The sequence below is a fragment of the Chlorocebus sabaeus genome, chromosome X (assembly GCF_047675955.1).
Source record: "Chlorocebus sabaeus isolate Y175 chromosome X, mChlSab1.0.hap1, whole genome shotgun sequence".
NCBI classification, from domain to species: domain Eukaryota; kingdom Metazoa; phylum Chordata; class Mammalia; order Primates; family Cercopithecidae; genus Chlorocebus; species Chlorocebus sabaeus.
In genome coordinates this window covers 23,472,841-23,594,736 of record NC_132933.1, presented here as the reverse complement: position 1 = coordinate 23,594,736, position 121,896 = coordinate 23,472,841, and the positions used below count along the sequence as shown (strand labels likewise).

The 121,896-nt window shown below is 39.4% G+C and overlaps 1 protein-coding gene and 1 non-coding gene across 3 annotated transcripts; both read right to left on the bottom strand.

Moving 5' to 3' along the window:
* Positions 1–3,597: 3,597 nt before the first annotated feature.
* On the bottom strand, positions 3,598–70,046 carry ZNF280C (zinc finger protein 280C). Of its 2 annotated transcripts, XM_007992678.3 has the most exons (19): positions 69,906–70,042; positions 61,587–61,633; positions 48,646–48,792; positions 45,504–45,569; positions 45,267–45,403; positions 40,971–41,082; positions 37,901–38,071; positions 37,649–37,755; positions 31,626–31,849; positions 30,112–30,269; positions 28,818–28,918; positions 27,899–28,045; positions 21,527–21,658; positions 16,621–16,931; positions 15,713–15,853; positions 10,191–10,253; positions 6,139–6,257; positions 5,959–5,995; positions 3,598–5,838 (listed from the first exon to the last, which is right to left on the bottom strand). In XM_007992678.3, the coding sequence occupies exons 2-19, from the start codon at positions 61,615–61,617 to the stop codon at positions 5,823–5,825; spliced, it is 2,220 nt and encodes a 739-aa protein (XP_007990869.1). In that variant the 5' UTR covers positions 61,618–61,633; positions 69,906–70,042; the 3' UTR covers positions 3,598–5,822. The 2 variants fall into 2 exon arrangements, with proteins under 2 accessions (XP_007990869.1, XP_037845056.1); XM_037989128.2 differs by lacking the exon at positions 61,587–61,633 and having other exon boundaries at positions 69,906–70,046.
* A 42,555-nt stretch (positions 70,047–112,601) lies between these two features.
* On the bottom strand, positions 112,602–112,708 carry LOC119621050 (U6 spliceosomal RNA). Its single transcript, XR_005237576.1, has one exon. It is a non-coding gene; the product is annotated as a U6 spliceosomal RNA (small nuclear RNA).
* Between the last annotated feature and the right edge of the window lie 9,188 nt (positions 112,709–121,896).

The following is a 121,896-nucleotide window of genomic DNA, read 5'->3' as shown; positions in this document are numbered from 1 at the left end:
AGTTCTCAAGTTTGAAATCGTGTAAAGTGACTGTCGCAGTTACGTATTCCTTAGGTTTCACAAACACAATAATGACCATACTATTTTTCCTGATATAATTTCTAAAAATATGAAAATGACTTTTTGACAGTCTTGCTCTGTCATCCTTGAGTGCAGTGTGTGGGTTTACTTCTGGACTCTCATTCTATTCCACTTCTCTGTTTCTATCCTATGAAAGGACCACACTGTTTTGATTACTTTAGCTTTGTGACAAGTGGTTTTTTTTTTTTTTGATGGAGTCTCACTCTGTCACCCAGGCTGGATGCAGTGGTGCGACCTTGGCTCACTGCAACCTCCACCTTCCAGGTTCAAGTGATTCTCCTGCCTCAGCCTCCTGAGTAGCTGGGATTACAAGCATGCACCACCATACCCAGCTAATTTTTGTATTTTTTAGTAGAGACAGGTTTTTGCCATGTTGGCCAGGCTGGTCTCAAACTCCTGGTCTCATGATCCAGCCGCCGCGGCCTCCCAAAATGCTGGAATTACAGGCATGAGCTGCAGCGCCTGGCATGAAAATGATTATTGCTAGCCTCCAGTTACATATTCCACCTTAGAAGTGGTTCATGAACACCCTCGACAGTGTCTGTTGTTGTTCCCTTCGTGTTCATGAGTTCTCATTTTTAGCTCTGAGAACATGTGGTATTTGGTTTTCCGTGCCTGTGTGAATATTTCATATAAATGGAATCATACAACATATGACCTTTTGTGACTGATTTCTTTCACTTAACATGTTTAAGAGGTCCATACACATTGTAGCAAGTATCAGTACTTCGTTCTTTTTTGTGGCTGAAAAATATTCCACTGTATGGACACACCATACTTTTTTTTTTGAGACAGAGTCTTGCTTTGTCACCCAGGCTAGAGTGCAGTGGTGTGATCTCAGCTCACTGCAACCTCTGCCTCCCGGGTTCAAGTGATTCTTGTGTCTCAGCCTTCCCAGTACTTCAGTACTTCCCAGTACTTCCCAGCCTTCCCAGCACTTCAGGCGCCCACCACCACACCCAGCTAATTTTTGTATTTTTAGTAGTGATGGGGTTTTGCCATGTTGCCCAGGCTGGTCTCAAACTCCTGACCTCAGGTGATCCGCCTCCCTCGGCCTCCCAAAGTGCTGGGATTACAGGCATGAGCCACCGTGCCTGGCAACACACCGTATTTTATTTATCCCTTTATCTGTGGGTGACATTTAGGCAATTTCTATCTTTCGGCTATTGTGAATAGTGCTGCTATGAACATGCATGTCCAAGTATCTGAGTCTCTGCTTTTCACTGAGTATATGGGAGTGAAATTGCTGGGTCACATGGTAATTCTACACTTAACTTTTTTGAGGAACTGCCAAACTGTTCTTCATAGTGGCTGGACCATTTTACATTGCCACCAGCAATACATGAGGGTTCCAATTTCTGCTTCAGGGCTTTTGCACTTGTTTCCCCTCTCTAGAAAGCTCCTCTGACAGATATCCAGGTGGCTCACTTCCTTACCTCCTTCAGGTCTTTACTCAAATGCCATCTTCTCAAGAAGGCCCAACTTGACCATCAAATTTAAAATGGCAACCTCCCAACCACCAACCTATACATTGCTATCTCCCTTCCCTATTTTTCTCCATAGTCTTCATCACCATTAACATACTGTAAGTTTTTATTTTCTATTGTCTGTCTCCCACAACTGAAATCTAAGTCCCAAGAAGCCAGAGATTTCAGTTTGTATTTCCAACAACTAGAACAGTGCCAGGCACATAGTAGGTAATAAATATTTACTGAATAAATGAGACCGAGGGGCTGGCACGGTGGCTCACGCCTGTAATCCCAGCACTTTGGGAGGCTGAGGCGGGCGGATCACAAGGTCAGGAGATCGAGACCACCCTGGCTAACATGGTGAAATCCCGTCTCTACTAAAAAACAAAAAATTAGCTGGGCGTGGTGGCAAGCGCCTGTAGTCCCATCTACCCGGGAGGCAGAGCTTGCAGTGAGCTGAGATCATGCCATTGAACTCCAGCCTGGGCCACAGAGCGAGACTCTGTCTCAATAAACAAACAAACAAACAAAAACTGAAAGAGGTGTTTTGCCAAAATGTGACAAAAAGAAGGGCAAGAATCTAAGTCTTTGTCATTTATTTATTTATTTATTTTTAAATAATAATAGTGATGGACTGAAACTGATCCAATCATACCTTTTATTCAGTTGAAAACAAAAAAGGACACATGCATGAGATGGCTATTTCTGAATCAGGTGAAATAACTCTAACAGCCTCAAGGTAGAGGGATCAGATTGTCAAGCTAAAACTCATTAACACCTATTAAAACTCAACTGCTTATAACAAGTAAGCTTAGCACTGACTGCATAAATTTTCTTTAAACAAAGTAAAAAAAAAAAAAAAAAAAAAAGTGATGCTATGGGACACATAACTTCCAGAGCATTAAATTTTAAGAAAAATAACCTGATACATAGTATAAGAAATAAAATCCTATGGAAGAACACAAAGCTGTACCTCTACCTAAAATACTGCTATAGCAAGAATGTGGTTTTTCGTGTTTCTGAACTGTCAAGAGACAGAAAATATCTGTAAATTAAAAGAGGACCAATGCTAAAAATGCAAATAAGTTGCCATTTCTGGGAAAATGTTTAAAACTTAAAGTTAGGTGTCATTAATGCTGAATGGAAAATGGTTTTAAATGGCAAATTTTATACTACATGTATTTTACCACAATAAAAAATAATGGGTAGGAAAATGGTGTTTGACAAAACATTCTAGAGACAGGTATGGAAAGAAAGAACAGAGTATCACCAAGTCCACGACTATGACATAAGCCCCTTTTGGAGATTTGGGAAAATCACTTACAGCAGAAATCTGTTTGGAAAATTAAAATTAATCGATTCAACTCCTATGAATTACAAGGAGTATACTACATGGCAGTGGCCACTGACACTGGCTTTCAATGTTTCAAAGTATATCATCAAAACAGTTTTGATTTTTTTTTTTTTTTTTTTAAAAAGACAGGGTCTTGCTCTCTGGCTTAGGCTGGAATGCAGTGGCATGATCATAGTTCACTGCAGCCTTGAACCCCTGGGCTCAAGCGATCCTCCTGCCTCAGCCTCCTGAGTAGCTAGGACTATAGGTATATGCCACCACACCCAGCTAATATATTTTTTGTGGTAGAGACAAGAGTGTTGGTATGTTGCCCTGGCTGGTCTTAAACTCCTGGCTCCCACCTCAGCCTCTCAAAGTATTGGGGATTACTGGCATGAGCCACTGTATCCAGTCCAGTTCTAATCTTGGAGTTAAAAAACACCCACACTGAGTCAAACGACTTCAGAGCCTACCCACCTTCACGATTATTAAGATCACAAAGGGGGCTTTTGCTAGCTGCTCAAGACATTAGTAAAGTATAAATAGTTTGCTTTTAACTGTGCTGGAGGAAAAAGTGCAAGATGTGCTCAGTAGATAAAGCTTTCAGTCTGCAGGTCAAGCAATCAGGCTCCACGGAACTAGGAGCAAAGCAATGCTCCTATAGTTGTATGACAGCTTTTATATGAAGTTATTTATTAGAAATTTCCAAGGCACTTTTAACAATCCAAATTTTATTAAAAAAATAACATCAAAACTGTTCAGCAAATCTATATTCAATGTAACCAAAATAAACAAACAACAAATTAAAAAAAATATACATCTATATATATATGAGCAAGAAACAAGTGCATTTTTTGGTCCCAATATTTTTTGAATATATTATCTTTATCCAGAGGAATTACATTAATGGCTAAGAAGATATTATGTATTAGATGAACAGAAATGTACCTTTAAAACTTGTTTTAAGGTCTGTAAGAAGAGCTTTGCCAATTCTTTATGTCTTTGAAATCAGAATCCCTAAGCTAATGTTAATGATAGGCCCAAGATAGAGCATGTAATAATGTCTAATGGTCTGGACAAGTATGAAATTAAGAAGCTACCAATAAGTAGCTACACGAAATCTGTAGACAATTCTAAGAAATGTCTTGGAGTTTGTAATAAAAACAAAACAAACACAAATAATTAAAAAGTAGACATAAAATGGACATCAGCAAATTTCATGAATCTGGGATAAAGAAGTGACAGAAAAACAAAAGAGTAAAATAAATTTGATTAAGAACAATATAAAACCAAGCTACCAAAATAAAATAATAAAAAAAAATGTTTAAAAATGTGAATATTGGCCGGGTGCGGTGGCTCATGCCTATAATCCCAGCACTTTGGGAGGCCGAGGCGGGCAGATCACAAGGTCAGGAGATCGGGACCATCCTGGTGAACACGGTGAAAGCCCGTCTCTACTAAAAATACAAAAAATTAAAAATTAGCCGGGCGTGGTGGCGGGTGCCTGTCATCTCAGGTACTTGGGAGGCTGAGGCAGGAGAATGGCGTGAACCCAGGAGGTAGAGCTTGCAGTGAGCCAAAATCGCGCCACTGCACACTCCAGCCTGGGACACAGAGCAAGACTCTGTCTACAAAAAAAAAAAAAAAAAAAAAAAAAAAGAATATCAGTATTGCTGAAAATTCCTGTAACACTGGATAAACTTTAAATGAAAACATGAATAACTGACTTTGTGAACCGTAACTGTAGAAATTTTATTTTTCCAAAAACAAGAAAGTAACCTTGGTTCCCAATACAACCAGAATTTTGATATTCCTTGGACTGCATGTCTGCTAGAGGAAGATTAAAGAGCAGCAGCCAAAATGGTTAAACGTCAACCTGGATGTTGAAGCACTGATCTAAAAACAATATAAAACCAAGCTACCAAAATAAAACAAAATGTAAAAAAATGTTTAAAAATATGAATATTAGTATTGCTGAAAATTCCTAGAATACTGGATAAAACTTTAAATAACATGAACTGTGACTTTGGGAACTGTAATTGTAGAAATTTTCTTTTCCCAAGAACAGGAAAGTAACCTTGGTTCCCACACAACAAGAATTTTTATATTCCTTGGACTGCATGCCTGCTAGAGTAAGATTAAAGAGCAGCAGCCAAAATGGTTAAACGTCAACCTGGATGTTGAAGCAGTGATCTCATGGACTTTTCTTGGTTAGAATCGACCCATAAGCTTAAGATCAAAAGCCAAAGCCCCCAGTGGGAAGTTGTGCTCTATTTGGTGGGCCTTGAGGTCATCTCTGGCCAAATCAGCATCAACCTTATGGGAGGTCAGTCAGGTAGGAAGGGACTCTCCCCAAGATCTGATCTCTTAAGGCCACAAACTAGAGGAGGTCTCACAGTCAAATAATTCACATTTCTTGGAAAGAAAGAACAGGCATCAGTCGTGTCCATCAAAGGGGACACTGTCCAGGAGTACCCTGGATATTTTTTGAAACTTATGCGTTGCTTCTTCATTTGAAAAATATGAAAAACAGAACGGTAATGAACAAGGAATGAAGAAAAAATGGCTATCTGACCTAAACATGTAAGACTTATAAGAAATTAAGAAAGCAGACAAAACAGACAGAAAAAGATGAACAGTCATATTATCTGGAATGTAGTATTATGAAGGCAAGTCAAGTATGGCGGAGAAAAACAAAAGGTATTTTTGGAGAGAGCCAATTGGAGAAAAAAATGTGTCAAGGTATGTTAACCTGACACAAAGATAAGGTGGAGTGAGAATCTAGTGGCATCTGAAAGCTGAAAAGAGCTGAATGAGAGCTAGTGTCATGAACTTGGCTGTTTAACTGCCTTTTATGTGAGAAAACACTTCAGAACTTTGAACTTAGGAACTTCCAACTTGTCTTGCACCAGGTTGTACGAACTCCATGGAGCAGGAATCTATTTCAATGAGCAGCTTTAAAAACAAAAACAAAAACAACTTTAATATTTTTCATTTATATTAATGATACATTAAAAAATACAACAGTGCTAAAGTCCATCAAAGCAAACCGCACCGAAGGAAAATTAAACTTACCCAGAAATGGGTTCAGAAGTTGAGGTACTTTCGGAAACTGAAATCAAAAAAGTTTTACATTTACAATAGTGTATATGAAGAGTGAGACTATCAATGTAATACATGGGTCCATATGGTGTCTGATCAAAAATACTGAAATAAGTATCAGAAAATCAAAGAAACACAATTATATATACATACCATTCTCTATTATAACTTGGCAAGTATGAGTTTTACGTTGACTTAAGTGTTTAGCCATGCGATCTAAGCCAGAAGAATCAGCTAGGAAATCACATTTAAGGCACACTAGAGTAATGCCCCTATGAAAAAAAAGAAGACAGTAATAAATATTATCATTTATGAAAATCCATGATATTATGAGCTCAATAATTATTTTTCTATGTACTAACTTGATTTGCATTTTAGTCTCCACAACCGTCATTTTCCAACTTTGTTATATAAACTTGATATATCTAAAATGGTTCTCCAGAAAATGGCATTGCTGGCCGGGCACGGTGGCTCACACCTATAATCCCAGCGCTTTGGGAGGCCAAGGTGCACGGATCACCTGAGGTCAGGAGTTCGAGACCAGCCTGACCAGTATGGTGAAATCTCATCTCTACTAAAAATACAAAAATTAGCTAGGCATCATGGCGTGCGTCTGTAGCCCCAGCTACTCTGGAGGCTGAGACAGGAGAATTGCTTGAACCCAAGAGGCAGGGGTTACAGTGAGCCAAGATTGTGCCACTGCACTCCAGCCTGGGTGACAGACTCCGTCTCAAAAAAAAAAAAAAAAGGAAAAGAAAATGGAATGGCCATATTCAAATTATGCTAACATTTAGTGCTTTATAAATTGTCACCTCTCAACTTGTGCCTAGCTGAAAGCTAGGCATCAAGAGACTGAAAGCCCAGTCTCCCTTAACAACTTAAGTAATGTATGCAAGTTATTACTTGCAAAGCAAGGATGTAATATTCATTCACTGAAATATATAAATATACATTTGCTGAGAACCTTCTTCACCCACACTGTACTACTAGGTATTATGGATACAATAGTAACCAAAAAAGGTACAGTCTGTGGATTCTGCAATCTAATATCTTAGTCAAATGAGGATAAAATTAGAAAAGAAATGTGAAGGTTTTAAAATCATGTAATTATCATTATCAGTTTATTAACAAAGCATACATATACTTTTGAAGTTCATCAGATACTTTAAACTTAAATATTTCACCTGTATAGGAAACCAGTGGCATACCTTGCATTGACTTCTCTAGTTTTAACAACCTGTTGTGGATTTACACCTAGCCAGAACTCCTGCACATCAAAAACTATCTTCATAAAACTGGAATCATGTGCTTTCCCCATGAAATTTAGGGGGAAAAGTCTCTCTTATGATGTCACTTCCCTAATACTGGGGCTCAAATTTCTAGTTATCTCTGACTCTCTTCTCACATAAAACATTCAATATTTCAAACATTTTATGATATTAACAATTTATTGAGTACTTACTCTATGCCAGTCTGAGGGTTTTAGACATATTGTCTGATCTAAATCTCATGGCAACCCAAAGAGATAGGTGCTATAATTATTACCCTTTTACAGAGGACAGAATTAGTTTCAGTAATCTACTGAGGCCAGGATCAGGTTGGAAATGGAGCCCTTTGATTCTGAAGCCCATGCTCTTAAACATGATGTGATACCACCCCACCACCTTAGCACAGGGCTTTATTAAGTAAGTCTTAACCACTACAATAGCCTTAACCAGTCTATGTGTCTCATGCAGCTACAACTCATCTTGTATACTCCTCCAAAGTGATATTCCTTCAGCACCCTTGATTCTACTCAAAACATCAATGGCTTCCCCAATGTCTTCCAAATGAAAATTAAGCCCAAACTCCCTACGCCTTGTTTTCAAGGATTCAACATCTGGATCTAAGTTCAAAACTATCTCCCCAGACTGATCTTTTTTTATTTTTGGAATGGAGCCCCACTCTGTTGCCCAGGCTGGAGTGCAGGGGCGTGATCTCGGCTCACTGCAACTTCCACCTCCTGGGTTCAAGCGATTCTCTTGCCTCAGCCTCCGAGTAGCTGCAATTACAGGTGCACACCACCACGCCTGGCTAATTTTTTTCTATTTTTAGTAGAGACAGGGTTTTGCCATGTTGGCTAGGTTGGTCTTGAACTCCTGACCTCAGGTGATCCACCCACCTCAGCCTCCCAAAGTGCTGGGATTACAGGCTTGAGTCACTGCGCCCGGCCAACTTTGATCTTAATATAATACTATGCTATATGAACTTCGTGCTTCATCCAAATTTTACTCCTAGTTACTCCAAAATTACTCCATTGTGATTCAGAAGAATGTGTATAGTTTCTGTTTTTTCCTTTCTGAACTTTTATTAATGTTATTTCTTCCAACTAGAATGCCCCTGTGCCTCTTAAGTAGAAACCTCTCTCCCCTTTGAAATCAGTATCTCTTATTGCACTTACTAGAAACCTCTTTGTATTGCTGTAGTTATTTATGTTCACACCTTTTATCCCTTTAAAAAATTGTACATTCCTTGAAGGTTGGTACAAGCCTTCTTCTTCATCACGGTCATCTGTATAGGACTTGCTACATTGTGTTATACATGATAGGTGCACAATAAATAGCTAAAGAATGAGTATTTCATTTTAACAAAATAGTAATTATGAAAAAATTGTTTATAGAAATATAAAGTGCTATGTCCATACACAGATTTTTAAAAAAATTTTCTGAGACTGAGTCTCACTCTGTCACCCATGCTGGGGTATAGTGGCGCAATCTTGGCTCACTGCAACCTCTGCCTTCCAGGTTCAAGCAATTCTCGTGCCTCAGCCACCCGAGTAGCTGGGATGACAGGCATGCACCACCATGCCAGGCGAATTTTTGTATTTTTAGTAGAGATGGAATTTCGCCATGTTGGCCAGGCTGGTCCTGAACTCCTGGCCTCAAGTGATCCACCCGCCTTGGCCTCCCAAAGTGCTGGGATTACAGGTGGGAGCCACTGCACCTGGCCCATACACAGAATTTGACCAATTTTCTATTTAGATGTGAGATCCACTCGAGTTGAAAAAAAAGCACCTCAGATCTTTCAAATCATACAGTTAATTTAAAAACTAAGCATACAATTGAGCTTGACCATCATGTGGTAAAAATCAAAGTGAAATCTCATTTTTAGAATTAAATCTCTTTTCATTCTTACAAAGTATTTTTCAGTAAAGGTAACACCTATTTTACTCTTTTCTAATTTCTCGAATTCAATGTTTTAAAAATAGCATAAATTTTTTTTTTTTTAGATGAGAGTTTTGTTTGCTCTTTTGCATAGGCTGAAGTGGCGCGATCTCGGCTCACTGCAACCTCTGCCCTCCGGGTTCAAGTGATTCTCCTGCCTCAGTCTCCCAAGTAGCTGGGATTATAGCCACCATGCCCGGCTAATTTTGGTATTTTTAGTAGAGACAGGGTTTCGCCATGTTGGCCAGGCTGGTCTCGAACTCCTGACCTCAGGTGATCCACCCGCCTCGGCCTCCCAAAGTGCTAGGTTTACAGGTGTGAGCCACCGTACCCGGCCTAACACGAGTATGTTTTAAAAATACAATAAAAATTTCCTCTATGAGCTCTTGGTCCAACATTATCCACATAATTCATTTTCAACATATACATTAACTTATTCAACAAATATTTACCAAGTGCCTACTATGTGCCAGGTACTATGTGCCTGGCAAACATCTGTCAACATGAGCAAAATAATTAACAAAGGAAGATGGAGTCAAAAAGATATCAAAATAATGTAAAAAAATAGATGTTTTAGTGGATTCTGAGCTAAGTGTGTGTGGTGTAACCAATGGTAATTATCAATGCCTTTAGAAATATTTATCAGTACTTTTTTCTGTACAGTAAACAAGTTATATACTTTAATTCTAAAAACATTAAGAATTATGAAGGCTATATATTGATTTCAAGTATTATGGTATTTTCAAAAACTTCCTTCTATTCAGATATGGTTGGAGAACCTTATTTTTGTTATTTTACAAACGCATATGCAAGAAGGTTTCATCTTAATGCTTAACACTACAGAGAGTTTAGTCAGAAATGATAGGCTCTCTCTCCAACTTTGGTCTAAGGATATAATAAACAGAACTCTATCATTTCCAAAGTAGGCACTCCAACATCAGTTTTAAAAAGTTACTGCAATATTTCAATGGAAAGAAAAACAAAAAAAAGATCAATGATTACCTGAGAGTTCCTGAATGCTTCTTGAAAATACAAAACCGTTTACCTGGATGGTTGCTATGAGAGCTTGAGAAACACGAGACAAACAAGATTTTATTAATTTTATTATACAACGCCATATTAATTTTATGACATTTCAAGCCAATGCCTAATTTCTTAGTTTTGAATAAAAGATCACGATCTAAATAATAAAATGCTGTTGGTTATTGCTATAATCTGAATTTTTGTGTCACCCCAAAATTCATGTTAAAATCTTAACCCCCAAAGTGATGGTAATAACAGGTGGGGCCTTTGGGAGGTGATTAGGTCATGAGGGCAGAGCCCTTATGAGATTAGTGCACTTATAAAAGAGATCCTAGAGAGCCAGTGTGCCCCTTCCACCATGTGAGGACGCAGTGAGAAGGTGCTGACTATGAGGAATGGGCCCTCACCCAGACACCGAATCTGCCGGCACCTTGATCGTGGACTTTCCAGCCTCCAGAACTGTGAGAAATAAATTTCTGTTGTTTATAAGCTACCCAGTCTATGGTATTTTGTTATAGCAGCCTGAATGGACGAAGATAGTCATCTCTGTTTAATTCAAGAATTTTAACTTACATTCCACTTTACCTGTATATTTTCTAATTACATATTTCCCTGAGAATTTTCTGAGATGATCAGTATCTCACCATTAGTAAAAAAAAAAAAAATGTTTGAGTTAAAAATGCAGTGTCAAATTAAAAAATTTTTAACTATTAAGAGTAAGAACAATTTAAAAGATATTTGATAATGTATTTTGCTATGATAGAAATTGTTAAAATAATTATTTTTTGTTTCAGAGTCTTGCTCTGTCACCCAGGCTGGAGAATAATAATTATTCATTACATTTTAATCTTAGTATGTTTGGGGAGGGGGATAATCTGAATGATCCTGGAAGTAAACACTACTTGAGATAAATGCCATTGCTTAATTCAATAAACATGAAACATTTAAAGAATCCTTTGCAATTACCAGGAGAACTTTCAAAGAGAGCAAATTAAGGGAAGCAGAGCTCAAGAATTAAAACAATGCTTCTCCTATACACAGATCAGAAAACCACTAATCAAACTTCAGAGCCAATGGTAATAGCTTTTATGCCTCCATTTAAATTGATAAGGAAAGCTTTCCTGTGTTAGAAAACCAGGCAAGATTAGCCAGGATTAGCCTAGCACAGTATTACTCAAAGTGTGGTCCATGGACCAGCATCATCAGCATACCTAGAAGCTTGTTAGAAACACAAAGTTTAAGGCCTTACTGCAAACATAGTGAACCAATCTCTGGCAGTGGGGCCCAGAAATCTGTTTTCCCAAGTTTTCCAGCTGATTCTTATGCAAGCTAGTTTGAGAAGCACTAGCCCTGTCTTGCACTGACAGACCCCACACAGCAGGTCAACAGTTACCCTCAGACACAAGGTAACCATCACCAGCATACTATATATGCATGGGAAAATAAAGATTCTGGCTAGCTGTAATTTTAAGAAAATATCCTCAGAATAGGCACCATGGTGAATACAAAGAAAGAGCTTCTCTCTCAAAGAGATAATAGAGACACATGTGAGGCAGAAGAGCGAATGTTACAGAACTCAAAGAAAGGAATGATTCCTATGACTGGCTGTGCTGATCAGATACTTTGCAGAGGGTGAAATGAGAGGGAAGGAGAGGAGCATTCCAGAGAATAATCAAGAACAAGAAAAAACTACTTTAGATACTGAATATGAAGAATCTATTTATTGGGGAAGATAGATCAATTTTGGGGGCCTGTCTTCTCGCAATGGAGTTGGCATAGCCTGGGAATAAAGGTACTCAACCTCTGAGAAAATGAAGCCTCTGAACATACAGAACTCAAACCTATGACAAAAGTCCACACCGAGTAGGAGTGAGGGTGCACCATTCAGAGGGAGATACCTGAAGTAATGAGGGAAACAATGTGCCCTTGAAGTAGGGGAAAAGCAAAGGGACCTATGAGGCCCTTAGAAGAGGAAAAGTGGAAGCTTTCAGTTCTAGACGAGGTTAATGATGAGTAAGAGCTCAATGCGTGTGATAACAGTGCAGGGGCTCACCAGAAATTAGGAAAAGGTTATGAAGGTAACTTTAGGTCAGTTGGGAATGTCTGGGGATAGAATGGGGCTGAAGGTTCTGCAAGACAGTTGGTGAGCCTACGGAAAACGGGAGAGAGGAGGATGGAATGACACATGGGTTTAAGTAATGCCAAAAATGTTTTCCAATTTAATCCTCTATAAATTAGGGGCAGAATTAAAGCCTCATTAGGGCAGCCAAGTGTTTGGCACAGAATAAGAGAACAACATTACTCATAGCAGTGTACTAGGGGAAGGGTCGGCTAGGGTCTGCTTTAGAGAAACTGGGCGTATAGGTGCAGAACCACTATAGTAGTGGAAGAGGCAGACTGGAATATTGCAGAAGGTGGACTCTCAGGAAGCTAGAATGTATGGTGGCAGATCAACAGAACTCAATGGGTTTCAAAAACTTGGGATAGTAAATTATTTCTAGCTGGTGCTCCATGTTTATGCAAATGATGCCCTGAAACAGTCAAGACTGAGCTTAAAGGGTACTGAAGTAAAAGTGGTTTGAATCCTAGTTAGAAACAGAGTGGGGTCTCAGGGAAACTCAGCATTGAAATCAGAGGATTTACAGTTGAAAGGTAAAAGAGAAAACTTTAAGAATGGTTAAGGTACCAAGAAAGGGATTATAAGGGGACAAGAACAGTTGAAGGGAGAAAAGATAATTATATAGAGCAGGAGTAGCCAAAAGGAAAGAAGAAAAAACGGTGGTAACAGTTTAACAGAAGTTGAGAAGAGTTCCAAAAGTAAGTGATCAAAAATGTCAAATACTCTGAAGAAGTCATAGAGGAGTAAGAATGAAAAATAATGAGTATATCCAGTGGTTAGGATATGACTGATAACCTTTAAAGGAGCAGCTTTAGCTGCATGTAGGTGGGGGTGGTGGGCGACACTCAAATCACAAAGGGTCAAAAAATGACAAACAGGCTAGTAAAGAATACTCTTTACAAATGTTGATGGTAAAACGAGGACAAGAAAACATGCAAAGTAAAGGCAGATTTTCCTCATCCTAAAAATATGCCTGAAAATATCTGCAGACACAATGAATGTGGTAGAGAGAAAGAGACGAACTGAAGGTCCAAAGTAATGAAATAAGGATGTGGAGGAAATGCAAGAAATGACGAACAGGGTTAACTTAAAAATAGTGGGACATGTCTGTTTTTTGAGATTAATGGCTGAAGGAAAAAAAACCTTGAGACACGAAAAAGTTAATCTTGAGAAAAACAAAAAGTATGACCTCTGAGTAATTATTAGACAAAGTTAACAACTGAGGGACTAGAATAAAATCTGACAGATGTTGTAGATAAAAACAAAGCGGTATTTTTGGCTGGGCATGGTGGCTCACGCCTGTAATCCCAGCACTTTGGAAGGCCGAGGCGGGTGGATCACGAGGTCAGGAGATCGAGACCATCCTGGCTAACAGGGTGAAACCCCGTCTCTACTAAAGATACCAAAAAAAAAATTAGCCGGGCGTGGTGGCGGGCGTCTGTAGTCCCAGCTGCTGAGGAGGCTGAGGCAGCAGAATGGCATGAACCCGGGAGGCGGAGCTTGCAGTGAGCCGAGATCATGCCGTTGCACTCCAGCCTGGGTGACAGAGAAAGACTCCGTCTCAAAAACACAAACAAGCAAACAAACAAAACACAAAGTGGTATTTTTAAAAAGGCAGGACCAAATTAAAGATCACGAATTCAGAGCTGACTGAATTGAGCATGGTATGGTAGTCTAGAACCGAGATAGGGATATATCAAAAAGGATAAAAGATGCAAAGATAGCAAGATTAAGCATGACTGAAGATACAAAGGAATTTAGGACAGAAACAAAGCAGCATTCAAAACAGAAGACCTTAAGGGTGTGGTTGGCTACAAAATTGAATTGATACTACTGGACTAGAAAAAAGGAGTCAAGACCCTGAAAGTCATAGGGTAATGAGAATTCAAAGTAAGTATTGTCTATAATGAGGTAAAATGGGATGGTGTTAAGAAAGGGGATACAACAAAGCAGAAAGGGATGTAAAGTGCTAGCACTAAAGAAGTAAAGGTATCATAAGGTCAGGCTGATCACCAAAGGGAAAAAAACCCCTGCAAGTCAGGTGCTGAAGCCATCAAAATGTGGGTGAATCCTTCAGAGTGGTAGCTGATTATGAGCAGAAAATAATATAGAGGTCTTTTGATAATCTGCAAGAAAACCACTTTCATTGGTTATACCTATTTCTTTTTTTTTTTTCTTTTTTAAAAATAGAGATGAGATCTTGCTATGTTGCCCAGGCTGGTCTTGAACTCCTAGGCTCAAGCAATCCTCTCTCCTTGGCCTCTGAAAGTGTTGGGATTATAGGCATGAGCCATTGTGCCTGGCTAGTTACATCTTATTTCTAACTGAAAATAAATGGAACTATCTTAATTGGAATAATCAACTTATATTTATATGTGGACCCTTTTTGGTAATTTAAAATAAAATCCATTCTGAAAGAATAAGGCAAGCCCCTACGAATGAGGTTCAAATGAAAGTAAGGGGGGCTCTGAAGTTTTTCCCTTGTGTAGAGTACATCATAGGTGCTCAAATTAAGTTGAATCAATGCATGAAAAGGAATTCCAATGGTAGCATCATGACTGGAATATTCCTACAGTCGCTTATGTTTCATTGAATGAATGCAAAGATGGATGATCAGAAAGACAAATGGACAGACAGATGTGGGAGACAGAGACAGAATAATGTTCTTAGCATCATTAAAAAGCCTGGAGTCTCTCAAAGTGATCGCTTTGAAGAGGATAAGACTCAAGAGATTACATATACAGGGGTCCCTGTATCCATGGTGGATTGGTTCTAGGACCTCCTCTGCAGGCATCCAAATCTGCAGAGACTCAAGTCTCTGATATAAAATGGCATAGTACTTGTATATAAACTATACATATCCTGCTGTACACTTTAAATCATCTCTAGATTATTTGTAAACCTATGATACCTAATACAATGTAACTCCTATTACATAGTTTTATACTGTATTGTTTAGAGAATGACGGGAAAAAGGTTTGTTCATGTTCAGTAGAGACATAATTTTTTAAAACACTTTTGATTTACAGTTGGTTGAATCCACAGATGTGGAATGCAAGAGCTGATCATATTTATTTGATAAATATATTGAAAAAACCACTTTCTGAAAGACATAAAAGAAAAAAAAAGTCCCATAGAAAAATAAATTTCCCTAACAAACTCATTTTAGTTTCATTAGTCTAATTGTTCTTAAGAGTTTTTGTCCCAGTAATTTTATGAGTTACTATGCTGGAAAATAGTACAAGGAACATCTTAGAAGTTCCTATTGCTAGACCCTTTTAGTTCCTTGATGAGACAAACTTGCTTCCAATAGGATAACTCTGTTTTCAAAAAACAAATGACCCAAATGGCAATTTTGATTGGCAGTTTACATGTTTCTTACCTCATCATATGATTTACAAAGGCTTTGTTACAGTTAGTATTGTACTTGCAAAAACTGCAGTGGATGTATATAGAAAAGTGGCTTGCAAAATCTTTTATTTTGGAATGACATTCAATGCACTTGTGAATTCCCCGACGACACCTTATGGACATGGAAAAAAAATGATAAAAATAGATTATAAAACAAAAATAATAGGGGAAAAAATCTTATTAACATTTTACTAACTGAACCCAAAATGTTTCAATTGATCTTTTTTTTTTTTTTTTGAGACGGAGTCTCACTCTGTCACCCAGGCTGGAGTGCAGTGGCCAGATCTCAGCTCACTGCAAGCTCCGCCTCCCGGGTTTATGCCATTCTCCTGCCTCAGCCTCCCGAGTACCTGGGACTACAGGTGCCCGCCACCTCGCCCGGCTAGTTTTTTGTATTTTTTAGTAGAGACGGGGTTTCACCGTGTTAGCCAGGATTGTCTCGATCTCCTGACCTCGTGATCCGCCCGTCTCGGCCTCCCAAAGTGCTAGGATTACAGGTTTGAGCCACCGCGCCCGGCCCTAAATTGATCTTTAAGTAGACTCACAATTTGAAAATTTGCTTTGAAACAAGCTAGAATAAGTGCAAAAAATTTAACACCAGTTAACATTTCCCTGGAATAAAAGGGATCAAATAAACTAATTAATCTATCATAAGATAAAAGCATAAAATAAAAGATTAGTGTAAAAGATGAAAATTAGAGAATAAACACAATGACTCAAGTTCTGCTCAGTAGTTGTAAAAAGTACCTTTTTCTCATTTGCTTGGTCTTTATGCCAGATAAGTGATTATCATGTAAATGTGTAAGAGGGTTCTGTGATATGGTAAATTTCATACTTAAGATTAAATTTGTATTGTATATCAGAAATAAAAGATATTACCTTAAGTTCTTCAAAGCAAGGCTCATTTTATTTTTTCTGTTGCGTGGTCGCTTTTGCTTGTAAGAGGGTTTTGCTTTGGACTTAGCTATACGTCCCCTTGGCTTACTTGTATGAGCTTTACTTGCAGCGGATGTAGGTGCATGAGGCTTACTTGTCTTAGATCTACTGGCATTAGATTTTCTAGGATTTTTAGTAGTTGTATTTTGAGATGTCGGAGGTGTGACCTGAAGAAAAGAAGTGCCTGGAGTACAACCGGAAGGTGCAGTTGGTAATTTTGATTGGAGAGGTCCAAGTGAAGCTCGAATAGTAACCTATAAAAACAAAGCCAATATGTATTTTTAGAAAGTAACCATCACATTAGTATTAAAAATATCATTGTAAGCCCTCACATTTACAGTAAATTGGTTTTTGACAAGGGTCCCAAAACATTTCCAATGGGGCAAAAAATAGTCTTGATGAATGCTGCTAGAAAAACTGATATCCATGTGCAAAAGAAAGAATTTGAATCCCTACCTCATATTATATACAAAAATTATCTCAAAATGTATTAAAGACTAAATTTTAAAAGGTAAAACTACAAAACTCTTAGAAGAAAATACAGTAGTAAATCCTTGTGAGCATGAGTTAGGCAATGGTTTCTTATATAATGACACCAAAAGCACAAGCAACCAAAGAGAAAACAGATGAATAGGCATTTCTTCAAAGAAGATATACAAACAGCCAACAACCACACGAAGAGATAGATGGTCCACATCATTAGTCATCAGGGAAATGCAAATCAATTCCCAAATGAGATGTTCCTTCACACCAACCAGAATGGCTGTAATAAACAGACAATAACAAAATAACAAGTATTGGCTAAGACATAGGAAAATGAGAACCCTCATACACTGCTGGTGGGAATGCACAACAGTGTAGTTATAATGAAAAACAGTTTGGCAGACCAGGTGTGGTGGCTTAGGCCTGTAATCCCTGAACTTTGGGAGGCCGAGGTGGGCGGATCACTTGAGGTCAGGAGTTTGAGACCAGCCTGGCCAACAATGGTGAAACTCCATTTCTTTTAAAAATACAAAAAATTAGCCAGGCACGGTGGCAGGTACCTGTAATCCCAGCTACTCAGGAGGCTGAGGCAGGAAAATCACTTGAACCCAGGAGGCGGAGGTTGCAGTGTGCCAAGATCACACCACTGCACTCCAGCCTGGGCAACAGAGCGAGACCCCATCTCAAACAAAACAAAACAAAACAAAACAAAAAACAAAACAACAAAAAAAGAGAAACAGTTTGGCAGTTTCTCAAAATATTAAAGGTAAGAGTTACCATTTGACTCCACCATTGTATTCAGAGGTATTATACCCAAGAGAAATGAAAACATATGTTCACACAAAAACTTGTACATGATTTTTTACAGCAGCATTACAGCTGAAAAGAGGAAACTTTTTCTGTTGCACTCTCGTTTTTGCTTGTAAGAGGGTTTTGCTTTGGACTTAGCTATACGTCCCCTTGGCTTACTTGTATGAGCTTTACTTGCAGTGGATGTAAAAATTCCAATAGGATAACTGTGTTTTCAAAAAACAAATGACCCAAATGGCAATTTTGATTGGCAGTTTACATGTTTCTTACCTCATCATATGATTTACAAAGGCTTTATTACAGTTAGTATTGTACTTGCAAAAACTGCAGTGGATGTATATAGAAAAGAGAATTATGCCCACCAACAGATGAAAGGATAAATAAAAGGTAGAATATCTATGCAGTGCAGTATTACCTACTGCATATTGAAAGAATGTAAAGATGGATGATCAGAAAGACAAATGGATATGCCCACCAATAGATGAAAGCATAAATAAAGGTAGAATTTCTATGCAGTGCAGTATTACTCAGCCACAAAAAAGAATGAAGTACTGGAACATGGTACAATATCAATGAAGCTGCAAAACACTATGCTAAGCGAAAGAAACCAGTCCCTAAAGATGACATATTGTATGATTCAACACCAAACGTCCAGAATGGGAAAATCCATAGAGACTAAAAGCTGACTAAAGTTTGCACAGGGCTAGTGGAGGGGAAATAGTGAATGCTAAAGGGTATGGGGTTTCTTTTGAGGGTGATAAAAATGTTTTAAAATTTATTGTAGTGATGTTTGCCCAAATCTGAATATGCTAAAAACCACTGAACTGTGTACACTGTAAATGGGTAAATTGTGTGGTATATGAATTATATCTCAATAACACTGTTACCAAAAAATCACTACAATACAAAAAGTTAAAATCATTATTTTGAAAGTGGCAAGTATAAAACTGCAATCAGATAAGCCTTCCACTTATTCTAAATGGTGGAAGCCTTCCACTTATTCTAAATTTATCTTGATATTTACTTACTGTTGTAATATTAGTTTTATATTGATAATAATTGTATGTTAACAGATATTAACGAATAATTAGGAGTTAGTACAAATTAGATGAATATCGAAAGAGCACACTGCATAGCTATTTTACGCTTTGACAGAATTAAAAGGGGCCGGGTGTGGTGGGTCACACCTGCAATCCCAGCACTTTGGGAGGCCAAGGTGGGTGGACTGCCTGAGCTCAGGAGTTTGAGACCAGCCTGGGCAACTCATCTCTACCAAAAATGCAACAAAATTAGTTGGGCATGGTGACATCCACCTGTGGCCTGTGGTCCCAGCTTGCACCTAGGAGGCAGAGGTTGCAGTGAGCTGAGATGGCACCACTACACTCCAACCTGGGTGACAGAGAGAGATCCCGTCTCAAAAAACAAACAAACAAAAAAAACCCCTAACTAAAAGGCTTTCACAAATAGAGACGTCAAAATGTAATACAGAGGCCTGAATTACCCTCTGGTAACTATAAAACAGATTTTCAGTAAATGTGACCTCTTCCTGGTGGATCAGGGGGCACGATTTCTGCTTCCAAGGTTATGGTGGAGCTTACATCAATTCATCATACAGCATGGTAGTTATAATAATGCTCAGAATTTCCTTAATGGTAACATATAAAATTTATCATTTACTATTTGGAAAAAGAAAATGTTTGTATCTACTGGTTAATAATAGAAAACAGTCACCCACTAACATTCTCTTTAATCATTTGACTACATTCCCCCCATGTACTTGAAGAACAGCTTCTGTGAAGTCCTATGAAATATATGAAGTATCATAGAAAAGCACTGAAGCAGAACTTGTTAGCTTGCAAACTGAAAATAAATTTTTTGAAAGCACTGGAGAAGTCAAAAAATCCAAGTTTAAGAATCTTAGTACTACCTCGTCCTAGCTACATGACCTTGAGTAAGGAATTTAGCCTCTCTGAACCTCTTCATCTCTAATACGGGGATAATACCTGCCTTGTCTATCTCATTGGATCACCACAAAGGTTAAATAATAAAATGTATGGAAAGGCACACTGAACACTTAATTCTAAAGTGTTATAAGACATATAGTATCATTATTACCAATATTACCATTACTACTGGTATCTTATTAATAAGGGAAGATGTGAGAGAGGACTGTTCTGCCTACATTAACATTCTGCATGTCTAATATCAACATGGAACAAATGGATTGCACAGAAGATGCCAGATGGTTTATCTTACACTAGATATTCAGATAATTGTTTTATATTATTTTTGTTAATTTAAATGGCAGACATACTCGCATTCAAAAGTATGTACTCAAAATGAAATACAAATACGTGGGGATTATCTCACCTTGGATTATATAGCTCTTCACTGGAGAAAATATTCAAGAGCTAACTTTACGTAAAGAAGTTGGAGGGCCAGGTGTGGCAGCTCATGCCTGTAACCCCGCACTTTGGGAGACCGAGGCGGGCAGATCACTTGAGGCCAGGAGTTTGAGACCAGCCTGGCCATGTTGGTGAAACCCGGTCTCTATTAAAAATACAAACAATTAGCTGGACATCATGCTGCACGCCTGTAATCCCAACTACCTGGGAGGCTGAGGCACGAGAATCACTTGAACCCAGGAGGCAGAGGCTGCAGTGAGCTGAGATCGCGCCACTGCACTCCAGCCTGAGGCATAGAGTGACTGTCTCCAAAAAAAAAAAAAAAAAAAAAAAAAAGAAAACTTATGTATATAAGGCAAACAAGGAGAAAGAAATTTGTAGTCTGATGTGTGCTTGCTCATGAAAAACAGCAATGCTATGCTATTCAGGAGCAACACTTGCTTCTCTGAGAGATTAGTAATACCAACTTCAACAAACCTATGGCATTCAAGGCACTACGACAGATGCTGGGGACACAAAGATAAATGTAATTCCTGATCTTAAGTATCTTATAGTCTAGCAACTGAAAGACATACACATTGACAACTGGAATAGCTCAAAAACAGCCTACAGAACATTGAAACAACCTGTCGACTTAGTCTACAATCTAGTTGCACTAGAAATACCCCTCCAACAAACGACGTCAATCAACTAATAAAACAATGGTTAGAAGTTTTTCTTTACAAGCATAAGAAGGATAAAACCTAAAATTAAAGCCTTAATAACAATCAGAGGTCAATTTTAATATTATATTCAATAGATAAAACCAGGCAATAGTTTGTTTCTATTATCATACAAAATGTTAAAAATACAGCATATTTAAAACTCACTTTTGGGGTGCATGTGATATTTTGATACAAGCATACAATATGTAATGATCATATCAGGGTAACTGGGGTATCCATCACCTCAAGCATTTATCATTTATTTGTATTAGGAACATTCCAATTCCACTCTTCTAGTTATTTTGAAATATACAATAAATTATTATTGACTACTGTTGCCCAGTGAGCTTCCTAACACTAGATCTTATTCCTTCTATCCATAATAATAAAAAATAAAAAATTAATAGAATGTGCAAAAAACCACCAAAAACCCCCTCACAAACTCACTTTTGTTCCAGGAGGCAATCCTTCTAGTTCTTTAGGCTTTATAAATGTACGATGCTGTGCCTTATGTTCAGCTTTCTCCTTGCTGGTCAAAAATTGTAGTCTGCATTTTGGGCAACGATGAACCCCTTTTTTCTGTTTACAGAGAAGATTAGATATAATAACTTCCACCACCACAAATCCTAGGACCTGAAATTGCTCTTAATTCTAAAATCTAAATAAATTTACAACCAGAATTTTATCATCTCCCACCACAGACAATTCGAAATGATCTATTATTTAAAAGTTCTCCTTGTGTATTTGAGTTTCAAAAGCATTAGTTACCATATAAGGATAAAACATAAAAAGTATATAATTAGATTTTAATTGGAAAAGTTCTATACTGATTGTAGTGGCATAAATAAGAATGGATTCCAATCTATTGTTTGAGATACCCTTGACTAAATTCCTCCTCAAACCCTAGTCCCATTATTATTTTACCAATGGGAAATAGGACCCAAGAGAAATTTGTCACTTGCCCATAGCTGGTTAGTGTTCTTTCTACCATACATTATCAATTGCAATCTTTATGTATCTGTTCTCATTAATTAAAATATATTTTATATTTATTATAAATTTAAAACAACATACAAATACAAAAGAATGCTTTCTTTAAAGATGTATCTCCACCAGCTCATCATTACTTGCATATAAAACACAAACAATCTTTTAGGAAAACCAAAGGAGGTAACATGTATGAAAGTACCTAGTAGAGTTACTGGTGCACAAAAGGCATTTGCTAAATAAAAGCTCTTTACAAAGTTCAAAGCAATATATAAAGATAAGGTGTTTGCATTACTATTTTAGTTTGACCTTCAGACTATTTTAGAAGTGTGGTGTACTGGATCATACCATAGGCACAGTAAACACAAACAGATTTACCTGTAGGTGCTCAAGAGAGAAGGGGAAAGAAGAAAAACTCAGCCAAGTAACAGACAGCAAATTAAGATGATGGATAGAATGTTTCTCTGGAGTATAGTTCCCACAGATTTTTTCTCTACCTATACCTCATCCAGTTTCATGGCTTTAAATAGCATCCACCCACTGCCTACCTGACATCTCTTGATGTTTAATAGGTATTTCAAATCAACATGGACAAAAAAGTTGAACTCTAGATTCCCTCTCATTCATCCTGAGTGGGGAAGGGCACAAAATCTGTACCTTCCCTACTCTTCCCAATATCTCAGTATATGGGAACTAAATTCTTGCAGCTGCTCAGGACAAAAATACTTGGTCACTCTGAACTCTTCTCTTTCTCTTACATCCCACATTCAACAAATTAATAAAACCTGTCAGTGATACCTTAAAAAAATTTATAATTTTTCAATTTCTCATCACCTCCAATCACTGTTACCATACTTCTCTGAGCCACTTACGAGGACTCTTGCAATAGCCTCCTATTTTCTCCCTATTTCTATCCTTTCTCCTTCTACAGTCTATTCTTCCCATAGCTGTCAGAGCGATCTTAAAATGTTACAGATCTTTCACATGGTTAAACCCTCCAATGGCTTTCCATAACACTCCAGAATCCTGACTCTGGCTTACAAGTCCTTAAATGATCTGGTTTACATTTTATTGCTACAACCTCATCTACTACTACGTTTCCTCTCACTTGTTTACCGTGCTCCAGCCACACTGGCCTCTTGCTCTTCCTTGAATATCCTAGGTATATGTTCACCTCACTGTCTACCTACTACTTACTGTTCCCTCTACCCAGAACATTCTCTCCCAGATGAGTAAGCCACATGATTTACTCTCTTATTCCCTTTGGAGAAGCCCTCTTTAACTACATCATTTAAAAAACAGAAACCACTCCTTCATCTGAGCCCTGGCATTCCCTCTATCTATATTTTCTTCCCATGGTACTTACCATCAGCTGGCACACATATACATTCAGACATCACATACACACACAAATCCTTCTCTACCATGATGCAAATTTTAGCAAGCACAAACCTTGCTTTGCTTACTTCTGTATCCCCAGTACCTAAAACAGTCCTTGACATTTATTAGGCACTCAAGTATTTGTTAAATAAAGAAATAAAGTGAGGCAAGAGACTGACAGAGTACAAATGAGCAGCAGTCACAATTTAACTAGTTCAAAGGGTCTGCCATTTCATTCAATGAGTATTTATTTGTCCAGAGCCCCAAGATGGGAGACATTAATCTACTATTCCCTCAGTTGGACTCAAATCCTGCATATCTCTCTTATGTATGTATGCTTGCATTGTGCGAATGATCGCAGATGATTATACTTTTTTTTTGTTTTTTGAGATAGTTTTGCTTTTGTTGCCCAGGCTGGAGAGAAATGGCGTGACCTTGACTCACTGCAACCTCCGCCTCCTGGGTTCAAGCAGTTCTCCTGCCTCAGCTTCCCAAGTAGCTGGGATTACAGGCGCCTGCCACCACACCCCGCTAATTTTGTATTTTTAGTAGAGATGGGGCCAGGCTGGTCTCGAACTCCTGACCTCAAGTGATCCACTCCCCTCGGCCTCCCAAAGTGCTGGGATTACAGGTGTGAGTCACCATGCCCAACTAATACATTTTTAAAATAAATTGTTTAACAAAAGAAACAGTAACTTGTTCCAAGGGTAGAGAAAAAGTTAAGTGTTGAACTTCTTTACATGCATACTATATGGTTTTGGGTGATATAAGAGTTTTTTTCTTTTTTTTTTTTGAGACAGTGTCTCGTTTTGTCTCCCAGGCTGGAGTGCAGTGGCATCATCTTGGCTCAATGCAACTTGTCTCCGGGGTTCAAGCGATTCTCCCCCCTCAGCCTCCCAAGTAGCTGGGATTACAGGCATGCACCACCACACCCAGCTAATTTTTGGTAGAGACAGGGTTTCACCATGTTGGCCAGGCTAGTCTCAAACTCCTGGCCTCAGGTGATCCACCTGCCTCGGCCTCTCAAAATGCTGGGATTACAGGCATGAGCCACTGCGCCTGGCCCATTTGAGGGATTTTCAAGGGTAACTATCTGTAATTTCTGCCTTTAGACCTAATGTCAATGTGGAATATGAGTCTGCAGTGGAAGCTTGGGCTAGAAATCAATTTTTGGCTCCACCATTTATTAGGGAATGTGACACTGGGCAAATTACTTTCTATAAAGCTTTGTTTCCTCAACTATAAAATGGAAACAATCATATACCTGCCTCATAGGGTGGCTGTGAAGATTAAACAAGATAATGCATGTAAAAGCACCAGTGGCTGTCAAATGGTAAGTGATTAGTACATGTTAACTGCTTATTGTTATTATTAAAGAGCTAATGAGGATATGTAACACATCTGGAGTCTTTCATCCTTTGTTAAAAAATGTATAAACTGCATTGCTAACTCCAAAATCACTCAAGACATAATAATATATTATTTTTAGGAAAAAGTTGCAATCCAAGTCTTCAAAAAGAATAAAATAGAATCAATAATTCTTATTATATAAAATTGCACTAATAATGCCATCTCAATTACAAGCTTATAATACTGGTCAGCTCAGGTTTTTGAGTCTTTTGTGAATAATTATGCAAACTGCAAATACCTTCAGAGAAGCCTGATGATCCTCATCAATAGAATCTTACCTCTTCACTGCTGACTGCCTACTCTTTAGGTACTCCAAACTTAACAAAAAAAATTGAGCACCTGAAATGGACTGAATGCATGTGCCCCCACTCCCCGCCCCCCAATTCATACGGTAAAATCCTAATTTCCAATGTAATGGTATTGGGAGGTGGAGCTTTCGGAAAGTATTTAGATTATGATGGTGGAGCTGTCATAATGGGATTAGCATCCTTGTAAAAGGGACCCCAGACAGCTCTCTCCACCCCTTCCCCCATGTGAAGAGACAGTGAGAATATGGCCATCTATGAACAAGGAAGCAGGTCCTCACCAGACACTGAACAGCTGGTGCCCTGATCTTGGACTTTACAGCCTCTAGAACAGAGAGAAATAAGTTCTTGTTGTTTAAGCTTCCCAGTCAGTGGTATAATAGCATGTTATAGCAGCTCAAACAGACTAAGATAGCACCTATGGCACCTCAGTGGTCCCTAAGACTACTCCCAGATGTGATGATTCAGCAGAAGGATCGATAGGACTTAAGACACTGTTAGACTCACGGCTATGTTTTAGTACAGTGTAAGGGTACAGAGCAGGATTAATAAAGGAAAATGATGCACTGGATAGCTTCTAGAGGATTACCAGGTGCCAACTTCTAAGAGTTGCATTCCAGTGGAGTCACACAGGACACACTTAATCCCTCAGCAATGAACTGCAGCAATACGCATATAATCCCTCAGCACTGAACTGCAGCAACACCTATAAAGTGTTGCTTGATGGGAAAGCTCTCTTGAGTCTAAGAGCTTAGGTTTTTCATGGGGGTAAGCCACCAAATTTTCAGACGACTCCCTCCACTGCAAGAAAAGCAAGTGGTCACCATAACCGTATTTTTTTGGTGTAAATTTTCTTGACAAACTGTTACAACATGGCTCAAGGTTCCAGGCATGTAAAACACTCTTATCAATTAAGAACATTTTAGGAGCTCAATTTCTAAGATTTAGCCAAGGGGCACTTATACAAGCAGGTACTTCTGAAATTGTGCAATATTTGAGCAACTCAGACCTGTTGGGTAACTCTTTCCAATACATACAGTAAGTTAAGGCATACAATTTAGGGTATGAAGAATGACTACAGATCAGATAAACCACTTATGAGACAGCTCACAAAGTGGGTTCACTGTGTCTTTCTTACCTTTCTAAGCATGTTATCACTCCTTTCGAATCTACATGTATATCACTCTAGAGCTTAGTAAAGCATAGGCGAAAGAATTATGTTAGAAGACCTATAATTAGACAGTCAGAGATACTGCTTTATGTTCCATTCTTCTTTTCAAAATTGAAGGCCAAAAAATGAAATACAGACCACCAAGAATAGTGTTTCCCAAACTCTATACCTCAAGAAATGTTAATAGGTACTGTGCAAATAAAGGGCTCAAAGGTTAAAAATGTTTGAGGACCATCACATACTATGTCCCTTGCTTAGAGATTTACAATATTAGCATATTGAAAGCTCTGAAAAGTCTTGTTTTTAAAAATAAAGAAAAAACACCCCTATGAATTTTGTAAATCCAGCCATTCACTAAATTTCTTTCACTAGGAACAAGTTAAGAGGGAAACACTTATTAACGTTTGAGTGAACACTGTTGGGGGAAACCCTAGAAAGATTTTGCCAAAGGTTTTTAAGGGTGAGATGGCCTACCAGGATAAAAAAAAAAGACACTGATACCATCTAAGTCATAACACAGGTAATCCGAATGTATTTGGAAATTCCATTTTTATGACTTTTTTTCCAATTAACTACAAGTTGATTTCATGATCATCCAACGACTACAATCAAGGGCTACGTTAGCGCCAGTACTGAATGAACTTGCCGAGACAATGCAATTAATACTAAGAAAATGTAATGAGCTGATCAGTGAGGAGGTAAAACTCGATTACATGACTAGATTTAGTAAATCCATTGACTTCTGATTTTTGGCAAAGGCACTATTGCTGTTTCAAACACTCAAGAATAGGCCCACTGTTTCATCAAAGTTTTCAGCCCACAGGATGCTCTAATTGGGGAAAAGAATCAGTAAGCATAAAATCAGAATTCAAGGGAAAGATGCAAGCATCAATACTGGTATCCCAGAAATTATATAGCAGAACTGGCAAAAGTCACAAAGGAAGTAAGTTACAACCTAAATATAGTTCTCTGGTGTAGTTCACATATCTGGTCATAAGTGTTCTTGCTGTTTCCTTTGTTAATGGCTGCTACAAAAGTTAATTCTGGGTCACTGATGACAACCACATGTCTCATAATAAAAAGTGGGCTAGAAAGTAGAAATAAGATTTCAAGACAAAGAGGAAAACACAAGGCTATGAGTCCTTAATCTTATGTTCCTCCATTCGAACTTATTTTTTCCTGCTCTTGATAAGCACCTCCAAAATCATTCCCAGTCCCACCACCCTTAGGTCCTGAAATATCTAACTTAAGCATTTCATGAATTTTCTGTTTTTTTCCTCCACTTTGGGGTTCCTATTTCTAGCTATCTTTCAGAACTCTGACTATTTATAAGAGTCTCAGCATCATCAGAAAGCAAGCAAAGAAAATAAGTGAAAGTTTCACAAGTTATTCAGCATAAATTATAAATTAATTGTGTCATTCGGAACAACTTTGCTTTCTGTTCAGAACAAATCTAACCAATGTTCTAAGTTATAGATAGATAAAGATGTAGCTATAGATCTATACATATAGATCTGTATCTTTTCACTAAGACAACATGAACAAATAAGAACTGCTTAATCTCACCTGATGCTTCATGTAATGATTCATGTAGGGGGTTGCCATTTTACTAACTTTGAGGCAAAATGGACATAGCAAGTTCTTAGTGTTTTCATGGGCTGCTCTAAAATGAGCTTCTACATCAGAAAATGTTGATGATCTAAACTGGCAAACCTAGAAATATAAAGAAGGCTTAGTTTAACTTGAAATTTTATAACTTCTTGCAATTACATCAAAGTAGCAATAACGGGTCATCTGTTTGGAAGAACATGTACTACTAGTACAGCTCTGCCGCCTATACAACTAAGAATCATATTACTGCAAGTAATAAAGATAACATTTGAAAGATATCTTTCAAAGTTTAGGCACATATTTCAAAACACAGTAAGACTCTCTTCTTCTTTTCAAATCTACCACCCCTATCTTGATGCGAATTTTCAAGCTCTGCCAAATCTTGTTCTAAAAAGTTTCCTGCTATATAAAACAGAGTACTCTCTTCTTCAGATTTTACATAGCATCCATTGCTATGCCAGTGTCAATTTATTTTTATCTCACTTCCTTATTACTGGAAGCCACTTCAAATTCTGGAACACTGACCCCAAAGCATTTAAATCGGTTTTCTACAACTAAGAGATCTTCCTATTTCTCTAGCATATCTACAATCTTTCCTATATGATAATCCACATATTTGTCTTTCTCTAGTAGGGCATTTCCTCATCTAGTGCAGAGGTCAGCAAAGTACAACCCACAGGCAAAATCTACTCCACCCCCTTATTTATAATGCATGAGTTAATCCCAAGGGGGTTTCCACTAATGAAGAGGGTCTTCAATTTTAGCATAGTAACTAATTTTACTTAAATGGCTTTAAAAAAAAATCAAAAGAACAATACTATTTCATGGCACATGAAAATTAAACAAACACTTAACTACACAACAAAATGTGTACCTGGCAAACATATGGCATTTCACCAGGTTTATGGGTGTCCTTCATATGTTGTAAAAGAATATGCTCTGTTTCAAATGATAATTCACAGATTTTGCAAATAGCTGAAAGTGGAAAAAAACACATTATACCATTTAAGGATGTGTATAAAAAAGATTCATTTTGTACATCCATAACAACAACAAGTAATAATAATAGAAGTAATAGTGATGTGGTTCTAACAATTTTATAGCTGTTAACTCTGTAATGCTGTTCCAAGGATATATTAGCTTATTTAATTCTTGTAACATCACTGAGGAAGGTACTGTTATTTTTTATTCCTATTTTTCAGATGAGGAACCAGAAGTACAGAAAAATTAAGTAACTTGCTTGAGATCTCACAGTTGTAGTAAAAGGCAAAGTTGGAATATGAACCAAATCTGTTCGCTTCTCAGACTCTAAATCTTAACTAACTTTGCAGTTACTTTTTGTCTAAAGTGTAAATCAAGACAATTGATTTCAAATTTGAAAACCATGGAATCTGGGTGTTCTAATTTAGTCCCCTACACACAATGCATGTTATGCCAAGGAAGTTTCCACTAATGAATTGTTTATAAGAAAGATTTCAATTTTTTTTTTTTTTTTTTTGAGATGGAGTCTCACTCTTGTTGCCCAGGCTGGAGTGTAATGGTGCCATTTTGCCTCACTGCAACCTCCACCTCCTGGGTTCAAGTGATTCTCCTGCCTCAGTCTCCTGAGTAGCTGGGATTACAGGCACGCGCCACCTCGCCCGGCTAATTTTGTATTTTTAGTACAGATGGGGTTTCTCCATGTTGGTCAGGCTGGTCTCTAACGACTGACTTCAGGTGATCCACCCACCTCGGCCTCCCAGAGTGCTGGGATTACAGGCATGAGCCATTGCGCCCGACCGAGGGACTTCAATTTTAACAATATTTTTTCTTCAACTTTTTTTTTTTGTAGAGGCAGGGTCTTACTATGCTGCTCAGGCTGGAGTGCAGTGGCTATTCACAGGTGCAATTGATCACAGCAATCTACAGTACTGAACTCAAGGGCTCAAGTGATCCTCCTGCCTCAGCCTCCTTAGTAGCTGGGAGTATAGGCATGCACTATCACACCTGGCTTTAGTAACACATTTAATCTAAGTTTATAAAAGTTATGATTTTTCTTTTCAATTTTGCCCTCAAATTACAAAGTCTACTTCTTATTTTTATTTTTCTGTCAGAATTTTTAAGGGTTCCTCACAGTTCGGATGATCAAAGTCAGTAATATTCAGGATTCCAAAGAAACTTTCACTTACTAGAAAACTCATGGGGAGTGTGTGTACTCTCAATGTGGCACTGCAGTTGGAAGGGTGTGGGATACTGCCGGTAACAGTGCTGGCAGGTGGTGTGGTTTTCCCAGCTTTCGTTGTTCTGCTTCTCAAGTTCCAAGTGATGTTTCATGTGGTTCATAAACCTATAAACAATTTGCCAATAAGAGCAAAAATTCAGACTTATAACCAAAGAAAAGTCTCTGAACCTAAATTTTAAAAATGTAATTCTATTACTCAAAATAACATCTCCGAGGCCTGAAAGCCCTCTAGAAAAGTGTGTACTTTAAATAATTTATTTTCATTAAGTGGCTCAGTAAGGTTTTTTTAATCTTTGTTTTTAAAATAATCCATTAATGTAGTCGTATGAAACATCACTAATTTGCTGTAACACTTTATCATTATTTTAGATTTAAAACTTTTTGCAAAGAAAAATAGCAGGCTTCTTTTCCATACGTAAAATACTACTTACATTTTAAAATAAAATACTGAAAGGACGGAAACCCTACCACCAAAAGCAGCTACAGGGAACAGACAAATCTTTGAAAGCTTTGAAGGTTTCAGCGCTTCAAAAGACAAACTGCTGGTATATTTTTATTTGTGTCTTGGTTTCTAAATGCATGCAATAGCAATTTTAATGCCTATAATTACAAGAACCTATTGTTTTATCTAATTATACTGGCTTACTGTTAGCACAAACTATTCATTTTTCTTAGCAGGCTGTGCCCTTTGTAGCACCGTCTGTTTTTCAGTTTTACCGTCTGCTATTTTAGCTTCTCTAAAAGGCTTCTGAGGAGAAGTAACTATGATGTTCAATGGCAGAGAGTACAATATAAATGGACATACCATTTTCAAAGGGCTTACTAAAACTTTTTGCTGAATTTCAAAGTAAGCATATTCAATGTAAACAATTTTAAGACTGGGTCAACTATTTACAATTATGAATCACTGAAGAAAATAATCTTGAAACAAAGTGATAATGTCATCAACCTAGATAGCAATTATTGTGAAGGTTTGGGTTTTTATCTTTTTTTACACCTCCAAAACACTTCTCTTTAGTTTTGGTAAATGTCTGAAATTTATTTTAAAATTGAAAAATTTGAGCTTTAAATAAGGTTAGTATGGAGGAGGTCATGCTGCATAGTGGTTCTTCTGGTGACATGAAGAAAAGTAAGATTCAAAGACAGCTAGAAAATATAAGTTTCTCATGAAACCTCCTAGTTCAATAATAAATGCAGGGAAAAGAAATAATTTCCCCCTAAATTAAAATACATTTTATCTTTTCTTAAGCTATCTGAAAACAATACAATTAGGTGGATCCTAGAGTCAAACTCTTAAAATACAGGAAGGAACAAAAATTTTCCAACATGATAATCTGCCTCTGCTCTTAGTAAAAAGTATTATAATTACTTACTGAGGATGGCACAGCAAAGTAAAGATACTATATTCTTATCTGTCATATTCCAACTTTCAAACAGAAATAAAAATAAATATTTACATACCTAATATTATTTTTAAGAACTTTCGAGCAACTGAAGCATTTAAAGGTTGTGTAAGTCTTTGGCTCTTTCTCAGTGACTCCTTCATGCCTTCCATAATAAAACTCATTGACTAACATGATCAACTTTCCTGTCTCTGAATCAATCTTATTTTTGTCTTCAGCACATGGATGTTCTGATTTAACAATTACTCCCAAAAATTTAGTTATCATGTCTGGACAACAATGCTGAAAGAGGAAAAAAATATGAGCCTTGTTTATAGCTCTTTTAAAGATTAGATATCAAAAAACGATTGAGTTTACATATAAGGCCAGATGATATAAAACTATGCTTGGCAATGTACCTAGAAAGATATTCACCAAAATTGTGGCTTCCATTTTTATATATTCTAAAAAAATTCAAACAATAAACACCTACTATCATAATAAAGGAATAACTTCAAAAACAAATTGAAAACCTTAAGATCAGGGATGTTTATATATCTAATATTTTTTCTTTACAATTTTTCTTTTTAGATGTAAATATTTAATAATAATTTTTTTCTTGGCCCAAAATCACCCATTTCACATCTGTGTCAAGATACAGCTTTACATGCTTATACACTGTTGGCAGGAATGTAAATTAGTTCAGCCCCTGTGGAAACAGTTTGGAGATTTCTCAAATAACTAAAAATCAAACTACCATTTGACCCAGAAATCTCATTACTGGGTATATACCCACTGGGAAATAAATCGTTCTACCAAAAAGACACCTACACTTGTATGTTCATTACAGCACTATTCACAATAGCAAAGACATGGAATCAACCTAGGTGCCCATCAACAGCGGATTGGATAAAGAAAATGTGGTACACATACACAATGGAATACCAGACAGCCATAAAAAAGAATGAAATAATGTCCTTTGCAGCAACATGGATGCAGCTGGAGGCCATTATCCTAAATGAATTAACACAGAAACAGAAAACTAAATATCTTATGTTCTCACTTACAAGTGGGAGCTAAACACTGGGTACACACAGACATAAAGATGGAAACTACACTGAGGTCTCCAAATGTTGGGAGGGAGGGAAGAGGGCAGGGGAAGAGAAACTTCCTATTGCATACTATGTTCACTATTTGGGTGACAGGATCAGAAGTCCAAACCTCAGCATCATGCAATATACCCTTGTTAACAAACTTGCGCATGTATTCCCGAATCTACAATAATTTTTTAAAAAAATAGCTCAGGTCGGGCATGGTGGCTCATGCCTATAATCCCAGCACTTTGGGAGGCTGAGACAGGCAGATCACGAGGTCAGGAGTTCGAGACCAGCCTGGCCATGGTGAAACTCTGTCTCTATTAAAAACACAAAAAAATTAGCCGGGCATGGTGGTGCGTGCCTGTAGTCCCAGCTACTCAGGAGGCTGAGGCAGAAGAATTGCTTGAACCCGGAAGGCAGAGGTTGCAATGAGCTGAGGTCGCGCCACTGCACTCCAGTCTGGGTGACAGAGCGAGACTCTGTCTCAAAAAAAAAAAAAAAAAAAAAAAAAAAGCTTAAAAGGTAGTTTTATATGCCATTATGTATAAACTTGATTATAAAATAACACAGTAATATTTAAGTGAAGCCTGGTTGGAACCAGACTTTGAGCACAGCTAACCTGCTATTCTCCAGACTTAACATGCTAGAAAATGTGTGGAACACAAAGAAAGAAGCATCAGTTACATTTTGAATATATCAACATATTCTATCTAGAATGCCTAAATATCTGAAGGGGAAATCTACCTCATGAATAAAATCAAGACATCATATAAACTGATCCTAATGTGGAATACTTTCATACAAAAGCCTTTTTTATCCAATGAGATAAAACTAATTTATTTATTGGGTATATTTTACAGTTGCAGAATTTCTCTAGAATTCTCTAAGAATAACTGGAGAAAAAAATAGGAGAAACTGTATCTGAGAAAGCGTTAAAATCCAAAATATACGAGAAACTCCTACAACTCAATTTTTAAAAATGGACACAGGAATTGAATAGACAAAAGACGACACATGAGTAGCCAACACGCACGTATGTGCAAAAGTGCTCAACATCACTAATCATTAGGGAAATGCAAACCAAAACTACAATGAGCTATCCCCTCACACCTATTAGAACAGCTATATCAAAAAGATAAAAGATAAGTGTTGGTAAGAATGTGGAAAAACTTGGCCGGGCGCGGTGGCTCAAGCCTGTAATCCCAGCACTTTGGGAGGCCGAGACGGGTGGATCACGAGGTCAGGAGATCGAGACCATCCTGGCTAACACGGTGAAACCCCGTCTCTACTAAAAAATACAAAAAACTAGCCGGGCGTGGTGGCGGGCGCCTGTAGTCCCAGCTACTCGGGAGGCTGAGGCAGGAGAATGGCGTAAACCCGGGAGGCGGAGCTTGCTGTGAGCTGAGATCCGGCCACTGCACTCCAGCCTGGGCGACAGAGCGAGACTCCGTCTCAAAAAAAAAAAAAAAAAAAAAAAAAAAAAAAAAAAAAAAGAATGTGGAAAAACGGGAACCATTTTACACTGTTGATGGGAATTTTATTGGTGCAGTCACTATGGAAGACATGGGAGGTTTCTCAAAAAGTTAAAAATAGAACTACCATATGATCCAGTAATCCTACTTCTGTGTATACGCCCAAAGGAACTGAAATCGGAATCCCAATGAGACATCTGTACTCCCATGTTCACTGCAGGGTTATTCATAATAGCCAAGACATGAAAGCAATCTAAACGTCTATTAATATACAAATGGATAAAGAAGATGTGGTATATATACACACACATAGAAATGGAATATTATTCACCCGTAAAAACAGAAGGAAATCTTATTTGCACCAACATGTATGGATCTCGAAAACATGCTAAGGAAAATAAGCCAGTCACAGACAGACAAATATTACATGATTTCTGTTACACGAGGAATCTAAAATAGTCAAACTCATAGATGCAGAGAGTGGAATTGTGATTGCCAGGGGCTAGAGGGAGGGGAAAATGGGAAGGTATTAGTCAAACGGTACACAGGTTCAGTTATTCAAGATGAGTAAGTCCTAGAGATCTACTATATAGAATAGTGCATATAGTTAACAGTACTGTATTACATACTTAAAAAATCTGGCTGGGTGCAGTAGCTCACGCCTGTAATCCCAGCACTTTGGGAGGCCAAGGCAGGCAGATCACCTGAGATTGGGAGTTGGAGACCAGCCTGACCAACATGGAGAAAGCCCATCTCTACTAAAAATACAAAATTAGCTGGGTGTGGTGGTACATGTCTGTAATCCCAGTTACTCAGGAAGCTGAGAAGGGAGAATTGCTTGAACCCAGGAGGAGGTGGAGGTTGCGGTGAGCTGAGATTGCGCCATTGCACTCTAACCTGGGCAACAAGAGCAAAACTCCGTCTCAAAAAAAAAAAAAAAAAAAAAAAAAAAAATCTGCTAAAAGCATAGATTTTCTATTTTGTTCATATCACAAAAAGGTAATAGAGGGTAGGAGGAAACTTTTGAAGGTGATGGTTATGTTTATGACACAAATTGTAATGTTTTCATGGATGTATACATAGCTCCAAACTCATCGAGTTGTATACATTAAATATAGATTTTTATAGGTCAATCATACCTCAATAAAGTGTTACAAAAATTCAAGACTACATACTAAATAAATACTAAATAAAGTTAAATAAAGACAAGACTACATACTAAAACAAGGTAGAGTGGAAAACAAAAGAAAAAACTTCCCTAAAATCACAAAGTGAAAGACTAAAAAAAAAAAAAAAAAGGACAAAGCAGCATAACAAAACACTGTGACAAAACTAAGACCAATTAAACCTATCAGACCAGTTAAATTTCTCCTACCAATGAATATACATGGGTTTAACTCCACTTCTAAAAGAAAAGTTTTCATATAGGATCACAAAAGAAAAAACTCTGGTGAAAGCAAGAAAGAAGAAAAACAAAGTGATTTGGGAGGGTTGAAAGTAAAAGGATAAGTAAAGAATAAAACAGGCAGGTGGAAACAATAAGAAAGCAAGGGTCGTGAGCCTGATATCAAACAAAAAGCATTAAACAGACAAAAAGGACACTATAAAAATGCTCAAGGGCGCACTCACAATGAATCATAAAAGATGGATACATCTATGTCCTAAAGACCACCACCATGAAACAGAACTGGAAGACACCATGGGAAAATAGTGGTAATGTGGGACTTGGATTCCCCTTTTCCAAACACACTCAGGGAGGTGGAAACAGCAAAAGACTCAATACAGTCTTGCGTCAGAGTAAAGACGTTTGTATTTGGAATTTTAGAATTCTTTTTTTGTAAAATGCCAAATTTTAATAAAAATTTGCCAATCTTTGAAATAGTAAACAATTCCTTTTTCTAAGTTGCTTCTTCTTTGTTTTGCACTCTTCTCATTACTTCTTTCCCACATATAATCAACACTGACTTTTTTTCTTGCCTCCTTTGCCCCTTCCTGTCATTTACATCGGGCATGCAAAGAGAACACAGACCATCTTTATAAACACATAACAGAATACTGTAATATCTACTAAAATATTTTAAGTGGAGTGTTACCTTAATCCCATACTCCATTAGTACTGTGAAAATCACCTAAAACCTAATTTCAAGAGCTTCCTATACTAATAGAAAGCTAGAATTCATTTATAACTATATAAACCACATTATGGATTGAGTTAAAACTATCATTTCATATGAAATGCTCCATCATTAGAAATTTATTTGAGTGTTGAAAATTAAAATGTAAGACTAAGGTTTTCACAGGGTAATGTGACATGCATATGTCACCATGGGCAAAAACAAGCTTTTCTTAGGGTAATGTGACATGCATATGTCACCATGGGCAAAAAATAAGCTAAACAAAAGGAGTTTTTACTTTACACAAAAGATTAAGCACCTAATAAAACAACTGCTTTACAGGAAGTTTGAAGAATGGCATAATTTAGTCAACAAAATATTCCAATTTGTACATTATTTTTATTTAAAATTAAAATGCAGGCCAGGTGCGGTGGCTCACACCTGTAATCCCAGGACTTTGGGAGGCTGAGGCCAGTGCATCCACTTGATGCCAGGAGTTCGAGACCAGTCTGGCCAACATGGCAAAACCCCGTCTCTACTAAAAATACAAAAATTGGCCAGGCACGGTGGCGCCACGTGTAATCCCAGCTACTCGGGAGGCTGAGGCAGGAGAATCGCTTGAACTGGAGAGGCAAAGGTTGCAGGAAGCCAAGATTGTGCCACTGCACTCCAGCCTGGGTGACAGAGCAAGACTCTGTCTCAAATAAACAAACAAACAAACAAACAAACAAAAATAAAATACAATATGCATACACTGTAGTGCATATGAACTTAATTTAAAAAATTTAAATTGATACATAATGTTTGTATATTATCATGGGGTACATGTGATATTTTGTTAAGTGCACAGAATACGTAATGATCAAATCAGGATGTCTGAGGTATCCATCACCTCGAGTATTTACCATGTTTCTGCGTTGGCAGCATCTTAAGTACTCTCTCCTAGCAATTTTTCACTCTACTTTGCACCAAACATTAGAACTTATTCCTCCTATGTGACTGTATCTTTGTGCATAATAACCAACCTCTCTTCCTCTTCCCCTACTCCTCCACACACACCCTTCCCAGCCTCTGGCAACTATTGTTCTACTCTCTATACCTCTGGAAGATCAACTTTTTTAGCTCTCACATATGAGTGATAACATCCATTTGTCTTTCTATGCTTGGCTTATTTCACTTAACATAATGGCCTCCAGTTCTATCCATAACTTAATTTAAAAAATTTCATCATTGGAAAGGACTTTAAAATCTTATATAATCATTGTGAATATCAATTTTAACTTAAGTTATATGGAAATGCCAATGAGAAGGTTTCTTATCTAAATATCTGGATAAACCAGCATTTACTATATATTAATTTTTAATATTTTCAAGGATCTATAAACATTTTTAACAACTGAATTTTGAAAAAAGTTTTACCTTCATGTGGTATTTCAAAGGATCCAAAAGATTGAACTGAACATTGCACTTAGGACAAGCTCTTAGGTAATGTGCTCCAGCATCATATGGAGATGAGGTATTTGTACCTATAATAAATTAAGGACTTTTAAGACTCAAATTCACCTTTTTAAAACCTTAAATGACCACTAATAATGGTTTTAAAATTCATCACCATTTCTAAAATGTATGTATAAATAATAATTTTTTTTACATGCCAGATTTCATGTTTACCTTTTGATAGCATAACTTGGGAGGATGTCACTGGAGGAGAACCAATTAAAGGCAATGAAGTGGAGGGATTTATTTGAGGAACATTTTCACTGGTCTTTGGTTTTTTTGGAGTAACACTGTTTACTTTAGAAGTAGAAGGATGTTTTAATACATATGAAGTATTTTTCATACCTACAAAGATTTAAATAGTGAGAAAGATATTTGTAAATATTTCAGTATGGAATATTGTTTATGTAAAACTGCTACCAAAATGGCTTTACATTTAAAATTGAGCAAAAACAGTTTGGAACAAAATTAAAGGTAATATAATTTAATAAGCATATCATACAAATGACAATAATGATTAAAATTTATATGAGCAAGTAGAAATTGCACAGCTACTATGAACTACGTATCTTTACTTCACAAAATAAACTTTATACACAGAACTTTAAAAATGCTTTCAAATAAAGAAAACAAGTATCATGAAACAAGTTATAACAAAAAATTCCAAGCTAAATAAATAAAAGTTACAGCACAGAGAATACTCTGAGCTGAAATTCTACACATCAGCTTGTATTTAGATGCTTAAATGCATTTGAGTTTGTAAAATATTTAAAAAATTTATTCTAAACGCTTAGAGAAACACTTTTAAATGTTTTTTAAAAAACTTAAGATGTGCAACGGAAAATTCAAATTGGTTCTTTTTCCACCTAACAACCTAACAGGTGGTTTAAATTATCTTGTTTACTCCCTACATACAAAGTAGAAACAACTAATCTTGAATGATAATACCTCACTCATTCATGTGAAAAGGTTTAGAGTTAATATGATGACTTTCAAAGTATGTTCCCCTTAATCCAATGAGTCTATCTTAGAAAATATAATGGGTATGTCAGATAAAGAAACCCTTTTACGTTTTATTAATTTCTGCATAAATTTTGAGTAAGAATTTCATTGCTAAAGATAGTTCTGAGTTTGAGAGCCATCACCTTAAAGACCAAAGGATTATATAATTCAGGGCATTCCCAAGACAAGTGGGGCTATTTAGGCTATAACCAGACCCAACACAAGTGATTTTTGAAAATAATATACAATTGTACTTTGTGATAAGGTTTCTAAAACTGCACGTCATGTTTTAAAAGCTCACAACTACATTAATAGGAGAAGCAGTACAGTAGATACATGCCAGGAAAATAAGTATTACATTAGTGGGTTCCTCTATTAAATCTATGTTTCATTCTCTGAGATAAAAATGATTTTTTCCTTAAACAGAAATGATTTTTTCCATCCTCAAAGCACATAATTACTGCCAGCTATACTGAAGGCACCTAAGACTAATTTTTGTGTAACCACTAACATTTTTCTGAGATGCTTAGGGTACCTGAACAACCAACGAGTGCTAGTACTTTGGACTAGGCAATTGATTATACAACCAGCTGGATAATAAAAACAGACTGTTAAATATGCTTATTTTAAGCATGATAAATCTAAGTTAAATAAAATCAACCTGAGTTCAATAGTTTTAAATTCTGACTCTTTAGCTTATTTATTTCTGTTGTGTTTGGCTTGCGGTGTTCCCTACCTCAACTCTTCTTATCTGTGTTAATAAAAATCCTATCCTCATTCTTCAAAATCAAGTTCAAATCCAACTTTCTCTAAGAACTTTCCATGATCATCTTAGGAGTCCATTAATCATGTTTCTGAACATATAGCACATATTATCATTCATGATTATTATTCTAACAACTTTATTGTCAAATCCTTTATAACTGATAATGCATTTTTCACTTTCCACTTATTTTTTGGGGGCCTTTAAAAAGCCCTGAGATTGCCAAGAATTAAAATTTAATACCCAAATGGCTCATTTCAGGTCTGGAGAATAAATGCTTTATGTGAGAAAAACGAAAGTATTTTAATAATGTGAGAAAACTGAGGTATACAGAGGTTAGATGACTTGATAAAGGCCACAGAAATCTTTAGAATAAAGGCTTAAACCTGTATCTTCCCAATTAACTATAACCCCATTTACCATTCAGGACAAAGTTCCACTCTCTGCTGTATTAATCTTAGAGAGACAGTAGGAGTCACTGTCTTTACCCTTTGGAAGTTTCAATAATTCAGATTTTTTCTATGAATAAAGATCATGTGCTTTGCAAAACCCGAGTTAAAACAACTATTTTATCTCCCTGTTTATTTTAGTTCTTGGCTATTTTACTAACTAGGCAAGTGATACCTAGATAGGTGAATATCAAACCAAGTAATATCAAAACGGGAAAATATTTTTGACATTCATATGACCACAATTTTTTTGTTTTGGTTTGGTAAAGGTTATATACTAATTTATGAGTAAATAATTACATATTCAAAAAAATTGTGTTCCTCTTTCCATTTAGTGAAACATATTAAACTAGCTAATATAGAGAACAATAATTGCTTTGATTATAGAGAATTTTTCAATGAGACAAAATTCCTTTATTGGCATACTAATTTATTTTAGGTTAATGAAGAACTTTGTTATGGTGGACATCAAAGAACTCTAACACTTCAACTGGAAAATTTCCATTATTACTTCAAAGTATATTTACTGAGTACTTACCATGTGGAAATCACTGTTCCTTTAGTTCTTTCATTTTACAATACTAATCTATAATCATGTTTAACTATCACATCTACATCATTTATTTGAATAGAAAAACATTAGCATATTGAGAAATCAACTATAACCATGCACCTTTTCTCATACTAAGTGTCTTCCAAATAATTACTACTTGTTTTCACAGAGTATTCAAGGCATCAGGAGACTTCCTTGACTCACAGAAATTATATTAAGATTGTTCAGTCCATGGCTGGTTCCAAGTGAAAAAGAGTGCAAAGAATATGTGCTAGCCAACTTAATAGAAATAAATAAAATATTGTATTACTAAACACAATTTTATATATCACCCAAGAAAGGCATTCAGGAATGATTCCATGTTATAATATATGAAAATCTTAACATGAAGGTATGGGCTTCAAAACAAATTCAATTCCATATGTATATTCAACAAGTCTCTATTTATAATTTTTATGAAAGAGTGGTAAACCAAACCTTCTCTAAAAATTGCTGGTATGTCTTGGGATGGTGGTAGTGATTCCTGGGTCGAGTCAAACAGTAAAACTGAAGAATTATCTGATCCAACTTGTGAATTCTTTGTAAAATCCTGTAAAAAGTTATGATTATTTTGTTTCATGAACTTTTATAGAGGTAAATTTAGCTGTACGTCAATACTATAAAGAATCTTAATAATCCAATTACTAATATGGTATAAAACACAAAGGTAATTATTAGTCTCTGTCAAAATTAGCATCTACTAAGTGAGAGGTATATGGAAACTTTGTATTTTTTTGTAATTTTTCTGTAAATCTAAAATCAGTTTGAAACAAAACGTTAAAATGTAAAAATAATATTACTGGCAAAGTAGAGGTTATATTTTGGAACAACTTTTCTGCGGGGAAATTTAGGCAGTGTCTATAACAAGGTCTTTAAAAAAAAGTTCATATTCTCTGGTCCAATTATTCCAACTACTCCATTTCTAAGAATCTATGCTAAAGAAATGAAAATATTTAATGAAGAATGATTTATAATAGCAAAAATTGAAAACCTATATGCCTAACAATAAAGAAATGACTAAATAAATTAAATGATACTATCACATAACATATTTTTTGGAAATATCCAATGACAAAGAACAATGTTCCCAGTACAATGTTCAGAGAACAATGAGGAATAGATATCAAATATATATTAATATGGTCCCCTGACTGATATACTCTAATGTCACCCTAAGCATCTACAGAAAACAAAAATCAAAATACAGTATGTACTCTTCCCTGTTTCTTTTCTAACCTACCTCTCCTTACACATTACTTTTATAATGAAGATATAAAGATTTTGCTTGCTTATTTTGTGCTTACAATTTGAAAGATGATTAGGTTTTAGACTATGACTTAATTGTGACTAAGTGCAATCTTACCACAAAATAAATATTTTCTCTAAATATTTTTTATTTAAAAGTTTAAAAGTGGAAAATATCCATTTGCAATTTCCAAAAATAGTTAACAGAAGTTCCTCTGAATAAAGGTAGCACTTTCAACCTTTTCCGAGGTGACATCTCCGATAAATTAAGTACCACAATTTCAGAAAGCAGACACGTTATTCAACAAATAACCTGTTAAATAATTCTCCAATTGGGAATTTCTTATGTCTCATAAAATATTTCAGAAAGGTAACAAATATAACTGTAAGGCAGACTAGGCAATAGGCTGAGATTCAGAAGACCTGTCCATTTATTTAACTATGTTACCCTGGGCAAGCCACTTCTGAGCTTCAAGTTATTTACCTTTCCAACTGAAATAAGAGCCACTAAAAATTATGTATTTAAAATGTACTTGCCTCTTTCACAGTACATGTATTATATTAATAGCCATCATAACAGTACTAATAAAGACCTAATATTATCTCACATTTTATAAATAGGTAAACTAAAATATCTTGTAGTTAAGGTTCCCAGTACAACCCAGCCTGTTACAGATGAAGGAGCTGGAATCAGAACTAAGGTCTGCCTGATTACAAAGTCTGTGTCCTTAAGCTATATCACACTCGCTTTAAAAGAGATAATACTCTCCTTCCCTGCCTGAAAGAGTTGAGACACAGATAATGAAACAGATTTAAAATTTTTAAACAAAATTTCCTTATGTAGGATTCTCAATTCATTTGAGAATATTTGTCATTCTCAATTCTGGCTGCACATTACAATCACCTGAAGAGTTTTACAATGTCAACACAGTGAAGAGCACAAATGTCTGTGACAATAGTTTTAACCTCACAGACCCCTGAAAGAGACTTAGGGAACTGTAAGGGTACACCAATGCTCTAAGGCAGTGCTTCCATTTAAAAAGTACATACTTAACAGGGCTGAGCAGTGGCTCACGCCTGTAATCCTAACACTTTGGAAGGCTGAGGCGGAGGATAGCTTGAGGCCAGGAGTTCAAAACCAGCCTGGGCAACATAGTGAGACCCCCCCACCTGCCATCTCTAAAAAATAATTAAAAGCCAAATGAGTTGGGCATCGTGGTATATGCCTGTAGTCCCAGCTACTTAGGAGGCTGAAGTGGAAGGATCGCTTGAGCCCAGGAGTTGGAGGCTGCAGTGAGCTATGATCATGCTACTGCATTTCAGACTGGGTGACAGAGCAAGACCCTGTCCCTAAATAAATAAAGTATATGCTTAAATGTATAAATGGATGTGTGTATATGCATATTTAAAAAATTCTGGGTTATCCTGGATTGAAATACCAGATCCATCATTTACCAGCTGTGTGTCCTTGAGTGAATCATTTATCCTCTCTGAGCCTGAGTTTCCTTAACTACAAAATGGGAATAATAATAGTGCCTACCTCAGCTTGGCGCAGTGGCTCACGCCTGTAACTCCACACTTTGGGAGGCCAAGGGGGGGGCAGATCACTTGAGGTCAGGAGTTCGAGACTAGCCTGGCCACCATGGCGAAACCCCGTCTCTACTAAAAATACAAAAATTAACTGGGTGTGGTGGTGCGTGCCTATAATCCCAGCAACTCAGGAGGCTGAGGTAGGAGAATCTCTTGAACCTGGGAGGCAGAGGTTGCAGGGAGCTGAGATCGTGCGACTGCACTCCCACCTGGGAGACAGAGCAAGACACTGTCTCAAAAAAAATTAAATAAAAAAATAAAAATTGTGCCTACCTCATAAAGATGCCATAAGAATTAAGTAAGATTAGCACAAAGACTTGTACATATTAACAGGCCAGTAAATGTTAAGTATTATTATCTATTACTTTTACTAAAAGTTTTTAAAAAAGCTAAACTATGAAAGTATCTTTTCAGAATATGCAGCAATAATGACTTCAGAACACTTTTTCCAATTTAAGACCACCTGTTTCAGTTTATTAACTTTAAAATGTTGCCATTATGCATTATTCATGTTGCAAATATGCCAACATTTCATTACTGATTAAATGTTTTAATTTTTTATTTTGTTGTTTTTTGTTTTCATGAGATGGAGTCTCACTCTGTTGCCTCGGCTGGAGTGCAGTGGTGCGAACTCAGCTCATTGCAACCTCCGCCTCCCAGGTTTAAGCGGTTCTCCTGCCTCAGATTCCCAAATAGCTGGGACTACAGGCATGTGCCAACATGCCTAATTTTTTTGTATTTTTAATAGAGACGGGGTTTCACCATGTTTGCCAGACTGGTCTCAAACTCCTGATCTCAGGTGATCCACCCACCTCGGCCTCCCAAAGTGCTGGGATTACAGGCATGAGCCATTGTGCCCGGTCTTTATTTTTTATTAAAGAGAGACAGGGTTTCACCATGCTGCTCAGGCTGGTCTCAAACTACTGAGCTCAAGCAATCCACCTCCCTCAGCCTCCCGAAGTGTTAGGATTATAGGCATAAGCCACTATGCTGAACCTGATCATACTTTTTCACTCATGTTTAGGTAGTATAGTTTTCAATACTCTATTTTAAGCATATTATCTGATTTATTAACATGTTGGATAATTCCTGCAGTTATTATTTTGGGTTTTGGTTGAGTTATATCATAAAGATGGGGATAATTTTTCTACTGAAAAGGTAACTAGCTATGATAGTTCACAATTTTGGGGGTTTGTGTTGGCTTTTGTTTTTTTCTTGAATCAGGATCTCACCCTGTCACCCAGGCTGGAATGCAGTGGTATGATCTTGGCTCACTGCAGCCTTGACCTCCAGGGCTCAAGCGATCCTCCCATCTCAGCCTCCTGAGTAGCTGGGACTACAAGTGGGGCACCATTATGCCCAGCTAATTTTTTGTATTTTTGTAGAGATGTGGTCTTGCCATGTTGGCCAGGCTGGTCTCGAACTCCTGGGCTCAAGTGATCTGCCTGCCTTGGCCTCTCAAAGTGTCAAAGATTACAGGTATGAGCCACTGTGCCCGGCTGATAGATCACATTTTTAACACAGTATTGTAACAGCCAATGTGTTCCTGAATTAATTGTGTAATTTTTTTTTTTTTTTTTTTTGAGATGGAGTCCCACTCTGTCGCCCAGGCTGGAGTGCTGGAGTGTAATGGTGTGATCTCGGCTCACCGCAAGCTCTGCCTCCCGGGTTCACGCCATTCTCCTGCCTCAGCCTCCCAAGTAGCTGGGACTACAGATGCCCACCACCACGCCCAGCTAATTTTTTGTATTTTTTAGTAGAGACAAGGTTTCACTGTGTTAGCCAGGATGGTGTTGATCTCCTGACCTCGTGATCCTCCCATCTTGGCCTCCCAGAGTGCTGGCATTACAGGCGTGAGCCACCGCGCCCGGCCAATTGTGTAATTTTATAAACACTTACAGGTTTAGACACATTCTCAACAGTAACAGAGCTTTGTGAAGGTTTAGATACAGGATGAAATCTAGGCAAGGCAGCCACTGGATTTGATGGTGGGTCTCTGTAGCGTTGACTTGCAGTCCTAAATATTTCAGGAATACCTGTATTTTAAAATTACACAACATATTGAATATATTTCTATACAACCAATTATATCAAAATATTTCACTTTAAAATGGAAATACTACAGTAATACTGTACCTGGACTGTGTGGCTCACTCTTTATTCCTTTTGAAGATGAGCTGGAGTGGCCTCTGTTCAAAATATCTATAAAATTATATTTATTTTAAAATTTGTTATGTGAAAGAAATTTATACTAATTCCTCCAAAAATATATCTTTACATAACCAATAATTGAAGCATATTTCTTTCCTTTAATGGTGACAGGATTGTGTACAGATTCAGATTCCTGTGACTTGAAATCAAACCCTTCCCCAACCCTGTGCCACATTCACACCTCTAAAAATCTGGAAGTTTCATGATGGGAGGGCTGACTGGATTAACTTTCTGTACCATTACTCTTGAGTTCTGAATAGGAAATTATCGGAGACTACAGACTAAATTAAACCTGTAGTTCCAGAGTATCTGATTAGTGTAAGCGGTCTCAAATCTATTATCACACTAGAAATCAATTTGAGCCTCACAAAACCCTCTGGATCAGTTTAAGATTGCACACCCTTGTGCCCATATGAACTCCATAACTTCTAGGTTACTGAGGGGTCAAATTGAAATTTGGAAGAATAGTGATTTGCTTAAAATTGCTTATCAGGAAAAGGTACAAAGCATTAACAAATCCCATAAAACTTCAACAATTTTCCTTTTTTCTCTCCTAGTAGAAAAGAACCAGATCCCGGCTGGGCGCTGTGGCTCACATCTGCAATCCCAGTACTTTGGGAGGCCGAGACAGGCAGATCACAAGGTCAGGAGATTGAGACCATCCTGGCTAACACGGTGAAACCCTGTCTCTACTAAAAATACAAAAAATTTAGCTGGGCGTGGTGGCGGGCACCTGTAGTCCCAGCTACTCGGGAGGTTGAGGCAGGAGAATGGCGTGAACCTGGGAGGTGGAGCTTGCAATGAGCTGAGATAGCGCACTGCACTCCAGCCTGGGCGACAGAGCAAGACTCCGTCTCAAAAAAAAAAAAAAAAAGAACCAGATCCCATGAAACAATTCTATCAATGTCCAGTACCTTTGTGGATTGTTAGATTTCTGTTAGAGTAATTAGGCTTGGCATTATTATAATGTTAAAGTGAAGATATTGGTGATGCTTATTAGAGTATCTTCTCCCTGTAATCCTAGCAGTTCGGGAGGCCAAAGTGGGTGCATCACTTGAGGTCAGGATAAAAGTGAAGGGTCACACAAAAGTAGGGTTGCTTTCTGATCATAGAAATTTAGTATTTTATGAGTAAACATTACAGAAGTCTTCTAGAAGAAAAATCTCCTCAAACAACTTGATAATGTTTTCATTCAGAAATTCAGGCTAAGTATTAATCCACTAAGAGCTATTTTTACTTTTTGGTGGTTATAGTCTACCAATCACAAGTTTTTTCCTCTCCTTCCCCTACCTTCATTGTAGTTCCATAGGAACATTTAGATGATATTCCATAGGCTAAAATATTTTATAGCTCACAAATAAAACATCAATAAAATCACTTAAATTCTGAGTTATCAATATTGGGTCCAATACCCTTTTTGGTAGAATCTCTGAAAAGTAACACACATTGTTTTGGTTGAGTACTACTAAGTCATCTACAATCAATATAAATCCAACTTGAATCTTAATTGTCATGCTTCAATAAGATGATTTGAGTGATAATTTTGAAATATGGTAATATTTCAGCATAAAAATTAAAACAGTGACTTGAAATAAGAGAATATTCTATTCTACTATCAACAATAAATATGCCAAATATGTCTAGCTCATTTAATAATTTAAGTGGCTCTCCACTTAGAACCTCCCAATTTGCCACAGGAAATGACATTGAGAATTCAATAGCTAAATTATTCTGCCTCTGATAAAACTGAGTAGAAATGCTATCCCAAGTTTAGAGTCAAGAGAAGAAAGAACTAGGCTTTCAGAAAATTTAAAACTCATCTCTTAACCACACTATTACTCATTGCCATGGTAAGAAAGAAGACTGGTATGCTGGCTACATTCCTTGACTTCTCCAGGCCTAAAAAAAGTAAATAAAATGAAAAAAGATATGTTTCCTCTTTCTCTCCTGAAATTCAGTTATGTTGTCCCTTGCACTTTACACACTTCTGAGGACACTTTTTTTTTTTTTTTTTTTTTTTTTTGAGACATAGTCTTACTCTCTTGCCTAGGCTGGAGTGCAGTGACATGATCTTGGCTCACTGCAACCTCTGCCTCCAGGTTCAGGCGACTCTCATGCCTCAGCCTACTGCATAGCTGGGAATATAGGCACGCGCCACCACGCCTGGATAATTTTTGTATCTTTATAGTACAGAGGGGCTTTCACCATGTTGGCCAGGCTGGTCTCAAACTCCTGGCCTCAAGTGATGCACCCACTTCGGCCTCCCGAACTGCTAGGATTACCGGGAGAAGATACTCTAACAAGCATCACCAATATCTTCACTTTAACATTATAATAATGCCAAGTCTACTTACTCTAACAGAAATCTAACAATCCACAAAGGTACTGGACATGTTTTGCTAGAAAGCCATGAAGATTTACGTGTGCTGCCTGCATTGTCCAAGCACAGTGCTGGAAAACCAGGCCCTCCCTCCTTCATGAATATAAACAGTAGTTGCAGAAGATGGGTGTAGCCAGAGGCTACAGCACATGCTGGTAGACAGACCAGAGATTCTATAATGATGCAGCACCTATGCATTTTATAGTCATATATCAAGATGATACTTTGATGAGGTAGTTGCTTAGACATTAGAACCCCCATGAGACACACAAACTTATTTAGCATATTATGATATTTTAAGAAAAGTATTCCAAACACTTCATTTTCTGTACATCTGAGTTTAAGGGAGAAAAAAAAAATTAACAAACAGGCTACTTGGCTCCATTAAAAATTATGATTTTCAATCTCAGAATGCTTACAATGTTGTTCAGGTCATCTTAACCGTCAATTAACTTAGTTATTTCCTTTTGCTCACATCTGATATTTTAACCTCTCACCTCCTTACTCCAGTCCTCAACTACATTCTTGCTTTGATTCTCACAAGTTCTTACAGACCTTTACTCTCCCTCTTACCTCTGACTCCTTACAGAAGAACAACAGTATCAAGGACAGATAAGATATCCCATATATCTTCCATTAGAAACAACCATCTTATGAAACGCTACTTCACTGAAAGTAAATGCTTACTTGAAATGGCTGGTTTTGAACTTGATATCTCTCCAACAAAGATCAGTTCATCGTCATCCTCGTCCTGAGTTTCTTCTACTTTCTTCTGCCATGGCTCTAGCTCTTCTTCTTCACATTCCATAAAGAGTTCTGCCATTTTTGAAATGTCTAATTTTCAAAAGGAGAGAAGCAAACTTTGTTTTCAAAGAGAAAAATATTTTTTGTGCAATACACAGTATGATATTTAAGATGCACTTTAATAATCCTAATAGCAATTAGTGACTTGATATTTGTTTTTGAGACGGAGTTTTGCTCTTATTGCCCAGGCATGATCTCAGCTCACTGCAACCTCCGCCTCCCGGGTTCAAACGATTCTCCTTCCTCAGCCTCCCAAGTAGCTGGGATTACACGTGCCCACTGCTACGCTCAGTTAAGTTTTATATTTTTAGTAGGGACGGGGTTTCACCATGTTGACCAGGCTGGTCTCGAACTCCTGACCTCAAGTGATCCGCCTGCTTCGGCCTCCCAAACTGCTGGGATTACAGGTGTGAGCCACCATGCCCAGCCTACTGACTTGATTCTCGTGCCTCAGCCTCCTGAGTAGCTGGGACTACAGACATGGTCTACAGTGGACCCTTCCCAACCCTGAGTGGCCATCTCTGCCTTGTAATCAGTACATGGTAGCAAAAGAAATAAACTCAGAACTAAATCTCTAAGATCTAAACTAGTTAAACTTGGCTAGACAGATAGATAAAGAAGGATAGTAGTCATTTACAGTGGCCAATACATTTTAGGATCAAATCCAAAGTGAGTTTTAGTTATATGACTAGAATGATTATATCTACAACAAAGATTGTAGCTATTATCTGAAAAAAAAAAAAAAAAACTCCACTTGTATAAACAAGAGAGATAAACTAAGAGAAAATAGGTAGGAGATATACTAGAAGAACGGAACCAGATTCAGGTATATCAGGCACAGAGCAAAGCAGGGATAAGGTCCTAGACTGAAAATACGAAAATTAAGTGAAACTTAATTCCATTCCAGGACAGATTAGACATTTCTCATTTGAAGAAACTGAGTAAAAAACATACTGTGAATATCACCAGCCTACAAGTTCTGACCAAACTCAGATCTCCTGGGAAGCATTTTAGTGCCTCACTCTTAAATATGGGTGGACAACCAATGAGTACCAGAAAATTGAGGAAAACCTTCAATGTGAAACACCAAAGCAATAAAACAGATTAAAGGATTTTAAAGAAAACCGAGAGCTACGCAGGATGGCGGACTAGATACAGCTAGGTGGAACAGCTGCCACCAAGAAACTGGGACGACTGGTGTACTCCTAACAGATCTTCAAAGGGGAGGCACTGAGTGGTCTGAGGGAAGACACAGAAGCTGGAATGAAGGAGGAAACTGGGAAGCCCACATGGGGCTACTGTGCACAGGGACTGGTTCTTGGCCCCTAATGACTCCAGGGGAATGGGTGAGTTGAACTGGCAAGGAGCAACTCACTCTTGCCACAGACCTCTTGGGATCCTGGCAGCAGAAAATCCCTCGATCATCACGGACACTTTGGTTGGCAGGGAGAGCTGCTTAGAGAAGCGATAGAGGAAGCATGTGAGCCAGTGTGGAGCCCAGAGGGTTGGCTGCAGGAGCATCTGTATTGGAGCACAGCCTGGGATCCTCATCCCCCTAGGCTCTGCTTGTTTCTATAAGAGACTGTAGCACTAGAGGAACTGTCAGACCTGAACTCTGCAGGGTGGCCTTGCCCATCAGACAGGACCGGTCTGACCTGAGCACTCTTTGGTCTGCTGTCCTGTCCTGGGGCCCCAGCCTGCCCATTCCCTTTTGCAGTACAGCCTAGGGTGCCCTGATGGCCCACATCATAGCTCCTGAGCTGGCCGTCCAGGTTTGACCAGCAGAGAGCTCCAGCAGGGTTGCTCCTGTGGCCATGCACTGGCCCACCTGCTCATTCTCCCCACTCCTGCTTACCCGGGGTCCACAGCCTCCCTCCACATCACTTTGCCAGTCAGTGCGTATGTGCGCAGGTGGATCGTGCCTTCCCTGCCCTGTAAGCACACATGTATATGTGCACTTTGCCCTGCCTGCTGCCAGTGGGAGTGCACTCCACCCACCCTCCTCTGCCGTAATGCCATTGTAGTCGGAGCCTTGGTGAGCACAGAGCCCGCAAGCCCTGTACCCACTAGCACCCTGATCCTGAGCCACCACTGCCACTAGAATGTAACTAGGCACAGAGAACAGTGGACCCTCCCCGACCCTGAGCAGCCATCTCTGCCTGTATCAACATGTACAAAAAGCGCATACAGTCCTGCACTGGCCAGTGACCCATCCCCACGCTGATGTCACCACCAGCATGACCATATGCACAGTTGCCGGCTGGGGCCCCTGCACCCCTGAGCCATGCTGCTTCTGCGAAAGTCCATGCAGAAGATGCTAGCATCCTGCAGCAGCTGATGAATGTGCACTCTGCTGTGCTGCTGCTGCCACTGGCATGTGTGAACAGGAACGGACCCTGCTGTCACTGCCCTACAAAACAGTTTGGCTGGCACCACCCATTGGCGTGCTGGGACAAGAGGTACATGAGCACCTCAGTCCCCCTAGCACAGTGGGTTCCTAAACTTGAGAAGCCAGAGAAAAAAGCAGAGGCCCAATATCAGTCCTGCAAAATTAGAGCATGCACTCCAGGAGTTGTAAGCTGAGCCTTGGCCCCCTAAAATCTAGAAATGAAGCCAGTTGACTGAATCTATCTTATACCACAATCAAACTCTTAAGGTCATCAGATAAAATAAAAAAAAAAAAACCCAAAAGACAGCAACTTCAAAGACTGAAGGAACATAAGCCCACAAAGAAGAGAAAGAACCAGCAAAAGAACTCTGACAACTCAAAAAGCCAGAGTACCTTCTTTCCTCCAAATAACTACACTAGCTCTCCACCAAGGGTTCTGAAGGGGGCTGAGATGGCTGAAAGGACAGAAAAAAGAATTCAGAATATGAACAGGTATAAAGGTCACTGAGATGCAGGAGTACACTGAAATCTAATCCAAGAAAGCTAAGAATCATAATAAAACAACACAGGAGCTGACAGACAAAATAGCCAGTATAGAAAAGAACACAACTGACCTGATAGAGCTAAAAAACGTACAAGAATTTCAAAATGCAATCACAGGTATTAATAGTAGAACAGAACAAGCAGAGGAAAGAATCTCAGAGCTTGAAGACTGGCTTTCTAAGATAGCCAAAAAAATATAGGGAAAAAAGAATGAAAAAGAACAAACAAGACTTCTGAGAAGTATGGGATTATGTAAAGAGACCACTAAACACCCACATCAAAAAGATATCTCAATTTAACATCCTACCATGACAACAAAAAGAACTAGAGAACCGAGAAGAGCAAACCAATCCCAAAGCTGACAGAGAAGACAAGAAATGTCCAAAATCAGAGCTGAACTGAAGGAGACTAAGAAAAGAAAAACCATTCAAAAGATCAATGAATCCGGTAGCTGTTTTTTTGAAAAAATTAATAAAATAGGCCACTAGCTAGACTAATACAGAAGAGAGAAGATCCAAATAAACACAATAAGAAACAACAAAGGAGATGTTACAACTGAACCCAGAAAAATACAAATAAACATCAGACAATATTATGAACACCTCTATGGACACCAACTAGAAAATCCAGAAAAAACGAACAAATTTCTGGACACATTCATTCTCCCCAGACTGAACCAGAAATAAACTGAATCCCTGAACAGAATAATAACGAGCTCTGAAATTGAACCAGTAAAAAGAGCCTACCAATAAAAAAAAGGTGAGGACCAGATGAATTCACACTTGAATTCTACAAGATGTACAAAGAAGAGCTGGTACTATTTCTACTGAAAGTCCTTCCTAACTCATTCTATGAGGCCAGCATTGTCCTGATAACAAAACCTGGAAGAGAAACAACAAAAAAATAAAACTTGGCTGCATGCGGTGGCTCACACCTGTAATCCCAACACTCTGGAAGGTCGAGGTGGGCGGTTAACTTGAGGTCAAGAGTTCGAGACCAGCCTGGGTAACATGGTGAAACCCCATCTCTACTAAAATACAAAATTAGCCAGGGTGATGGTGAAAGCCTGTAATCCCAGCTACTTGGGAGTCAGAGGCAGAAGAATCACTTGAATCCAAGAGGCAGAGGTTGCAGTGAGATGAAATCATACCACTGTACTCCAGCCTGTGCAACAGAGTAAGACTAAGTCTCCAAAAAAAAAAAAAAAAAAACAAAAACAAAAAACCGCTTAGCCAGGCATGATGGCAAGTACTTCTGTCCCAGCTACTCAGAACGCTGAGGTGGGAGAATCACCTGAGCCCCAGGAGCTTGGGGATGCAGTGAGCCATGACGGCACCACTGCACTCCAGTCTAGGCAAGATTAAGGACCTGTCAGAAAAAAATAAAAGGAAGAATAAAGACCAGCAATATTATACAACATTTCCCTCTCATTCACCCTTTCTTTCTCAGGAAGAATCCACCAAAACAAGACTTAAGAAGGAGGACAATGCAGGTTGCAGAAAATCTGACATTTGGCACAACACAAAAACAAAAGAAAGTCCCAGGACAACAGCTGTGCAGTAGGCCTACAGCGTGAACAGCCAGAGCAGTGCAGGAGAATATCACTTCCAGGAGACTTGCCAATCTTCCAAAATATTAAGCATTAAATTGTTAGATAACCTGACAAGTTTCACAGTGTAGGACAAGTGAATGAATAGGCCATAGGGCCGGGCATGGTAGTGGTGCATGTCTGTAGTCCCAGCTGCCCAGGAGGCTAAGGAATGAGAATCTCTGGAACCCAGGAAGAGAAGGAGAATCTCTGGAACCCAGGAAGGGGAGGTGCACACACTGCACTCCAGCCTGGGAGGCAGCGTTAGACTTTGTCTGAAAAACACAGACACACACACACACACACGTGACAGAAGGAGCCAGGCGCAGGGGCTCACAACCTTAATCCCAGCACTCTGGGAGGCCAGGGCGAGCGGATCACTTGATGCCAGGAGTTCAAGACCAGCCTGGCCAACATGGCGAAACCCTGTCTCTACTAAAAACACAAAACTAGCCAGGTATGATGGTGCACAGCTGTAAGCCCAACTATTTAGGAGGCTGGGGCAGGGGAATCGCTTGAACCCAGGAGGCGGAGGTTGCAGTGAGATGAGATCGTGCCACTGCACTACAGCCTGGGCAGCAGAGTGAGACGCTGTCTCAGAAAAAAATGAAAAACGAAAAACAAAAAAACCAATAATCAAAAAACCAAAAAGCTTTCATGCCAACATCTTTGATGAATATGGATGCAAAAATCCTCAACAAAATACTGGCAAACCGAATATAGCAGCGCATCAAAAAGCTTATCTACCACTATCCTGTAGGCTTTATCCCTGTGATGCAGGGTTCGTTCAACACACGCAAATCAATAAATGTGATTCATCACATAAACAGAACTAACGACAAAAACTACCTGATTATCTCAATAGACACAGTAAAGGCTATCAATAAAATTCAACACTTCTTCGTGTTAAAAATTCTCAATAAACAGCCAGGTGTGGTGGCTCAGGCCTGTAATCCCGCAATTTGGGAGGCCGAGGCAGGCAGATCACGAGGTCAAAAGATCGAGACCATCCTGGCCAATATGGTGAAACCCCGTCTCTACTAAAAATACAAAAATTAACTGGGTGTGGTGGCGCATGCCTGCAGTCCCAGCTACTTGGGAGGCTGAGGCAGGAGAATGGCTTGAACCCGGGAGGCGGAGGTTGCAGTGAGCCAAGATTGTGCCACTGCACTCCAGCCTGGCGACAGAGTGAGACTCTGCCTCAAAAACAAAAAGAAAAAAAAATCTCAATAAACTAGGTATTGAAGGAACATCTCAAAATAATAACGGCCATCTATGACAACCCCACAGGCAACATCATATGGAATGGGCACAAGCTGGAAGCATTCCCCTGGAAAACCAGCACAAGACAAGGATGCTCTCTCTCACCATTCCTATTCAACACAGTATTGGAAGTCCTGCAATCAGGCAAGAGAAAGAAATAGACGGCATCCAAATAGGAAGACAGGTAGTCAAACTACCCCTGCTTGCAGACAGCATGAGCCACTATCTAGAAAACCCTGTAGTCTCAGCCCACAAGTGCCTTAAACTGATAAACAACTTCAGCAAAGTCTCAGGATACAAAATCAATGTACAAAAATCACCGGCATTCCTATACACCAACAACAGTCAAGCCAAGTGCCAAATCAGGAACACAATCCCATTCACAATAGCCACAGAAAGAATAAAATACCTAGGAATAGAGCCAACCAGGGAAGTTAAAGAATCTCTTCAATGAGAATTACAAAACACTGCCGAAAGAAATCAGAGATGACACAAACACATGAAACAACAGTCTATGCTCATGAATAGGAAGAATCAATATTGTTAAAATGGCATACTGCCCAAAGCAATTTATAGATTCAATGATATGCCTATCAAACTACTGATGACATTCTTCACAGAACAAGAAAAAGTTATTTTAAAATTCATAAGGAACCAAAAAAAAGGCCTGGACAACCAAGGCAAATCTAAGCACAAAGAACAAAGATGAAGGCATCATGCTACCTGCCTTCAAACGGTACAGGGCTACAATAACCAAAACAGCATGGTCCTGGTACAGAAACACATATATAAACCAATGCAACAGAATAGAGAGCCCAGAAATAAGGCCACACACCTACAACCATCTGACGTTCGACAAAACTGACAAAAACACACAATGGGGAAAGGACTCCCTATTCAATAAATGGTGCCGGGATAACTGGCTAGCCATATGCAAGAGACTGAAACTGGACCCCTTCTTTACACCATACACAAAAATCAACTCAAGATGGATCAAAGACTTCAATGTAAAACCCAAAACTATAAAAACCCTGGAAGACAACCCAGGCAATACCATTCTGGACGTAGGAATGAGCAAAGACTTCATGACAAAGACATCAAAGGTAATTATGACAAAAGCCAAAATTGACAAATGGGCTCTAATTAAACAAAAGAGCTTCTGCACAGCAAAAGAAACTATAGACAGAGTAAACAACCTATAAATGGGAGAAAAATTTTGCAAACTATGCATCTGACAAAGGGCTAATATCCAGCATATATAAGGAACTTAAACAAATTTATAAGAAAAAAAGCAAACAACCCCATTAAAAAGTTGGCAGTGGATATGAACAGACGTTTATCAGAAGAAGACATACATGTAGCCAACAAGCATATATAAAAAAGCAAAACATCACTGATCATTAAAGAAATGCAAATCAAAACCACACTGAGATATAATCTCTCACCTGTCAGAATGGCTATGATTCAAAAGTCAAAAAAATAACAGACGCTGGGGAGGGTGCACAGAAAAAGGAACATTTATACAGTGTTGGTGGGAGTGTAAATTAGTCCAACCACTGTGGAGGACAGTGTGGTGATTCCTCAAAGAGCTAAAAACATAACTACCATCAGACCCAGCAATTCTATTACTAGGTATATACCCAAAGGAATGTAAACTGCTCTATCAAAAAGACACATGTATACATACGTTCACTGCAGCACTATTCACAGGAGCAAAGACATGGAATCGACCCAAGTGCCCATCAATGGTAGACTGGATGAAGAAAATGCGGTACATATACACCATGGAGTACTTTGTAGCCATAAAAAAGAACAAGGTCATGTCCTTTGCAGGAACATGGATGGAGCTGGAGGCCATTATCCTTAGCAAACTAATGCAGGAACAGAAAACCTAATACCACTTGTTCTCACTTATAAGTGGGTGCTAAATGATGAGAACACACAGACATATAGAGGGGAACAACAGATGCTGGGGGCCTACTTGAGGGTGGAGGGTGGATGGACGGAGAAGATTAGGAAAAATAACTCATGCGTACTAGGCTTAATACCTGAGTGATGAAATAACCTATACAATAAACCCCCAAGACATGAGTGTACCCATAACAAACCTGCACATGTATCCCTGAACTTAAAAGTTAAAAAAAGTAGACAGAGATAATACAGAGAGCAAGAGACAATAGGATATAATTAGCATCTTTAGAGAGATAAGACAACGATATTAGATAAAGATAGCCAAAATTCAGTAAAAAAAAAAAAAAAAAGTCAAATGTCAAAGTTGAATAAATGTGAAGCCAAAAGACAAAAAACACATATATTAAACACAGAAAACAAGATTGGTAGAAAAATCAATTTCAAAGGTATAAAATGCACCTAACAAAAGTTCCAGGAAAAACAAAAGTAAGAGAAAAAGGAGAGGAGAAGTAATCAAAGGAAAATACAAGAAAAATTCCCAGTTCTCATGGATATAAATTTACAGAATCAAAAGGGCCCACTAGCAGTCAGCATGTTGATCAAGAATAAAAACTACACTAGAAAGACATATGAAATTTCAGAATACTGGAAATTGCCAAGTGGCTGGGTGCGGCGGCCCAGGCCTGTAATCCCAGCACTTTGGGAGGCCGAGGCAGGTGGATCACTCGAGGCCAGGAGTTCGAGACCAGCCTGGATAACATGGTGAGACCCCGTACCTACCAAAAATACAAAAATTAACTAGGCACAGTGGTGCGCACCTGTAATTCTAGCTGCTTGGGAGGCAGAGGCACAAGAATCGCCTCAACCCGGGAGCCGGTGGTTGCAGTACGCTGAGACTGGGCCCTGCCACTGCACTCTAGCCTGGGTGATGGAGTGAGACTCTGTCTCAAACAAACAAACAAACAAACAAGAATAAAGAACAGCTTAGCCAGGCATGGTGGCATGCACCTCTAGCCCCAGTTACTCAGAAAGCTGAGGTGGGAAAATCACCTGAGCCCCAGGAGGTGGGGGCTGCAGTGAGCCATGAAGGTACCATTGCACTCCACTGGGCAACAGAGTAAGGGCGTATCTCCAAAAAAAAAAAAAAAAGAAAAAAAAAAAGAATAAAGACCAGCAATATTATACAACATTTCCCTCTCATTCACCCTTTCTCAGTAAGAATCCACCAAAACAAGACTTAAGGAGAATGACACAGGATGCAGAAAATCTGACATTCAGCACAATACAAAAACAAAAGAAAGTCCCAGGACAATAGCTGTGTAGTAGGCCTACAGAGCAACAAGCCAGAGTAGTGCAGGAGATTACCACTCACTCCCAGGAACCTGCCAATCCCCCCAAATATTATTAAAATATTAAACATTAAATTGTTAGATTACCTGACAAGTCTCACAGTGTAGGAAAAGTGAATTAAGAGGCCATGGTGTCGGGTGCGGTGGTGGCGCATGCCTGTATTCCCAGCTACACGGGAGGCAGAGGGATGAGAATCGCTGGAACCTGGGAGTGGGAGGTGCAGTGAGCCAAGATCACACCACTGCACTCCAGTCTGGGTGACTGGGAGACTTCATCTCAAGAAAAAAAGGGGACGAGGAAGTGGCAGGGCATGGCAGCTCACGACCTTAATCCCAGCATTTTGGGAGGCTGAGGCGGGCAGATCACTTGAGGTCAGGAGTGTGAGACCAGCGTGGTCCACACGGCAAAATCCTGTCTCTACTGAAAACAAAAATACAAAAATTTGCAGTGCATGGTGGCGCACACCTTTAATCCCAGCTAGAAGGGAGGCTGAGGCAGGAGAATTGCTGGAAACCGGGAGTGCAGTAAGTTGAGATCACGCCACTGCACTCCAGCCTGGGCGACAGCATGAGACTCTGTCTCAGAAAATAAAAAAAGAAAAGAGGCTCTGGAAGGGTGTGAGTGGCTACAGGTTTTAATAAATTTTGCTAACTTATAAAATGAAAATTTTAATTGAGCAATATATAAAAACAGAAAAGGGAATGTATCCATCATAATACATTAATACAGTACCACACTCACCTGTGAACAGTATTATGGTCATCATAAAATCATCGAATATGATTTACTCAAAAATTGAGATATAACTATATTGAGAGATGCTTAAAAGGAAGAAAAAGTTTTAAGAAAACTAAAATCTTCATCTTCCTTGATAGAAAATCACTAGGTAATGGCAAAACATGATGATTCAAGAGACAACTGTATGTACATGAGTTTTAAAAATTGAGAAACGTAGAAGTAATTATTAGAAAAACAGCTATACAACTGAAAGTACATGCTTTTCAATTTTTTAGCTTGAAAAACAGCGAGGATATAGGTATGTGCATGTGCTCACACACACACACCTATCTCTACCTCTCTCTCTCTCCTTCACTCCCTCCCTTCAAGAGACTGTGCTTATGTAACTTAAAAGTCTTTTCAAGTTAGTTTGACTTTAAAAAAAGATCCGTGTATTGTTTAGGTTAAAAAGCAGTGAAGGAGATGTAAACTAACATAACAGCAATAGTCTGGGCACGGTGGCTCACACCTTTAATCCCAGCACTTTGGTAGACTGAGATGAGGCCAGGAGTTTGAGACCAGCCTTGCTAACATGGCGAAACCTCATCTCTACTAAAATTACAAAAATTAGCCGGGAGCGGCGGGGCACACCTGCAATCCCAGCTACTTGGGAGGCTGAGGCAGGAGAATCACTTGATCCTGAGTGGCAGAGGTTGCAGTGAGCTGAGATAGCACCACTGCTCTCCAGTCTGGGCCACAATGCTAGACTCTGCCTTCAAAAAATAAAAAATAAATAAATAATAAAAATGGGAATGTATATAAGCGATGGAGAGACATGTGGATTGTGGGGGACAACTATAAGAATAAATAGAAACAATATAAAACAACTTCAGGGTTCTGGTTTAAACAATGATATCTTTGTTTTTCAAGTGCAGTCATTCGTAACAGTAATTTTACTATACTAAAATAATGCCATTTCTACTTTTGACTCAAAAATTAAGACCATCCTTTAGCATGGCCTTAACATGTAAAACTTGAAAACAATGATTTGAGGATAGGACACAAACAAAACTTCTTAACAAATTGGTTCCATTCTTTTAAAACATTTTGATTTCCTCTTCTATACAGATATGCCAGATACCATGGCTTGGCATAACACTGTTTCATGTTCAGTAGTCTGCCTACCAAACAAAGAAACCCCCAAAACAAAAAATCTTCACATTCTCCCAAAAGTAACCAATATTATGAACTGACCCTTTTTTTCCAAATACCACCTCAAAAAAACATATAGAATGTTCTAAGTCAGACAATTAAAAGCATTAATTCATATTTCAGTATTTGTATATTCTGAATACTTGAAAATACCACACTCATTGTGTCCCCTGAAGTCCTCATTCGTACTGCTTCTTCCACCTGGAATATCCTTTCTCCTTACCTTATACTGTCCACATCATTCGAGTATAGTGGAAAGAGAATGGACTTGACATCAAATTGAATAGTTCAAATCCTCATTGCACTATTACTAATTATGTGACTCTGGAGAAATTACTTGAACCTATTTTCTCACCTCTAACATGAGCACAATATCTACCTAATAGAAGTGGTAACAGAGATTCAGGAAAATGCCATATTAATAAGTATCTAACTTCAAATTTATTCCTTGCCCCTTCCCAACTCTTAGTTCAATTAAAACTTCCTCAGCAAACCATTAGACTTGTTTTTCTTTAACCTCTTACTGCACTGACAGTCTGTGCTAAGAAATTCAAGATTTAATATATATGATCTCAAACTGCCTACTATTTCTTAGTGTGTCTTAATTATATATGTTCAACTCCAAAGTAAGTTCCTGGAGAGTGAAGAACATATTTTCTTTCTTTGTATTTCCTCCTACACACAGTAGTGTATTGGATACGTAGTAGGTACTTAACACATGATTATCTATGGGGTAAGAAACTAGGTAAACCCAGGCAATGCCAGATTTAAAGAAATAAGGGAGACTCATATATACTGATAATTAAAAAAATAATTTACATTCATGTTGATACCACTGTGATGATATTATGGGAACAAATAATAGGTCTTCCCCATGCTTTTTTACTGAGTTCTGCCATTGTTAATTTCAAGATATACTACTGAGCAAAAATTTTTAAAAGGCACATAATAGCATATATAGTATGATCTTGTTTAGAAATTATTTTTTGTCTATGCATAGAAAAAAGTTTGTGATTACGTATACTCAACCTACAACAGTAGTTATCTCTGGGGATGAGAAGGAAACATTTCATATCTATTACCAACATGTTTACTGTATTTTTTTTAAACTAGGAATATGTATTACTTTAACAAATATTTGTTTTGGCTAGGCACAGTGGCTCACGCCTGTTATCCCAGCACTTTGGGAGAACGATGTGGGTGTATCAGTCAGTCAGTTCGAGACCACTCTGGCCAACATGGTGAAACCCCATCTCTATTAAAAATACAAAAACTAGCCAGGTGTGGTGGCGGGTGCCTGTAATCCAAGCTGTTTGGGAGGCTGAGGCATGAGAATAGATTGAACCTGTGCAGTGGAGATTGCTGTGAGCCGAGATCATGCCGCTGCACTCCAGCCTGGGTGAAAGAGTGAGAATCTGTCTTAAAAATAAACAAATAGGCCAGGTGCAGTGGCTCATGCCTGTAATCCCAGCACTTTGGGAGGCCGAGGCAGGCGGATCACGAGGTCAGGAGATCGAGACCATCCTGGCTAACACAGTGAAACCCTGTCTATACTAAAAATACAAAAATTAGCCAGGTGTTATGGTGGGCATCTGTAGTCCCAGCTACTCAGGAGGCTGAGGTGGAAGAATGGCGTGAACCTGGGAGGTGGAGCTTGCAGTGAGCCGAGATCGTGCCACTGCACTCCAGCCTGGCCAACAGAGCGAGACTCTGTCTCAAAAAATATATAAATAAATAAATAATATTTGTTTTTAAGAAAATGTGCTCATTTCTGTCTCTAATCTTTTCTTTTGAAAGGTTTACAGTACAAAAACCATGCCTATTAGTATCCACTACAGCGGAAATACTTACTTTTTGGTTGAAAAGGTTTGTTGTCATCCATGAAGTTGCAAGGTCACCTAAGTACCAACACATGACATCAATCAATGTTATGAGTCACTTTAAGTAATACCAAGTACTAAAACATGAAACCTGAGATCCAAAATCTTTGGGTCTAATTTTGATCTCTAGCACACTCACCATATGACTCCAGACAAGATAGTAAGCTAGGTCTCAGTTTTCTACCCTCTAAAATAAAGATGTCTACTACTAGTGTGGATTTTGTTAAATTAAATGCACACTAATTTAGTCTCTTTCTCCTACAAAAGCCCACCTTTTGAGTTTGATATGTTTGATACACACAGGTAATTCATTTTCTGTAACTGGTTCATTCCCAAATGAATACATTTAACGTATAGAATTCTGTAATTTACTACTTGAAGAAATCGGAGTTATCAGATTACAAATAAACTTCAAAAGGCATCTTTTTGCAAAAATGAGTAATTATCCTGTAATATATGTTTTAGTAAATCTGAATTCTGAAATGCTAAGTGACATTAATCTTTAACTGATTCCTATTCACATTTCAGAAATATTATTACTATAAGAAAACACATACATTTAGATATTTTTAGTTTTTTGAATCAACTCTGAACCGAAAAGTAACAGAAAATTGGATAAATTGCATAACAGAACAATTCATTATAAAGTAACTGCTCATTGCCTTTTGTGCTCAGGGTACTGTGCTAGGTTCTAGGGAAAATACAAAGATGAATAAGTCATAGTCCTTGCCTTCAGAAGTTTACAATCTGTCTACGATTCTTCGGGATTTTCAAAAAGCTGTTACATTAAACATTATCAAAAAAAATTGAATTGCTTTCTAAAACGGGAATTTGTATCCTGAGTTCTCATGCACTGTACATACCATATATTCTACATACAGAATAAACACTTTTAAAATACTATTTGTTATAAAACAAAAAAGGTAAAAATCAAACATCAGAAATCTAAAGTAGGATATACAAAGCTAATTCAGTCTCCACATTTGTCTTTATCTTCCAACTGGCAAAAGCAAACTTTCCCTAATTCCAAATTATTTGGACTGAATTAGACCAAAGGGGAAAACATTACTTTAACTCCAGAAGAAGTTACTTGTATAAACGTTTGGATTTCTAATACAAGAGTTTCTAGTGAATTCTGTAATTAGGTACATGTCCCTAGTTCTGAGTTCTGACTATTCAAATCTCTTCAAACTCAACTACTTGGATAGTTAGTGTTTGTTCCTAAATTAGAATTAAGGTAATACATACGTCACATAAATACATGAGAATTCTTCCTCAACATTAAGGATCTATTGCTACCAAGAACACAGAATTTTTTAAAGTCACAATTGCACAGCCTATGAGACTCATATAACACATTTAAAAAAAAAATTTTTTTTTTTAGAGACAAGGTCTCGCTATGTTGCCCAGGCTGGAGTGACGCGGCCATTCACAAGCACGACTGATCGTCGCATACCACAGCCTTGAACTCTTGGGCTCAAGTGATCCTCCCAAGTAACTAGGACTACAGGTGAACATCACTGTGCCTGGCTTAACACTTTAATTAAATGATCATATAAAATATTTATTGGCATAACCATCCTAAAATTATTACTAAACGTACAAGTAGACTATATAAACAAGTCATATTTACTGCCTATGGCTATAGAAATAGCTTTTGAGGCCCAATGCAGCCACCAAAGAGTCTTAATTGGTATGCTCATAAACGCTCTAAAAAGTCAGAAATCTCTGGATGCCATTAGAGCCATAACTTCAGTCCAAAGCTGTGCTATCCAATAAAGTAGTCACTAGCCACTAGCCACATGTGGCTACTTCAACTTAATTAAAAAATAAAAATCCAGCTCCTCAGTCACTCTAGCCATATTTCAAGTGCTCAAAAGCCACAAGTGGTTAGCGGCTACTGCAGTGGATGACGCAGCTATGGAATTTCTATGGGACAACACGTCAACAGAATACTACCATACTTAGTTCCAGTTTTTAAAATAAACAAATACATACAATTCCATGGATTCCTTTGGGGAAGGACTGCAGCCTTCTAAAACTATCACAAAAACCCCTAAAGTCACCACATCAGAATTTTGGTGGCAAGGGAACGAATTGTATGGGGGATTAAGTAAGCTGTCAGAGAAATGGAATATCCAGCAAAGATATGTAGTGGGCATCTTAGAGCTCCTATAATAGCAACTCCGGAGGGTCTCTAGGTTCTGCAACTCAGAGTTGGCATCAAAATAGGCACAAGAGGAAAGAACACTCCATATTTCAGCTACTGATTCAGGTGGAGACACTATACCCATGTTTAATACACTGTTCTTCTGGGGGGAAAAATGAATTCTGAATAACTGACTCGGGAAACACCTACTGAACACAACCTATTCATTTTTTTGAAGACTGCCTGTATAAATAATTCCTATTTAGTTATTTTTTGGTTTCAGCTTTTGTGTATCTAAAACTCAACTGTGTTTTACAAAGAGTTTATTCTACAAAAAGTTAAAAATAATAGAGTAACATAGTTAAAATGGTAAATAGTATATGTATTTTGCCACAATAAAAAACATTTGAATAGTTAATGGATGTCACTTTACACCCACTAGGATGGCTAGAATTAAAAGACAGATAATCACAAGTGTTGGCAAGGATGTAGAGAAATTGAAACCCTCATACACTGCTGATGGGAATGTGAAATGGTGCAGCCACTGTGGAAAACATTTTGGCAGTTCCTCACAAAGTTAAACAGAGTTATCATATGACCCAACAATTACACTCCTGGAGACAATTGAAAACATATGTCCACACAAAAATTCGCACACAAATGTTCACAGTGGCATTATTCACAAGAGCCAAAAAGTGGAAACAACTCAAATACCCATCAACTCAGGAATGGATAAACAAAATGTGATATATCCATACAACTGAATACTATTTGGTAATAAAAAGAAATGAAGCACTGATAAATGTTACAATATGAATGGGCCTTGAGAACATTATACTAAGTGAAGGAAGACAGTCAAAAAGACCATATATTCTATGATTTCATTCGTGTGAAATGTCTAGAAATGGCAAATCCATAGACAGAAAGTAGAGTAGTGGCTGCATATGGTTGGGAGGGTTGGTGGGAAATGGGGAGTGACTGTTAATGGGTACAAGGTTTCTTACTGGGGTGATGAAAATGTTCTAAAATTAACTATGGTGCTAGCTGCACAACTGTAAATATACTAAAACCATTGAATCGCACACTTCAAATAAGTAAATTGTATGCTGTATGAATTGTATCTTAATAATGCTATTAAGAAAATAGTAAGGCCAGGCGCAGTGGCTCACGCCTGTAATCCCAGCACTTTAGGAGGCAGAGAAGGGCAGATTGCAAGATCAGGAGTTCGAGACCAGCCTGACCAACATGGTGAAACCCTGTCTCTACTAAAACTATAAAGATTAGCTGGGCGTGGTGGCATGTGCCCGTAATCTCAGTTACTCAGGAGGCTGAGGCAGGAGAATCGCTTGAACCTGGGAGGTGGAGGTTGCAGTGAGCCGAGATCATACCACTGCACTCCAATCTGGGAGACAAGAGTGAGACACCATCTTAAAAAAAAAAAAAAAAAAAAAAAAAGATAAAAAGAAAGAAAATAATCAGCTGGTAGGATATAAGCTTGGGAGTGATGTGGAGAAAAAGTACCAAAGAAAGAACCTAACAAAGATAGCAAAGCTGTAAGATTCTGAGTAGAGAAAGGGAGAGTAGGAAAACATTCAAGTCCTGATGATACCATTTAAACACCTGAAGCTAGCCATGCCTGCAGCAAATTATCCACAACAGCTTTTCAGTTAAGAGAGAAAATAATTATTCATTTTTGGTTTAATCTACTTTGAGCTAAGTTTCCAGCAACTGTATTTAAAACTATTAATAAACTCATCAATGGATTACCTCTTTTTCAAACCAGGGTCAACAGACCTCTCAGGAAAATAGATATATTCCAGGTTGTGCAAGAGAGCTCTATAACAATATAATTCTCTTTTTGTTGTGCTATCTAAAAAAATTAACAAGCCTACTCTGGGGATTCCCTGGGTGACCACCTTATATAACTAAATGACGCATTTGCACTAAATCAAAGGCAATGACAATACGGTTAGCTACAGAAATGAAGGTACTGAAAGGGTTCAAATAAAAAACCTTGCTATTATTTATATATAATAAGTAGGGAATGTATATATATAGTAAATATAAGTAGGTATGAAAAACTCAATAGAAGTAGGCAGTGACTCAGCAAAATACATATTCAATATATGAAAACTGATTCAAATGGCAATGATTTTGTAGTTTCACTTGACTGTTTTGTTTTATGGTTGTGTAAGAACTCCGAGAATGTTTCAAACATTTTAAGTTCAGGGGTGTCTGTGAAATTTTTTTTTTTTTATAACAAGAATTGGTATAGTACTGAAATCCAAGAAAACTGGATTATATCTTGGTTCCTTAGACAATTTCGCCGGCATTTAAACGATTGAAACTTTCAAAGTAGGTTTTGGGAACAAATTACATACAATTCAGAAAGAAAATAGAGGCTCTTCACCTTTTCTTTGTCCAAGTTTTTATACTATGCAAATTATCTTTTTTTCTGAAAGGCTGAACACATAAGTCCAGGTATATTTTGAGAAGACATTTAATGACTTTATTATTTTTATCCTAATTTATTTGTTTTCAACTTTTGTCTCTGTTAATTTTCATACTTCATCTATTTGTAGAAAATAGCTGGTTTACACTAAGATTTAAAACTCACTAGCATAATACTTTGCAAAGTTTGCCTATATTTTAAAACATTTTATGTCAGCTTTGGGATAGGGCACTATAATAAAATATACTTCTACAAATAAGTTTTGTATTATATTCAGGGTAAAGACTTTATAGGCATAGTCTTTTACTATAATTCCTATGTAAAAGATATAACATGGGGAAAAGATGAATGTACAATTACTGGCCTTTGGAAGCCACTATGTATAGTAAATACTTTATGTAAGTTTCATAAGATATTCTATAGTCACTAATTCCTAAAGTAACCTCAAGAAGTATGTATTATTAATTAATTTGCTTTTTATAGGAGTAAAACTTATCCACCAGGGAAAATGTCAAGTAAGTGCATTGATGGGAACACTGGACACAGGAGCTGAAAACCTGAGTGGGAATTTCTGGTCTACCACTTCCTGGCTGCCAAATCTATAAGAAGTATAATCAACCTCTGTAAGCCTTAGTTTTTCTATCTGTAAAATGAAAACAGTAATATCTTCCTTGCAGCGCTAGTGTGAACATTAAATAAAGCACAGGAAATATTATTGAACAGTACTTTGCACTAATTTTCTCAACTTCTCCTTCTTTACCTGAAGTCATACCGTAAGTTCATGAGTACAAGCACTTAAAACAAGTCTAGTTCACATAAAGAGCTCAATTAAAATCATATCATAAATAAACTGCATCACATCAGTAGTTCTCAAAACCTTTTGTCCCAGGATTTCTTTTCACTTAAAACTTAATGAGAACCCCAATGAGCTTTATGTTTATATGGACAGTATGTGTTGATATTTCCCATATTAGAAATTAAAACTGAGACAGACTTCAAATGTTTTTATTTAAAATATTTATAAGCCCATTACAAGTTAATAAAAATACTTTTAATAACTTTTAAAAAGGAAATCTAATGAGAAGAGTAACATGGATTTACATTTTTGCAACTGTCTTTAATATTTATCTTAATAAAAAGCAGCTGGATTCTCTTATCAGTCTCTGGGGAAAAATACTGTATGATCTCACTTACATGTGGAATCTAAACAACTTTATCTCATAGAAACATTGAGTAGAAAGATGGTTACCAGAGGCTTGGGAGTTCGGGGGTGGGACAGATGGGGAAAAGATGTTGATCCAAGAGTACAAAGTTCAATTAGACTGGAGGAATAAGTTTTAGCTATCTATTGCACTACAAGGTGACCACAGCTAATACTAATAATGTATGGTATATTTCAAAATTGCTAAAATAGATTTTTAACATTCTCGTAACAAAATGGTAAGTTGGTAAGGTGATGGCTATGTTAGCCTCTTTCAATAATGTATACATATCAAAACATCACATTGTACCCCATAAATACACGCAATTATCATTCGCCAATAAAAAATTAAAAAGGAAACAAAAAAATGAAAAAAAAAATACACTCCTTAAAAGAAAACTACTTTGCAGCGAAAGAATAAAGTCTAGACGAACACTATACTTTCAGGGGTCATTTCTACAGTTCATTCCTAGTGATGTTTCTCTGATTGTGCAGAGCACTGGGAAGAAAAATCTAGACAAACATATTTGATTCAAATTACTGAGGAAGGCTGGGCTCGGTGGCTCACTCCTGTAATCCCAGCACTTTGGGAGGCCGAGGTTGGTGGATCACGAGGTCAGGCGTTCCAGACCAGCCTGGTCAACATAGTGAAACCCCATCTCTACTAAAATTACAAAAATTAGCTGGGTGTGGGGGCAGGCGCCTGTAACTCCAGCTACTCCGGAGGCTGAGGTAGGAGAATCGGTTGAACCCGGAAGGCAGAGGTTGCAGTGAGCTGAGATCGCACCACTGCACTCCAGCCCGGGCGACAGTGCGAGACTCCGTCTCCAAAAAAAAATTAAAAAAAAAAAAAATTACTGAGGAAATCAAATCTTTTTGAATCATTACCTAAGACAAACTCACTGAAAACCAAGTAGCTGAGACTTGGAGTTATTCAACCTAAGAACTTTTTCAATAGGATATTCTTCAACTCTTCAACATGCTTAGAAATAATATTAAAGTATTAAAAAGTTGAGAAAAAATGAAGCCTCAAAAATATAAAGGAAAAGGGAATTGAATAATACTTCTTCAAATTTTTAAGTGAGCCTCCCTGCTTATTCTCCGTGACCACCACACTCTCACAAAAAGTGAGACGTAATATAGCAAATTGAACATTAGATGAAGGTCAGAAAGCCTAGGTTTAAGAATTGGTTCCATCACTTCCTAGGGACATGATCTCGGTAAAGTTCTGTCCTCGAGGCTGTTTCCTCATCTTCAAACAGTTCTATCAACACCCTACAGCCCATCTCAAAAGGGGTACTACCAATGAAATATACAAATGCAAGATACGATTATAATGGAATTTGTGCTGCTGTAGAAACATCAAAGGTACACAGCCCTAATTGTATAAGCAAAGCAGTGCCTTTGCAGGCTCAGTAAAGTTTCTGCTTAAGGAGATAAGTTTGCACAGTAATCCCCAAACCAGGATACCTCACAAATACTAAGAGGAGACTTTTGCAGTTTAAAACTCTACTTCTAGGTTTCAATTTATGTTAGGGGCAGTAAAAGACATTACAACTCATAGTGCAAACCTGAAAACAATAGTGAAAAAGAATGTAAGGTCGCAGATTTTAAAAACTCCACAAAACTAACAAATCTTTCCAAACAAAGAGAATTCCTTGGATGAAGGTCTCCCATGCTTGCAGAAGCTGGTTCACTTGACATTTTCCTCTCGAATTTCTCCTTAAAAAGCATTAAAACCTGACAGAAGTTGAGAGGAACTCCTTCCATCTCTAGAGCAGGAGTATACCTCAGCATAATTTTTCCCATCTCTTTAAGGGAAATCTGCAAACCTCCTAGTTAGAATATAGTGTATTTAACTCCACGTTTCTCCTCAGGGCTCTTATCCTCTAGACAATAACGGAATGGGGCACGATTTCTGTGACAGAGAAGGGAAGTCCCTTTGGCCAGAACAAGGTTGTGGGCATGGAATGACCGGTCCTGTGTGGGGGGAACCTGGGCAGAAAGAAGGGGTCACAGGATCTCTGACGCCTGAAAGTTCGGAATCCCTTCAAGTCTCTCTTCGTTTGATTGAAGAGACTTGAGGGTGGGCGGGTCTCCGTCAAACATCAGTATCAACCGTACAAAAGACGAAAGGGAGTTGCCTCCAGAAAGAAAAGCCCAAACCGGGTTGGAAACAGACCGGTAGGACTCGGGAGGTGAAAAGGCTGCCGCAGCTGCCGCGGCCCGCGAAACCACTGCCCGCCGCGGGCCGCCAGGCTCTACCTCCAGAAAACCCTCCCCCTTCAGGGCCCGGCGCAAGATGGTGGCCCACCAGCTACCACGCCGCCAAGCCTGTCCCCTCCCCCGCACCCCCGTCGATCCGCACCGGCATAGAGACCCTCAGCCCGCCGCCCTCAGAACCGCCCTCTAGGGAAGGCTGCCTCGGCCGCGCGGGAGAGCTGCTGCCTGCTTCCGCGCGGCACAGGCAGGGGCGGGGGCCGCTTACCGAGAGCAGAGCAGATCGGCCTGACTGGGGTTCGGATAAGGAGGAGGAGAAAGAGGAGGAGGAAAGGGAGGAGCGCGAAAACCTCGGGCGACAGCCTCAGCAACAGCGACTCCCGCAGAGACTTCCAGCGCGGAACCCGCGCCTCAGCCGGGGGCAGGAGTATATAACTGCGCGCGCTGCTTCATGGGTAGACGCCGACTCCACCCCCTGAACATCCGGGGCCTTTTCTAACCGACCACGGACGGCTGGTACTTACATGTGCAGCTACTTTACTTACCGTCGACGGCAGCCGAGTAAGTGCAATTGACCAGCGTGGATGCAGCTCTTCTAAGCAAACCCTCTATTTAACCTGGAGTTGTCATCCCAAAAAACACGTTGTACCTGACTACAGAGAAACATGAATTCCGGGTCTTCCTTGTGTGTGAGGGCTAAAGACACGAGTTAAAAAACAAAACAAAACAAAACAAAAATATATATATATAGTTTTTTAGAAATACTGTACTTGAAACACGTCTGAAAATACTAGTTATTTTCACCACGTTTTGTTTTAAACATACGGTTTTGCTTGTCTGTTACTTCTAATTGCCATATAGATGCCTATAGCAGTTACAAAAATGCTAGGGAAAAATACATTTACAGCTGGGTGCCGTGGCTCACGCCTGTAATCCCAGAACTTTGGGAGGCTGAGGTGGGTGGATCACCTGGGGTGAAGAGTTGGAGACCACCCTTTCCTCCTCTTCTTTTTCCTCCTCCTTCTCTGAACCCCAGTCAGGCCCAGTCAGCCTGACCAACACAGTGAAACCCCATCTCTACTAAAAATGCAAAATTAGCTGGGCATGGTGGTGCATGCCTGTAATCCCAGCTACTTGGGAGGCTGAGGCGGGAGAATCACTGGAACTTGTAAATACGTTTACAGGAAAAGCACTTGCCAAAATACTGTTTACAGAAACATTTTCTAGACACTGCTTTGAACTGTAAAAGTTTCTTCTCCCAACTTTCTCTTCAAGGTTTATAGCAGTACTGGTTCATCTCTCTCTCTCTCTCTCCTTTTTTTTTTTTTGAAACAGAGTTTCGCTCTTGTTGCCCAGGCCGGAGTCAAATGGCACGATCTCGCCTCACCGCAACCTCTGCCTCCCGGGTTCAAACGATTCTCCTGCCTCAGCCTCCTGAGTAGCTGGGATTACAGGCGTGCGCCACCACACCCTGCTAATTTTGTATTTTCAGTAGAGACGGGGTTTCTCCATGTTGGTCAGGCTAGTCTGAAACTCCCCACCTCAGGTGATCCCCTTGCTTCGGCCTCCCAAAGTGCTGGGATTACAGGCGTAATGCCTAGCCCGATTCATCTCTTGAGAGTTGCCCAGACTGAAAATATCGTGTGACTCACATAACACACACATAAATCCAGTCACTGAATCCTATCTTTTTTTTTTTATTTGAGCTAGTTTCTTCTTTCTTATCGATACAGCTATTTGCTTCTGACCCTGAAAGTAAGCTTTACAGGAGAAGACAGAGAATAATCCAAATAAACAAAAAAGTGAAAAGTCCCAAAATCTTGGGGCATGCATAGTTGGTCCCTGCTTCCAGTCAGGGTGATAAGTAAGTCCGGCCACCTTTTCCTTTGATGCCAGCAGATTTAACACTAGGAAATCTACAGCCCGCATGACTCTGCTTCTGGCTCTAGCAGGAAATTTAAAACCTGTAATTCTCCAGCCTGCCTCCTTCTTTGGTATTGGCGGGAAATTTAAAACTGGCAGCAAAAATTGGCGCAGCTGAGAAATTTAAAACTTGCAAATCTACAGCCTGTGCGGCATTTTCACCAGCCCCACTTCCAATACGCTATAAAGGCCCATCCAACTTCCTCTGCCTCTCTCAAACCAGCCCAGACCTGTTTGCAGCACCCACCCCTCCTCACTTTACCCCCATTAGTCCCCAGAGTAATAAAATTTCTCTCAAATTCTCTTGGTATATCTAGTGTCATGAGTGTCCACATCCGACCTAAAATTAGGAGGAGGAATGGTCAAAATGCCTCAGCAGGATGACCAGAAAACACTTATACACCCAAATTTAAATCTAACTTATTCCTTTTTTTCATGAAAAATACTGCCAAGAAGGCCAGCAGACTCTGGTCAGTTGACTCTGCAGATTCTGGTCAGCAAATTTTCTATCAAGATGAAAATTTGAGAAGCTAAATAATAACAATAATTAAAAGGATGTCTGGTGAGAATGGAATTAATACATGGGATGTTGTTTGGGTGATTTTTAACTATTCTTAAAACTCTTACCCAGGCTTCTAGAAAACCACTCTATATTGGTTCTCTTGACTAGCTGGCTGTATGTTCTTTTTTATTTTTCAGCATTTCCAGTAAATGAGGGCTTACTCCTGTACAGGTTTTTCTGACAATTTAAAAAATTGAGACAAATTTACATGAAAAACATCTGCCATTTTGAAGTGTACAATAGAGTGATTTCTTATACTTACAGTATTGTGCAACCATCACCACTATCTAATTCCAGAGTATTTTCATTACCTCCCACCAAAAAACCTGCAAACCTATTAGTAGCCACTCCTAATTTCTTTCTATTTGTATCCTCCCACCAATCATTAATTAACTTTTTGTATCTCTGGATTTGCCTATTCTGGATATCACATATAAATGCAAACATACAATATGTAGTTTTTTCGTGTCTAGCTTCTTTCATTCACTATTATGTTTCTGAAGTAGGTTCATCCATGTTGTAGCACATATCAATTCGTTCTTTTCTTTCTTTCTTCCTCTTTCTTTTTTCCTTCCTTCCTTCCTTCCTTCCTCCCTTTCTTCCTTTCTTCCTTTCTTCTTTTCTTCCTTTCCAGATTGACTCTAGCTCTGGCTTTCAGGCTGGAGTGCAGTGGGGCGATTTCCACTCACTGCAACCTCCGCCTCCCAGGTTCAAGCAATTCTCCTGCCTCAGCCTCCTGAGTCGCTGAGATTACAGGGTCCTGCAACCATGCCTAGCTAATTTTTGTATTTGTAGTAGAGATGGGGCTTCACCATGTTGGCCAGGCTGGTCTTGAACTCCTGACCTCAAGTGATCCACCTGCCTCGGCCTTCCTAAATGTTGGGATTACAGGCGTGAGCCACTGTGCCCAGGCCACTTCATTTCTTTCTATTATTGCGTGGTATTTCATTGTACAAACATCACTTTCTGTTTATCCATTCTTCAGTTGATGGACGTTTGGGTGGTTTCTGCTTTTGGGTTGTTATAAATAATGTAGCCATGAATATCGGTGTGTTAGTCTGTTCTCATACTGCTATTAAGATATTACCTGAGATTGGATGATTTATAAACAAAGGAGGTTTAGTTGACTCACAGTTCTGCATGGCTGGGAAAGCCTCATGTAACTTATACCATGGAGGAAGAGGAAGCAGGCACCCTCTTTACAAGGTGCCAGGAGAGAGAAAGAACGTGTGTAGGAGGAAATGTCAAACACTTATAAAACCATCAGATCTTGTGAGAACTCACTCATCATCATGAGAACAGCATGGGAGAAACTGCCCCTATGATCTAATCACCTCCCACCAGGTCTCTTCCTCAAACCCTGGGGATTACAATTCAAGATGAGATTTGTGTGGGGACACAAAGTCTAACCATATCAATTGGTGTACAAGATTTTTTTTTTTTGAGACGGAATTTCAGTCTTGTTGCCCAGGCTGGAGTGCAGTGGCATGATCTTGGCTCACTGCAACCTCTGCCTCCCGGGTTCAAGCGATTCTCCTGCCTCAGCCTCCTGAGTAGTTGGGATTACAGGCACCCGCCACCATGCCCGGCTAATTTTTTGTATTTTTAGTAGAGACAGGGTTTCAACATGTTGGCCAGGCTGGTCTCGAACTCCTGACCTCAGGCGATCCACCTGCCTTGGCCTCCCAAAGTGCAGGGATTACAGGCATGAGCCACCACGCCCAGCTGGTGTACAAGGTTTTTAAAAAAGCTTTATGAAGATAAAGTTCATATAAGATACAATTTATGCACTTAAAGTATGCAATTCAGTGGTTTTTAGTATATTCACAGGTATATACAATCATCACCACAGTCAATTTTAGAACACTGTCATCGCCCTAAAAAGAAATTCTGTGCACATTCATCACCATATCCTTACTCACCCCACCCCTCCTTTCAGCTACCCTCCTGCCCTATACAACTACTAGTCTACTTTTTGTCTGTGCAGATTTCCCTCTTTTTTACATTTCATATAAATGGAATTATATAATATGCTGTCTTTTGTGACTGGCTTCTTTCCCTTAGCATAATGTTTTCAAGGTTCACTCAAGTTGTAGCATGTGCTTATTTCCTTTTTATGACTGAATAATATTCCATTGCATGACTATAGCGTATTTTGTTTATTCATTTGTCAGTTGATAAACATTTGTATTGTTTCCACTTTTGGGTTATTATGAATATTCCTGTGCAAATATTTGGGTGAAAATATATTTTTGATTCTCTTTGTTATATAACTAGGAGTGTAAATGCTGGGTCATATAACTATAATTAACTTTTTGATGGACTGTTAAACTTTTCCACTGTGGCTGAACCATTTTTCATTCCCACTAGGATTTATTAGGATTCCAGTTTCTCCACAACCTGACCAACACTTGCTATTTTCCATTTTTTTTGTTTGTTTGTTTTGGTTATAGCCATCCTAGTGGGTGTAAAGTAGTGTCATGGTTTCTGATGGCTTCTAATCTCAGAATTTCTGCCACTTCCTATAGTTAGTCCATTGGTCCCGGGTTTCACCCTTCGATCTGCTGTGGTGGGCCAACTTGTTCTCCATTCAACATCCATGTTACACAGGAACTGGGAACAGGTCAGGGAAACTAAGCCTCAGATCTGCCATCTGCCTAAGTCTGAGGCATTCTCATTTTTATTTTGATATCATTGTGCTTTAGGATGGTACACAGAAGCCCAATAAACAGCCTCTTTCTAGAGCAAGATGGCATGGGTGAGGGGTTGGAGGAGGTAAAGGAAGAGAGGGATGGAGGAAGAGGACAGAGGAGAGGACAGAGGATGAGGATCAGAAGGGATAGAAGGAAGGAGAAAAGATAAGAAAGGATGGAGAGGAAGGGAGAATTATCCATGACCTGAAAAAGTTGAACCCCTTTCTCTAGTTTCATTTCCAGTTTCTTTCCTGGCCTGAATTTGGGCCGAGCCTGATGCCCAAGGCAGGTGTTTTGTGTACATGTAGCAGCTATAATGTTACCAAGCACAGAGAAGTTTGAAGCAGGTCACATAGGAATATTTATTGGGCTTCCCAGGCAACATCATGAAGTGGGCTGACAGATTATTTGTGTTTTCAATTTACTCTACTTATTATTATAAAAAACATCCGTAAGATTGTTGTTTTGTTTTCTTTTTTCTCAGTATGGGTATGGATCCTCAGTGGCTTTTGGTCAGCTCATTCTCCTTCTGAATATGGAGACAGGTTGGAAGCAAATACACAAAGTGCTGAACCCCTAGTCATATGCCTTCAAAAGTGACATTGGCAAAATGTTAAAACTAACTCTTGTTGTCTTTCTTTTAAATATCCTGGCCAGGCATGGTGGCTCATGCCTGTAATCCCAGAACTTTGGGAGGCCGAGGTGAGAGGACCCTGAGGTCAGGAGTTTTGAGACCAGCCTGGCCAACATGGTGAAACCCCATCTCTATTAAAAATACAAAAATTAGCTGGGCATGGTGGTGGGTGCCTCTAATCCCAGCTACTTGGGAGGCTAAGGCAGGAGAATTGCTCAAACTGGGAGGCAGAGGTTGCAGTGAGCTGAGATGGCACCACTGCATTTCAGCCTGGGCAACAGAGCGAGACTCCATCTCAAATAAATAAATAAATAAATATTGTTTCCCATCTGGCATCCAAGAGCACATATCACTTCCCCACATTCTGCCTATCCACGTAAACTCCAGGTCCCCTAAACTCTCCTTGGCCGGAATCTAAATGTCTAAAAATGCTGGAGTTGCCCCCTACTCACGTTAGAAGAGCTGACTGTAGATATCTCTTCTTGACTTGTTCAGTTATGTCACGCTGGTAGGTTGAAACTTGCCATGGTGAAAGTATTAACACCACAGGAAATCAACAAACACTACTACTGAGAGCTGGATTACCAGCACAAACCCCTGGTTGAATTCTATGGCTTCAGTCTCTATGGCCTAATGCTTAAGTAAAGGTGCCTCAGAAAGCTCCTCCTATTCTTTTAAACCAAAGCAGCAACTCCATGTTTACATTTTGAGCTTCTTCCTAATATTATTTTTAAAGAAAAGTTTCCACCGATATGAAATAAATGACAAACATTTGAAAGCTGTTGTTCTAGGCCAAGTCACCAACTTTGAAGATGTGTTCATGGAAACCTAGAAAGGTTAAAATAGTTATTCAACATCACACATGGGACAAGAGAAAAAAGGCAGGGCAATACTAGAACCTAGGTTTCCTTAATCCCAGTCCAATGTTCTTCCCATTTGTACTTATAATACTGAATTAAAATGTTTCCTGTTCTGTTTCTCATCCCATCAAAAATGAGTATGTCAAGTAGTCTGTCTAATAACATAATAAATGTTCCCAGGAACGTATGTTTATTATGAGTGGGGCCTTCTAGAGAAAATGCCCCCTCAGAACATTTTAGTGAATGGAAGGTATTCACTTTAGTGAATGGAAGGAAAGAAAATAGGTAGGAGTAGAGATACCGGATATATACAAATGACAAAAATTGTGGATAAAAATTGTACAGCACTTACTGTGTGCAAAGCACTGTTCCCAGTACTTTATAAATATGAATTATTTCATACAACAACTCTATCAGTAAAGAACTCTTATTACCATCCCACTTTACAGATGGCACAGAGATATCAAATAAATTGTTGTCACGAAACTGGAAAGTGGTAAAACTAGGATTTGAACCCAGGCATTCTCATTCTAGCATCTGGCATCTTAGCCATTATACTATCCTGTCTCTTTAGGTGATCAATAAATATGTCTCTTTAGGTGATCAAAATATATATATATATATATATATATATTTATACTATCCTGTCTCTTTAGGTGATCAATAAATAAATATAGTGAATAAATGAATAAGCATATAAATAGCATGAGACACCAAGATTGGAGGTTTTGGGGGTATGTTTTAAATAACAGAGGGAATATCACACCCTGCTGTCTTCGTGTAGAACCAAATATAAGTGAAATAGAGTAAGTAGCCAGTAGAATGTATCTCCCAGGAAGTAGAAGTTATTCCTATCAAAGGTTTGGTAGAAGGGATATACTTAATCACCTGGGTCTCTAAGATTTCAATTAATGTCTTTCCATGCCTCTCACATTTCTGATTAAGCCACTTAGTGGTAGAGGACTCTTGAGCTAGTCCCAAGGATGATCAGGCCACTTATATAATTTCTAGGAAAAGAGTTTTCACACTCCTCTGGTAACTGTATACATAGATTGACTTAGCCTTTCAAAGTGAAAGGTTTAAATATATGTAATCAGTACTTTGCATTATGCTATATGTCAGAGGAAAGGCACAAGTAAGTATGCAACATAGACGCTTCTCTTATGGCATTAACATCTATTGGCAAGTTAGGGCCAACACCCCAGAAATGATGAGTGAGCAATGCAAGAACATGTATAATCAACTATTAACTCTGTGTGGTTCAGACTGTCCAGTACAGAAAAAAATTCAGAGAAATGGAAAATTATAGCAGATGTAAGTAGACATGGAAGGCTTGCTCTTAAGCTTGAGTTTAGACTAAGCAGGATCTCAAAGGTTGAATACAATTTAATAAGACAAAGAAGAGGCATTTCAGATAAGAACAGTGACAGGGAAAATGTAAGGAGACAGAATAGAAAAGAATGCTTCTCTGAGACAATAATGGGACAAGTCTGATTAGAGGAAATGTTGTGTATGAGCAAGGCAGGAGAATAGGGTCTGGAGGCAGGGAACCTAAGGCCATTTCCTGCTGACTTCCTAGAACTAAATTGAAAGGAAAACCCTAACTTTCCACGCCTAAGTAACAAGAGGACCAGAGGATACTCCCTTTGCAAACCGTCACCTTTCTGCACTGCAGATGGAATACTGAAAGCACCTCTGATTGGTTGCTTTCTGTCAGGCCTCTGAGCCCAAGCCTGCACGTATACATCCAATGGCCTAAAGTAACTGAAGAATCACAAAAGAAGTGAAAATGGCCGGTTCCTGCCTTAACTGGTGATATTACCTTGTGAAATTCCTTCTCCTGGCTCAGAAGCTCCCCCACCTTGTGACCCCCGCCACTGCCCGCCAGAGAACAACCCCCTTTGACTGTGATTTTCCACTACTTACCCAAATCCTATAAAACTGCCCTACCCCTAACTCCCTTTGCTGAGTCTCTTTTCGGACTCAGCCCGCCTGCACCCAGGTGATTAAAAAGCTTTATTGCTCACACAAAGCCTGTTGGTGGTCTCTTTACACAGATGTGCATGACATTTGGTGCCATGACTTGGATCAGGGGACCTCCCTTGGGAGATCAATCCCTTGTCCTCCTGCTCTTTGCTCCGTGACAAAGATCCACCTATGACCTCAGGTCCTCAGACCAACCAGCCCAAGGAACATCTCACCAATTTTAAATCGGGTAAGTGGCCTCTTTTTACTCTCTTCTCCAACCTCTCTCACTATCCCTCAACCTCTTTCTCCTTTCAATCTTGGTGCCACCCTTCAATCTCTCCCTTCTCGTAATTTCAGTTCCTTTCCTTTTCTGGAAGAGACAGAGGAGACGCATTTTATCCGTGAACCTAAAACTCTGGCACCAGTCACAGACTCGGGAAGACAGACTTCCCTTGGTGTTTAATCACTGTGGGATTATTCACCCACGTTTCAGAGATGTCTGATCACCACAGGGACACCTGCCTTGATCCTTCACCTTAGGGGCAAGTACCACTTTCCAAGGGGGCAAGTACCCCCCACCCCTTCTCTCCGTGTCTCTACCCTCTCTTTTCTCTGGGCTTGTCTCCTTCACTATAGGCAACTTTCCACCCTCCATTCCTCCTTCTTCTCCCTTAGCCTATGTTCTCAAGAACTTAAAACCTCTTCAACTCACACCTGACCTAAAACTTAAACACCTTATTTTCTTCTGCAATGCCCGTTGACCCCAATACAAACTTGACAATGGTTCCAAATAGCCAGAAAATCGCACTTTCGATTTCTCCATCCTACAAGATCTAGATAATTCTTGTCATAAAATGGGCAAATGGTCTAAGGTGCCTGACATCCAGGCATTCTTTTACACATCGGCCCCTCCCTCGTCTCTGTCCCCAATGCAACTTGTTCCAAATCTTTCTTCTTTCCCTCCCGCCTGTCCCCTCAGTCCCAACCTCAAGCATCACTGAATCTTTTCAATCTTCCTTTTCTACCAACCCATTTGACCTCTTCTCTCCTTCCCAGGCTGCTCCTCGCTGGGTCGAGCCAGGTCCCAATTCTTCCTCAGCCTCTGCTCCTCCACCTTATAATCCTCTATCACCTCCCCTCCTCACACCCGGTCTGGCTTACAGTTTCGTTTGGCAACTAGCCCTCCGCCACCTGCCCAACAATTTCCTCTTAAAGAGGTGGCTGGAGCTAAAGGCATAGTCAAAGTTAATGCTCCTATTTCTTCATCTGACCTCTCCCAAATCAGTTAGCATTTAGGCTGTTTTTCATCAAATATAAAAACCCAGCCCAGTTCATGGCTCATTTCCAGCAACCCTGAGACGCTTTACAGCCCTAGACCCTGAAAGGTCAGAAGGCTATCTTATTCTCAATATGCATTTTATTACCCAATCTGCTCCCGACATTAGAAAAAGCTCCAAAAATTAGATTCTGGCCCTCAAACCCCACAAACAGGACTTAATTAATGTCGCCTTCAAGGTGTACAATGATAGAAAAGAGTTACAATTACTTGCCTCTGCTGTGAGACAAAACCCAGCCACATCTCTAGCACATAAGAACTTCAAAACACCTAAGCCACAGTGGCCAGGTGTTCCTCCAGGACCTCCTCCATCAGGATCTTGCTTCAGGTGCCAGAAATCTGGCCACTGGGCCAAGGAATGCCCGCAGCCTGGGATTCCTCCTAAGCCATGTCCCATCTGTGCAGGACCCCACTGAAAATCAGACTGTCCAACTTGCCAACCAAGCAAGTAATTATGCTGAACCCCTGTGGGCACTCTCTAATTGGATATCCTGGGTCTTCCCAATTCTCAGTGCTTTAATACCTGTTTTTCTCCTTCCCTTATTCAGACCTTGTGTCTTCTGTTTACTTTCTTAATTCATACAAAACCGTATCCAGGCCATCACCAATCATTCTGTATGACAAATGTTTCTTCTAACAACCCCACAATATCTCCCCTTACCACAAAATCTTCCTTCAGCTTCATCTCTCCCACCCTAGCTTCCCACGCCACCCCTAATCCCGCTTGAAGAAACCCTAAGAAACATCACCCATTCTCTCTCCATACCACCCCCCAAAATTTTCGCTACCCCAACAATTTACCACTATTTCATTTTATTTTTCTTATTAATATAAGAAGACAGGAATGTCAGGCCTCTGAGCCCAAGCCTGCACATATACATCCAGATGGCCTGAAGTAACTGAAGCATCACAAAAGAAGTGAAAATGGCTGGTTCCTGCCTTAACTGATGACATCACCTTGTGAAATTCCTTCTCCTGGCTCAGAAGTTTCCCGGCTGAGCACCTTGTGACCCCTGCCCCTGCCCGCCAGAGAACAACCCCCTTTGACTGTAATTTTCCACTACCTACCCAAATCCTATAAAACTGCCCCACTCCTAACTCCCTTTGCTGACTTTCTTTTCGGACTCAGCCTGCCTGCACCCAGGTGATTAAAAAGCTTTATTGCTCACACAAAGCCTGTTGGTGGTCTCTTCAAATGGATGTGCGTGACACTTTCTGCAACCAATCAGATGTTTGCACAGGAGTGTGACCTTTGTAATTTCACTTCAGCCTCTGATTGTGGGCCACCACTCATTTACGAGGTGAGCACCAAGTGGCCAATGGGAAACCTCTAGGGGGTATTTGGACCTGAGAAGATTCTGTATCTGGGGCCCTTGAGCCACTTCTCTGGCCTGCACCCATACTGTGGAGTGTACTTTCATTTTCAATAAATCTCTGCTTTCATTTTGTGGTTGCTTCATTCTTTCCTTCCTTTGCTGTACATTTTATCTAATTCTTTGTTCAAAACGCCAAGAACCCTGGACAACTTGCAGTCAAGACCCTCTACCAGTAACATATTTTGGCAAGCCAACCAGAAGAAAGCATGTGCAAAGTTTGGGATTTATTTTTCTCCTTTCCCCTTTTACATGCAGGGAAATCTTTCTGTCTCTCTCTTTTCCTTTCTAACTCAGGACCCTCAGTGGGCAGCACCTAAGCATGCAGACAACTGCAACTTTCTGGCCAGGTCCACTCTCTGGTGAAACTGAAAGGCTTCCATGTGGAAGCGCCTGACCACCACCACCCGGTTTGGGTAAGGGACCTGAGTCCTTTTCCTTGTTTTCCTTTTTCTCAGTCCTATTCCTTTTTTCCTTTTTCTGAGTTTTCCTTTTTCATTTTGCAGTCTTCCAGTGGCCGTTTCCTAGTAGCTCCTTGGTAATTGAGGGGAACTGGCTAGGGCCACTCTCTGTTGTTGTCTGAAGGCCAAGGAGAGAGCAGGGATGGCTGCCCTTCCCAGAAGGGGGAAAGACTCTTTTCTGTCCTTTTCAGTGATAGTCCCTGATCCCTACGTGTGAAGCAGTTGGCAGCGGCAGTTCATCCAGGGTGAACTCACACATGTTTCAGGCGACTTAAACCTTCTTTTCTTATGCTAAATTCTTCGCTTCCCCCACTTGACTGGCTAAGGACAGAAAACCCACCTAGCTATGCCAAAAAAAAAAAAAAAAAAAGGGGGCATTATACTAGTCAGAGGGTCTGGGTATGTGCTAGGTGGTCTGTGGGGGGTGGGGAGGGGAATTCATGAAAGGAAATTTATTATTGCCTCAATTGAGAGTTAAAGGGTTGCTTTCAGTGGGATAGAAAAACCTTAAGGAAAGTTCATAGTAGGTCCTCAGTGGTGGAGGGAACCATTCCAAAGTGGTGCCACCATACATCTAAGGTTAGATATCTGACAGACTAAGTTAGGGCCCTTAAGGAGTGATGCCCTCAAGGAACCCAGCCTGGGCCCAGGATTTTTCCACAGGGACACCTGGATAAAATTTGGGTCACCTAGTGAGCCCTCCACTTTTCAAAGTCCTCTTCTCTTTTCCAGACCACTATGGGCAACTCTCAATCTATTCCACCTGATTCCACTGTGGGCCACTCTCTACCTATTCCACGTGATTCCCTGCTTAGTTACATCATCCACCATTGGAATCAATTTGACTCTGACAATCTAAAGAGAAAATGCATAATTTTTTTCTACAATACTGTCTGGCCCTATTATGAGCTGCCCAGCCTGGAACAATGGGCAGTCAATGGTAGCTTAATTATGACATCATCCTGCAATTAGACCTATTTTGCAAGAGGCAGGGCAAATGGTCAGAAATCCTATATGTAAAGGCTTTCATGACCCTATACCAAACCTAACCATCTGTGAGACTCCCAGAACTCACCTTCACAAAGGAAAGTTCTAAGGCAGAACTAGATATTATAGGTGACCCCCTTTTACAAGGGCCACCTGTTTCTCAGGGTGAACAGCGACCACCCCATATAGCCCCTTGCCAAGTGCTCCTGAGGCTAAAACCCAGGAGCAAACACTGGAGACCCTACTAAGTCCCCCTCACACTCAGAGGAGAACACCGTATTTAACTCTTAACCCTGCTACCTTTTAGGGAATTAGCAGGAGCCAAGGGGTCAGTCCTAGTACAGGCCCCCTTCTCTATAACTGATATACAATAATATAAGGAAAAGCTAGGAAGCTATTCTGAGAATCCTAGGAAATTTGCAGATGGGTTCCAAACTTTGACCTTAGCCTTTGATTTCTCATGGAGAGATGTTCAATTCATTCTAGCAACCTGTTGCACTCCTTCAGAAAAGGAACGAGTCTTCGAGACCACCCACCAGGAAGCAGACAAATTGTTTGCCCAAAACTCTCAGGGTAATCGCTCAGGCCCAGACACAGTTTCCACTGCTGATCCTAACTGGGAATATAACACCCTTGTGGGAATGAACAGCTGGGCTAAATTTCTTGAGGCTTTCCTTTGAGGAATGAGAAAGGGAATAACTAAGACAGTAAATTATGATAAAGTAAGGGAGATTATGCAAGGCAGGGAGGAAAACCCAGCCATGTTTTATGGCAGGCTGGAGGAAGCCTTTAAAAAATACCAGTCTGGACCCTTCCTTTCCCAAAGGCAAAACATTAAGGGCACAGCATTTCGTTAGCCAATCTGCCCCAGACATTAGATGTAAGCTCTGAAAGCTACAAATGGGGCCACAAACTAATAAAAATCAGCTTCCTGATACCACCTTTATGGTGTATAACAATTGTGACCTGGAGGAAGGAAGAAAGGGAACAGAATAAAGAAAAATTACAAGCCAAAATTGTGGCAGCCATCATTGGCAATGCCCTGAATGGTCAAAGAGTGTCGAAGGCATATCCAAAGGGCCATAAGGATAATGTCAGCAAAGGCTCTTGCTTCAAATGCAAGAAAAATGGGCTTTCGGCAAAGGAATGTACTAAGCCCTGGCCAGGCCCCTGCTGTCAATGTGAAGGCACCAGTTGGGGCCCCTGGCACTGGAGAATTGACTGTCCCTTCTCCCACCAAGGGGCTCAGTCAGGCAAAACTCTAGCAGTGTGAAAGGAGGAATTAGATGAAGACTGAAGGGGCCTGGATTCTTCCTCACTGCCCCTGTCCAGGAACATTTTAATTACTACTGAGGAGCCTTAGGTAATTCTGGACATCACAGGCACCCAAATTCAGTTTCTTTTCGATAAAGGGGCAAATTATTCTGTTCTTACTGCTTATGCAGGAAAACTTTCCTCTCAGTCCATGAGTGTTATGGGAATGAAAGGGAAGCCACAGACAAGGTTTTTTATTCCTCCTTTGATTTTTCAATTTGAGAGACAAATCTTCCAGCAGGAATTCCTAGTAGTACCAAGCTGCCCAATCCCCCTGTTGGGAAGAGATATTGTGGTTAAAACAAGGGCACTACAACAATTTAAGCTTCACCCAGTGAAATTGCTAATAGTCAAAATTACAGTGTGTCCCAGATTACATGAATAAACAGGTTAACCCACTGGCATGGTATACTGGAAAACCAAGGAAGGTTAAAATGGCAGTGCCAGTCAAAATACAGCTTAAAAACCCCAGCTATTTTCCCAGTTGTAAACAATACCCAATTAAGCAGGAAATAAGAAAAAGCCTAATACCAATAGTTAAGGTATTACTTACCCATGGGCTCTTAAGACCCTGTAATTCTTCAGGCATGGTGGCTCACGCCTGTAATCCCAGCATTTTGGGAGGCCGAGGTGGGCAGATCACCTGAGGTCAGGAGTTTGAGACCAGTCTGACCAACATGGAGAAACCCCGACTCTACTAAAAATACACAATTAGCTGGGCGTGGTGGTGCATGCCTCTAATCCCAGCTACTCGGGAGGCTGAGGCAGGAAAATTGCTTGAACCTGGGAGGCGGAGGTTGTGGTGAGCCGAGATCATGCCATTGCACTCCAGCCTGGGCAACAAGGGCGAAACTCCGTCTAAAAATAAATTTAAAAAAACCCTGTAATTCTCCCCGTTCTAAAACCTTCAGGGGAATACTGGTTAGTACAGGATCTCAGAATAATTAATGAAGCTGTTATTTCTGTATACCCTCCTGGCTTAGGTGCCAGGGGATGCAAAATGGTTCTCAGTCCTAGACCTAAAAGATGATTTCTTCTCCATTCCCCTGGCCCCAAAGTCCCAATACCTTTTTGCCTTCTAATGAGAAAATCCTAATACCAGGGAAAAGCAACAATACACTTGGATAGTACTCCCTCAGGGCTTTCGGAATAGCCCCCATTTCTATGCCTGGGCTTTAGAGAGGGGTCTGAGGGATCTGCAATTAGAGAATGGGAGTATACTTTAGTATGTGAATGACCTTCTTGTGTGTAGCCCAACTCAGGACTTTCTGACCAAAATACTATAAAAACTTTGATTTTCCTGGCAGACAGGAGATATAAAGTGTCCAAAAAGAAGGCACAGATTACCCTTTAATGGGTCCAATATTTAGGGTATGTCTTAACACTTGAAGCCTGACAAATATTTCCAGAATCAGTGCAAGCCATATGTGGTTTGAGGATCCCCCACACCAGGCAACAGCTTTGTTATTTTTGGAGAATTGCCAGGTTTTGTAGAACATGGGTACCAAATTTAGGACTCAGAGCAAAGCCCCTGTATGAGGCAACAAGTGGGCCTGAAAATCAGCTAATGGAATGGACCCCGGAAATGAGAGGAGCCTTTGCCAAGTTAAAACAGACTCTCACCCTGGCTCCCGCTCTTGGAATCCCAGACCTAACTAAGCCCTTCTTTTTGTATGTAGCAGAGAAGAGGGGCATAACTGTGGGAGTGCTAGCCTGGAAATTTGGATTAGAACCCAGACCAACCACCTACTTTTCAAAGAAGTTGGACGGAGTGGCCTTGGGGTGGCCAAGTTGCCTGCAGGCAATAACAGCTACTGCTATGTTAGTGGAGGAAGCCACTAAAATTCCCCTGGGCCAACCACTGCAAGTTCTAGTCCCTCACCAGGTAAAGTTAGTTTTAGAGATAAAGGGACACATCTGGATGACAGGGGAAAGGATAACCAAATACCAAGCTATGCTCCTAGATGATCCAGTTGTAATCCTTAAAACCTTTAACACTCTGAATCTAGCTTCATTGCTGCCCACAGGCCCAATAACTGATCGTTCCTATGAGCAGGTCATTGCACATATGTTAGCTGTCCTGCTTTAAAAGATCAGCGTCTCCCAGGATGACCAATTCACAGATGTCAGTAGTTTTGTGTCAAATGGGGAGTGCTGAGTTGGATATGCAGTAGTGAATCATAACACAATTACTGAAGCCCAGCCATTGCCCCCTGGCACATCAGCACAAAAGACTGAAATCATTACTCTTACTCGAGCATTAATGTTGGGACAATGGAAAAAGCTTAACATCTATACAGAATTTAAATATGCTACAATCTGGAAAGAAAGGGGATTACTAACTAGCAAACACTCCCCCATAAAGCATGGGCCTGAAATTCTTCAGCTATTGGAAGCAATACACCTGTCAAAGGCCATAGCTATAATCCATTATAGGGGACATCAAAGGGACTTAACACCTATAACACAAGGGAACAGAAAGGATGATAGAGAAGCCAAAGCCACAGCCCTCAGGGTGCAATCCCAACAGATCCTAGCACTACTTCCTTTCTGTGATTCCCCAATATAACCGGAGTACACACTACAGGAAGAACAGTTAATAAAGAAACAAGGGGGACAAAAACAAGTATCCCGGTGGTATTGGCGTCAAAAATATATCTCCCTCAGACAGCCCAGTGGAAAGTTATAAAAGCCCTGCATGTCTCTTTCCATGTGGGGAGAGATGCAACTCTGGCCATGGTAAATAAGCTCTTTACTGGGTCTAACTTGGCTTCAGTGGCTAAGCAGGTCTGCCAAGCCTGCTCACTGTGTGCACTTAACAACCCAGGAAACAAAATGCCTCCTCCAATAGAACCAATCCAGAGAAGAGGAACTTATCCAGGGGAAGACTGGCAATTAGACTTCACCCATATGCCAGCTTGAAGAGGATACAAGTTTTTGTTAGTGCTAATGGATACCTTTACTGGTTGGGTCGAAGCTTCTCCTACCAGAACAGAGAAGGCTAATGAGGCTATAAAGTTTCTCTTAGAAGAAATAATCCCCTGGTTTGGGTTACTTCAGAGCCTCCAAAGTGATAATGGCTCATCCTTTATCTCCCAAATAACTCAAGGAGTTGCTAAGACTCTTGGAATCAAATACTATTTACATTCAGCATGGAGGCCTCAATCCTCTGGGAAAGTAGAAAGGGCTAACCAAACTCTAAAACGAGTGTTAGCTAAGCTATGTCAGGAAGCATCAGAAATTTGGGTTGGCTTGCTGCCCACAGCCCTCTTAAGGCTCCATAATACTCCTAGAGCAAAAATTAATATAAGCCCATACGAAATGTTATACAGAAGGCCATTCTTAACTAATAATTTAATTACTGATCCAAAAACAGCTAGTTTAGTAAAATACCTAGTCAACCTAGGACAATTTCAGCAGGCTTTACAAAAGCTTGTAATTCAAGGACTTTCCACACTGGGAACTAATCAGTAACCCCAAATCAGGCCAGGAGATAAGGTACTTGTTAAAACATGGAAGGAAGGATCACCTGCTCAACACTTATAACCCAAATGGAAGGGACCATTTTCAGTAACACTGGCCATGCCTTCTGTGGTCAAAGTACTAGGATTAGATAGTTAGATATATTTTTCAAGGATCAAACCAGCAAAACCAGAAGCTCCGGACCAGGAACCTGAAGTTCCCATTAGCCACTACACCTGTGAAACTGTGGAAGCTCTGAAGTACCTGTTTAGAAGACAGCCCAAATGCCTACCAACCTTCCTTGGTGTCTTTGTTTCAGAGTTACTGTAGGCTGGATAATAGTAGCCATTTATTTTTAATTATTGCAGTTTAGTTGCCTTCTTCCAAATGGATGGAATCACTACCTTCGTAGTAATTAAGCAGGATGTTTTCAATATAATTCTGTAACAAATATTCCTGACAGCATAGGTATCCACCCCCAAAGTTCCCATTAAATCTTTTAACTGAATTCATTTCCCCTCACTTAGAGACCATCAAGCTTCAGATGCTCATGCAACAAGGTTTCCAGCTAGTTCCAGGTGAAGAAACCACCCCCAGCCATCAAGAAGCCACCCAGTCTCCGCTAGACAGAGTACGGCAAAAGTTCTGTGATCTCCAACAGGTAGGAACTATGCCCCAAGTCAGCAAGAAGCAGTTACAGAAGAAAGCCTGTCAGGCCCTTTGCATCCTATAAAGATTTATGGGGATCACATCTTTCAGGGGGAGATGAGGCAGAATAGGTTCTGGAGGCAGGGAACCTAAGGTCGTTTCCCATTGACTTCCTAGTAATAATTTGAAAGGAAAACTCTAACTTTCCATGCCTAAGTAACAAAAGGACCAGAGGCTACTCCCTTGGCAAACCCCTATCTTTTCTGCTCAGCAGATGGAAAATTGAAAGCACTTTCTCTAACCAATCAGACATTTGCACAGGGGTGTGACCTTTGTTAACTTCACTTCAGCCTCTGATTGTGGGCCACCACTTCATTTAAGAGGTGAGCACCAAGTGGCCAATGGGAAACCTCTAGGGGAATTTGGACCTGAGAAGATTCTGTATCTGGGGCCCTTGAGCCACTGTTCAGGTCCGCACCCACACTGTGGAGTGTACTTTCATTTTCAATAAATCTCTGCTTTCATTCTGCAGTTGCTTCATTCTTTCCTTCCTCTGCTGTGTGTTTTGTCCAATTCTTTGTTCAAAATGATAAGAACCTGGACAACTTGCAGTCAAGACCCTCTACTGGTAACACAAGTGTTGTGGGAAATGAGTTTAAATACTTATTCATTTATTCATGTACATAATCATCCATGCAGCAAATGTTTATTGAGCGCCATGTCACATGTTGGGAATACTGAGATAAATGAGACACAGTCTCTGTCTTCAAATTGCTTACATTCCAGTGGTGAAAACGGGTTTACAAACATATAAGTACTATGATAAAAGTAAGCTACAAGTGGCCTCCTGCCTCAGCCTGGACTGAGTCACATTTCATTTAAATGCTCTAATTTCACTTCTGCTACATCTACCTTCTTGGACTCATATTTCAGGACTGCATTATGAATTGGCTTCTTTCAGGATAAATTAGACACCAAAGGTCCATGATACCATCTGAAGAACCTTAATTGGTAGAACATACAAAAGCAGTTTTTTGTTTTGTTTTTTTGAGATGGAGTCATGCTCTGTCGCCCAGGCTGGAGTGCAATGGCATGATCTTAGCTCATTGCAACCTCCGCCTCCTGGATTCAAACGATTCTCCTGCCTCAGCTTCCCAAATAGCTGGGACTACAGGTGTGTGCTGCCACACCCAGCTAATTTTTGTATTTTAGTAGAGATGGGGTTTTACCATGTTGGCCAGGCTGGTCTCGAACTCCTGACCTCAGGTGATCTGCCTGCCTCAGCCTCCCAAAGAGCTGGGATTACAGGCGTGAGCCACTGTGCCGGGCCACAAAAGCAGTTTTGTATTTCCATATAGTGTAGCACTTTTTTTTGAGAGTCCTTCCTTTTTTAAATTTTTTTTTCTAAGAGCAAATATGGGAATATTAAACGGGTGAATTTTGAAATGTAAAAAAGAAATTATAATTATATTTTACTATATATCCTCAAGCAAGTATAGCCAAAGGAGGAGGGGTAGGTAACAGTAAATATTTTATCTCCTAACAATGTATGTATAAACCATTCTGCTGAAGAATCTGACAGATTACTGTGAGAAAAGAAAGGCTAACAACTCTGATAATACATAAACTCAGATCAGATATAGGCTCAATTTTTGTTGTAATCATCCATCCATAACCAGCTCAGATGACAAGCCCTGTTATTAATAAAGCATACTGTACTACGAGTACATTGCTCTGTGATCTGCTTATCTTTGTAGAAACTGTAGTTGTCTAAAACAATGGCCTCAGTGAAAAAGGTGATATGTTATTAGTTGTGTAGAGGTTAAAATAATTTAAACTTATAATAGTAGTTGTTCTTGAAGGACTACGACATGAGGGACGCTGTATAGAGTTAATAACTCAGCACTGGGTTTTTTTTGTTTGTTTGTTTATTTTGATATGGAGTCTCACTCTGTTGCCCAGGCTGGAGTGCAGTGGTGCCATTTTGGCTCACTGCAATCTCTGCCTCCTGGGTTCAAATGATTCTCCTGCTTTAGCCTCCCGAGTAGCTGGGATTACAGGTGTCTGCCACCATGCCCAGCTATTTTTTGTATTTGTAGTCGAGTTGGGGTTTCACCATGTTGGTCAGTCTCATCTTGAATTCCTGACCTCAGGTGATCCACCCACCTTGGCCTCCCAAAGTGCCGGGATTACAGGTGTGAGCCACTGTGCCTCGCCAGCATTGTTGTTAAGTTTGTTTCCATTCTGATCCTTGTGAGAGAGCCATAAATTTCAAGCTACATATTGTGGGAGAGACAAAGTTACCCCAACAGAATGCAAGTTCCATGAAGTCAGGGAACCATGGCTCATTTACCAACATCTACCAAAGACATAGCGATTGGAATAGAGTTTAATATTGGTTGAATGAATAAATAAATGAATGGGAGTATACAAAAGAAATGGAACAAATTTCAGATTCAAGCCAAGTCATTTTTAGAGTTCCTCCAGGATGGGACACAGAAAATTAGAGTGGAATCCAATCTCCAGGGGATTGGGACCATCAGGGAGTAGGGAGAGGGGACAGTAGCAGACAACAGACAAATGGCTGACGATACCACATGGTACTTTTACATCCCAGAGTGGGACAGAGAATCCTCGTGTACAGAATCCTGGAAGTAAACAATAAAGCGTGCTTCTGGTCCTTGCTTTCCCACCCCTACTCCTGCCTCGCCTAATAGGATTTGAAAATGTTCTTGCATCTTTAAATCTGGATTCTCCTGGAAAAAAGGAAAGAACGTTAGATCTCCTCTGATTATCACTAATGGAGTGACAAGTAGAACGGGATGCAGGTATGGTTCAGGGACCAGTGTGAGGGTCTAGGACAAGAACAGGGTCAAGGATCTATGAGGTAGAGAGATAGAGCACTAGATCTTGAAATGGAAGGGGGACTACCACTCCTCTTGAGATACTAAAGAATCTGGGTGAAGATAGACCAATTTAAAGGTGATGAAGAAGGGTAGGTACAGAAACATTTTGCAGCTGGGGGAGTATGTACAATTATGGTTTAACAGGAGGAGAGAGAAGGTGAAAACATTTGTTAGGTTCTAAGCCACAGCCATTTTTCCTTATTTCTTTCTGGCAAAATTTGGTGTTGTTTTGAGCCTACCCTACCACCTGCTCTGGGAAAGTGATGAGGTGTGGATTTGATTAGTTTCCTTCTCCTTACAAGGAATTAGTTTAGGATAGACGTGTGACACAATTTTGCCTAATGGGACCCAAGGAAAATTCTGCTAGAGGTCTCTGGAAAGGACTTTCCTTCCTTTGTTGATAGAGATAGAAACAGAGATATAGATATGAGAGAGAGAGAGAGAGAGAGAGAGAAAGAGAATGAATCATAAGTATAGAAGGTAGTATCCCTTTCCTTTGCTGGGTGCTCCCATTTGTATCTGACACCAAGCAATGCTGAAGCCATGTTACAGCAATGACAGGAGGTAAGAGGAATATTACTCACACACTGTAGGTGGCAGAGCGGAAAGAAAATTCACTTGAGTCCTTGACGACATCTTTGGTTTACTCGATTGACCTACCTTGGAACCATCTTTCCCCAAACTCATTTTATAAGATAATAAATAATTATTTGTAAAATAAATACTTATTTTTAAAATAAGTCATCTCTGGTTAGGTCTTCTGGTGCTTCTTGCAATTGTGTTGATGCCTTGATCTTTTCTAGTAAGGTAGAAAGGAAGAGCTTGTGTTATAAATATGGAGTGTGGGATTTGAAAAAATATTTGAAACAGATATTTCAGTTTTCATCAGTTTTCAGCTATAGCCCCATCTCCGTCTTTCTTCCCTGACCCCATCCTTATCCCATCTCCCACCAGACTCAGACGAGGGCCAGGAGACACAGGACTGGACTTAGAGAATCTCTCTCTTCTGACGACCTAATCTTTGTTTTTGGTTCAAGCTCATTGTATTTAGCTCCTTCTTCCCTGAAGACATTCTCTCCCAGGAGGCTCTTCAATCACTGAAGTAACAGACTTCTGGGATATTGCCTCCCAGACATGTCTAAACTCTAAGCCATAGCTTAGGATCAAGTGGGAAACCCCAACTACAGTGCTATTTTGTGCCTGTATCTAGCAATACTCTGCTGCCTTTGAGCATGAATAGAGAAATAATAAAAATGACTCAGGCTCAGCATTGGAAACTGCTTCAGGCATTATCAGGCCCTGATTTCATTGGGCACCAGATATCAGGGGAACCAGCCCCCAGTATTTCAACGCAGGTTCTTTTCTATTTTCCCTGAGTGTCGGCCAGTCTGAGAATAAAGAGAATGAGTACAAAGAGAGAAATTTTACAGCTGGGCCTCCGGTGGTGCCATCACATATTGGTAGGACTGTGATGGCAACCCTGAGTTACAAAACCAGTAAGTTTTTATTAGGGATTTCCAAAGGGGAGGGGTGTACGAATAGGGAGTGGGTCACGGAGATCACATGCTTCAAAGGGCAATGAAAGATCACAAGGCAAAAGGTCAGAGTGAGATCACAAGGCAAGGGCGAAATTAGAATTACTGATGAGGGTCCATGTCCTGCTGGGCACACATTGTCTTAATAAACATCTTAACAGGAAACAGTGTTCGAGAGCAGACAACTGGTCTCACTAAAATTCTCCAGGCTGGAATTTCCCAATCCTAGTAAGCCTAAGGGCACTGCAGGAGACCAGCGCGTATTTCATCCCTTATCTCAACTGCATAAGACAGACACTCCCAGAGTGGTCGTTCATAGACCTCCCCCTGGGAATGCATTTCTTCCCCAGGGTTATCAATTATTAATATTCCTTGCTGGGAAAAGAATTCAGCAATATTTCTCCCACTCACATGTCTGTTTATACTCTCCCTGCAAGAAGAAAAATATGGCTCTATTCTGTCTGACGTTGCAGGCAGTCAGATCTTATGGTTATCTTTCCTTATTCCCTGAAAATTGCTGTTATTCTGTTCTTTTTCAGGGTTCCCTGATTTCGTATTGTTCAAACACCCATGTTTTACAATCAGATTTCATATTGTTCAAACACACATGTTTTACAAACAATCTGTACAGTTAATGCAATTATCACAGGATCCTGAGGCAACATACATCCTCAGCTTACGAATATGATGGGATTAAGAGATTAAAGTAAAGACAGGCATAGGAAAGTATAAGAGTATTGATTGAGGAAGTGATAAATGTCCATGAAATCTTCACAATTTATGCTCAGAGATTGCAGTAAAGACAGGCATAAGAAATTATAGAAGTATTAATTTTGGGAACTAATAAATGTCCATGAAATCTTCACAATTTATGTTCTTCTGCTGTGGCTTCAGCCAGTCCCTCCATTCAGGGTCCCTGACTTCCTGAAATAAGGCATGGGAGAAGGTCAGAGTATGTTGGAGTGTGTGTGACTCCAGTAGACTATAAGTCCCATAAAAGCCACGTAGCATACAGCACAGAACACAGCATATACAGAGTTAGTACTCAACAGACATGTACTGAGTTTAGTTGAAATGATTGGTTTCTGGAATGAAGGTCAAATGGCTTCCTTTTACTGAATCTTCCATTCAGAGAGTGCATTTTATCTTCTGTCCGTTTAACTCCCAAAACAAAACCTTTAGTATTTTTACCTCAGTTGTTTACGTTTCTTTTTACAACATACTTGTGAGTAGGGAGTGGTGAGAATAGTTTTATTTAATTTACTAGGAAGAAAGAAAGACAAAGAGATAATCTGACTTTGCATAAGTACCAGAGGGTGTCTGTGGCAGAGCTGGGATGGCCCATTAAGTCTCTCAAGCCATTGTTTTGATGTCCCTGTGTAGTGGTTTTGACAGCACTTTCTTCTTTCTCTCTTACTAGGCTGCTAATTATGCATGCCAATTATATTCAGGAATACCATGGGCCTAAGGGTCAGCCATGGTCTCAGGAGGATTTAATTCAAGTGAGAAAATAAGGTACAATACAGTATTTCCCTCCTTCTGATGTGCATATTAATTGTGGCCTCATAAGTCTGAAAACTTGTGCAGGAGAGTGGTGCTGGTTTTATTCCCCTTCCAGATATAAAAAGAAAAATATATAAGTTCTCTGAATGTACCACAGCTGAAAATCAAGTGAGAAACCCACCAGCTTGATATCCTCTTAATAAGAACACTCAAGAATATGGAAAGAGTTCTCAACCAGTCTCTAAAAAAATCAAGATGGATACTCATTTTCTTCCTCCTTATCGAGACACCTCTAGGGCATCACTCTACTCCCAGTCTTTTAAGAAAGTCTGAAGATGGTGGAAGATTTAGTGTAAACTTTGACAAAAATGCTAAGATTTAGTAAAAACTTTGACAAAAATGCTAATTGCTATTTGCAAAAAATGCTACTTAGCTACAGAATTAGCTAATTGCTAATTCTAACCAACATCGGCATTTTTCCTCAGTTATTTTCACTTTAGAAAGCAATAGCAAGGTGTTCAGAAGACAAGATCCAAACCTGGAGAAGGTCCAAAGGAGAATGCTGGGGAAGAGAGAATGCAGTATGAAAAGGGAACATGTGTGGGAGTTGAGGCTATTTGGGTGAGGCTATTGTGAACTAGCCCTAGGCTAATGCCCTGCCACTCATCCTTGCAGACAAAGGTGCTGATGCCCTGGACTTCATGCTGTGCTGGACCACTGTCCCTTCTCTGGGGCTGTGGGTGCCACCTAGAGCCTGGGGGCAGAGAGAGGCGGGTGGACTGGACCCTAGCTCCTCTCTTGGGGCCAGACAGGTGTATTTCACTCCCCTAGGAAAATGGTGTTCTACCATTATGTATGATACTCTTTTATTGTGAAGAACAATGTTAGTTGTAGGTTTTTGTATATATGCTTTATCAAGTTAGGGATGTTCCCCTCTATTCCTACTTTACTGAGTGCTTTTATCATGAATGGAGGGTTAAATTTTGCCAAATGCTTTTTCAGTGTAAATTTATATAATCATAGGATTTTTCTTTCTTAGTCTGTTGATATCGTTGGAAATGTTGAATGATCTTTAAATGCTGACCCAGCCTTTCATATGAGACATAAATCCCACTTAGTCATACTATATAATTCTTTTCATACATTGTTAGATTCAGTTTGTTAGTATTTTGTTGAGAATTTTGCATCTAACTTCCTGTCAGATCCTAGTCTAGAATCTGTAGTTTTCTTTCTTTCTTTTTTTTTTTTTTGTACTGTCTGTCTGGTTTTGGCATCAGGGTAATAATGATCTCATAAAATAAGTTGGGAAGTATTATCTCCTATTCGGTGTTCTGGAGGAGATTGTGAGAATTGGTGTTATTTCTGTTTAGGTGTTTGGTAGAAACAAATAAAACCATCTGAGCTTGCAGATGTCTTTTGAGGTTTTAAATTATGAATTCACATTCTTTAATAGTTATAGGAGTATTCAGATGATCTATTTTGTCTTTGGTGCATTTTGTTAGTTTGTGATTTTCTTTTTCTTTCTTTCTATTTTTTTTTTTTTTTCCAGACAGAGTCTTGCTCTGTCGCCCAGGCTGTAGTGCAGTGGTGCGATCTCAGCTCACTGCAACCTCTGCCTCCCAGGTTCAAGCAATTCTCCTGCCTCAGCCTCCTGAGTAGCTGGGACTATAGGCGTGTGCCACCACGTCCGGCTAATTTTTTGTACTTCTAGTAAAAATGGAGTTTCACCGTGTTAGCCAGGATGGTCTTGATCTCCTGACCTTGTGATCTGCCCACCTTGGCCTCCCAAAGTGCTGGGATTACAGGCGTGAGCCACTGCGCCCGGCCTAGTTTGTGATTTTCAACCAATTGGTCAACTTCATCGAAATTCTAAAATATATTTGTGTAGAATTGTTTGTATTGTTATCTTACAAACCTTTTGATGTCTTCAGCATCTGCAGTGATATTCCCTGTTTCATTTTTGATATTGGTAATTTGTACCTTTTTTTCTTTGTCACACTTGCCAGAGGTTTATCAATTTTATTGATCCTTTCAAAGATCTAGCTCTTTGTTTTATTGATTTTCTTTATTGTTTTTCTGTTTTAAATTTCATTGATTTCTGCTCTTAGACACAGGTCTTTTGGGAACTCACCATCTAACAGCAAAAACTTGTGTAACAAATAATTATAATTTTATGATCTTATTTACTTGAAATGGCCAGAAAAAGAAAATCTATAGACACAGAAAGTAGATTACTGATTACCTGGGGTTGGAGGTGGATATGGGCATTGACTGTAAATGGAGCCTGAGGGATTTTATTAACGAGAAGAAAATGTTCTAAAACTTGATTATGGTGATGATTGCACATTTTGGTAAATTTACTAAGAGTGATTGAACTGTACACTTGAAATGGGTGAATTTTATGATGTGTAGTTTGTACGTCAATGAAGCTGGAAAAACAAATAATAAGGATATAACATGAATAAATGCAACAGTAAAACGATGTAGTTGTCTTAGCCCCCTCTAACTGCCAAGGAAACAGAGGACTAGTTATTTTAGGGTTAGTATATGTATCTAGTCCTATTGTAAGATTAGTTATCAGTTGAGGCAATAATAAGAGACATAGAGGCATATACCAGGAAATAGATATCCTTCCTACAAGTGAAGGTTACTCCTCTTTCAGAATGGTCCTCACCCAGTGACGCAGAGATTACCCCGAGTGGTGATCCCACACGCATACTGCCAGCTGTACAAGCCAGTTAGCCTCTGGCAGACACTTTGGCTTGATCAGCGTTCTTAGTTTCAAGCAACAAATACCAATTCTGAGTGATTGAGGTGGGAAAGAAATTGGACAGCTCACAGAATCTTGTGAAGGTTGAGAACCAAACTCAAGGCTCTGTAGCCAGGAACGATGCCTGAAACCATGCTGTAGACTCAGTCCAGTGAGAAGACTGCTTTAACTCACGCTACTGAGTGTCCTGGACTCTGCCCCTTCCTCTTCCACCACTATTGCTCTGGGAGATCAATTTGCCCACGACTGTGGCTGTTGCAAGAGAGAGAGAACTCACTGCTATCCTAGCTGTTATGTGACTAGCTCCTAACTCAAATTCCTGTGCAGGTTTTTTGATTGGTAGAGTGTAGGCCACACAACTAAATCCAGGCTGTGTGGGAGGCTGGTAAAGTGAGTATTTGATACCTTCTATCAGCTTCCATAGTGGGTACCAGGCTGAACTTTTCCTCAAGACTCATATATTGGTTAATTCCCTTGATGCAGAAAGTGAGTTCAGATGTTGGACCGTAAACACACACACACACACACACACACACACACACACACACACACACACCCCTTTCCACTGCAACCTTGCTCAAACTGTAGTAGTCCACAGACCAGCAGGTTTGGCATCAACAGGAAGCTTGTCAGAAATGCAGAAACTCTGGTCCCGCTCTAGATTTTCAGAATCAGAATATGCTTTTTAACATGTACCTCAGATAATTTGCATGTACATAAAAGTTTAGAAGTGCTGCTCTACTTTATACAATATGTAGTCCTTTTTAATTTTCAAAGATCAGTCACCACTGCTCTCTACTCATCCATAGGGTTGCTAGAGTTACCAAATAAAAATACAAGACTCCCAGTTAAATTTGATTTTCAAAATAAACAGTGAATCATTTTTTTTTGATATAAGTATGTTCTGTATTTTATCTGGCAGCCCTACTTATCCACATACCCCTCCCCCCAAGATTAACAAAACGAACAAAAAGAAACAGAAACGGACAAAATAACCTACAGGAATGCATGCACACCAGTTTTCTGTTTTGGCATAGGAGATTATAAACAGCATGTCAGCAGAGAATGTACACACTACACAGTTTCAAGCACACTGAGTTCTGCGTAAGCATTCCATGCCTGAGGTCCCTATAATTTGAAGGATGAGTCACTTCCTCTACAAACTCTTCCATAGGTTAAGGTCGTTTCTGTTTTCTAAAAATATACCTATTAGTTGCAATTACTTTTACTTGATGAATTTTGACCAAAAGTACTTTTATCCCACAGACTTTACTTTCGTTCCTTCAAAATAGGGATAAACTGAATCTTAAAATAATTAGAGAGAGTATGTGGAAATAAAATATGAAAAAACATGTGCTGGCTTCCCTCTGGAGAACGCTTCAGTTTTTCCTAAAGAAAAGAGTTGTTGTCCATGTCCAGGACTCTTAGAAAAATAGCTTTCAAATATTCTATATAGGAAAGAGGCAGATTGCATGATGTATCAATTAGAATTAGAAGTATCACATGCAAAAATTAAAGAAAACTTTCAGTACTCCAAAATATCTACCAATTGCCTTTATTCATAAGGTGGCTCAATTCACCCTAATATTTTAGCTAACACAAATATTGCTAACCAAAGCAACCAAATGGGTAGTTTTGGGTGGTTGGGAGAGACTGACTTTCTGTTTATAATTCTTAAGAGTAAAGGAGTCATTTTTTAATAACAACTTCTTGCACAGGTGAACAAGAAGTAAGCCACCTTCAATGAAGCCTACCAACAAAAATCTTTCAGTAATCATACTCCCATAAAGTCTTATCCTCTTGACTGATGATGAAATGTCCAGGAATTGTCAGAGGGATTATCATTTCAAGAAGCAGAATATCCTTAGGGGCTAATGAGTATCAGGGATTAAATATATACATATCCTCCCTCACCACAAAGAGGTTTTATTCATGTCTGTTAACACCTTTTAATTCATTGTTTGCAAGCCCCATTCTAGAGGCATATGTCTCTAATAGGCAAATGATATACCCTAGTTTATTTTATGTGCCAGGCCATAAATGAGCCAATGGACCAAGCTTTCATTAAACATTAAGTAGAATTGAAGTAAGATATTACAAGATACTCCTGGAACATCTTGTCATACCAGAAATTAAGTACCAAAGACCACTGAATCATGTCAAAAAGGACTCAAGGGCCAACTTGAAGATTCAAAGAGAGGACAACTTGAGCATCAATTAGTATAACAGCTATAATGAATTGGAACATATCAAATCTATTTCAATGCATTTGTTCAGATTGATATGCCAAAACAATGCTAGGGAATCAACTTACTATTTTGAAGACCATAAAATAAAATAGAATGAAACAAGTACTTATTCTACCTTTCATATGCATGATGTACCTCAGATTAATCATAGTTAATAAAAGGACATTTCTCTTCACAGAAGTATTCCAACTAATACGTGAAGAAGAAATGATAGAAATTATTATCCCCAATGAAACAGTGTGGATGGAAAGAATCCGCAATGGTGATTAACTTCACAACAGACAAGCAGACATTATTGCCCTGATGGCATATATACAACACCACATATGAAGTATTCTTGCAAAAATTCAAACTAAACTCGGATCAAGCCTTTAAATGTATATAATAATTTACAGAAAATACAGAGGATAAATAACACATTAAATGATAATTTTTTTAAACCTAGACTATGGAAAACTCTATAGGACAGATATTCTAGTATTGCCTCAACACATAAATTGAAAGAGAAAAAGGGAGGCATTCTAGATTCAAAGATGCTTAAGTATCAAACGAACATAGTGTGTGGTACTTATTTGGATCTCAGTTTGAACACATCAACTGTAACAAAACCATTCATGATATAGTTGGGGGGAATCTGAACACTGACTGTTGATGTTATTAAAAATTATGAAAAGTATAGGTATATTAATGGTATTATTGTTATATATTTTTAGAGGTGTCCTTATCTTTTAGATATGTATGTGAAATATTTATGGATAAAATTGTTACCAGATCTTTATGGTATTAATTTTCTTCCCAGAAACCTCTGTGACTGGTGGCACCTTTGCCTGAATTCTTGACCTGTGTCTAGGAAGAATGATGCATGCAGACAAGTGAAGGGTGAATGAGATGAAGAGTAGCTTTATTTAATGTTAGAACAACTCAGAGGAGACCCACAGTGGGTAGCTCCTCTCTGTAGGCAGGTCATCCTGTGGACTGTTCAGCTCTCAACAGAGAAGAGGCCCTGGAGAGGCTGGCTCCTCTCTGCTGGCAGGTCGTTCAGAAGTCTCTGCAGATCTCTGAAGCTCTCAGCAGAGAGGGTAGCTCCTCTCTGTCACTGGTCATCCCATCATCTCTCTGTCCTCTGCCCTGCTCTGGCTGAGCCTGGGGCTTTTATGGAACTCAGAGGGGAGGAAGTTCATACTGATTGGTCCATGGGCTGCCATGGGCAGCCTGGAAGAGGCACCACAAGACTCCACTCTGGTCAGCAGGTCTGGCAGCCAGGCCTCCAGCCTTCAGGTTCTCCCTGGCCTGAAGGTGAGGCCTTGCCCGGGCGACTTATCCCTTCCTGCCCAGGAGCCTGTCTGCTTCCTGCCGCTGCCTATGGCGCCCAGACCACTAGAGACGAGGGGCACCTGCAGGCCATTGCTGAGCTGTCCCCAGCCCCATCTTGGCCTCCCTCCTGTGCTCATTGGTGCCTAAAGTCTTGAGGGTCCCAGACGGCACGGGGCCTGCTGTCAACACTGCACCGAACCTGTGCACACCCAGCCAGGGTGGGACAGCACAGGAGCTCAGCGCCAACCTTGCTCCAAGATCAGAGGGAGTACTGGGAGCAGAGAGAAGCCAGGCAGCAGCAGAAAACACGCACGAGCCTGCGGGGACACAGGAGGCTAGGGCCTTCCAGACCCCCGAGGCTGCAGGTTGCAGAGCCGCCAGGGTCCCGCACCTGGGAGCGTGGCTGCAGTTGCATCTGGGGAGCTCCAGTCCAGCTAATTCGGAAGGGGCGGGGCTTCCGCTTGTCCCCAGCTACTGTCTGTGGAGTGGAGCGAGAGACCCGGGTCTGCAACCACAGATCAGGCGGCTGCAGCTGTATTTGAGATGGCAGAGATCTTGCCTGCTCCTGGCACCCACCAGGAGCACAGGGAGGTTCACATCTACAGCTACAGTTTGGGCAGCTGCAGCCCCACCCAGGAGGGTGGGGCTTCTGCCTGCTCCACGGAGTGGGCAGCCCCAGCCACGCCTCCCTGCTGCTGCGGATACCATCAATATGAATTGATATCTGGGATTTGCTTCAAATTAATCAAGAAGTAAGGAGAAGGCAAAATTGGCTGTGAGTTGAATATTTGTTGATCTAAATGGTAGGTACATGGAGGTTAATTATACTGCTGTATCCACATAAGGGTATAAATTTTTTCATAGAATATAATTAGGTTGTAAACTTGTACTTAAAATAAGATCTCACTTTCAGTTTTCAAATATGTGCTATATATGTACACACACACACACAGATTAGAAGGAAAAGAATATATATCTATCTGTTTGGTGGGATTAGAAATAAACATAAGTTTTTATTGGTTTCTATATTTTTCATTATGCAAAACATTTTTAATTGGGATGTAAAATTCACATACCATAAAAGTAATCATTTTAAAGTATACAGTTCAGTCGTTTTTAGTATATTCAAAATATTGTGCAACTGTCATCAATCTAATGCCAGAACATTTTAACCACCCTGAAAAGGAAACCTATGCCATTAAGTAGTAAATTACTAACCTCCTTTTCTTCCCCAGCTATAAGCAACCTCCATTCTTGATATTTCTATAGATTTACCTATTCTGCACCTTTTATATAAATGGAATGGTACAATATGCAGTCTCTTGTCATTGGCTTATCTTACACAGCATCATATTTTCAAGGTTCATCTATGTGGTAGCATGTCGCAGTACTTCATCCCTTTGATGGCTGAAAAATATCTCATTGTATAAGCGTACCTCCTTTTGCTTATCCATTCTTTGGTTTATGAACATTTGGGTCGTTTCCACTTTGGGGCTGCTACTACGAACACTTGCGTACAAGTTACTGTGTGAATATGTTTCCATTCTCTAGGGTATATATCTTAGAGTGGAATGACTGGGTTATTACAGTGTTTCCAACAGTGACTGTACCATATTAAATTCCCATTATCAATGCGTGAAAGTTCCAGTTACTCCACATCCTAGCCAACACTTTTTACTCAAAAAAAATTATCACAATCCTGGTAGGTATGAAGTGGTAGCCCACTGTGGTTGTTGGGTTGTGCATTTCCTTAATGATTAATGATGTTGAGCCTCTATTCACATGCTTATTGGCCTTTTATGTAACTTTTATGGGGAAATCCTTCAACTCCTTTACCCAATTTTAAACAGGGCTGTTTATCTTTTTACTCTTGGGTTCAGAGAGTTCTTTATATATTCTGGACACTAATTCCTTATGAAATTTGTGATTTACAAATATTTTCTCCCAATCTGTGGTTTGTCTCATCACTTACTTGATAGTATCTTTTGAGGCACAAAAATCTTTAATTTTGTTGAAATCCAATTCATCTACTTTTCTTTTCTAAATGTCCTTTTGGTATCATCATTAAGCATGCATTGCCTAATCTGAGGTCACAATGATTTACACCTATGTTTTCTTGTAAGAGTTCTATAGTTTTAGCTCTTACAATTTGGTATTTTATCCATTTTGAGTTAATTTTTTTGTATGGCATGAGGCAAGGGCCAAATTCACTCTTTTTTTTTTTTTTTTTTTTTTTTGAGACGGAGTCTCACTCACCCTGTCACCCAGGCTGGAGTGCAGTGGCATGATCTTCGTTCCCTGCAACCTCCGCCTCCCGGGTTCAAGTGATCCTCCTGCCTTAGCCTCCTGAGTAGCTGGGATTACAAGCATGCATCACCAAGCCTGGTTTTGTTTTTTTTTTTTTTTTTTTAAATTTTAGTAGAGACAGGGTTTCACCATTTTGGCCAGGTTGGTATCGAACTCCTGACCTCAAGCGATCCGCCTGCCTTGGTCTCCCAAAGTGCTGGAATTACAGGTGTGAGCCACTGCGCCCAGCCCCAGATTCACTCTTTTGCATGTTTATATCCAGTTGTCCCAGAACCATTCGTTGAAGACACCATTTTTTTCTTATCGTATGGGCTATATTTCTAGACTCTCGTATTTCTCAGCTAATATTTTAATATGTATTCTTTTGGCGTAACCACAGTGTTGATTACTGCAGATTTTTGGCAAGTTTTGAAATTGGGAATGTGAGTGTTGCTACATTGTTGCTCTTTTACAAGGCTGTTTTGGATATTTGGCTATTCCATTGCAATTCCATATCAATTTTAGAATCAATTTGCCCATTTCTGCCAAAAAGGGGAGGCATTGGCATTTTGATAAATCTTGTGAGTATTGCCATCTTAACAATATTAAGTCTTCTAATTCATGGAACCAGGTATCTTTGTGCTTAAATCTTCTTTAATGCTTCTCTGTAATATTTTGTAGTTTTCAGCGTATTCATCTTGTATTTCCTTGGTTATATTTATTCCTAAGTATCTTATCCTTTATGAGACAAGTTTCAATGCAATTGTTTCCTTAACTTTGCTTTTGGGTTATTCAATGGCAATATATAAAAGAGCAACCATTTTTAGATATGTATGCATTTTATTAAGATATAATTCATGTACCATAGAATTAACCCACACAAAGTCTGTAATTCTATGTTTTTTGTGTATCACAGATACATGGAAACATCACCACAGCCGATTATAGCACATTTTCATCACCTCAAATAGAAGCTGTGCACTTTACGTGTGATTCAGTGTCTCTCCATTATCCCAAAATATAATCTACCACTAATCAACTTGCTGTCTCCCTAGGTGTGCTTATTCTGTACATTTCATATAAGTGGAATTAAAAAATATGTAAGTTTTATGTCTGGCTTTTTTCACCAAGCATAATGTTTTCAAGTTTTTTTTTTTTTTTTTTCATGTGGTAGCATGTAGCCATACTTCACTACTTTTTATGACTGTATAATATTCCATTTTATGGCTACACCTAATTTTGTTCATCCATTTATCAGATGATCATTTAGGTTGTTTTTACTTTTTGTGTATTAAGAATAATACTGCTTAGCAAAGACATGGAATCAACTCAAATGCCTGCCAATGATAAACTGGATAAAAACATGTGATACATATTCACCATGGAATACTATGCAGCCATAAAAAAGAATGAGATCATGTCCTTTGCAGGGACATATATGGAACTGGAGGCTATTATCCTTAGCAAGCTAATGCAGGAACAGAAAACCAAATACCACATGTTCTCACTTATAAGTGGGAGCTAAATGATGAGAACACATGGACATATAGAGGGGAACAACACACACCAGGGCCTTTTGGAGGATAGAAGGTGAGAGGAGGGAGAGGATCAAGAAAAATAATTAATGGATACTAGGCTTAATATCTGGGTGATGAAATAATCTGTACAACAAACTTCCATGACACATGTTTACCTATGCAACAAACTTGCACATCCTGCACATGTACCCATGAACTTAAAATAAAAATTAAAAAAAAGAATAATGCTGCTATGAACACTTGTGGACACATTATTGTCTGAAAATATGTTTTAAATTCTCTTGGGTCTATACCTAGGAGGTGAACTGATGAGTCACATGGTAACTCTATGCTAAACTTTGTAAAAAACTGTAAAAAATTGTTTTCCACATCAGCTGTACTACAGAATGTTCTCACCACCCTCGTATCAGGGCTCCAATACTTCACATCCTTGCAAATACTTGTGTTAAAAATTTTTAATAATAACTACCATAGTGGATGTGAAATGGTATCTCATTATGGTTTTGATGTGTATATCCCTAATGACTAATGATGTTGAGCTCCCCTTCATGTGCTTACTGACCATTGGTTTATCTTTTTTGAACAATGAGAACACGTGGACACAGGGAGGGGAACATCACACACCAGGGCCTGTCGGGGTGGGAGGAAAGGGGAGGGAGAGCATTAGGACAAATACCTAATGCATATGGGGCTTTAAACCTAGATGACAGGTTGATAGGTGCAGCAAACCACCATGGCACATATACACCTATGTAACAAACCTGCATGTTCTGCACATGTATCCCAGAACTTAAAGTAAAATAAAAAATAATAAGTAAATAAATAAAGGAATCTGAACTTGAAAAAAAGAAAAAATGTCTATTCAAGTCCTTTGCCTTTTTTTTTCTTTCTTTTTTTTTTTTTTTCTGAAGTTGCCCATCTTTTTAAGTTACAAGTGTTTTTATATATTCTGGATACTACAACTTTATGAGATATGTGTCTTGCACATATTTTCTCCATCCCCTAAGTTGTCTTGTTGCCTTCTTGATCGTTTCCTAGAGGCACAAAACTTTTACAATTCGATGAAATCCAATTTATCTATTTTTTCTTTTGTCGTTTGTGATTTCAATATTATATTAAAGAAATCATTGCCTAATACAAGTTCATGAGGATTCACACCCGCGTTACTTTCTAAGAATTTTGGAGTGTTTAGGTCTTGCATTTCAGATCTTTGATGCATTCTGAGTTAATTTTTGAACACAGTATGAGGCAGAGGCCAAATACATTATTTTGCACATGGGTATCCAGTTTTCCCAGAAACATTTTTTGAAAAGGTTATATTTTCTCTATTGAATTGTCATGGTAACAAAGTTTAAAATCAATGTACCATAAATGCATGGGCTTTTTCCTGGACTCTCAGTGTATGTCATTGCTTTGTTTTTCTTTTTAATCCTATGGCATGACCACAGTGTTTCGATTACTGCAGGTTGATAATATTTTGGAATTGAAAACAATAAGTTCTACTTTGTTATTCTTTCTCAAGATGGTTTTTATTCTTCAGGATGCTTTTCGATTACATATACATTTTAAGATCAGGTCGTCTATTTCTGCATAAAAGCCAGATCATATTTTGATAAACCTTGAATTCAAACTGTAAATAAATTTGGGAAATACTGGCATTTTAACAATAGTAAGCCTTCTAGTCCATAAAAATAGATGTCTTTTCAGTTAATTAGGCCTTCTTTAATTTCTTTCAACAACATTTTGTAGCTTTCAGTGTATAAGTCTTGTACTCCCTTGGTTAAAATGATTCCTAAGCAGTGTACCTTTTTAGAAACTAATTTATTTTTAATGCTTTTTAAATATATATTTTTAAAATTTATTTTTAATTTTGTGGGTACATAGTAGGTGTATATATTTATGGGGTACATGAGATATTTTGGTACAGACATGCAACACATAGTGATAATATCATGGAAAATTGGGTATCCATCACCTCTAGCATTTATCCTTTGTGTTACAAATAATCCAATTATACTCTACTACTTACTTTAAAATGTACAATTAAATTATTATTGACTATAGTTCCTTTGTTGTGCTATCAAATACTAGGTCTTACTCATTCTTTCTAACTATTTTTTTGTACCATTAACTATTCTTACCTCCCACCCACTCCCACTACCCTTCCCAGCCTCCGGTAACCATCCTTCTCTGTCTCCATGAGTTCAATGGTTTTGATTTTTAGAGCCCACAAATAAGTGAGAACGTGTGATGTTTGTCTTTCTGTGCCTGGCTTATTTCACTTAAAATAATGACCTCCAGTTCCATCCACGTTGTTGCAAATGACTGGATCTCAATCCTTTTGATGGCTGAATAGTACTCCCTTGTGTATATTTACTACACTTTCTTTATCTATTCATCTGTTGATGGACACTTAGGTTGCTTGCAAATCTTAGCTATTGTGAACAGTGCTGCAATAAACATGGGAGTGCAGATATCTCTTTAATATACTGATTTACTTTCTTTTGGTATGTACCCAGCAGTAGGATTGCGGAATTGTATCATAGCTCTATTTTTAGTTTTTCTGAGGACCCTCCAAACTATTCTCACTTCTTGCTATTTTCAAATTTACTTTCACGGGGGAGGACTTTTTCCTGAAGATATATGTATGATGTTGTTTCAGTAGGGTACTTCAGCTCTGATTCTGGGTGCATGCAGTAGTGTAGTCTCTGTATGATGTCTTTGGCTGTAAACAGTGTTAGTAGTACCTGTGATTTCCTTGGTGGGTGAGGGTGTGATTATTAGTGGAGGCTGTGGTGAAGTTGTGCTGGGGACTGAGATGGCAGGCGGGCCAGGCTTCAGGGCACAGTAGTGGCGGTAGCGGGCTGAGTGAACCTATCTTTGTGCTGCAGGGCAGAGTGCACTGGAGCCTTTGTTGGCAGTTACCGGCAGGTCTATTCTTTTGCCTTAGGGCGGCTTGATCAGATTCCAGTACTGGAAGGAGTGGACTGGGCAGGTTGGAGAGTTCTCAGGTTTCTGGGCAGCTGGTGTGGCTTGAGCAATAAGAATAGCAATGGTGAAATGATTCTCTGGGTCACAAAGTGTGTGCATTGATATTGGTGGTGGCTGCAATTGGCTTGGTAGGACAGTCTCCAGGCCTGCAGGTAGGTGCCAGCTGAGGTGGTAGCAGCTGGGAGTTTAAACCCAACGTCAGGCACCCAGGAGGACTGCTCAGGTGTCCAAGGTGTTGGATTGAGTTTGGCAATTCCTGGGACCTCAGGCTATGTCCTCCCTCTCGTGGGGATTGAGGGAAAACCTGGGCTAAGAAGGTTGTGCTGAGGTCCCCCAGTGGTGACAGTAGGCATCAGCTATGGAGGGCAGGGGCAGGAAGTTCCTTAGGCCCCATCTGTAGTGCTTGAGTGAGGGGTGGTAGCAGCTATGCAGAGGCTCTGCTACTGGAGAGGGTGGGGCCTCCTTTAGCGGTCATAGCCTGGGCTGAGGAATAGAGAATGTGTATTTCCTTCACACCCAAGTCCCTGTGGGGCTCAACTCCCCCATTCCCCTACCCCTGGCTGTAGGAGCCCACTGTCAACTTGTGACCAAGTCCCAGCAGCAATTCATGTCCTGCCTATGTCCCTGTCCTAGATTCCAGCACCAGCCGCTGCTGCCCAGGTATTAGTCACTTCCTAACCCTGGTTGCAGTAGAACTTCCAGCTCACTCCCACATCTCAGCAGTGACAGCCCAAGTTTCCATAATACCTCAGTCCCAGCACTTCCAAGACTTATTATTTTCTTAATTTTTGTTTCAGGTTGTTCAATGCCAGTATCTAGAAATATTAGTGGCTTAAAAAAGAAAAAAACAGCTTTGAGCTGGGTGCGTTGGCTCATGCCTATAATCCCAGAAACTTTGTGGGGCTGAGGTGGGTGGATCACCTGAGGTCAGGAGTTCGAGACCAGCCCGGCCAACATGGTCTCTACTAAAAACACAAGAAAATAGCCAGGCGTGGTGGCGGGCGCCTGTAATCCCAGCTCCTTAGGAGGCTGAGGCAGGAGAATCACTTGAACCCGGGAAGTGGAGGTTGCAGTGAGCTGAGGTCGCATTCCAGCCTGGGCAACAAGAACGAAACTCTGCCTCAAAAAAAAAAAAAAAAAAAAAAAAAAAAAAAAAAATGTATTGCCTAGGTTTTCTTCCAGGGTTTTTGTTTTGTTTTGTTTTGTTTTGTTTTGTTTGTTTTTTTCTTTTTTATGGTCTTAGGTCTAACATTTAAGTGTTTAATCCATCTTGAATTAATTTTTGTATAAGGTGTAAGGAAGGGATCCAGTTTCAGCTTCCTACATATGGCTAGCCAGTTCTTCCAGCACCATTTATTAAATAGGGAATCCTTTCCCCATTTTTTGTTTTTGTCAGGTTTGTCAAAGGCAGGGGGAGGGATAGCATTAGGAGAAATACCTAATGTAAATGACGAGTTAATGGGTGCAGCAAACCAACATGGCACATGTATACATATGTAACAAACCTGCACATTGTGCATATGTACCCTAGAACTTAAAGTATAATAAAAAAAGAAAAAAAACCCCAAAACCCCCAGTTGTATTGGCATCTAAATCAAATACACACACATTTGACACATTTAAACTGTAAAATTTAATTGTTTTTGCCTACTTGCAGATATACTACCATAACCACATGCAGTTGCCAGAGGCTAGTTTTCAAAACGGTGCCTGACTGTAGCTGCTTAGGTCTCAGCAAGGGTATGGGACCCAGTGTGATCTCCCTCCCTGGAACAATTCTGACCCACAGTCTCCCAACAGCTTCCTATGTTAGTTTCAGAGGTTGGGAGGGGCAAGGAGTTCTGTGGCCAGGATTGCATGGTTCCATGTTGGGGATGTGGGTCACTGGTAGACTCTTACTCACCCCTTCCCTGCACTGGGAAGTCACTTCTGGCTCCCAGCCAATTCTGGCCAGGGAGGCTGCCTCTCCTCCTTCTCCTTTCCCACTTTTCGTATTTCCCTTTCTTGATATTGCCCTTGAGGCCTAGAGTTTTTTCTTTTGAAGAATGCTAATCATCTAGTTTTTCTTTTGTTCCTTGTGATTTTGTTATATTGAAGAAACTGTCGCCTAATCCAAGATCATGAAGATTTACACCATGTTTCCTTCGAAGATTTCCATGTTTTCAGGCCTTACATTTAACTTTTTGATCTATTTTGAGTTAATTTCTGTATGCATTCTGAGGTAGGGGACCATGTCATTCTTTTGCATGTATTTATCCAGTTGTCTTAGCACCGTTTGTTGAGGAGACTATATTTTCCAGATTAAATTTTCTTTTATCTTTTTTTGAGATGGAGTTTCACTCTTTGCCCAGGCTAGAGTACAATGGCGCAATCTTGGCTCACTGCAACCTCCACCTCCCAAGTTCAAGTGATTCTCCTGCCTCAGCCTCCTGAGTAGTTGGGATTACAGGCATGCGCCATCACACCCGGCTAATTTTTTGTACTTAGTAGAGATGGGATTTCACCATGTTGGTCAGGCTGGTCTCGAACTCCTGACCCCAGGCGATCCACCTGCCTCAGCCCCACAAAGTGCTGGGATTACAGGCGTGAGCTCCTGTGCCCGGCCCAGATTAAATTTACATGGAAACCTTATCCATCAAAAAGTATTTGACTACATATGTATGGGTTTATTCTTGGACAATCATTGTATCCCACCAATCTGTTTATTTTTTTATCCTTATGTCAGGACCACAGTGTTTTGATTATTGCAGCTTTCAGGTACACTTTAAAATTAGAAAGTGTATCCTCCTACATTGTTTCTCTTTTTCAAGATTTTTGGCTGTTCAGTGATCTTTACAATTCCGTGTAAATTTTAGGATCAGCTCACCCATTTCTGCAAAAAGGCTGGTGATATTTTTATAGATCTTGCATTCAATATGTAGACAGATTTTGGAATATTGTCATCTTAATATTAATTCTTCTAGTCCCAAGAAGAAACCACAATGCGTTTCTCCTTATGTGCATCTTCTTTACTTTAAAAAAATATTTGCACCTCTCCATGTACAAGCTTTGTACTTCCTTGGTTAATGGTATCCATTTAGGTACTTTTTTTTTTAGATGGAGTGTTGCTCTGTCGCCTAGGCTGGAGTGCAGTGATGCAATCTCAGCTCACTGCAACCTCCGCCTCCCAAGTTCAAGCAGTTCTCCCTGCCTCAGCCTCCTGAGTAGCTGGAATTACAGGCACCCGCCACCACACCTGCCCAATTTTGTATATTTGGTAGAGACAGGGTTTCACCATGTTGACCAGGATGATCTCGAACTCCTGACCTCAGGTGATCTGCTTGCCTCAGCCTCCTGAAGTGCTGGAATTATAGGCATGAGCCACCGTGTCCAGGCTCTATTCCATTTTTAGTTAAATGAAATTATTTTCTTAATTTTTGTTTCAGGTTATTCAATGCCAGCGTATAGAAATACTACCGGCTTAAAGACAGCTTTATTGGCATATAAATCAAATACACACATTTGACACATTTAAGCTGTAAAATTTAATTGCTTTTGTTTAGTTCCAAATATACTACCATAACCACAGTTTTTTATGGCACCATTCCATTGCTTCAAAAGAAACCCCATATATTTTAGGTATCATTGCCCTCTTCTTCCATTCCACAGCTCTAATGAATCACAAATCTATTTCTTATCTCTATAGATTTGTTTATTCCAGACATTCCTTATAAATGACATCATACAATGCGTAGGTTTTTGTACCTGGCTTCCTTCACTTAACATATTGTTTTCAGGGTTTACCCTTGTTGGTAGCATTAGCAGTCCTTCACCTTCATTGCTTTCTATAGCTGTATAATATTCCATGACATGTGTATGTCTCATTTTGTTCATTCATTCATCAGTTGATGAACATTTGGGTTGTTGCCACTTTTTCTGTATTGAGAACAATGCTGGTGGCTCACGCCTCTAATCCCAGCACTTTGAGAGGCCGAGGTGGGAGGATCATTTGAGTCTAGGAGTTTGAGACCAGCCTGGGCAACATAGTGAGACCTTGTCTCTACAACAGAAAAAAAAAGAAAGAAAGAAAGAAAGAGAAAAAGCTAGCCAGCTGTAATGGCATTTGTCTGTAGTCCCAGCTACTCTGGAGGCTGAGGTGGGGGGATCACTTGAGCCCAGGAGTTTGAGGCTGCAGAGAGCCGTGATTGCACAATACTCTGCACTTCAGCCTAGGCAACAGAGCAAAACTCTGTCTCAAAATAAATAAATAAATAAATAAATAAATAAATAAATAAATAATGCTTCTATGAACATCAGTATATAAGTTATTGTGTAAACATATGTTTTTAATTCTCTTGGGTATGTACTTAAGAGTGGAATTTGGCCGGGCGCAGTGGCTCAAGCCTGTAATCCCAGCACTTTGGGAGGCCGAGATGGGTGGATCACGAGGTCAGGAGATCGAGACCATCCTGGCTAACACAGTGAAACCCCATCTCTACTAAAAATACAAAAAAATTAGCCGGGCGTGGTGGCGGGCGCCTGTAGTCCCAGCTACTCAGGAGGCTGAGGCAGGAGAATGGCGTGAACCCAGGAGGCGGAGCTTGCAGTGAGCCGAGATAGTGCCACTGCACTCCAGCCTGGGCGACAGAGCAAGACTCCGCCAAAAAAAAAAAAAAAAAAAGAGTGGAATTTCTGGGTCACATGGTAAATCTATGTTTAACTTTGTGAGGAATTGCTACGTGTTTTCCACATCACTTGTACCATTTTATATTCCTCACAGGATTGTAGGATGGCTCAAAACTTTCCCCATCTTGGCTAACACTTGTTGTTTTATTTCTTTTTAAATTATAGCTATCCTAGTGGGTGTGAAGTGGTATTTCACTGCAGTTTCTATTCACATTTCCCTGTTGACTAATGATGTTGATTATATTTTCATGTATCTATTTACCATTTGTATATCTTCTTTGGAATAGTGTCTAATTGGGTCCTTCACCCTTTTTTTTGAGACGGAGTTTCACTCTTGTTGCCCAGGCCAGAGTGCAATGGCGTGATCTTGGCTCACTGCAACCTCTGCCTCCAGGGTTCAAGCAATTCTTCTGCCTCAGCCTCTCAAGAAGCTGGGATTACAGGCGTGCGTCACCACGTCCAGCTCATTTTGTATTTTTAGTAGAGACAGTGTTTCTCCATGTTGGTCAGGCTGGTCTCGAACTCCTGAACTCAGGTGATCAGCCCACTTTGTCCTCCCAAAGTGCTGGGATTACAGGCATGAGACACTGTGCCTGGTCCCTCCACCCATTTTATACAGGGCTGTTTTTCTTTTTGTGTTTGAGTTGAGAGATTTCTTTATATATTCTCATAGTAGAGTCTTATGAGACTTACAATTTGCAAACATTTTCTCCCACTATATGGGCTGTATTTTCACTTTGTTGGTAATATTTTTTGAGGCACAAATATTTTTACTTTCAGTTAAGTCCAATTCATATGTTTTTTCTTTTGTTTTTTCAGCATTGGGTATCACACTTGAGAAACTGTTGCCTAATCCACAATCATAATTATTTACATTTATGCTCCTTTTTAAGAATTTTCTTTTTAAAACTTTTATTATTTAAAAAATAATAACAGTAGTAAAAACAGAGCAAGCTCTTATTCCCTGTTCCTGCACCAAAAATCCCCAAAATACAGAATGCATCACAAATTATTGTGTCATCCTTGCTTAAGGGCCATGCTAATCTTCTCTGTATCGTTCCAATTTTAATATATGTGCTGCCAAAGTGAGCACTCCTTTAAAGAATTTTCTGGTTTTAGATCCCACATTTAGGTCTTTGATCCATTTTGAGTTAATTTTTCTGTATAGTATGAGGTAGGGACCAAATGCATTCTTCACATGTGGATATTCAGTTGTTCCAGAACTACTGGTTGAAAAGACATTTTCCCTATTGAATGATTGTGGCATCCTCATAAAAATCAGATTTCCATCGATGTATGGGCTGATTTCTGGGCCCTTGTTCTGTTCTAACACTGTATATTTCTATGCTTATGGCAGGACCATAAGGTTGTGATTACTGTAGTTTCGTAGAGGTGTTGTGTTGTAAGTTTTGAAATCAGAAACTGTGAGTTCTTCTACTTTGTTCTTTTCCCAGACTTTTATTTTTTATTTTTGGACATTCAGGGTCCATTGCAATTCCATATGAATTTTAGGATCAATTTGTTCATTTCTGCCAAAAACAGCATCTAGTATTTTTACACGCCTTCCGTTTCAACTGTAGATCAATGAGGACTATTGCTATCCTAACAATGTTAAGTATTGTTGTTCATGAAACTGGTATGGTTTTCCATTTATATAGGTCTCCTTTAATTGCTTTAGACAGTATTTGTTAGTTTTCAAAGTACTAGTCTTGCACTTTCATGGTTAAATTTATTCCAAAGTATTTTATCCATTTTTAAATTATTATTATTTTTTGAGACAGGGTCTGGCTCTGCTGTCCAGGCTGGAGTGCAGTGGAGTAATCTTGGCTCAATGCAACCTCCACCTCCTGGGCTCAAGCCATCCTTCCACCTAAGCTTCTTGAGTAGCTGAGACTACAGGCACTTGCCATCACACCCGGTTAAATTTTGGGGCTGGGCGAGGTAGCACATGCCTGTAATCCCAGCACTTTGGGACGCCAAGGTGGCAGGTGGATCACTTGAGGCCAGGAGTTCAAAACCAGCCTGGTCAACATGGTGAAACCCCGTCTCTACTAAAAATACAAAAATTAGCCGGGCATGATGGCAGATGCCTGTAATCCCAGCTACTTGGGAGGCTGAGGTGGGAGGCAGAGGTTCCAGTGAGCCGAAATTGCGCCACTGTACTCCAGCCTGGGCAACAGAGCAAGACTCTGTCTCAAAGGAGAAAAAAAGAAACCATTGCCTTATCCAAGGTCACAATGATTTACATCTATATTTCCTTTTAAGATTTCTAGAGTTTTAAGTCTTATTGTTAGATATTGAATCCTCTTTATGTTAATTTTTGATTATGGTATGAGGTAAGGGACAAAATTCTCCTTTTGCTTTTGAATATCCATTTCTCCCAGAGCCATTTGTTGAAAAGATTTTTTTCCCTCATTGATAAATCTAAAATCAGTAAGGCACAAGGGTTCCAATTTCTTTACGTTCTCCCCAACACATGTTATTTTCTCCTTTTTTTTGAATAGCCATAATAGTAGGTGTGAAGTGGTATTTCATGTGGTTTTGATTTGCATTAGAATGATGTTTAGCATCTTTTCATGTGTTTATAGGACATTTGATCTCCTTTTTGCAGTAGTATCTGTTCAAGTCTTTTGTCCATTTTTAAACTAGCCTGTTTATCTTTTTGTTGTTGAGTTGGGGATGTTATTTCTATATTCTGAATACTAGAACCACATGAAATATATCATTTTCAAATATTTTCTCCCATTCTGTGAGCTGTCTCCTCATTTTCTTATTCCTTACTGGGTACATAGTGTTATTCTTTGATGATGAAAGGATTTGAGGTGGTGGTTGCACAGCGCTGTGAAAGTAGTAGATGCCGCTGAATTGAACCCTTGTAAATGGTGAATTGCATGTTAGGTGAATTTCACCTTAATAAAAATAAACAAGAATACCAGCAAGGTTTAGGGAAATCTTTGTATCTACCAATGTTAAAAGAGTAAATGTAAACAAATTTTCTGCCAGGAACCCCCAGAAGTGGGAAATTCTTGCCAGCTGTTAGAGGAGAATAATGAGAGTTCAGCTGTGATTGGTATGTGATTACCTGAAGGGTTTGATTGTTATTAAACTAATTTTTCCATCATATTGTTCCTTCTAGTCCCAAGTGGACAGAGATATTATAGGAAATACACTGGTGGGAATAATATTTTCTCATTGAAAAGGGCATATGTGGCCGGGTGTGGTGGCTCATGCCTGTTATTTCAGAACTTTGGGAGGCCAAGGCGGGTGGATCACCTGAGGTCAGGAGTTCGAGACCAGGCTGGCTAACATGGTGAAACCCTCTCTCTACTAAAAATACAAAAATTTGCTGGGCGTGGTGGCGGGTGCATGTAATCCCAGCTACTTGGGAGGCTGAGGCAGGAGAATCACTTGAACCCGGGAGGTGGAGGTTGCAGTGAGCCGAGATCACACCATTGCACTCTAGCCTGGGTGACAAGAGCGAAACTCTGTTAAAAAAGTAAAAGAATAAGAATAAGAATAAGAAGAGGAAGAGGAAGAGGAAGAGGAGGAGGAGGAGGAGGAGGAGCACGTGCAAAGGCCCCATTAGAGCATGAAAAAAAAATGCCTTGTTATAATGTCAAATGATTGATAAATTTCATTCCAGCTCCCATTTTTTGAGTGTCTAACTTATTAGCTGAATAATGTAGAAAGATGCCTGGCAGCCCCAATCTTCAAGGAATTCACAGTCTAATAAGAAAAAAGGAAGTATAAAATATTCTGGGCAATAATAGACATGAAAAATTTCACAGCTAGGCACAGTAGCTCACGCATGTAATCCCAGCACTTTGGGAGGCTGAGGGAAGAGAATCGCTTGAGGCCAGGAATTCAAGACCAGCCTTGGAAACGTAGTGAAACCCTGTCTCCACAAAAAGTATAAAAATTTAGCTGAGCATGGTGGCATGCATTTCAGTCCTAGCTACTCAGGAAGCTGAGGAGGGAGGACCTCTTTAGTCCACGAGGTCGAGGCTGCAGTGAGCTGTGATTGTGCCACTGCACTCCAGCTTGGGGAACAGAGTGAATCCCTGCCTCAAAAAAAATAATTTTTTTTCACCAGTCAGTCCCACTACAGGAGCTGTCATGACTGAGGATTTGGGCAGATGGCTACTTCTTCCTCTGAGTCAGTATGTATGGGAAGGGTAAGAAGCTGGCTTTCCATTATTCTTAAAAATAGGCATGAATCAGGTTAGATTACATTTCTCCTCCTTTTCTCAGGATTTCCCTATAGCTCTGCCACTGAGCTGTGGAATCTTACCACTGGGATGAGGCCTTAAACGTGATCTAATCCTGGCCAGGCACAGTGGCTCATGCCTGTAATCCTAGCACTTTGGGAGGCCGAGGCGGGCGGACCACCTGAGTTCTGGGGTTTGAGACCAGCCTGGCCAACATGGCGAAACCCCATTCCTACTAAAAATACAAAAATAAAATAAAATAAAATAAAATAAAATAAAATAAAATAAAATGAATTTAGCCGAGCATGGTGGCATGTACCTACAGTCCCAGCTACTCAGGAGGCTGAGGCAGGAGAATCACTTGAACCCAGGGGGCCAGAGGTTGCAGTTAGCTGAGATAGCACCACTCCACTCCAGCCTGGGCGAACTCTAGTTTTCTGAAACTCCATCTCAGAAAAAAAAAAAAAAGTTATCTAATCCTTCTGTTCATTTCCTACTTGGGTCTTTGTTACCAAAAATGACCAAAGGGCTTGTATCAGTTAGAAATACTAAATCACAAGTAAGAGAAAAGTCAAATTCCTCTGGCCTAATCAATAAAAGTAGACCTGGGTTTAGAACCTATTTGATTCAGAGACTCAAAAATGGCACCAAAGTTAGATTTCTTTCTGCCTATGTTTTCTTGATGTCTGCTTTATTTCAACTTGGTTCTCCTTGTGGCTGAGATATGGCTGCCCACAGCTCCAAGTCTCCTTGTTTCTTTGAGTGCCTGAAGAGGGGGTTGCCTTTGAAATTCCTCCCGAATATGAAAGGAAAACTATTCCCAAAGCCCTGACAAAATAACCAATGGCAGGGAATGGGACTATGCTGATTGATTTAAATATGAATTATGCTAATTTGCTTATTTTAGAATTATAGTTTCAGGGACGAGCTAGAGCAGGGATGTGACAGTAAAGGACATGGATGCGGCCAACAAGAAAAGAGAGGTGAATACTGGGGTGGCTACCTCAGGGTCTTGGCTTAGCCATTGGCAACATCATGGAAACCCCCACCCTCAAGATATAATTGCTTTCCCCTGCTGAACAACTCTTTTGGTAAAGAAATATTTCCATATTTTCCATGGAATCCAACTCTGAGTTCCAATAGCTCTTCTTGACATGCTATTGCCCTCAGATGGTGGCTACTTCCTTCGATTTATTACTTTGGATGTGCCTTGCCTTCTTTCTTAGCAGTGTCTCTTCTGCCTGAGTCTTATAGATATTTACCACGTCCAGTGACCCCAAAACTGACTGGCTGTCATTGGAGAAATCCTTACTTTCATCCCCGAATTGAACAGAACTGAAATTTAATTGTCTCGTCTTCTCTATTGCACTTGAGAGGCTTCAGAGGGTGCAAGCTGCAAGCTTTGGCAGCTTCCAAGTGGTGTTGAGCCTGCAAGTGCACAGAAGTCAAGAATTGGGGTTTGGGAACCTCTGCCTAGATTTCAGAGGATGTATGGAAACACCTGGATGCCCAGGGAGAAGTTTGCTGCAGGGGTAGGATCCTCATGGAGAACCTCTGCTAGGGCAGTGCGGAAGGGAAATATGGGGTTGGAAGTCCCATACAGAGTTGCTACTGTGGCACTGCCTAGTGGAGCTGTAAGAAGAGGGCCACCGTCCTCCAGACCCCAGAATGGTAGATCCACTGACAGCTTGCACCGTGTGCCTGGAAAAGCTGCAGACACTCAATGCCAGCCCATGAAAGCAGCTGGGAAGGAGTCTGTACCCTGCAAAGCTACAGGGGCAGAACTGCCCAAGACCATGGGAACCCACCTCTTGCATCAGCGTGACCTGGATGTGAGACATGGAATCAAAGGAGATCATTTTGGAGCTTTAAGATTTGACTGCCCTACTGAATTTTGGACCTGCATGGGCCCTGTAACCCCTTTGTTTTGGCCAACTTCTCCCATTTGGAATAGCTGTATCTACCCAATGCCTATACCCCCATTGTATCTAGGAAGTAACTAACTTGCTTTTTATTTTTCAGGCTCATAGGTAGAAGGGACTTGCCTTTTCTCAGGTGAGACTTTGGACTGTGGACTTTTGAGTTAATACTGAAATGACTTAAGACTTTGGGAAACTGTTAGGAAGTCATGATTGGTTTTGAAATGTGAGGACATTTGAGATTTGGAGGGGCCAGGGGCGGAATGATATGGTTTGGCTGTGTCCCCACCCAAATCTCATCTTGAACTCCCACGAGTTGTAGGAGGGACCTGGTGAGAGGTAATTGAATCATGGGAGCATGTCTTTCCCATGCTCTTCTTGTGAAAGTGAATAAGTCTTATGAGATCTGATGTTTATATAAGGGGGAATTTCCCTGCACAAGCTCTCTTTTTGCCTACTGCCATCCATGTAAGACGTGACTTTGCTCCTCCTTTCCACCATGATTATGAGGCCTCCTCCACCACGTGGAACTGTAAGTCCATTAAACCTCTTTTTCTTCCCAGTCTTGGGTTATGTCTTTATCAGCAGCATGAAAATGGACTAATACACTTTCTGTTTATTTATAACTAATCTACTCCATTGTTAAACATTTATCCTATTTATGTACTTTGTTTTTCTACCTTTTAAAAACTCACAATTTTTTCTTTTATTTCCTAGAGTAGTTGCCAGAATTTTTAAACTGATACATAATAATTGTATATATTTATGGGATGCATGTGATATTTTGACACATGCATGCAATATGTCAATCAGGGTAGTTGGGGTATCCATCACCTCAAATATTTATCGTTTCCTTATGTTGAGAACATTTATTTCAAATCTTTTTTAAACATTTTGAAATATACAATACATTATTGATAACTGTAGTCACTCTACTGTGCTATCGAACATTTGGACTTGTGCCTTCTAACTGCATTTTTGTATCCATTAACCAACCTCTCTTCATCCCCCTTCCCCTCTCCCATTCTCAGACTCTGATAATCACTATTCTACCTTCTACCACCGTGAGATTAATTTATTTAACTCCCACATATGCATGAGAACATACAATATTTGTCTTTCTGTGCCTGGCTTATTTCACACTAGTCTGCCATCTTCTCTGTTTACTGGGTCGTCACTGTTCTTGCTCTAACTTCTTGTCTCTTGGCATATGAGCTGTCGTGCAGTGAACAAAATGGATTTGGACTTGGTTACAGTTCTGTGAAAAGTTACAAATCAATTTTGATTCAAAACCATGCTGGGAACTCTTACAAGTCTTAGAGTGAAGGTCCAGATTCACTTCCAGATTCATTCATGTTGCTTCAAATGACAGGATTTCATTTTTTTTTTTTTTAATGACTGAATGACATTCAATTGTGTATATAATATATACCACATTTTCATTATCTATTCATCCGTTGATGGGCACTTAGGTTGGTTACACATCTTGGCTATTGAGAATAATGCTACAATCAACATGGGAGTGCAGATATCTTTTCAATATACTGATTTTCTTTCTTTTGGATATATACCCACTAGTGGAATTGCTGGATCGTATGGTTGTTCTATTTTTAGTTTTTGAGGAACCTCCATTCTGTTTTCCATAATGGTTGTGCTAATTTACACTCCTACTGACAGTGTATGAGAGTTCCTCCTCCTCTGTGCCCTCACCACCATCTGTTATTTCTTATTTTTCTGATAACAGCCATTTTAACCTGGGTGAGATGACCTCGTTGTGGCTTTGATTTGCATTTTTCTGCTGATTAATGATGTTGAGCATGTTTTTATATACCTGTTGGCCATTTGTATGTCTTCTTTTGAAAATACCTATTCAAATCATTTATAAATGGGATTATTTGGGTGTTTATTTATTTATTTATTGCTATTGAGTTGAGTTCTTTATGTATTGTTGTTATTAATCTCTTTTCAGATGGATAGTTTGCAAATATTTTCTTCCATTCTGTAGGTTGTCTCTTCACTCTGTTGATTGTTTCCTTTGCTGTGCAGAAATTGTTTAGCTTGATATAATTCCATTTGTTTATTTTTGTTTTTATTGCTTGTGCTTTTGTGGTCTTACCCCAAATCTTTGCTCAGACCAGTGTGCTGAAGCATTTTCCCAATGTTCTCTTAAAGCAGTTTCAGTTTCAGGTCTAACAGTTAAGTCTTCAATTTTGAGTTATTTTTGAGTTATTTTTGTATGTGGTGAGAGATAGAGGTCTAGTTTCATTGTTTTGCAGATGAATATCCAGTTTTCCCCAGTACCACTTATTGAAAAGATTGTTCTTTCCCCAATGTATGTTCTTGGCACTTTTGTTGAAAATGTAAAAACTCACAATGTTTAGTAAACATTCCAGAAGCAAGGTCCATTTTATCTCATAAGGAAGATGTGAGAATTAAATGGAGGACACTTTAAAAAGTGTTTAGCATAATATCTGTATAATTTATTACATACTGTATACATGTTTGTTTTCTTTTTACTTCTGGTTATGTAACAGTAAAATAGCAGAAGAACTAACATAACTAACTCCATTTTTAAGGGGCCTTTACTCATTCCTGCATGTAGTTAGGATAATTTTAGAGCACTGACATAAAATGCAAAAACGGCAATCATATAGTTTTTGAAACTAACTCTGGCATTAAAGGGGAAGTATATAAACAACAAACTATGTTTTGTTAAAGATTTATAGGAGTATTGTGACCTAGCCAAGGAAAAAACAGCTCCCAACCTCCTTGGACCCTCACTGGTGCCCAGATATCTGCAGCCATTGCTCACTTCTTGATTCCAACCCCTTGCTCTTTCCCCTGCCCTTAACATAAAAGGAGCCTGAAATTTTTACTGAGTTAAGATGGTTCTTAAGTTATTAAGAATAGTAGTCCAGGCCAGGTGCGGTGGCTCACACCTATAAACCTAGCACTGTGGGAGGCCGGGTCTGGTGGATCACTTGAGGTCAGGAGTTCAAGAGCAGCCTGGCCAACATGGTGAAACCCCATCTCTACTAAAAATACAAAACTTAGTCGGGCGTGATGATGCACCCCTGTAATCCCAGCTACTTGGGAAGCTGAGGCAGGAGAATCGCTTGAACCCGGGAGGCGGAGGTTGCAGTGAGCTGAGGTCATGCCACTGCACTCCAACCTGGGTGACAGAGTGAGACTCTGTCTCAAAAAAAAAAAAGAAAAGAATAAAGAAAAAAAGAAAGAAAGAAAGAAAGAGAACAAGAATAAGAACATTGGTCTGCCATCTTCTCTGTTTACTGGGTCTTCAAAATAAAGTCACTGTTCTTGCTCTAACTTCTTGTCTCTTGGCATATTGAGCTGTCGTGTGGTGAACAAAATGGGTCTGGACTTGGTTACAGTTCTGTGAAAAATTACAAATCAATTTTGAGTCAAAACCATGCTGGGAACTCTTACAAGTCTTAGGTTTTCCCTTGGAGAGGCACCTGTTTTGAATTTCTAGAGTGTGTCTTTCCTGAACAAGATGATGAACCTGTTGTCATTTTTTAAAGAGAGGTCTTACTCTGTTGCCCAGGCTGGAGTGCAGTGTCACAATCGTGGCTCATTGTAGCCTTGAACTCCTGAGCTCATGCAGTTCCTGTTATTGCCTCAGCTTCCATGTTATCATTTTAAAGTGTTCAACAAGAGGTTCTGTACATCAGGAAAATTAAACTTTATTTGTAAAATTGGAGTCATTGGAAAAGTTCACTGCATTAAAAAATCTTGAGATTTGGAAATTATTAGGGGAAAATTGGGGCAACCTAGATTCTTGTGACTGAATGCAGATTGTTAGAGAGAGGATGCTTAATTTCCTGAAATCTGTTTAAAAGGTGGGAGGTTTAGGAGAAATCTACCTGACAGGGTAGTTATGAGACCTAAATAAGTCAAGAGTTTAGTGTGATATATAATGGTTAGCTTCTTCTTGAACTTGAACCTACTACAGAAAAAAAAACAAATTTTAAAAAGTTAGCTTCTTTTGTAATGTACTTTTGTTGTCATATATTCTAACATTTTAATTTTGAGAATAGCAAGCTTGAAATTATATCTTTCAACATATTGAACTGATATTTAAACCTGTGTATATCCAGTGCTGTCTAATTGCAATAATGATTTTAAAGTGGTTA

What these genes read in the sequence shown, in the direction of transcription:
- ZNF280C (XM_007992678.3), bottom strand. Translation starts at nt 61,617, where the DNA reads ATGGATGACAACAAACCTTTTCAACCAAAAA. An exon ending in ACCAGCAATTTTTAGAGAAG is followed by an intron (nt 38,072 to 40,970) that starts GTTTGGTTTACC and finishes AAATCTTTGTAG; the next exon opens with GTATGAAAAATACTTCATAT. An exon ending in CTTTGAAATACCACATGAAG is followed by an intron (nt 31,850 to 37,648) that starts GTAAAACTTTTT and finishes TTCCTCTTTCAG; the next exon opens with CATTGTTGTCCAGACATGAT.